Below are 134,175 nucleotides of genomic sequence, written 5' to 3'. Positions count from 1 at the left end.
ATTTGACCCCGAAACCGATAAAATTCGAGGTCGAAATTTTCGAAATTCCTATATATAAATACGGCTGATTTTTGACGATATCAGGTGAAATAGAAAGTGAAACGAAAAAAGGTTGGGTGGGTTTTGTAGATATCGAGACTGCGAACGTTTCTTCATTTTGCGTCGGAAGACGGTTTGACCCAGAAACAGACGAAATCCGAGGTCAAAGTTTTGAAATTTTCGTATCTAAATACGGCAGATTTTTTATTATACCGAGTGAAAGAGAAGATGAAATGAAGAGTTCTTGGGTGGTTTTTATAGATGTCGAAGCTGCGGATCTTTTTCCCTTCTGTGGCGATCGTCGACGGCAAGCCGTTTGTGAGAAATCTGAGGTAGAAGATCAAAGAAAAAATGAATTTTTCGTTTATATATGTCGCGACTATTTGGGTGGGTTGGAGGAGACGAAGTTATAAAAAAAATTAAAAATTTTTATTTATATAAAATTTGGGACGAATTCGATATTTTGTCAATTGTTTTGATCGACGATAACTTGACCATCCGGACACCAAAACTGACAAATGAATACTTTATTTCGCCTAATTTTTTGTTATAGATCTAATGGTACAGTCAATTTCTATAAATTATATCTCCATAAAAAATTTACATTTTTGACCTGAGATGACCCCTAAACTTGATATCGTTTTCGTTTTGAACGATAATTCGACTTCCTGATCTCCAAAAATGACAAATAGATAGTCCATGTTCAATAATTTTTCGTTACGAACCCAATGGTATGATCGAATTTTAACAATTCTTTCTCTACCAACAAGTCACTATTTTAGCCTGGTTTGACCTGATAATCGAGCATTTTGCAATTTTTATATTCGGACTCGCATTTAAGCGTGCTTACAGGCTAAAGTATGTTTTTCAATTATTTTGAATCCAATGGTGAGGTCAGATTCCATTAAAAATGATCAGAAACATCTTAAAATTTTACTCAAGTCCCACTTTTAAGATTTTCTTAAAATTCCACTATTTATTTTTTCTCGAGATACGAATTAAAAATTTGAGGTTTTACAATTTTTATCAGTGAACTTGTAATGTAAAGGTAGTCGTACATGAATAGGGTTGTATAATGAAAATCACATATACGCTTGATAGGCATAGACAAAGATGATTGGTCAGTAATCACTAACAATTTACTGTAGTCAAACGTTCTCACACATCAAAAAGAGATCTATTGCTTACAATCACGTCAAACAGTCAGCCTAAGTCCAATAAATGGTCAACCAAGTGTGCTAAGTATTGCAACTGACCACAAAATCAAGAACTAAAAGTCAGTAAAATATTGTAACATCATGTCCTGACTGGGAGTGATCCAGTCGTAAATCTCAATTCTCTAATTCCACTACTCTATCATTGTGTATTATGTATCTGTTATTTTATTTTAAATTAGAAATAAAAAACATGTTTAATATTTTCATGTTGCCAATTAAATCTATATAAAAAGATAATGCTATAGTGAGTACTACTGACTGATGTAATGTGAATCTTTTAAAATATTTAGTTGCTCATCATTGACTATATGCACCAATTAATCTTAGTTTAATTTATAAAACTTTGCATGTATTGAAATATTTCAGTATACTTACTAGTTCATGTTTAGAAGATGTTATTAGGGGAAATTGTTTGTGGACCTACTTGATAACCATTGTTACTCACTATTTTCTTCCTATATTTTTTAGCTTTAGAATCTACAGTTGGTGAGACAGTCGTAGAGCCGACAAGTGAAAATAATCTAGTGGCTCAGACCGATGACTAGGGTTAATTGCTTGGTGAGTACTAGGGCTACACCCATTAACGTTGTAAATTTTGGGGACGAGTGTTAAGTTCATGTTAGAGTGAATATATTTTTGTCATCCTGTATATTGTCACCCTTCCGTACTCTGATTTATCTACGTTGTTCGAAGTATTTTGGTTTCTACTGCTATATTTTCAATTTTTATATATACTGTATATTGTGTTTATGTTTATTAGGTTTTCGAGTGCCTTGGAATACTAACATAAACAGAAGAAATCATGTCGAAATTTTGAAACGCCACACAATACCTCGAGATTTGATATTAGGATTTGTATTAGTGTTTCGCGACTGCTACAATTTTGTTTTACTTTTATATTAGTAAAATAAATTCATCTAATAAAGGTGAAAAAGCAGTTACCCTCGTGACAGTCAAAACAGTAGTCTATATGATGATGGCAACAAGTGAAGAAACACAATTTGTATATAAGAAACCCGCTAGGAATATAAATCTTGAACGATCCTTAATATTAAGGTGAATGTAAAATCTAATCAGAATAGTCATGAGATGCTAAGAATGAATAACAATACTTTCAATAGGTTATGTACACGTTTACATACCATATGTTTACATGATAGTCAGTTTGTAAGGGTGAAAGAACAATTAACCATTTTTTTTTACTAATAATTGGTCACGATATAAGAAATCGTCAAGTTAAATTTGATTTCTTACAATAAGGAGAAATGGTTCATCGTCATTTTCACAATGTACTTCAAGCTATAATTAGTTTGTCTAAATTTCTCATAAAGTTCGCGAATACAAAATTTTTACCCCAAATGAGCAATAACACAAGACCATGGTATCATTACTTTTAGGTCAAATAGTTTTAAATGATAATTACTTATTAAAAATTATTAATAATTGAATTCCAAATAGCAATATATGAAAAAGTATGACTAGTACAATATTTTTTCTCGTAGAATTGTATTGGAGCAATTGACAATACATTTATCCATGCTAAGGTACTAATAGAAGAGAAAGGAAGATATCGCAATCGAAAGGGTAAAATTAGACAAAATGTCCTTTTCTCGTGCTCATTTGATATGCGTATAACATATGTGCTTGCTAGCTTGGAAGGCTCCGCGACGATAGTAAGATTGTGAGATTTTCACTTACAACAATATTAGATAAGTTCATAGTGTCAATTGGTAGAACTCATATAATTTATCTATGTTCAATAAATTATTTTCATTTTTCAATGGTATTCTCATGAGATAATTTCATATTTAGAAAACTACTCCCTAGGCGATGCAGGTTTTGCACAAGTTCCATGATTTTTAGTTCCATTTTGTGAAGTTCGATACTAATTAAATGAGCATATGGGTCATACACCTTCAAATGCACATGAACTTTTCAATTATCATTATTCTTCTTTACAAAATGTAATTGAACACATATTTGGTCTATTGAAGAAAAAATTTGTGTGTGTACGAACCTACATGTTTGTCCCTATAAATACTCAGACGAGATTGATAATTGTTTGTTGTGTAATTCACAACCATATTATGAAGGCGGATCCAAATGACCTGTGTGAAGAATGGGAAACTCCTGAGGAAAAGAAGCAAAATGATTTAACCCCAATAGAATAGATGTCAACATTCGAATCGATCGCAGCATAGATGCAATTTAGGAATCAATTGTCTAAATTAATGTTGAACAAATATGATCATTGTCATCCATAGATAATTTATTTTTGTAATGACCTAGAATTTTAACACGTACTCAGGACTAGATTAAAAATTTTAATTCAGTAAATTTTGAGTTTATTTTAATGACTTAAAGTTTAGAATTTGATTTATTAATATTTAAGGAAATTCATCATCACCAATAGATTCAGAAAGGTTGAGAAACATATTTTAGCCTATAAGTACGTCTTAATCAGAAGTCAATCGAAAAAATTATCAAATTCTCAAGTTTCGCATCAAGTATTTATCAAATAGGTAAAAGACAAATATAAAGACATAATTTGAGAAATATGATCACACCATTAGTTTCATATCAAAAAATCATTCGGAATAAAGTATAAAAATGTCTGGACCAACATTCGAGGAAAATAATTCTTGAAATGATGCTTACGTCTCCACTTAAGTATAAATATCAATACTTAGGAAAAAAAATTATTTTTCTTCTTCTTCTCCAAACAACAAAAAATCAGTTACAACTTTTCTTCACTTTGCAACTTAGATCTATGCCAAACAAGAGAGATCTGAGTTTTATCGCAAGAAGGAAAGACGTTCACCTTATCGAAAGCTACACATGAACACTAGATACTTCGTATTTCACCAGAGAAAAATTCAATGATCGGTCGGATGCGATCATCAACTCCGATCAGCTGTCAAAAATAATCCAAGATAGGATACCTTCCCTTTTATCCTCTAGTTATACGAAAGTTTTATAGAAAATGCATTTGATCATTGATATTGTGGTTGTTCTTCCAATTAATGATTATTTCATTAAATTCATGTATTTTTTTAATGAATTGAATCGTGTTTGCATAATTCTTATATAAGTTGTGTAATATTTGACAAACAAATCGATAGTTTTGTATCAATCTTGGATTATTTTTGGAGAAAAAAATAAAAAATGAAAAAGAAATTTTTGAGTCTTCTGCTTGTGTCGGCACTGCCGTTTACCACCGTGTAAAACCATGACACCACCGTCATAACCATTTTTTTTCAAAACTGAAATTTATTTCTACCTTATTTTTCCCACAGTTTATATGTAATTTTCACACCTTAGTTTCATTAAAAACATTTAAGTAAATGTTCATTTACTTTAAGTTCTTTAATGAAATTGTGGTTTTACCCCCTATTTGAAAATTTTGGGAATGGTTTTAAAATTCAAATCTCATTATATCAAAATTTGATTATTTTTTTTTTTGTTTTAAGAAATAAATGTAAATTTTAGGATTTTTACTAGATTTTTAAAATCCCATATCTTTATCATTCTTTTGAATGAAGCTATACATATTACATAGCATTTTCTATGTTATTGAGGGTTTTCATTTACAAAAATCGTTTTCAATTTAAACAATTTTGAAAAATTACTTTTTCCAACATTTAGTCAAATTTTCATAGTTTTTCCCAACTTTTACGTCTTATAACTTTATCGTATTTTTTCGAGCTTTTCTATTCAATTAAAATCATCGAAGGGAATTGATTGATGCTCTATGGATCTCGAATGACTTGAAAAGTAAAATTACTTTGATAGGTACTTAGGAAGATAGAGATTAATCGATGATTGATGGATTGATAGAGAGAACGTATATTCTCGACTGATTGATGGGACAGTGCTTCCAGTCTTATGCAGTGGTCATGCCATGTAAGACATAATAGATAGATAAACCTTACTTACGTAAGATATGATATGTAATACCCCCGAGTTTTTAACTCATATCTCGAGGGAACTTGATAATGAAATTTTGGGAAAATTCTAAAGAAAAACTTAGATTAAAGTACTCGAATGTTGTTATGTTCATTTTTAATGAAAATCGACTTAATTATTGGATTTAAAAAAGTTGAAATATATACTTTTTGCCTGTAAACAAGTTCGAATTCGAGTTCGGATGAAAGAGTTATATAAACTATCGAATTTCGTGTGGAATGGGATCCAAAACAGTGATATTTCGTTAAAGCCAGAATCATAAAAATTCAACCACACCGTTAGATCCGCAACGAAAAAATATTCGAAATGGAATATTCATTCACCGTTTTTCGAGTTCGAATAATTAAGTTACGATCGAAACTAAAAACGATGAGAAGAAAATTACAAATATACCCTCGTCACTTTCTATTTAAAAGAAAATTAGCTTTCTTTTATTCCTTTCACTTCTTCTCCAAAGAACCAAACGATAGTCACTCTCAACCCACCATTCCCATCAAGTTCTAGCACGAATGCGGCCAAGTTGATCCTCGACGAAGAAGGCAAAGTTGTTGACCACGATGAGAGCTACAACTTCACCATATTTGCTTGTCCATTTTCGTTCGTTTCCCTATCCTCCATCAATAACTAGCCGTGTAGTTCGAGGAAAACTCTACACCTACCATCCAAAGGTTTCATTGAGTAGTAGTTATATCTACCCTTCATTGTAGAAGCGAAGGAGAGCGTCATCGTCGAATGATTTGCAAAGCCTAGCTCATTTTGCACCAAACTAATCCAACCTTGACTCTTTTTTCCATCCAAACTAGGCTCTTGTGCTAGCTCATTACATTTGACGTCCACAAACTTCGGTAGGGGACTCTTGATTCTTATTAATAACCATAGATTTCAAAATATGCATTTAGGTTTTAAGAAAACTTGTTATTTATTTTAAATCATAGAAATCTTTATTTGATTTGAAATTCATGTTAGAAATAAATATTTGATGTGTTTTTATCAAGTTTTAACATTAAAATTTATGGGTGGGTCGAAGGGTTCGAGTAACGAAAGAGAAACTCAAAAAAATGGATTGAAAAATTGAAAATCGTGAACTTGTTTAGTGCTATCAGCAGGAGTCGTCGGTCCCACCAACACCTGTCAAAGGCCATTTTGTTGGTCCCACCGAAAGAATCATGCTTCTGCCACCGATGGAATAGTTTGATCAAAACTACTTCTCACTTTTGGGTTGTCTTTCCCATGCTTTATATATGTTTTTCCACCTTCATTTCATTAAAAACATTTAAGTAAATGTCATTTAGTTTAAGTTTTTTAATGAAATTAAGGTTTTACCCCCCATTTAGAAATCATGGGAATGGTTTCAAGATCCAAATATCAAATGATCAAAATTTGAATTTTTGTTTCAAGAACAAAGCGTAAATTTTAACGTTTTAGACAAATTTTCAAAAATTGATATCTTTCGCGTTATTTTGAATTAAACTATAAAAATTATATGGTGTCGAATCTCGTGTTAACAACTTTTATTTTTGAAAACCTGTTTCAATTTCGAAAACTTTGAAAATTTGAGTTTCCAACACTTAGTCAAATTTCTACCAACTTTTCCAATTTTGACAGTTTGCCTTCGCATACTTATTGGGAATCCGTTTTAATAAAAATTTGACAGTTTTTCGATTGAAAGATCAAAGTGAATTTAGCTTGAAAAGAGAAAGGTTTTACTTAAAAAGATGAAAAGTAAAAATTTCGAAAGAGTGGAAAGGGGGATGAAACGATAAAATTTCATAATCACACTCGAGGGGTAATGTCTACATTTTACATTATATGTTGTGTGTAGGTTGGTGAAAGGATATCCAGGTGTAATGAATGGTTGCATGTTTATTTAAATTATGTTAACGTAGAGGCTTCGAGTACTGTTATTTATTTTAGGCTGGGTGACCACAGTTGCATGGTAGGAAACTGGATATCCATTCTCAACTTTGTTATGTTAATTTCTCTTTTATTTTTAAAGAAAAATGATATATATATATATATATATATATATATATATAAGTAGCTATTTTGTGAGCTGTTAAAAAGTTTGTGAATGCCTGAATGGATAGTGCATCATATCATCCGGAGTGGTGTACTATCTTAGGATGTACGGTAGGGACCACCAAGCTCATACGTGGTATGAGACACATATGAGAGTGGAGTCATAACTGGAATCCGAGTCTATTCTTCTCTCTATCTTTACCAGTAAACGTGTATTGTAAAGGTGATCGTATATGAGTGAAATATTTATTTTAGGAATCACATGCACACCTGATAAGCATATACGAAAATGATTGGTCAGTGATCACTAACAATCAGTAGTCGAACGTTCTAACATATCGAAAAAAGATCATTTCTTACGGTCACATCAAACGGCCCGCCTGAGCCGGATAAATGGTCACTTAGTGTGGTAAACACAACAACTGACCACAAAATCAGGAACTAAAAACCAGTGAATTGTTATAACATTATGTCCTGATTGGAAGCAATCCATTCGTGAATCCCAACTCTTTAATTCTAGTACTCTACCATTGTGTAATATGTATCTGTTGTTGTATTTTAAATTATAAACTGAAAAGCATGTCTACTATTTCAATGTTGTCAATTATATTTGTATAAGAATGAAAATGTATAATGGGTATGGACGACTGATGCTATGTAGGATTTTAAAACAGTTTAGTTGCTCATCCCTGATTATATGAACCAATTAATCGTAGTTTAATTTGTAAAGCTTACATGTTTTTTAAATGATTCAGTATAATTACTTGATCACGTTAGGTGAGGTTATTAGTAGGAATTGTTTGTGGACCTACTGAGTAACCATTGTTACTCACCATTTACTTTCATTTTTTTTTAACTTCAGAGCCTGTAGTTGGAGAGACACTCGTAAAGCCATCGAGCGAGGATCATCTGGTGGGTCATACCGATAATCAAAGTCATTACCCGATGAGTATTGGGACTACTTCCCTTAGGAGCCGTTTGTCTCAAGCAATGTATATTGTGGCGCCCCGCCAAACACTAACACAAATCCCAAGGCCAAATCCCAAGGTACTAGGTGGCACCTCGAAATTTCGGCATGGTCTCCTCTATTTATGTTAGCGTTCCACGGAACTCAAACCTGATAAACCAATTTATAACAAAACCTGTATATAAAAATGTAGATACAGGAAAAATAACAGCAGAAGACTAATTACATCTAATATGTAAGTAGATCAGAGTGCGGAAGATTTATCAATATACAGGCTTACCAAAACACTCTCACTCTAATAGAGGCCTAAACTCTCAAATCCAAAAACTACATACATCCTAGATGAAACTGACAACACTAAGGGATGTGGCCCTAGTGCTCACCAGGCAATAAAATCTGATCGACCAGATACTCCTCAATTTCTGCCTCTACGCCTGCCTCGACAGCTGTAAGTGCTGAAACTAAAAAAAAATAGGAAGGAAAGGGTGAGTAACAATGGTTACCCAGTAAGTCCACAGCCAATTCCTACTAATAACCCTTCCTAAGCATGATCGAATAAAGCATATTGAACATTTTAATACATGCAAGGTTTTACAAGATAAAATACGATCAACTGGTACATATAGCCAGGGATGAGCAACTAAACAGTTTAAAAATTACACATAACATCAATCATCCATACTCATTATACATTTTCTATTTTATGCAAATAATGTTGACAACATTAAAATAATAGACATGCTTCTCAGTTTGTAATTCGAAATATAACAACAGATACATAATACAAGTGGTGGAGTATTGGATTAAAGAGTTGGGATTTACGACTGGATCGCTCCCAGTCGGGACATAATATTCCCCAATAACATCGTAGTTCCTGATTTTGTGGCTGGTCGTGTCTACCACGCTTGCGGAACCATTTATCCGGCTCAGGCTGGCCGTTTGACGTGACCGTAAGCAATGGGTCTCTTTTCGATGTGTCAGAACGTTCGACTACTACTAGATTGTTAGTGATCACTGACTAATCATCTTCGTCTATGCCTATCAGGCGTGCATGTGATTCCCAAAAAACACTCCACTCGTATACGACCACCTTTACAAAACACGTTCACTGGTAAAGATAAGAAATGAATGGACCCGGATTCCAATTGTGACTCCACTCTCATACGCGTCCCATACCACGTATGAGTTTGGTGGTCCCTACCGTACATCCCAGGATAGTGCACCCCTCCGGATGATGTGACACACTATCCCTTCAGGCATTCACAAACCCTTTAACAGCTCACAAAATAGCTACGTATATATATAATTTTTCATTTAAAACAAAAGAGAAATTAACAGAACAGGGTTGAGAATGGATATCCAGTTCCTACCATGCAACTGTGGCCACCCGGCCTAAAAATAAATAACAGTACTCAGCGCACGCGCTAACATAATCGGAAATAAATATGCAACCCTTTCATTAATAACCTGGATATCCTTTCACCAACCTACACACAACATACAATGTAAAATGCAGACATCACCCCTCGGGCGTGATTCTGACATTTTACCGTTCATTCCCTTTTCCCATTCTCTCGACATTCTCAATTTTCATCTTTTCAAATTAGCCATTCATTTCCAATCTTTCAAAGTCATTCTTTTGGTCTTTCCATTGAAAACCATCGAAATTTATTCAAAAACAAGGTCCCGACAATGCACGAAATCAAAGCTGTTAAAAATGGTAAAAGCTGGTGAAAATTTGGCTAAGTGTTGGAAACTCAAATTTTCAAAGTTCTCGAAATTGGAAACGAATTTTTCAAAATGAAAGTCTCGATCATGAGATTCGACACCATATAGTTTTTGTAATATAATTCAAAGTTACGCGAAAGTTATTACATTTTGAAAACTTGTCGAAAACGTCGAAAATTACGTTTTGTTCTTGAAACCAAAATTCGGATTTTGATCCTTTGAGATTTGGATCTTAAAACCATTCCCATTGTTCCGAAATGGGGGGTAAAACCATAATTTCATTAAAGAACTTAAAGTAAATGGAAAGTAAAAATTAAAGAGGACATTTACTTAAATGTTTTTAATGAAAATAAAGGGTGAGAAATAGTGTGAGGAGGTCAAGCCAAGAGTCAGAACACTGTTCTGGTCAAAACTGTGTCTGTCGGTGGCTGTCGTGACAGAATCAATATGCTGTCGGTGGAACCGACAGAATACACATCGGCAGGTGTCGGTGGGACCGACGGTCCTGCCGACAGAACAAAGTTTTCGGCGGTTTCTTGATCTCGTCGGTGGCAGAAGCAACATTTTGTCGGTGGGACCGACAGAATGCCTTCGGTAAGTGCCGGTGGCACCGACCCTTCCCACCTACAGCCTGAACCTCACTCGCGATTTTTGGGTTTTTCGATTTCTTCTTCCATTCTTCGAACCATTCGATCCACCCACGATTTTGTTATCAAAATTCGATAAAGCATAAACGAAACACCTACTTCTACCATGAATTTGAAATCAAACACCAATTTCTACGATTTAAATGCAAACAATAAGTTTTGTTTCAAAACCCTAAATGCACATTTCGAAAATCTAAAGCTACCAATAAGAATTGGAAGTCCCTTACTTGGTTGTGGACGCCAAGGGTACAAGCTAGCACTACAACTCAAGATAGGATGGCTCACGAGTCGAGGTTGGGCTGACTTGGATGCCAAATAAGCAAGGGTTTGCAAGGTATCCGACAATGACGTTCTCCTTCGCTTCTACAATGAAGTATAGACCTAGCTCCTAACTCGATGAAGCCCTCAGATGGAATGTGTTGAGGTTTACTCGAGCTACCCGGCTGGTTTTGATGGAGGATGGAGAAAACGAACAAGAATGAACAACCAAAGGTGGTGAAGTTGTAACCCTCGTCGTGGCCGACAACTTTGCCTTCTTCGTCGAAGTTCAACTCGGCTTCGTTCGGGCTAGAACTTGAAGGGAATGGGTTGAAACCCTTGGGTTGAGAAGTGGCTGCCGTTTGGTTTCCTTGGAGAAGAAGAGAAATAAAATGAAATAAAAGAAATAAGATTTCTTTTATAATAAAGCTGAGGGTATACTAGTAATTTCCCCAACATTTCTAGTTTCGATCGTAACTTAACTATTCGGACTCGGAAAACGACAAACGAATATACTATTTCGAATAATTTTTCACTACGGATCTAATGGTATCATCAAATCTTTTCAATTCTCGCTCTAACAAAATTCCACTGTTTTGGGTCCCATTTAACACGAAATTCGAGGATTCTATAACTTCTCTATCCGAATTCGAATTCGGACTTGCTTACAGGCTAATGTATATATTTCAATCCTTTTGAATCTAATGGCGAAGTCGATTTTCCTCAAAATTAACCATAGCAATATTCGAGTATTTTACTCTAAGTCTCTCATTCGATACTTTTCTCCAAATCTCACCATTTACTTTCCTCAAGATATGAGTTGAAAATCCGGGGTGTTACATATATAGCTTTTGGGTTGAGAGATTAGATCTATGTTAGTGTGAGGTTAAATTTTTGTAATCCTATATATTTTATCATTTTGCGCAACTCAGATCTAACCTTATGTCGTTCATAGTTTACCATCTTTCGCACCTTGTATGATCTTGACATTTGTTATATTCAGGTTTGGTTGGATATTGATTTATCAGGTTTTGAGTTTCGTGGAATGCTAACATAAATAGAGGAGACCATGCCGAAAGTTCGAGGCGCCACCTAGTGCCTCAAGGTGTCATTGGAATTTGTGTTAGCGTTCGACGGGACGCCACATGATAGATAAATTTTACTGGAGAACACTACTAAACCTTACTTGTACTTTCGATAAAAAGAAACTAGTATTTATTACAAACTAAAAACTATTTTATTTACGAGAAAATAATCATAAAAAATCGACAGAGAGTGATACGTTGCTGTATATCCGGAAGCGACAGGTCAATTTAGGATAACACTAGATGTCATATGCTCTTTGGTAATGTGAGATACCTTAGAGTATATTATAAATTTTAAAATACGAGAATTTCTCTTATTTCTTTTCTGAAGAACTTTATGTGTAAAGATGATATTTGTATAATGTTAAAGGTAGTCGATGTTCATATGCATTGCCTCTTAATAGGTTTCGACATGAGGGATTTCTTGGATTAGTTAGTGAACAATTTTAATCTGTAGTCGTCAAATGGTGGACTTTACCGTTAGTTAAACTTAATATTGGATTTTTAGTCGACGACCAGTTTGAGTCGGATAAATGGTCACCCAACTTGTGGTATGCTAGATCGATCACAAAAATCAAATTATAATAATGGAATGCCACGTTGGATTTGAAGTCTAGAATATCAAATTTCCATAGTCAAGGTGATTATATTGGTATGTTCCTCTATTTTCTTGTCAACTACATTGTCGTGTTTGTATTATGTACTTTTTCTTTCTTTTGTGATGTTGATATATGATTTACAATTTAAAGATAATGTGAATTATTTTAAATGATAGAAATGATTGATTGAAGTTTATATCAACTGTTTATTGATTTTGCATAGATATTTATCATATGTTATGTTATGAAAAACTTGCATTATTTAATTATTCAGATGGTTACTTGTGCATATATGACTCGTTGTTAAAACGACGTTCATCTTACTAAGTAACTTCCCCGTTACTCACCTTACTATTCCCCCTTTCAAATACTACAACTTTTGAGGAGCCTACCTATGAGGAGTCATTCAAGGATGTCCCTAGAGAGGGTTATGTTGACGATTTGCAGTTCCCGTCAGCTTGAGGATTATCTTAATAATTTAGTGGTTGTGCTTTAATTTCTATTATGGGACTTGATGTATTTTGAGAAGTTGTATTTAGGAGATTGTTATTGTGTGATTTGTTTGTGGTTTATGGATTTGATGTAGTTGATTGATGATGATTAGTTTCCGCGTTGCTCTGATTTTAAGTTTATCAGATATTCGATTCCGCTGCATATATTTTTATTTCATAAGTATTATTGCCTATGATTGTTTTATCAAGTTTTAGGCATATTTATCTCATATTTCGAGACTCTGACTAATGAATCCTCAAGATTCGTGTTAAGATTTTAGGACGTGACAATTTTCTTTTTTACATGTGTTATTAGTTTTTATTTATAATAGATAATGCCACTTTGATATTTAAACATGTGAAATGGAAGTAAGATTTTTTAATAGATGTGAAACAAAATGCTATTGAAAATAAATTTGTTATAATACTTATGATTTTGGATGATTTCATGTTATTATTCTTACTATCCTTTTATTTAAATTATAATTCATACGATATAAATTTGAAAATTGTATAAATATTTATATATATATATTGTATTCCAGTATGGCAAGGAAACCTATCAATATTATAGAGACTATTCCAAAAAAGAATGACATAATTTGGTATGAATCAATGGACCAAATCATCCTCGTGACATTGCAATATTAATTGGTTAGTCGAATATGCACAAAAAATTGAATTTGCACAAATTTTTTTTTTTTAAATATATATTAAAAGAGAAGATAGGTAAAGTGGTTGATACTGAGAATATTGGTACTTAGATCAAGACTTGGAAAAAAAGTGTTAGTGAAGTAAAAGAATTGGAAAATCTGGACGACTTTGATTGGGATATAAAGGGGATTATTACTTTTAATTAATCAATTTGGGAAGCTTTGATCAAATAATAGTGCAACGATCGGCCACAGAATTAGGAACTAACGATGAGGTTCAACATCAGTGAAGTTTGTAACATATTCAGATCCTGACTAACAGGTATCTAATTATAGTTCTCAACACTCTTAACAACTATACTACCATTGATTGTATTTTAGTTGTTGAAATACTTTATTTTATTAAATGAGATTTTATCTTGCAGAAAATTATTTAGATTATGTCATGTTTATATTTTCAGTATGATTGTATTATTTTATACCTATTTTCACTAAAAAACTTGCATGTGTTTCCAAATTATTAAAATAAAATTTTCTCATGTTAGGAAATTGTTAGTTTGAGATAGTAATATATATGTTGGGTAACTTCCTTGTTACTCAGCCAATCATTTTAGTTGCATATCATCTTCCAGTCGATGAGTAGTTAAAGGAGCCTCCAAAGGAGTAATAACTCGTAGGTCATATTGACGATCAGAGTTCGTTTCAAGGTGAGAATTGAAATTATTTTTATTAGTTTTATATCAGTTTAGGTGTTAGGAAATCTTATGTTTCACTTATATTTGAGAGTAAGGTTGTTGTTAATTCGAGGTATCACCAACTTTTGTTTTTGACATATTTTGAGTTCTAGTTTCTGAGTATTTTCACATTTCAATTATTTTGTGAATCTTATTACTTTTAAAATTTCATATTTATTCAATTTGTTTGTTGTGATATTATATTGCATCATCATATTGTTTATTTATATTATTATCATATTTGGGAGTTAGTATTTAGTGCTTTGATTTAAAAATGGAAATTATGGGGATTCATGTTAGAATTTGGGGACGCTACTATGGATTTAGAAAATCTTCATATGGTTATATGTATGATAATACAAGTTATTTTACGATATTATAGTTGTCATATTTTTTATACAAGTTCTCTTTATACATCTTTTTTTTTCATATGTCCAATTTTTTAGGGTAGGTTATGTTGAATTTTTGTAAAAATAAATATAGTTGTATGTATGGATAAAACTAATAATTATTGTTTTTTAGGACATAATTAGTTGAGTTATAATCTTTAAAAAAAGAGTAATTGTGAAAGTGCCCTCGATCCGCGTGGTGCGCGGATCCGCTTTTGACCCTTGAGGTTTGGGAGTCGCCACCTAGTTATTGTGGTCTAGGAACCAAAATGACTCTAACATGGATAAAAAGAACTAATCTACCATAAAAAATCTGAGTTCGGGGATCATGTTACGGGGTTGGAAGGTGTTAGGCACCAACCCCGCCCGACCAAAGCCGGTCTCTACTAACTTCCCAAATATATCACATTGCTAAAAACCTAGATAAAAACAAAAATAAAAATTTCGTACCTTTCCGATAGCAAAGATTTTGCTCCCTCAGATCTGACAAAAAGAGCTCCTTGTACTGTACTCCCTTGCTTCGTTCTGCCTCCGGATTTGACTTCGGATCTCCTAGATCAAGGTATCTCCTTGTTTCTGAATCTGAACTCTTCAAGTTTGTTACGGATTTAGGGGTGTTTTTGAAGGGATTTTAGGTGTTATCTAGACTAAAATTGAAGGGGGGATGTTAGGTAAGGAGTTGGGGCTTCAAAACTATGGTTTATGGGGGGCTAGGGGAGCTTCTAGACCTACTTCTTCTAGGGTTTATGATTTGATACGAAAATAGGGTGTGAGCACCTCTATTTATAGATGTTTTTAGGGGTTGATTTGGATAGAGTTAGTGTTTAATTAGAGATCTTTTAATTAGAGTTGTGTTTTAATTTGACTTGTTTTAGGTAGAATTGTATTTTAATTAGAATTATTTTAGGTAGAATTGTGTTTTAATTCAAATTGTTTTAGGTAGAATTATTTTTAAGTTAGAACTCTATTAGATAGAGTTATTATTTAATTAGAATTCTATTATGACTTTTGGTCTTATTTGATTGACTTTTAATGTTTTGACTTTAGTCTTAATTGATTGACTTGACTTCAGTCTTGCTTAATTGACTTTAATTTTGACTTCAGTCTCACTTGATTGACTTTAATACCTTGACTTTAGTCTTGCTTGATTTACTTTTAATTTTTGGAGAAGGCCCCTTTCATTATTTCTTTAATTCTTTGGACCCCCAAATTGAGGGGTTCTTAAAGAAATATCTCACGAACCCTCAACAATTTTGCCTGAGAACCCGATTGATCGATTTTTTAGGTTCAAAATTTTAAATTAATTTCATTAATGTTTCACTTTAATTATTTAATATTTATTTATTAATTTCGAAATTTTTAATTATGAAAATTGTGAAATTACCGTTTTGCCCCCGGAGAGGACTTTTCACGTTTCAAGTCGGTTTTTAATGTTCCAGGATGTTTTAGAATCGATTTTTCGTAAGGAATTCAATGGAAATATTAGTTTTTGTTATTTATGAAGTTTTTTTGTGTGAAATGGTTGTGAACTTTACGAGGGGCATTTTCGTAATTTTGTCAAATTCTGTTAAAATTGGTGAAATGATTTATTTGGTTCCGATTTGTTATTTTATGTGTTCGAGAGAGTTTTCCTAAGCGTAACGTAGGCTCTAGGGTTGTTTTGAGGTTAGGGATATTTTGGTAATTTGGTAATTTTTAGTGATTTTTATCGTGAAGTTTCTTTCTGGTCTACAAGATGATGATTTCTATGTTTCTGGGGTCGTATTTTCTTAGCGTAGCGTAATTTCTAAGGTTTTGTCAGTTCGAGATACCTCATCCGGATTTCTGAAACATATCTGGTAACAAAATAAAGCATTGGAATACACATCCATCATTGGGAATCATTGCAATCGGGTTGACGAGTTGATTAATCAGGCGGATGCAAAAATGGGGTGTCTACAAATTGATACTTATAAAAGCATTCTGGTTATCTTATCAAAATCCAAAATAATTCTTAAACACAAAACTTTGCCATAAGTACTTCTCAAAACTCTACATCTAAATGCATAGTACTTATCCATCTCCATCAGACAGTACTTTTATTTTAAGTAATTGTGGCTCATGCATTCAAACAAACCCTAAATAATTAACCTAAGATAAAATAACTCTAGTTAATAACTAAATTTTACAATTAGTTAAGAGTTCTTATTTTATTAGATTTTACAACATTATAAAATTTGTAAATATCATCATCTCCAAATCTCATTTGTTTCTTCTTAAACTTTCAAATTTATTAGTTAATAAAATGTTTGAATAGCAAAAACTAAGTAGATTATAAATAAATAAGAGTGAATGATTAGGAGTTGAAAAATTAACTATTTTTAATATTGATGTCATCATTAAAACTTGTCAACGAAGTTTATAAACAAGAAAAGGGTTAAAATTTTCAACCAAAATAAACCTTGGAGTTGCAAGTAAGTGAAGACGCCTCACTTTTGCACTCACTTAATTAATCAACTTAATTGAAATGGTTCTTAGTGATGGGCGAATGTTTTGAGAGATTTTCTTTATCTCCGAATGTGACTGAAGTATTTTACACTAAAAGAATATTTAAAAATCATGCTACACTAGGAAAATATGACCATAAACATAGAAATCATCATTCCAGAATAAAAAGAAATGTTACAAATAATTTTTACCAATTTACCAAAATACTTCTGACATAAATAGCACCTAGAAATTACGTTACACTAAGAAAAATCCTTTCGAATACATAAAATGATAATCTTTAACCAAATAATCTATTTTGCCAATTTTTTAAAAATTTCCAAAATCTTCCTTGTAGGACTCACACCATTTTCAAAAAAATAATAATAATGAAAAAAAGTAAAATTGATATTTTCAATGAATTCGTCATGAAAAATTGATTTCAAAATATTTCAATACGTCAAAAAATGACCTTAGAAAGCCAACTCTTTTTTAGGATAAAATGATAATTTATAACAAATCCAATAATTTCAAAATGTGAATTTTTTTACAACAAGCATTAAAGTTTTAATAAAATAAAATACCCTAATAAAATTTTAATAAACTTTAATCAACCCTAAATAATTAATAAAATTTACATAATCAACAATTATTTAAGTTTGTGGGTCCGACCCATTGACTTAAGTGGGGGCCACCAAAGAATTAATTGAAAGATCCTCCATGGGGTGTCTCAATATTTTTAATTTTTTTCTACATAAATCTAATTTTAAGAATCCTAATCCTTATCAAACAAAACAAACTAATCTTATTCCTAAACTAAGAGGTAAACCTAATCTAAAATAAAATAATTCAACTAAAAAATTATAAACAAAAATCTATTAAAAGGTAAATTTTGCACTTAAATTCGTATGACATGAGTAATCATAAGAGAAAACCAACTAAATTTCTCCAAAACATCCTTAAAACCTTAAAATTGAAGTTCCAACTCAATACCCGTACATTAGCCTCAATTTCTATGCAAAAAAAATACTGTGAAAACCTTCAATCAATCAGATCATAGGAGAAATTTAAATAAATAAATAAAAAAATTCTCACTCCAAAACTCAAGAGCATATCTAGAAGCGGACATCGACCTAAGAACTTTGCAAGTGGATCTTTCACCATCTATTTTTTGAGGAAACACTCCACCAACAATCAACCATCATTAACATCTAAAGGCAACCATTCTAATGTTTAAGAATTAGAGTAATCGATAAGAACACTGATGAATACACTAATATAAATACTTAAAGTGTTTTACCAGATTGATAGACTGAAAAATGGATATTCTATTTAATGATTGATTTATGTTGTTTAGCATATTTTACTTGTATTTCATTAAAAAATTTATATTATTTCTATTATTCAGAATGGTTAATCTTGCATGTGGTGATTCTACAATAAAAACATTTGTTTCTACTGGGTAACTTTCATTTTACTCACCCCCCATTCTACCTTCAGTTTATAGGTAATCATGTGATAAAGAAGATCTAACACTTATAATCAAGAAGTATAACATATTCGTAATGTTTGGTGAGTATCTAGAATGTTTTTTGTTAGTTATTAGGTATTAATAAAATTAACATGAATTATGAGTTACTAAAATATAATTATATTTATTTCATTATTATTCTAGTTTGTGATATGGGAAATATCTCACACTATGAGATTCTAACACAAAATCATGGGAATTCATATTGGGATTTTGGGCGTGACATGGGCTTAGATTGGCCCAACTACCTCGAATCCAAATCGTTGTCAAAGACATCCAAGGTTGACTTTAAGACAAATGAGTGAGACTCACTTGAGCTGTTGTATGAATCAAACCTCGACCGATAAGTCAAGTTTGGACTAGGTGACACGTGTTTGTCTCTTGCGTTGATAGATCAAATAAAATTTTGAAATTTTACTATCATTAAAACCTTGCCCAAAAGGTAGGCCATGTATTGATCCAAGAAAATTTTTGGCGAAGATTTTGACTCCCTATTATGTGCGGATGACAAAGCTTTGAAATTCAAAATTGCATGACCCTTAAGAGGTACCCTACCTCAAATTGATTTTTATAACTCCAAATTCCTTCCAATAGAATCAGACTTCATCTTCTCCAAAAGTTTGATTAGTAGAGTCTCCTCCACAGTAGAGACTTCCATCAAAATTTGTAAAATCCTTAATTTTTATTCGTATCTCGAAGAAGAAAAAAATAATCTTTGAGAAAATCCTAAAAATGGGACTTAGGGTAAAATTGTAGGATTCTGTTCTGGTCATTTTTAATAAAATTTGACGTTACCATTGGATTCAAAATGATCAAGAAACATACTTTATCCTGTAAACATGTTCAAATATGAATCCGAACAGAAAAGTTAAAAAATCCTCGATTACCAAGTCAAACTAGGCTAAAATAATAACTTTTTACTAAAATAAGAATTATTAATATTTGATCATACCATTAGGTTTATAACAAAAAATTATTGAATATAGACTATTTACTTGTTAATTTCGGAGTCCAAAAAGTCGAATTATCGTCAAAAACGAAAACAACGTTAATTTTATGATCACATCGGACCAGAAATGTAAATTTTTGTTAAAGACAGAATTTGTAAAAATTGACTATACCATTAGATCAAAAATAAAAAAATTAAATGAAATAGAGTATTCATTCGTCACTTTTGGAGTCTAGACGGTCAAGTTATCGTCGATCGAAACAATAGGTAAAATACCGATTTCGTCCCAAAAATTTATATAAATAAATTTTAAATTTTTTTTCATTATTCATCTTCCAAATTCGTCCAAAAACTAGCCAACAAAATTTTAATAAAAATTTCATTTTTCTTCAAACTTCAACCTCAGATTTGTTGCGAATGATCTGCTTTCGACGACCGACATAGAAGGGAAAAATGTCTGCAGCCTCGACATCTACAAAACCCACCCAAGATCTCTTTCTTTCATCTTCTTTTTTGCCCTATATCATCAAAATTCAGCCGTATATATATACGGAGATTTCGCAACTTCGACCTCGGATTTCATCCGTTTCGGGATCAAACTGTCCTCCGTAGTAGAAGGGAGAAAAGACGACGGCATCGAGATCTTCGAAATCACAGGGTTAGATTCAAAAATCAGCCATCTCAAAGTTTGAATCACGTCGATTTCTGTGCCATTGCCTCGATTTCGACGCACGTGTTTCAATTCTGTCGCCTAAAGATTGTACGAAACTCTCAATTTCTTTTAGTAATCGTAGATTGTGAAAATTGCATATAGGATTTTATTAAAAATTTGTGATATGTTTACAAAAATATAAAATTCTTTTTGTTATTTCAAATTCACGTTAGAACTTGTATGTTGATATGTTTTACTGTATTTTATAACATAATATACGTGGGTGGGATATCTTACTGGGTTATTTCCGTCAGTTGGGTCCTGTGCACTGCTCTTTTTTAATGTTATTAATAACTATGAATTTCATAGTTGGAAAAATGATTTAATATTTAATGAACTCATACTGAGTTGATGAATATCAGAAAGTGAATATTTTTTGAGAATTAAAAATTGTAAAAATCAAAAAAAGAAAAAAAGGGTATGAAACGGTAAAATGCAGACGTCACCCAAAATGTCAAAGTCACACCCGAGGGGTGACGTCTGCATTTTACATTGTTGTGTTGTGTGTAGGTTGGTAAACGGATATTGTGGCATCCCACCAAACGCTAACACAAAATCCCACGTCAGATCTCGAGGCACAAGGTGGTGCCTCAAAATTTCAGTATAGTCTCCTCTGTTTATGTTAGCATTCCAATGCGTTCAACCTGCACCTGATAAACGATATACAATCCTACATATATACATACAAAAATATAATACTAACGGAAGTCTATATACATCTAATAACGTACGATAGATCAAAGTGTGAAAGAAGAAATTTATATACGGGATTATACAAAAATTTCTAACTCCAATAAAAGTCCTATCGCTCTTGGACAAATCGACACCACTATGGGGTATAACCCCAATACTCACCAAGTGATGGACTCTGGCTGTCTATCTGACCCACCAGATGATTCTTACTCATTTTCTACATCTGCCTAACCAAACTCTAAATCTGAAACTAAAAAAAATGGAGAAGGAATGAGTGAGTAACAATGATTACCCAGTAAGGAAGTAAACAATTTCTGCCAATAACATCTCCTAACATGAACGAATAAATATACTGAATCATTTTAAAATATGTAAAGTTTTATAGAAGAAACTACGATTAACTGGTACATATAGCCAGAGATGAGCAACTAAATATTTTAAAACTCACATTACATCAATCAACAATACTTACTATAGCATTTTCTTTATATACAAATCTAATTGACTAAATTTAAACATTAAATATGTATTTCATTTTATATATCGAAGTAAGACAACAGATACATAATACACTATGGTGGAGTATTAGAATTAGAGAGTTGGGATTCATGACTAGATTGCTCCCAGTCGGGACATGATGTTACAATTCTTTTCTGATTTTTAACTCCTGATTTTATGGCTGGTCGCTGCACTTACCACACTTGGTTGACCATTTATTCGGTTCAGACTGGAAGTTTGACGTGACCGTAAGCAATGGATCTCTTTTCGATGTGTCAGAACATTCGACTATTATAAATTGTTAGTGATCACTGACTAATCATCTTCGTCTATGCCTATCAGGCGTGCATATGATTCTCAAATATACAAATTATTTGTATACGACCACATTTACATTATAAGTTTACTGGTAAAGATAGAGAGGAATAAACCCTGATTCCAGTTGTGACTCAACTCTCATACGCATCCCATACCATGTATGAGCTTGGTGGTCCCTACTGTACATCCCAGGATAGTACACCACTCCGGATGATATGACGCACTATTCCTTCAGGCATTCACAAACTCTTTAACAGCTCACAAAATAACTACATATATATATTATTATTTTCATTTGAAAACAAAAGAGAAATTAACAATACAAGGTTGAGAATGGATATCCAGTTTCTTACCATTCAACTATGGCCACCCGGCCTAAAATAATAACATAACGAAAAAGTAAACAGCGCATCGCGCTAACATAAAGTAAATAAACATGAAACCAATAATATTATCCCTGGATACCCATTCACCAACATACACACAACACAACAATGTAAAATGCAGACATCACCCCATGGATGTGATTCTGACATTTTACCATTTTATACCCTTTTCCCTTTTTTCTGAATTTTACAGTTTTCAATCTCTCAAACAAAATATCCACTTTCTGATATTCATTAACTTAATATTAGTTAATTGAATATTAAATCATTTTTTTTATTATGAAATTTATTTTTATCAATAACATTGAAAAAGTATAAAATTTAGATCAAAACAGGGTCCGAACGGTGCATAGGACCCAACTGACGGAAATAACCCGTTGAAATATCCTACCCACGTATAATTTGTCAAAAATGCAATTAAACACATCAAATGTGCAAGTCCTAGCGTGAAATAATCAATTGAATTCTATATTTTTAGAAACTCACCACAAAACTTTAATAAAATCCTAAATGCAATTTTCACAATCTACGATTACTAATAGAAATTGATAGTTCCTTACAATCTCTAGGCGACGGAATTGATACACGTGTACTGAAATCGAGGCGATCAGCATAGAAATCGAGACAGATCGAACTTCGAGGTGACTGATTTTTGAATTTGTGTAGACACCCCATTTTTCCAATCACCTGATCAATCAACTCGTCAACCCGATTGCAACGGTTCTCAATGATTGATGATTATTTCAATGCTTTATTTGTTACTAAATATGTTTCAAAAATTCAGATGAGGTATCTCAAACTAACAAAACTATAAAAACAGCGCTACGCTAGAAAAATATAATCCCAAAAACATAAAAATCATCATTTTTTAGACAAAAAGAAGTTTCACGATAAAAATTACTAAAAATGATCAAATATCAAAATACCCCTAACCTCAAAATATCCCGAGAACCTACATTACGCTTAGGAAAACCCTTTCAAACACATAAAACAATAAATCGAAATAAAATAAATCATTTCACCAATTTTCGCAAAATTTGACAAAATTACGAAAATGACCCTTATAAATTTCACGACCAGTTCGCATAAAAAAATTTCATAAATGACACAAACCAATATTTCCATTGAATTCCTTATGAAAAAGCGATTCCAAAACATCCTGGAACATTGAAAAATGACTTAAAATACAAAAAGTCCTCTCCGAGAGCAAAATGGTAATTTTATAATTTTAATACTTAAAAATTTTGAAATTAATAATTAAAACATTAATTAATGTAGAGTCAAAACCCTAAAATCAAGTCAATCAAGTAAGACTTAAGTCAAAATCCTAAAATCTAGTCAATCAAGTGAGACTTAAGTCAAAATACTAAATTCTAGTCAATCAAGTAAGACTTAAGTCAAAACCTTAAATTCTAGTCAATCAAGTGAGACTTAAGTCAAAACCCTAATCAATCTAATAAGACCAAATTCAAACCTTAACTCTAAAATAATTCTAATCAAATATTAACTCTATCTAAAAAAATTCTAATTAAACATTAACTCTATTTTAAAAAGTACCTAAAAAATCTATAAATAAGGACCTCTACAACCTATTTTCGTATGAAAAAGAAAACCCTAGAAAAAGTAGGTCAAGAAGCCTCCCCAACCTTTCCAAAACCCTAATTTTGAAGTCCTAACCCCTTACCTATCATCCAAATCCCAACTTTATTCAAAAAACACCCAAAAACATTTCTAAAATACCTAGAAATCCATATAAAAAATTAGAAAACTCACTGATCTAAGAAGAAGATATCTCAACTTGAAGATCAGAAGTAGATCCGGTGACAGGATATAGTAAGGAAATACATACGAGGATACTCTCCGCTAATGTTAAGGGAATAGTTATAATCCGCAAGGTAACTTTTTTATATATTATTATTATTATTATTTTTTGGTCTATTCTTGCAATTTAATTATTTTTGGGAAGTAGTAAAGACCAACGTTTGTCAGGCGGGGTTGGTGCCTAACACCTTCCAACCCTGTAACATGATCCCCGGACCTAGTTTCTTTTGTAGATTAGTTTTTCTTATTTGTTTCGGGTCAATGTTTAGTTCCTAGACCGTAATAACTAGGTAGCGACTCCCAAACCTCAAAGGTCAAAAGCGGATCTACGCACCCCGTGGAACGATGGTGCTTTCAATTTGATCCAGTGGTTTCGAAGATCTCGATGCTGTCGTCCTTTCTCCCTTCTACGACGAATGACTATTTGACCCCGAAATAAATGAAATCTAAGGTCGAAGTTACGAAACCCCCGTATCACATACGGTTGATTTTTGATGATACGGGATAAAAGAGAAAATGAAACGAAGAGATCTTGGGTGGGTTTTGTAAATGTCGAGGCTGCGGACCTTTTTCCCTTCTACGTCGGTCATCAACGACAACCCGTTCGCAATAGATCTAAAGTTGAAAATTTGAAAAAATAATTTTTTTTAAAATTCAATAACTGGTTTTGGGTCGTTTAAAATGAAGGTGAATAGTGAAAAAATTAAAAAAATTTATTTATATAAATCTTGGGATGAAATTGTATTTTGCCTATTATATCGATCGATGATAACTTGACTATCTAGACTTCAAAAGTGACGAATGAATACTCTATTTCGTATAATTTTTCGTTCAAGATCTAATGGTGTAATCAATTTCTATAAATTCTATCTCTAACAAAAATTTGCATTTTTGGCCCAATGTGACCCTAAAATTGACGTCAATTTCGTTTTTGACGATAATTCAACTTTTTAGAATCCAAAAATGACAAGTAAGTAGTCTATATTCTTCGTTACGAACCTAATGGTGCAATCAAATCTTAATAATTATTGCTCTAGCAAAAAGTCACTCTTTTAATCAGGTCCGACTTGGTAATCGAGGATTTTGCAACTTTTATGTTCGATTCACATTTGAGCGAGCTTACAGGCTAAAGTATGTTTTTCGATCATTTTGAATCCAATGATAGAGTCAGATTTCCTTAAAAATGATCAAAAACCTCCTAAATTTTTACCCCTAAATCCTACTTTCAAAGTTTTTTTTTCAAAATTATATTATTTATTTTCTTTGATATATGAATTGAAAACTTGGGGTCATATATGTGTGGGGTCATATATCGATTATTTTCAAATGGCCAACCTGAGCCAGATAAATGGTCCCAACAGTGTGGTAAACAACGACCAGCCACAAATTGAGGAACTACTACTTTATTATGAAACATCATGTCCTGACTGGGAGTGATCAAGTTGTGAATCTCAACTCTCTAATTCCACTACTCCACCATTGTGTATTATGTATCTGTTGTCTTATTTTGATATATAAAATGAAATGCATATTTAATGTTTTCATTTGATTAATTAAATTTGTATAAAAAGATAATGTTATATTAAGTACTGCTGATATATGTAATGTGAGTTTTAAAATGTTTAATTGCTCATCCTTGGCTATATGTACCAGTAGTTTCTTCTGTAAAATTTTGTATATTTTAAAATGATTCAGTATGTTTATTCGTTAATGTTAGGAGAGGTTATTAACAAAAATTGTTTGCTTTCTTACTGGGTAACCATTGTTACTCACCCTTTCCTTCTCTATTTCTTTTAGTTTCAGATCCAGAACTTGGCGAAGCAGATGTAAAACATGAGTGAGGACCATCTGGTAGGTCATATAAACGACCAGAGTCCATTACTTGGTGAGTATTGGGACTATATCCCCCTAGGGGTATCAGTTCATCCAGGTAGTCTTATGAATTTTATCCTGAGTACTAAAACTTTTGTTAGAGTGATGAGTTTTATATAATCTTGTATATTAATTCCTTCTTCCGCACTCTGATCTATCGTACGTTATTAGATGTATATAGGCTTCCGCTACTTATTATATTTTGTATGTATATACAGGATAATGTATGTCGTTTATTAGGTATAGGTTGAACGCCTTGGAATGCTAACATAAACAGATGAGACCATGCCAAAATTTTGAGACGCCACCTAGTGTCTCGAGATCTGACATGGGGTTTTGTATTAGTGTTTGGCAGGGTGCCACAGAATTGAAATCTTTTTTTTTCCTCAGTATCTTTCAAAAACTCCTCATTTACCTCAAGCTCCTCGTCTTTCTTTTCACAACACACACCTTTACCCTCCCCTTCTACTTTCACACCAGGATTGTAATGAAAACCTCTCCAAGAAAATGCTAATCCCATGGGTAAATTCCAACAGTTAAGCTTAACTTTAAGTCTTATCACCTCCAAATCTTCCTACCAATTGGTTTTGGGATCCATCTCTAAAACCTCTTTGTTGAAAATAAACAACATTGAAGACTTGATCTCCTTAAAAATGAAAAGGCATACATATATGGATCCAGGTCCTTCCTCCTCTATCATCCCCTATCTAAATCATTGATAGTGCAAGCCACAACAACAACTTGATATTTAACTCTATGACCCATCTATGACTTGCTTCTCCCCCTTGCTTCTCCCCCTTGCTACACCTCATTGACCTTTATAATAGATAGTTCAGCCTAAGTTCCAATCCATAGTCTATATTAAAAACTGCGGATCTTAATGCAACATGCATTCATTTTATAATAAAAAAATACCTTACATCATCAATATTATAAAAAGGAATGATAAAATAAATAGGTTATTGGTACCCATCAGATAGAATCTAAGGGTTTCAATTCCTATTTGTTTAGTTTCATTTTATACCTGACTATAATCAATTCCAATAAATAAATAAAAATCAGAATCGGAGGTTTTCGATTCTGATTCGATTAAATGGGTACCCATTGACACCCCTACTCCCATGACAATGGTCTACTTAAAATACCATTAAAATGAACAAAATAACCTCATCTTAAACCTCTTGTCAAAAACCTTTAATTTTTTTTCTCAAAATCATTTTTTCTTCGACTATCTATTATGATGAAATATAGTTACACGTTCATTAACGAATTGAGTAATTTTATCAATTTTCATTTTTTTCATAATTTAAATTGATGATTATAAAATAATGCTAGGTAACACAATTGATATTTTTTTAGCAATACATCATATCTGAACCTATTTTTCATATTAGTGTGTTATCAAATCAAAACATTTTTTTATTATCAATGACCTTCAATATGAGTAAATATTCAATTTTTGTTGTTTTAGATTTTAAATTATATTAGTTTTTTTTATTGATGATGGTAAAATAATATTATCTACCATAATTGATGTTTTCTAACATATCATATCAAAACCTACTGACTATATTAAAATGTTATCAAATCAAAACATCTTCTTTATCAATAACCTTCGATTTGAATAAATATTCAATTTTCATTCTTTTAGATATTATATTGATGAGGGTAAAATAATGTTATGTACTACCATCAATGTTTTGGAATGTACCATATCAAAATCTACTTTCTATATTAAATTGTTACCATATTGAAATATCTTCTTTATTAATAAAATGAGGTTGTGTGAACCCTACTCTTTATCTCAATCTTTATATCCAAAAAAATTGTAGATGAGTGAGATCCACCGTTGTGTGTATATATATATATATAAGGAAATGTTCAGCACCCTAAGTTTTACCACACACTTTAACAAACGTTTTTTGTCCTACATGGGTTAGAAGCTTTAGAATGGGCTGATTTTTGGTGAGGATGATCTCCATGATTAGAAGATCATCCTCCCCAAAAATCAGCCCATTCCGAAATGTTTAGCCCCATGTTTACACATTGAAAAATCGTGGACCGTCCATTTTTTGTAAATCATTTTTGATGGGGTTAGAAGTTTTGGAATGAGCTGATTTTTGGTGAGGATGATCTCCTCATCATATAGATCATCCTCACCAAAAATGTAACACCCTGAATTTTTAATTCGTATCTCGAGGAAATAAATAGTGGAATTTTAAAAAAATCTTGAAAGTGGGATTTAGGGGTAAAACTTTATGATGTTTATGATCATTTTTAATGGAATCTGACCTCACCATTAGATTCAAAATGATAGAAAAACATAGTTTAGCCTGTAAGCACGCTCAAATGCGAGTCCGAATATAAAAGTTTCAAAATCCTCGATTACCGGGTCGGACCAGGCTAAAACAATGACTTTTTGTTGGAGCAATAATTTTTAAAATTCGATCATACCATTGGGTTCATAACGAAAAATTATTCAACATAGACTATTTATTTGTCATTTTTGGGGATCAGGAAGTTGAATTATCGCCAAAAACGAAAACGACATCAAGTTTATGGGTCACGTCAGGCCAAAAATGTAAATTTTTGATGGAGACATAATTTGTAAAAATTGACTATACCATTAGATCCGGAATGAAAAATTAGGCAAAATAGAGTATTCGTTTGTCAGTTTTGGAGACCGAATGACCAAGTTATCGTCGATCAAAACAATAGGCGAAATACCGAATTCGTCCCAAATATTATATAAATAATATTTAAATTTTTTTTAATCTCATCTTCCCCAACGCGTCTAACAGCCGAGACCTTACGAAATGACATTTTTTTTCTCTTCGACCTTCCACCTCAGATCTCTCGCAAACGGTCACGTTCGACGATCGCCGCAGAAGAGAAAAACGTTCGCAGCTTCGTTCTCTACAAAACCCACCCAACCTTTCTTCATTTCACTTTCTATTTCGCCCGATATCGTCAAAAATCAGCTGTATTTGGATACGAAAATTTCGAAACTTTGACCTCGGATTTCGTCCGTTTCGGGGTCAAATCGTTTTCTGACGCAGAAGGGAGAAACGTCCGCAGCCTCATTCTCTACATAACCCAACCAAGTTCCTTTCGTTTTCTCGTCTTTTTCACCCCGTATAGTCAAAAATCAGCCGTATTTTTATACGGAGATTTTCGTAACTTCGACCTCGGTTTTCATCGATTTCGGGGTCAAACCGTCTTTCGCCGTAGAAGGGAGAAGAGACGAGCACATCGAGATCTTCGAACTACCAAGCCAGTTTCGAAAATCAGCCGCTTCGAAGTTCGGTCCATCTCGATTACCGTGCCAATCGCCTCGATTTCCGCGCACGTGCTTCAATTCCGTCGCCTAGTGATTGTAAGGAACTCTCAATTTCTATTAGTAATCTAGATTGTGAAAATTGCATTTAGGATTTTATCGAAAAATTTGGATGTATTTTTAAAATATAGAATATTTTGTTATTTCAAAAATTCACGCCAGAAATTGCATGTTTGATATGTTTAATTGTATTTTTAATAAATTATACGTGGGTAGGGTATTTTAACGGGTTATTGCCATAAATTGGGTCTTGTGCACTGCTCGGACCCCGTTTTGATATGAAATTTGTATTTTTTCAATATTATTGATAGAAATAAATTGTATAGTTGAAAAGTGTGATTTAATATTCAATGAACATATTGAGTTGATGAATATCAGAAAATGGATATTTTATGAAGAGATTGAAAACTGTAAAAGTCGAAAAAAGGGAAAAAGGGTATGAAACGGTAAAATGTCAGAGTCACACCCGAGGGGTGATGTCTGCATTTTACGTTGTTGTGTTGTATGCAGGTTGGTGAACGGATATCCAGGATAATGTTACTGGTTGCATGTTTATTTACTTTCTGTTAGCGCGAGGCGCTCTGTTATGTTGTTTATTTTAGGCCGGGTGGCCACACTTGCATGGTAGGAAACTGGATATCTATTCTCAACCTTGTATTGTTAATTTCTCTTTTGTTTTCAAATGAAAATAATATATATATAGTAGCTATTTTGTGAGCTGTTAAAGAGTTTGTGAATGCCTGAAGGGATAGTGCATCATATCATCCGGAGTGGTGTACTATCCTGGGATGTACGGTAGGGACCACCAAACTCATACGTGGTATGGGACGCGTATGAGAGTGGAGTCACAACTGGAATCCGGGTTTATTCCTCTCTATCTTTACCAGTGAACTTGTAATGTAAAGGTGGTCGTATACGAATGGTTTGTATATTTGGGAATCACTTACACGCCTGATAGGCATAGACGAAGATGATAAGTCAGTGATCACTGACAATCTATAGTAGTCGAACGTTCTGACACATCGAAAAGAGACCCATTGCTTACGGTCACGTCAAACGGCCAGCCTGAGCCGGATAAATGGTCAACCAAACGTGGTAAGTGCAGCGACCGGCCACAAAATCAGGAACTAAAAGCCAGAGAGAAATTGTAACATCATGTCCCGACTGGGAGCGATCCAGTCGTGAATCCCAACACTCTAATTCCAATACTCCACATTGTATATTATGTATCTGTTGCTTATTTTTTATATATAAAATAAAATGCATGTTTATTATTTCAATTTGATCAATTAGATTTGTATAAAAAGAGAATGTTATAGTGAGTACTGCTGATCGATGTAATGTGAGTTTTAAAATGTTTAGTTGCTCATCCCTGACTATATATACCAGTTAATCGTAGGTTTCTTCTGTAAACTTTTTATTTTAAAATGATTCAGTATGTTTATTCGTTCATGTTAGGAGAGGTTATTGGCAGAAATTGTTGCTTCCTTACTGGGTAACCATTGTTACTCACCCTTTCCTTCTTCCATTTTTTTTAGTTTCAGATCTGAAGCTTGGCGAAACAAGTGTAGAACAAGAGCGAGGAATCATTTGGTTGGTCAGATAGACAACCAGAGTCCGTCACCTAGTAAGTATTAGGGCTATACCCCCTAGTGGTGTCAGTTTCTCCAGGTAGTCTTATGGATTCTGTCTTGAGTGTTAGGAATTATGTTAGAGTGAGGAATTTTTGTACAATCCTGTATATAATTTTTCTTCTTCCGCACTCTGATCTATCGGACATTATTAGACGTATATAGGCTTCCGCTAGTATTATATTTGTTTGTTATATGCAGGATTGTATGTCGTTTATCAGGTGCAGGTTGAATCGCCTTGGAATGCTAACATAAACAGAGGAGACCATGCTGAAATTTCGAGGTGCCACCTCGTACCTTGAAATCTGACATGGGGATTTGTGTTAGTGTTCGGCGGGGCGCCACAAAAAATCAACCCATTCCAAAACTTCTAACCCATGTAAGACAAAACACGTTTGTTAAAGTGTGTGGTAAAGCTTAGGGTGTTGAACAGGACCCATATATATACTTGCTGCAAACAAAAAACTGATCGGTCTATTCCGCTCAACTTGCTTCTAATCTCTCATCTTCAACTCTTTGCAAATCTTTCTCTTCTCTCTCTAATCTATCTCTCTCTCTCTCTCAACCCCTGCTTTGCAATCATCTCTCTCTCTCTCTCTCTCTCTCTCTCTCTCTCTCTCTCTCAGAGTGAGGAGCACAGGGACACACAAACACACAACATCATTATCTCTCTCGTAGATCGAAGATCGAAGAACTCTAAATCACAAAAACTCTCTCTCTCTCTCTACAAACAGGTACGACCCTCTCTCTTTATTTTTTTTCAAGAACGAGGGATTTCTGTGATTTTTCAGACTCAGATTGCCCTAACATCTGATTTCCTGTGATTGGGAGCTTGTTCCCTACCAGAGAATTGTGATTTATTGAAGGAACCTGATCAACCTCCCATGTATGATCTCTTACTCACACACTATCTCTCTCTCTCCACATTTATTATGGGTTTTCTTTTTTTGTTCTGTGGATGAGATTCGTATTAGGGACCAATTACATTTTCAAAATGAGTTTATGAGTTTTGTGGGTGAGATTTATGGGTTTTGTTTTGTTTTGTTTTTTTGGTTCTGTAGGTGAGATTGATATTAGGGACCAAATAGATTTTCAAAACTCAGATTTATGAGTTTTTTTTTTTTTTTTGTGCTGTGGCGAGATTGGTATTAGGGACCAAATACATTTTCAAATTGGTATTAGGGACCAAATTAAGTTGAGTTTAGAGTTGATTTGATAGTCTAAAAAATACATGTTTTTGACCCTTTTACATAGCTAGTGGCCCATTCGACCTTGGATTTTTTAATGGAATGATTTGGAATCTCACTTATTTGGATTTTTTTTATTTGGTCATTTTGCTAGCAATTTAATTTTTCTTCAGTGATGGTTCAGGAATCCTTGTTGAACTTTCTCCAAATATGTTGTTTTATTTGATGCAAACAAATCATTAGGAATCCTTGTCGATTTTTCTTCAAATATGTTGTTTTATTTGTGCACTGTTAAAATAGTCCATGGGGAATGATCATGAGGCATTGCATTAGAAATTTGGTAGTTTCTCTTATCCTTTTGTTTACAAATTCGAAGTACTATTTTTGTGTGTGTCTTGAACTAATTCTTGGTTATTGGATATGACTTTGATGATGATGAGTACACTAATTCATTTGATGACTAATAATTTATCTCTGATACGCGGTGTAAGAGAAAATGGGATTGAGTTGGGTGTGTTTATATTTTACTAGATCCATTTTCTTCTTGAGGTTATGTGTACAGGGTGCTTGAGCTAAACTATTGCCCAATTTCTTCTTGTTGGAGTCTTATATTGTAATTTTGATGTGTTTCCTTTCTTTGCCTAATTGCAGTAGCTTCTATGTTCCTCTTTACACGACTGTTCCTCTTTACATTGATTAAAGAAGCTAAATAATGGGAAACAAATGATAACTTATTTTCTGTTCTTACAATTTTGGTTTGAATGATTGTTTTCTTTTTTTTTGGTAGGGTCAACTTTGGGGTGTTAATAGCTCTCTCTATCACTCTAGTACATCTTACTTGGGCTTTGAAGCAGAAGCAGTGAAAGTTTGATTTAATGTAAATTTTACCCTCTAATAGGGGTTTTTTTGGCTTATCTAACTTGTTAGTCGGACAAATGAGATTTCACAAGTAACTTGACACATACTTACTCAATTGTCTTTTTTATTTGATTCTCTCTCTCTCTCTCTCTCTCTCTCCTCTCTCTCTCTCTCTCTCTCTCTCTCTCTCTCTCTCTGTGTATGTGGAAAAGTGAAGCTTGTTTGTTGAAAGTGGAAAATAATTAATGATTCTATCTAGGAATCAAGCGCATTTTGGGTATCAAATAATCAACAAAATTGGCCTAACAAACTGAAAGTTGATACAAGCCAGTGTAAATGAGCCGTGGGTGATGGTCTAGAACATGTGCATGCATGACATGTGTTATTATAGTGTTTTTATCTTATCAAGCGTTTTAGGTCCTATAAGGAATTTGACTGACAAGATAACAAAATATTTTTAAATTAATCATGCCCATCTCATATCAACAACATATGATATTTTATGAATAATATTTTAAAAATTGTGTAATATGTTCTCATCAGATGGAAGGAATATGATGTACTAATGATCACTTCTCTCTCTCAAAAAAAAAATTAGGATACATAGTGCCATGCTATTTTATCAGCAACTTGTAACGTTTATTTCGTATTATTTACTTTTTATGTGCTCTAATATGTCATACAATAGTAATGGACAATAAAACTAGGTGTTGATTCCCTAAAAGAAAAAGTGAATCCGTACATGCGGATCCAAGGTGCTTTCAAGTCTAGATGATGAATTAGTCTTATAGTGGGTCATTGGGCTATTGGAAATCCTAAGACTTTTGATTTTTTTTTAAATGATCAAATTTTGAACCCTTAGGCCCCATTAACGGTTTTTTTCCATATAAAATACGTCTTTTTGATTTCTTTTCGAGTAGGGCCCATTCAAATTAGGGTGTCTATAGTATCCATTCACATACTTGTGACAATCCTCCCATTTGGAAAAAATTCTCCAACAAAAATCACATTGAATTTCGACATTCCAAAAGTACATGCATGCATTATCAAAAAAATCAAAATAATAAACAATAAGGTGACTTCTTAAGAAATACTAATGAGTTTGAATCAGTCAAATTGAATTCAAAAATATATATACACTAAACATGTAAAACATAACCCTATACCAAATTTGAAGCAACCCCTATACCCAACTCCCTATCTCCATATTGCACCATGTGACGCACTCATTCAGGCCTGTCAACCATGGTTGTTTGGCCCTTTTGCGATACACCAACACACCTGGAAATCAACCTAATTGGAAATACAAGCAATGTTTTTTCCCCTCTATTATGTGCATAAAACGTACAATAAAATGCTTAAATCCAATGACTTAGAAATCTCAAATCATATTGAAGAAATTTGTACGCATACCACGACACTGGCAATGTCCTCAAGGACTTGAACTTTCAAACCACTGATACCCTCAATTCCCTACACAGAAAATATAAATAGTCAGTCACCAAATCGAAAATATAAGAGATAAATCTTTTATTCATTTTGAGATCAAAACCACAGGTGTGAGCAACCCATCAAAAAAAAAGAGTAAGAAGATGAGGTTAAATTGATGTGATCTTTTTTAGGAATTTTTACAAACAATTGGTGCACATAAGTCTGAATGTGAAATACTGCCAGAAATTTTCATTAAAGAGAAAAAAAATCACAAAACCAAATCCAAATCCATGAAATCTATTAACCCAATTTTCAAATTTCATTTTTCATGCAAAACAAAATTTCATCTTATAAGGAAAATCCAAAAATCTAAAATAACAAATTCCATAATAATAAAAGAAAATCTTAATCCGAGAGTAACTACCAATCTAGGTTCGAGAGAGGAGAATTGTAGAGAGAGAAAGAGGAAAAAAAGAAAAGAGATGGAGAGAGAGTTTTCGTGATTTAGGTTCTTCGATGTAACACCCCGGATTTTCAACTCATATCTCGAGGAACTTAAATGGTGAGATTTGGAGGAAAATATCGAAAGAGAAACTTAGAGTAAAATACTCGAATATTGTTATGATTAATTTCAAAGAAAATCGACTTCGCCATTAGATTCAAAAGGATCGAAATATATACATTAGCCTGTAAGCACGTTCGAATTCGAGTTTAGATGAAAAAATTATAAAGTCCTCGAATTTCGCGTTAAGTGAGACCTAAAATAATGAAATTTTGTTAGAGCACGAATCGAAAAGATTTGATGACACCATTAGGTCCGCAACAAAAAATTATTCGAAATGGTATACTAACTTGTCAATTTTCGAGTCCGAATAGTTAAGTTACGATCAAAACTAGAAATGAGCGAAAAATTACAAGTATGCCCTCAACTTTGTTAAAAAAGAAAATCTTATTTTCTTTTATTTCATTTCATTTCTCTTCTTCTCTAAAGAACCCAAACATCAGCCCTTTTCTCAAACCTAGGGTTCCCTCTCTTCACCTCAAGATTCATTGAGAAGGAAGGACCGTTGAACCCCGACGAAGAAGACAAAGTTGTCAGCTACGACGATAGCTACAACCTTACCCTCTTTGTTAACCCATTCACGTATGTTTTCTCACCCTCCACCAAAGATCAGCAAGTAAGTTAAGGTATCATCAAAGTCAGAGCTTCATCTTGTTAGTAGAGACTCGCCTTCTAGTGTACAAGCAAAGGAGAGTGCCGTTGTCGAAGGAGTTGCAAAACCCTCACTCACTTTGCACCAAACTCAACACAACATCGACTCTTCTACCACCAACCTTGATCTTTGTGTGAGTTCATCACTTTCGCCGTCCACAAACAAGTAGGGGACTTTCGATTCCTATTGGTAACTTTAGATTTCGAAATGTGCATTTAAGTTTTGAAACAAAACTTATTATTTGCATTTAAATCGTAGAAAGTTATTGTTTGATTTCAAATTCTTGGTAAAAGTAGATGTTTTGATTATGTTTTATCAAGTTTTAACCACAAACTCGTGGGTGGGTTGAATGATTCGAAGAACGAAAGAAGAATCTGAAAAAGGGATTAAAAACTCAAAAGTTTGAGTGAGGATTTAGTACAGTCGACAGGAAGGGTTGGTGCCACCGGCACCTATCGAAGGCATTCTGTCGGTCCCACCGACAGAATCAGGGTTCTGCCACCGATGAACCCAAAGCTCGCGTGAAATTTTATGCTGTCTGAAGGAGGCGTTGGTCCCACCGACATCTGCCGAAAGCTATACTGTCGGTCCCACCGACAGAACTATAGTTCTGCTATTGACCATCCACCGACAGAAACAATTCTCTTCAGAACTAAGTTCTGACTTTTGCCTTGACCTCCCCATTGCCTATACTTGATTTCCCACCCTTCATTTCATTAAAAACATTTAAGTAAATGTCCTTCATTTACATTAAGTTCTTTAATGAAATTAAGGTTTTACCCCCCATTTCAGAACAATGGGAATGGTTTCAAGATTCAAATCTCAAAATATCAAAATCTGAATTTTGGTTTTAAGAACAAAACATAGTTTTCGACGTTTTCGGCAAAATTTCAAAATGTAATAACTTCCGCATTACTTTGAATTTGATTACAAAAATTATATAGTGTCGAATCTCGAGATCGAGACTTTCATTTCGAAAAACCCATTTTCAATTTCGAGAACTTTGAAATTTTGAATTTCCGACACTTAGCCAAATTTTTACCAACTTTTCTTGTTTTTAACAGCTTTGGTCCTGCGCATCGCCGGGACCTTGCTTTTTAATAAACTTTAATAGTTTTCGATGGAAAGACCAAAAATGACTTTGAAATATTTAAAATGAATTATTTGACTTGAAGAGACGAAAAATGAGAATGTCGAGAGAATGAAAAAGGGAATGAACGGTAAAATGTTAGAATCACACCTGAGGGGTGATGTCTGCATTTTACATTGTATGTTCTATGTAGGTTGGTGAAAGGATATCCAGGTTATTAATGAAAGGGTTGCATGTTTATTTACGATTATGTTAGCGCGTGCGTTAAGTACTGTTATTTATTTTTAGGCCGGGTGGCCACAGTTGCATAACAGGAACTGGATATCCATTCTCAACGCTGTTCTGTTAATTTCTCTTTTGTTTTAAATGAAAAATAATATAAGTTATTTTGTGAGCTGTTAAAGAGTCTATGAATACCTAAAGGGATAGTGCGTCACATCATCCGAAGGAGTGCACTATCCTGAGATGTACGGTAGGGACCACCAAGCTCATACGCGGTATGGGACACGTATGAGAGTGGAGTCACAACTGGAATCCGGGTCCATTCCTTTCTTATCTTTACTAGTGAACGTGTATTGTAAAGGTGGTCGTATACGAGTAGAGTGCTATTTTGAGAATCACATGCATGCCTGATAGGCATAGACGAAGACGATTGGTCAGTGATCACTAATACTCTAGTAGTAGTCGAACGTTCTGACACATCGAAAAGAGACCCATTGCTTACGGTTACGTCAAACGGCCAGCCTGAGCCGGATAAATGGTCTCGCAAGTGTGGTAGCCACGACCAACCACAAAATCAGGAACTAAAAGACAGATTTACGTAGTAACATCATATCTCGACTGAGACCGATCCAATCGTGAATCCCAACGCTCAAATTCCATTACTCCACCATTTGTATTATGTATCTCTTGTTATATTTCAAATTATAAACTGCAAAGCATATCTATTATTTCAAAGTTGTCAACTGTAATTGCATAAAGGGACAAATGTATAATAAGTATGAATGATTGATGTTATATATAACTTTTAAACTATTTAGTTACTTATCCTTGACCGTATGTACCAATTAATCGTAGTTTCAATTGTAAAACTTGCATATTTGAAAATAATGCAGTATGATTATTCGATCACATTAGGTGAGGTTATTAGTAGGAATTATTTGTGGACCTACGGGGTAACCATTGTTACTCACCATTTCTTCCCTATTTTTTTTAGGTTCAGCACTTGCAGTTACGGAGGTAGGCGCAGAGTCGGTAAGTGAGGAGTACCTGGTCGGTCAGATCGACGACCAGAATTTGTTGCACAATCAGCACTAGGGCCATACCCTTTTGTATAGTCAGCTTCGTCCAAGTGTATATATATTTTGAAGTTGAGTGTTAGGGTTGTGTTAGAGTGAGGTTAAATTTTTATAATCATGTATATCGCTAAACTTCCGCACTCTGATCTACTTACATGTTAGATGTAATTAGTCTTCCACTGTTATTCATGTATTTACATCTTTTTATACAGGTTTTGTTATAACTTGGATTATCAGGTTTTGTGTTTCGTTGAATGCTAACATAAACAGAGGAAACCATGCCAAAATTTTGAGGCGCCACCTAGTGCCTTGAGATTGGGCAGTGGGTTTTGCATTAGTGTTTGGCGGGGCACTACATTCGATCTATAAGAGAGATAATGATGGTTGTTCGTGGGTACACCGTGCTTAACTCGTGACTAGAGTTACAGAGAGAGAGATTTGCAAAGAGGGATTGAAGAAGAAGATGAATTAGAAAGAATAAAAGATTAGTTAGAGAGATCAATTAGATTTTTTGTTTGCAGCAAGAGAGAGGGAGAAAGGTGGAGTTGAAGGTCGTTCATGCGGGTCGTTGCAGCAAGAGAAAGAGATAGGGAAGGAGTTCCCACTAATTATGTAAAATTTGATGATGGCGTTGTAAATAGTCAAGATTTTATAACTTAAACGTAAGTTTCAATCTCGTCCATCCATCCAACGATTTCAATATGTTTGACAAAACATATATATATATATATATATAATATATATATATATATATATACAATGATGAGTCTCACTCAAGCTATAGTGGAGTAGGATCTACACTACCTTATTTTATTACTTTTTATCTTCACACCCTTCATTTTTATTGACTTTCATCTCCCCCATTACATAAGAATATCCTTCAAATTTTACTTTTCTCTTTTACCCTCTTTTCAATAATACCCATATAATTTGATTATATTTCATCTTTTACCCTTTTAACCTTAAATATGATGCTTGTGCTATAAATACGAACAATTCTAGTCTAGTCTAAATTTCATTACTTTATATTTTAATCAATAAGAGTAAAATAATATTGTGTACCATAATCAATATTTTGCAATACTCCATATTAATATCTACTTTCCATATTTGAATATTACTTAATCGGAAACAGATCTTCTGTAGTACTTTGTAACACAGATCCAACAGATGAGAAAGAGTTATCTTGAAAAATACTAACATCTCATCCTCTTATGATCATGATTTAAATATCATTAAAAGAGTAATCAAAAAATAATTTTTTCCTCGATATTCATGTCTTTGAAAATGAACAGCTACTAAACACCCAATATTTAAATATGGGATCTAAGTGTATGGCTGATATGATGCTCTAGCAACCGTTAAATCTATGTTACTTGGTGTTACATGCATCATGTCCTACAGAAGATCCGTTTCCTACCTAACTATATCTTTCTTATCAATGAACTTCTTTATCTTCAACAATGTATCTAATATAGATTTTATTATTTTAAATTTTAAATTAATAAGAGTAAATTAATGTTATATACCATAAACGATATTTTACAACATATCATATCAAAACCTAATTTTCATATCAGATTGTTATCAAATTGAAACATCTTTCTTATCAATAAATTTTTATTTTTATTTTTAATAATGTATCTAGTATAAATTTTATATTTCACATTTTAAGTTAAAAAGAGTAAAATAATGTTATCACAATCAATATTTTACAAAATATTGTACTAAAATATATTTATCAAGGAATTTCTCTATTTTTAGTAATGTATCTAATATAGATTTCATTATTTAGATTTTAAGTCAAATAGAGTAAAATAATATTTTGTATTACAATCGATGTTTTGCAATATACCATATCAAATCTACTTTATATATTAAAATGTTATGATCAAATCAATCTATCTTCTTTATTAATGGCCTTCGATCTAAGTAATCAATTTTCATTGTTTCAAATTTTAAATCGATAAGAGTAAAATAACGTTATGTATCATAATTGATATTTTGTAATGTACCATATCAAAACCTATTTTTCATATTTGAGTGTTATCTAACTAGAGTATCTTCTTTATCAATAAACTTATCTAATTTTAGTAATGAATCTATTTTATTATTTTAAATTTTAAATCAATGAGGATAAAATAATGTTACGTATAATAATCAAAGTTTTGTAATATACTTTTTATATTTGAGTATTAATTATCTCCATTATCAATAAACTTCTCTATTTTAGTAATGGATCTAGTATAGATTTTATTATTTCAAATTTTAAATCGATGAGCGTAAAATAACGTTATGTATCATAATCGATATTTTATAATTTATCATATCAAAACCTACTTTCCATATTTGAGTATTATCTAACCAAAATATCTTCCTTATCAATGAACTTATCTAGTTTTAGTAATAAATCTAATATAGATTTTATTATTTTAAATTTTAAATCAATAAGAGTAAAATAACATTATATACCACAATCAATGTTTTGTAATATACTTTCCATATTTGAGTGTTACGTAATCAGAATATCTTTCTTATCAATAAATTTCTCTATTTTTAATAATCGATCTAGTATAAATTTTATTATTTCAAATTTTAAATCGTTGAAAGTAAAATAACGTTATGTATCATAACTGATATTTTGCAATATACCATATCAAAATGTACTTTTCATATTTGAGTGTTACCTAATCAGAGTATCTTCCTTATCAATGAACTTATTTATTTTAGTAATAAATCTATTATAGATTTTATTATTTTAAATTTTAAATCTATGAAGACAAAATAACGTTGTGTACCACAATCAATGTTTTGTAATAAATTTTTCATGTTTGAGTATTATCTAATCAGAATATCTTCTTTATCAATAAATTTTTATATTTTTAATAATCGATCTAGTATAAATTTTATTATTTCAAATTTTAAATCATTGAGAGTAAAATAACGTTTTGTATCACAATTGATGTTTTGCAATATACCATATCAAAACCTACTTTCCATATTTGAGTATTGCCTAGCCAGAGTATCTTCCTTATCAATGAATTTATCTAATTTTAGTAATGAATCTAATATAGATTTTATTATTTTAAATTTTAAATCAATGAAAGTAAAATAACGTTATGTACTACAATCAATGTTTTGTAATATACTTTTCATATTTGAATGTTATCTAACCAGAATATCGTTCTTATCAATAAACTTTTCTATTTTTAATAATATCTAGTATAGATTTTATTATTTTAAATTTTAAATCGTTGGGAGTAAAATAACGTTATGTATCATAATTCATGTTTTGCAATATACCCTATCAAAACCTACTTTCCATATTTGAGTGTTACCTAACCAGAATATCTTTCTTATCAGTGAACTTATCTATTTTAATAATGAATCTAATATAGATTTCATTATTTTAAATTTTAAATCAATGAATATAAAATAAGATTATGTATTATAATTAATGTTTTGTAATATACTTTCCATATTTAAGTATTACCTAATCAGGATATCTTTCTTATCAATAAATTTCTCTATTTTTAATAATGGATCTAATATAGATTTTATTATTTTAAATTTTAAATCGTTGAGAATAAAATAACGTTATGTGTCATAATTGATGTTTTACAATATTCCATATCAAAATCTTCTTTCCATATTTGAGTGTTACCAGAATATCTTCCTTTTTAATGAATTTATCTAGTTTTAGTAATGAATCTAGTATAGATTTCATTATTTTAAATTTTAAATCAATGAAAATAAAATAACGTTATGTACCACAATCAATGTTTTATAATATACTTTCCATATTTGAATGTAACCTAAACAGAATATCTTCTTATCAATAAATTTCTTTATTTTTAATAAGCGATCTAGTATAAATTTTATTATTTCAAATTTTAAATCATTGAGAGTAAAATATCTTTATGTATCATAATTAATGTTTTGCAATATACAATATCAAAACCTACTTTCTATATTTGAGTATTACCTAACCAGAGTATCTTCCTTATTAATGAACTTATCTAATTTTAGTAATAAATCTAGTATAGATTTCATTATTTTAAATTTTAAATCAATGTTTTGTAATATACTTTCCATATTTGAGTGTCACCTAACCAGAATATCTCTCTTATCAATAAACTTCTATATTTTTAGTAATGGATCTAATATAAATTTTATTATTTTAAATTTTAAATCGATGAAAGTAAAACAACGTTATGTATCATAATCAATGTTTTGCAATATATCATATCAAAACCTACTTTCCATACTTTAGTATTATCTAATCAGAACATCTACTTTAGAACTTCTCTATTTTTACTAATGTATTTATTGTTTTAAGAAAATAACTTTGAAACGATCAACCTGCATAAAAATTTTTGAAAAACCTTTCTTTTATATGACACGTGGCTCATCCATGTTCTATTGAATATTGAGTTATTCTTTTATTTTTAATTGTTGACATGCATCTTGACCTCGGTCTATACACATAGACAAATGAAATTTGATATTGAAATCATTGATTTTTAATCATCGTTAGTCCCTTAGATAAAATGATGATGAAGAGGAAAAGGAGGACGATAATAACTGTGATAACAAGACAATGATAATAACAATCACGAAAAAATAACTGAAATCCATTATCCATTAGAAAATACCAAGGACAAGGGGGCCCACATCTCTAGTTTGAAAACACATAGAGGTATCTCAAATATTCATAGAAATGTAGAGAGACTTGTTATATATTCAAAAATATAAGTTCCAATGTCATATGTAAATAAGAGGTTTTGTCCAAAATTTTGAAGTGATTTCGTCGCTTCACTGCGTTATTTTAACGGATATACAATTAATATTTGAATTATCATTCAATTATTATTTAAACAATTTGTCATTCAAGATTATTAAAAAATAATTATGTAAGTAATGTAATTTTTCAAGAACTTGAACTTAAATAACATTGTTTAGAGGGACATTTTATGAGGCCTTGATGCCATTAATATTCTCTATTGTTCAATTCTTTATCATACTTTCAATAATTAAAACATGTGTTATCAAAGGATCATACCATTTGGCATCTATAAGATAGAGATGGTGGTGATCTAATAAAATTGCATTGGTTAGGTGATAATAAACATCCAAGTAATAACTTGATTTTGCACGACCAACCGAATTAGATAAATGAAAGGTGGTTTCTTATCACAATATTTTGTTGAATTTTGAACTGCGTTAAACACACCATTTGATAAGTCCACCAAGTAGATCTCCTTTTACATAAAATAAAATAAAAAAAATAAAAGGATGAGCTTAATCAAATGGTCAAAATTGATCAACCCACTACATTCTTTTAGAAATGGTGAATGGTAAAGCCCATATAAATAAATAAATAAACCTTGATCAATGATTAAGATCATTGGAGCAAGCTCCTAAGATGAGCAAACATAGAAACATACATCTTCTGTTCGAATCCAAACCTAATCACTAATCAAACACATCATATTAAGTTTCAAAATCTTATTATTTGATTATTGTTTTTACAATTATGCTAAATTTATCAATTGTTATCACGATGATTTTAGCACACCCTTCCATAATTTCAACCTCATTTTGAGATATTTCTGTTTTTAAATTTATGACATACTCACTTTGACCTTAGTCTATATTGGAAGATTAATAAAATGATCTAATGTCCATGTCTACTCCTTCCTAGCAAAAAAACGTTGATTTCACTCCTCATGAATTAATCATATTCAAGGTTTTCAACCTTAGAGTAACTTATTTTCAAGCGACCACATCTTTAGGATATAGTTTCAACCTCTTGAAGGTCAGTGTTGATACCACGACTTGCGTTTAAAACCCGGTTTCACCTACTAATTCCAACCCACTCACTTATCACAATGATAAAGAGAATAAATAAATAAAATTTTATACTCTTATAGAACATCCTTGATTTTTTTATCCATAATCCATCATCTTCTAGTTTGCACAAATCCTATAGTGTACATGATTCTGAAAATTGAGAAAGAGAAAATTAATATACATTAAATGTTTGAGATGACGGGTTTCGAGGAGAAAAATTAAAAGGTTTTCATTATTTCATTTTCTAAAATAATGAGAACAACATAAAATTAGGTACTCAAATCAATGTTTTGCCATACATCATATGGATATATGTTTTCAAGGTTGAAAACGAGGACATTCAGGTCATTTTCAATTATACAATTATGAAAGGCCAAAGTCAAGATACATGCCATCAGTTGAAAACACATGGGGAGGAGACCGAGGTCAAGGGGTGTCAAAACATCAGTTTGAAAACATAAGGGTATGACAAATATTCACCACAATGAGGAGGGGGCGAATATCTAAATCACGCTTGTTCGTAACCTCCGCTCTTTTCTTTTCTCACACCTGTTGTAGTAATTCTGATGCATTACCTAAACACCTGAAATCTTCATTGTTTCTTCACACGTGTTTTGATAAAGCTGATGAGCAGCTAGAAAGCCTGCAATATGCCTCGTTTTCTTACACGTGGCATAGTAATACTGATGCAGTGTTGTTCATATGCTTTATATGCATACAAAGAAGAAGATACAGAAGTAGTAACTGATCTCAGCTTCTTTGGTTTTTGGGTTTCTGGGTTTCTCTTTGATAGCTTGAATTCTGCTTTGGTTTTCGAAAACAATTAATAAAAAAATGAGATGGGAAAAGATTCTATTGAATGCTAGACCAAGAGACGCCCCAGGAAGAAAAGGTGGTATCTTTGGGCCTGAAAACAAATGGGGGCACACATGCAATGCCATTAAGGGGGGGAGATATCTTTATGTCTTTGGGGGTTATGGACTTAAGCGCCATACCAATGATGTTCATGTTTATGACACAAGTGGGTAGTGGATATTTTAAAATATCAAACTTTTTTGTTTTTGTTTTAAAAGATTTTTGAATTTGTTTTGAGTTTGTTAGTGTGAGTTATTTTTAATTATATTGATGTTTGTGGTGATGCTTTAGACATAAACAGTTGTGGGTAGTTTTAAATTTGCAGTTTATGAGGTTTTACTTTCATGTGATTCTTGTTTTACCCTGTTCATGAGTAAAACAATATACATTAAATTTTTTGCTGTTTGTGATGTTTTCCTTATGGGATCCTTATTTTTTATTTTGAAGTTTCAAACTCAATGGTTTTTTTTATTATATAGTTTTTTTTAATTTTTAACTAGTTTGATCTTGTTTTGAGATTGTCCTTGTGAGTTATTTTTCATCATATTGATGTTTGTGGTGATCCTTTAGACATAAATAGTTGTGGGTAGTTTTAAATTTGCAGTTTATGAGGTTTTACTTTCATGTGATTCTTGTTTGCCCTGTTCATGGGTAAAACAACATGCATTAAAAAATTTGCTGTTTATGATGTTTTTCTTTATGGGATCCTTATTTTTTAGAGAAATTTCCCAAAAAGTTATCAACTTTTGACAAAATTCCCATTCCGGCTAACTGTTCATTTTAATTTAAAAAATGAAGAGTGAGATTGCATGTTTTTCAAAGTGCTGATCTCGCTGGTTTAAAGTAGCAAGATCACTGATTTTTTTGTCTTTTCAAAGTGACAATCTCACTGGCTACAAAAGTGACGATCTCACAGGTTCGCAGCGATCTCGCTATTTTAAACCAGCTAGATCATCACTTTGAAAAACCTGCGACTGGATTTTCATGTGTTTCATAATTAAAATGAACAGTGACCCCGAATCGAAATTTCATCATATTCAGCTCACAAAATGGTAATTTATCCTTAAAATTTGCTGTTTATGATGGTTTTCTTTATGGATTTTGTTGGGTTATGTCTTCTATTCTTGTATATGGAGAGTCATCGTGGATTCAACCCGGATCTTTTGATGATTTGTTAACGACCTGTGTGACCCGTTGGTTTGGATTTGGATCCAACCCGTTTACCCTCTTTGTAACCCTAAGAGATGAAACCCTTAAGGAGTTAGAGAGATATACGAGAGGCAGAGTGAAATTGTAACCTAGTTCTTCTTTCGTTATCATAGTGAAATCACTGTTTTCGCCCGTGGACGTAGGTCAATGCTTTGACCGAACCACTTATATCTTGTGTCTTGTGAGATTCTTATGTTCCTGTTGATTTATACTTCAGATCTGAGGGTTCTTTCAAACATATTCTTTTTTTTTTGTTTTTTTGAAATTTTAACTCATTGATTTTTATCTTTTTCAGTTTTTTAACTAGTTTGAGATTCTTACTATGAGTTACTTTTCATTATATTGATGTTTGTGGTGATCCTTTTGACATAAATAGCTGTGGGTAGTTTTAAATTTGCAGTTTATGAGGTTTTACTTTCATGTGATTCTTGTTTTACCCTGTTCATGGTTAAAACAATAGGCGTTAAAATTTGCTGTTTATGATGTTTTTCTTTATGGTATCCTTATTTTTTATTTTAAAATTTCAAAGACATTGATTTTTTTTTTTTTTTTTTCAAATTGTTTATAGTTTTTTAAACTCGTTTGATATTTTTTTTGAGATTGTTATTATGAGTTGTTTTTCATTATATTGAGTTTTGATATAAGTAGTAGTGGGTAGTTTTAAATTTGCTGTGAGGTTTTTCTTTATCTGATTGTTATTTTTAAATTTGCATTTTAATCGAACAGCCTCTGCTGCATTAGTCCTGGTTTTTCTCTTCATGGGTTTTAGTTTTTATGCATTTTGATTCAATCTCCTCTGTTGTGGATGATATTTTATAAGTGCTTACTTTGATGCTTTGTAATTTTTCAAGTCAGTGCTTTGTTTTTCTAATTTTTATTATTTTTTATTATAGCCTTTTGAATTTGTTTGATGTCGTTTTGAGATTGTTATTGGAAAGTGGTAATCCTTTTGACATAAATAGTTGTAGGTGGTTTTAAACTTGCAGTTTATTAGGTTTTACTTCATGTGATTTCTTGGTTTACCCTGTTCATGGGTAAAACAAAATGCATTAAAATTTACTGTTTATGAGTTTTTATTTATTTATTTATTTATTATTATTTTTTTAATTTAATTTAATTAATTTATTTATTTTTTAATATGGGATCCTTTTAAATTTTAATTTTAATTTTAGTGCATTTTGATTCAACACCCTTTGTTGTATGGTGCTTACTCTGATACTTTGTAATTTTTGAAATCAGTATCTCGTTTCATCGAGTTCTTTGCTCTATAACTTAATATTGATTTATCTATAGTTTTTGGATTAATCTTTATTAGGATTCATTTATGATTGCTTTAATTTAATATATTACTTTAGAGATTGTTCTTAGAAAGTTTGATCAATTTGTTTTCTTTCCTGTTTGATTGATTGCAGCAAAGCATACATGGAGTAAGCGAATGGTAAAGGGAAACCCACCTGCTCCTAGAGACAGCCACACTTGCACCACTGTTGGAAACAACCTCTTTGTCTTTGGAGGTTCAAATGGAATGGAGACATTAAACGACTTGCACATCTTTGATACATGTAAGTCTTATATTAATTCTCTGGTTTCTAACTTTGACTTTGGTGCCAAGTATGTACTACATGTCGTGTTGACACTGACATTTATTTTTGAAATAAAAATATGAATCAAGTTCTATCAAGTTATATCCAAAATATTATCCATAATATAGGAAAGTTGGTAGATCTCTCGGCTGGTTGGAGGTTTTAAAAACTATTAAGCAGAATATATGTATTTCATTTTGTATTGATGTGTTATTGAGATTAAATCAGATTAAGTATTCTATGGAATAGCAGGGATTCATGTCCCCTTGCCTTTGATTTTCTTACTTTTTCCATTACATTACTTTAATTCAAGTGATAGATGCTAACCAGTTGTGGCATGTTCATAGCATCCAATACATGGATATTCCCAAGCGTACGTGGCGAGGGACCTGAAGCCCGAGAAGGACACACTGCGACACTAATTGGCAAACATATCTTCCTATTTGGAGGATGCGGAAAGCCCCATGAAAATCCAGAAGAAATTCATTACAATGATGTTTACATATTGGATACTGGTAAGCTTATATATTGATTGTTGTTCATACTAAAGCATCAAAGCATAAGAATATGTATGAGGCCGCCTTATCCTTCTCTTGCTACATTTCAAGCCACTCATTTGGGTACACACAAAAGGTGTTCGAGGATATGGTACTTACCATTTGGTGGGTCATACCTAAGAGGTTTCTAATGCCAAAAAATTTAAAAGCGTCAAATGATTGTAAAATGTCAATCCACCGAAAAAGTCTAAACAACTTGTGGTTATGGTCACCCAATTGGGTTGGTTTGTCTAGAACAATTTAGACCTCCTATGTGGAACCTAATGAATGTGGGTTCCTTTCCTTTATGTTGGCATATCATTTATGGCGCCCCTTTGTGTTGGTTTATGGCCCTATCTTGATTTATTTTCCGGATGTATCCTGAACAAAGTTTTTGGGTCCAAGATTGGCTTTTAGGGGAGTCCCTACAACTTCTAGGGGCATTTTCTTCATTAGAAAATGCATGCTTCTCCCTAGGATGCCATATATATTCCAAGTCCAAAAACCCTCAAATTACATTCTATTTTCGCAATTGTCATTAATAAAAAATTATCATCACCACCCATGGACGTAGGCAATCTTGCCGAACCACGTAAATCTCTTGTGCTTTGTTTTCCCTGTTTTAAATCTTTGTAGTTTATCAATCTTAATCAATCTAAGGGAGCTTTTTCGCTTTGGTTTCATCCCTAGGGTCTACCCATCCATTCTCTAAGTTTTTTCCTTGATAGAAAAAGGGGCCTTTTTTTTGGATTTAATATAATGTATGAAACTCGTTTTGGAGAACAACTTATAGGATTATAGTGTAACACATTTACATTTATCTTTGTCCAAATTTATATATTCTTTTTTGGGTACACATTATTTTGGATCCTCAACAAGTGGCCATTGTGTGGCGCATTAATATCGATAGCTAGTGAAACAAGTCCTAGGAATATATCTTTTTTTATACATTTGCAGAAGCCTTAATATGGAGACGTGCAATAACATCTGGAACTCCGCCAACTGCGCGAGGTAGTCATACCTGTTCAGCTTGGAAGAACAAAATGATCGTGGTTGCTGGGGAAGATCCGTCGGATTATTACTGTTCCGATGTTCATATTCTTGATACAGGTTCTGTTTTTTTTTTTTTTTTTTAAACTTGGTTCTCGAACCAGAGCTATATGAAACATGTGTTGTATTTGTTTCCTCTTTACGATCAATTGGTTATTATTGTTTTCTTGTATCAGATACTCTTGTATGGAAGGAACTACATACTTCGGGTGATCTACTCCCAGCTCGTGCAGGCCATACGACTGTTGCTCTTGGAAAATACTTGTTTGTTTTTGGAGGGTTCGCCGATAATCGAAGTCTCTATAATGACCTCCATATGCTTAATATCGGTACGTATTAATAATTATTTTTTTACGATTCATTTATGTAACTCTTGGGAGAAATTGTTATATATCATGCTATCAAAGTATACTTCTTGAGGAAAGCTTAGGTGCATAGTGGGTAAAACCTCTGGGGTCAATTAAGTATCACGACACATATGCAAGTATGTATTTCTAGGATCTCCTATACCAATCAAATCTGATGGTGGTCCCATTGTTGGAAATTTTGAAATTTTGCTACATAAAAAATTATTATAAAAGGATTTTAACTAATTCAACCAATTAAATAAAACTTCAATCAACCTTGGAGTCACATGAACGCTTCTTGAAGCTAGTTGAAGCCTTCCATTTGTGCAAATCGGCTCTATTTTTGTGATTCAACCAAACAGTGACCCAATCCAATCTCCCATTGTGCTTGCACTACGCAATCGAGACAATGGATTGACCTAGTCAAATCACAGTCTCTATATATCATGATGTCAAAGTATACTTCATGTTAAATGTTATGTATGCATGCATGCATGTATGTATGTATGTATGCATGTATTTATGTATAAATCAATGCCCGTGACATTCAAATTTTTTTTTTTCCCAATCTAAGCAGATACTGGTGTCTGGATCAAGGTAGTGACAACAGGTGATAGACCTTTACCAAGGTTTTCTGTGGCAGGAGAATGTGTAGATCCAAGGAAGGGTGTCATCATGTTCATTGGCGGTTGTGATCACCTTCTGGAGCCCCTTGAGGATATGTATTATTTGCATACAGGTTTAACCTTTTTTATATGACTTTTGGTTTCTATCTATTCTACTGGGTCCTCAAGTAGCGTGATTGTTCTTCTTTTATATATAAACCTTGTCAAATTGACTTTGGATGTTTATGGATCTATATAACTAAAATTTGAATTTCTTTTGTTTCTAATTTTCCTTGGGTGTGAACTATTTAGACGTAACAATGGATTACGTCCAAGATGTTCAAAGGGCAGATAAACCCTCTATCCGGAAAGAATTGAAGAGAAAGTGCCATGAGCATCCACTTCCCGTGAGCTTACCAATGAACGATAGAGGCGTGCTCAGACTTGGGCCAAGCCCTGATGTCTGCCAAAACATGCCTCTGCTGTGCTCTTATCAAGCAGGCAAGAACTTGATTGCTCTTATTGTGTTTATATCACTCTTTCCAATGTGCTAGAATTATTTTTTTGCCATTTTTTTTCCATTGTAATAGTAGTTATTCATATATCTTAATTTTTTTTTAGAGATTTTAGTTGATAATGTGACACCTCATGGTTTTTACCATCCTCACTATTGTTGTTAACCTTATTGGACCAAAGGGATTTCGTAGCTCAACCAAGTCAACCTTATCTAACTCTAACTAAAGAATCTCAAACACAAAGACTAAGTGCATATACTCCACTATTTATAATTCTTTCCTCGTAATTAATGTAGTCCAAACCAAATGAAAATACCTTCATTAAATTTTACTTTACATTAAGTAAATCAAATAAATGAAAGTAAGAGTAACACTAAATTACATATTTCTAACACATTTTCCATATTCTAGAATGCATTGTTTGTCTTGGATTGAGATACTTCCCCTAGTGTTGTGGAATATATAGTTTAGATGCACTTGCATAGAACCTTCATGATTCTGAAAAAAAGTTGTTCCGAATTTGTGGATTGTTATTCCTCATTCTTTTCGATGATTCTTCACTTGTCACACAACTCTCCTGTTTCCCTATCATACATTCTAATGGAGATACAACGTGATTTGTCTCTTTCCTTCCATATCCTACTTGCATTTTTCTCAAAAAGTAGACAATGAGAGACTTTGCATTCCCACTTATTCCCATAGGAATTAAATCTCTCAGGAATAATATGTACTTGACATAATCCTTTAATTTTATACCAAATTGGACTGCAAAGTCCATTTCTTTAACACTTCCCAACTTGAAGTCCAGATTCTTACTAGGTATCTTAGTCAGTTTTAGCTTTAAGGCATCGACTAGTTACTTGGATATCACGTTGATAGGGCTCCCATTGTCATTGAATGGACCCTTGAAAGTAATTCTTAGCTAATTGAAAAAACTAAACTTATCATTTTAGGTTCTATATAAATACATTTGCACAACCCCAAGGGGTTGGCCTAGTGGAAAGCCAAGCCTTGATAAGCTCCTCGGTCAAGTGTTTGAAACCACACGAAGCTGTGATTTCCTTGGGACCACCCTCCAGGGTCTGGTTGACCCTTGACTCAACCAATTACATGTAGGACTTTCCGAGGGGGCGGTGCATGTGACTGTGGGATTAGTCTCACCCGAAGGGTGGGGATACCCACGATAAGCAAAAATATATATATATAAATACATTTGCACGTAGGAATGGCCCCAATGCGAGATATCGTAAAGGATAGTCGATTGAGATGGCTTGGGCATGTGCAAAACGAAAACTAGTGCTGAGTGCTTTGATGAAAGTTGAAGGATCTAAAAAGGCAAAAGAAAGAGTGAAAGTGATGCAAATTGATTTAGTAAGAAAATAAAAATTAAGCTAGAGTTAAAGAGAGAAATATGATTTATGTTGCTGATCCAATATTTTGGATAAGGCGTAGATAATGATGAGAATTTGTACTCATCAAAAGAAAAAATAAATATTGTATCTGCATATTGAAAAGTGGGAAATTTGATAATTTTGTTCAAGAGGTACTCAAGTTATTCTAGCATTGTCTCTACTAACCCTCATTGTTTAAAATGACATTTTGTTTCGATGTTTCGGTATTTCATAAACTGAATCGAAATCGAAACATATGGGATCTTTATTCCAAAATATTCCAATACGTCACATTTTAATTAATGAACTATTTTCTTTTATGAATAAATATAGAAAATTATATTAAGCAATTAAATGAAGGTTAAAATTAAATATTACGAGAACTTGAGATCTCGTATTTGAGTTCAAATCTTGCGAGATCCTTAAATTTACATTTAATTTTATCTATCAAAAACAATATTACACCTTTTCCTGGGTTTCTCTAAATCAGTCACGTCGAGTACACTTCTGAAAAGTTAAGTCTCCGCCACTTGACTTCAAAGTCGTATTAATCGAAGTGAACTCTACGAAGAAGGCTCTAGTACTCTATTCTAGAGGATAGTTGGTTTACGGTGGACTTACCTAGATTTTTACCAATTCCCAAACTATGAACACTTCAGGAGAATACATCTTTGTTCTATGATCATTAACATAAATCTTTCTTTGAAAAGAGGTAAAACAAATCCTTTGATTTTAGGCCCTTAGTAACTACACATAGTTGAGTGTCTCCGATGGTAAAACTTCAATTATTTGTAGTTTTGATTTCAAGTGTTAAGCAAATGGCTCTGAGGATAGGAGCAAAAAACTACTTTTCAAGTCTCCTCATAATGGATTTGCCATTTCTTTACAAGTGATTCTCTAGCTAAAAATCCTTTTCAAAAAGCACCCTACAAACCAACTAAAGATTTAAGGGACAATTGTCTGGGAGGTCGAGGTCCAAGTCCTTAGTAGCGGTTGACCCGGTTGCCCGACCAAAAGCAACATCAAAGGAAAGAGCATCCTAGTTATCAATTCCAACTTCTCCACTAGTTCAAGATCTTGTTCGAGCAGATCGAGTTGTTTCCACTTTCCACTCCCTACAAGCTACGATGCGAGTTCAGGCGCCTATGTTGTTGTTGTCTGCCGGTATTGCTGCTAATTGGGATCGAGGATATTCAAAATGGATACTTTACATTTTCCAACAGTTATTACAAATTCCCTCAACCTCTAATTATAGTCTAAGTGCCATTGACCATATATTGGCAAGCCTAGTTCGTCAAGAATATCTACACCAAATTCTTCCTTTCAAAATCAAATATTCAACGAGAACTTGATCCATCAACTATCTTCAATGTTCCAGAACATTCCAAGACAAACATTGTATTTATATGTAGATAATAACATAAGTAAATTTTAATGGACCTTAGAAAAGATATTTCAATTTGTTATGGTTATAAGACATATTTTGAAAAGAGAAGAAAATGGAAAAAAAAAATACCTCATATAGTGACTAAAGCCAAAAAAATATCTCAAAGCTCCCAAGATCCCCCCCAACCCCCCGAATGTTGCCTCTCACTAGAAATGTTATCCCAGTTAAAAAGAAATTTTTTAGAGAAAATTTCGTTGAAATTCTCGAATCACTTGCACCAGAAGAAGAAAATCCTTGAATTACTAATGATGACATACTGAAAAAATGTCTTTTCCCATCAAAGACCAAATCCTACACTCCTTTTATGAGCTCCAACACATAAGAAAAGGAGAGATTGACCAAAATACCATTTTCCTGCCAAAAACATTTGCGAGCTGCCAAATTCAAAATTAACAATTTAAAGACCTAGAGAAAATCAACATATTTGGGAAACGAGGGAAAAATGGGACCAAATGACATGCAAAGTCACAATGCTTCGATCCTCCAACTATCTTTAATGTTCCGGAACATTCCAAAACAAGCATTGTATTTATGCATAGGTAATAGCATAATTAAATATTTTAATATATTAAATGGACCTTAGAAAAGATATAACATTTTTATGCCTATAAGATATATTTTGAAACAAGAAGAAAATTGTTCATAAAGAAATACCTCATACAACGATGAAAGCAAAAAAAAAAAAAATACCACAAAGCTCCTAGGAACACTCCTTCATGTGAATAAAAACGAAAGAACAAAGAAGACAAAAAAACACAAGGATTTTCGTGGTTTGGACGTCCACAGATCAGAACAAAAATAATCACTATTTTCTTTTTAGTTTTACAGCCCTAAAGATCTCTATTAATAAAGTCAAGAGTTGCTAAAACGTGTTTATCTCCCAAAAATAGAAAATCCTTAAGAAAATATTACACGATTGCCCTTTTCATAATCCTAAAAAATACCCCAGGCGGGGGCGCTGCCCCTTGACCCTTGCAACTTTGTACCGCCAACAGAATACAAGACACTTACACAATACTTTCCCCTCGCTCAAATGATACCTCTCATTAAAAACATTATCCCAATTAAAAAGGTAAATTTTAGAGAAAGTTTTGTTGAAATTCTCAAATCTCTTGCACCAAAAGAACAAAAACCACAAATTACTACGAATGACATACTAATAAAAATACTCCTTCCCATCAAAGAACCGATTCCTACGCTCCTTCTATAAGCTCCAACACATAGAAAAAGGAGTGAGTGACCAAAATACCTTTTGCCTGCCAAAAAATTTGCGAGCTACCAAATTCGAAAAACAATTTAAAAACCTAGAAAAACCTACAAATTTAGAAAAGAAGGGTGAACTGAGACCAAATGACATATGTGAAGTCTCATTGAATCAAAAGGTCGTTAACTAACTCACCATTGACTTTACACATGGAGCAATAATCCACATCGATCTTACGAAAGGAGGGGAAAACAACTCTTTGGAGCCTAATGATACAAATCCTCTCTCACTTCTGAAATTATGAGAGAGGAGGATTGTTGACATCCGTGGTGTATGCTTCTGATATCTAGTTTCGTACTGTTAGGTGTAGTGGGAATAGAGGTAAGACAAAACCAAATTGGTCCATTTTTCTTCTCAAAGACTGACGAGTGCAAGAATGAAAATATTTTAAAACATTATGAAACTGGCATTGAATACCTCGAAACATTGCAGGTATATAAAATAATTGAATTATGAAATGATGGTTTCAATAAAGGTTTAAGTGGTGAAAAAGAAGGGATTGACATGCCTTGGTGATGGGCTATTATTCACCATTGTAGTAGCTATAAAAGACATTCTAATAACATGCTTCTTATGTTTCTTAGCTAGGGAAAAGTTTACCTTAGATAGAATGAGAAATAAAGGATTTATCTTCCTATCCAATATTTGGGGATAAGACGTGGTTGGCAATGACGATGATGATGAGCAAGGAAAAATCTATGCCGTGTGTCACATGAAAGAATAGTTTAAAGTTCCGCACCATTTTAGAATATTCCAGTCGAGACCAAAATGAAACATGGACCCCAAAACATTTAATGTTTCAGTTTTCCTTGGAATGTTTCATTCAAGACAGTCTCAGATTTTCGTCTAACCGAAACATTACCTTGAGATGAGATACGCCACCTAAAAGCATGGTTTGAAGTTTCAGACCGTTTCAAAATGTTTGGGCTGAGACTAGAATGAAACATTGAATGTTTCGGTTTGGCTTGGGATGATATGATCGAGACATAGTCTCCTATTTTACCTAACTGAAACATTGCCTAGATACAACATTTTAAACCCAATAAAGGATTGTTAACAAGTATTAACGGAGAATATGTTAACATAACGAAGAGTGTCTGCTTCCTATTTTGCTATTCTTAGTGTTACTTATAAAGTTATCCAACGTTATTAGGCCAAGGAAAGAAAGACACTATTAGTTCATAAGACATTTGTATTAGTTATCAAATCATTTGACAGCAACTTGATTTAAATAATATCACCGCGAAATCTCTTAACTAATTAGGGAAGTTTTAGTAAATCTATGTAATTAGACAAGAATTTCATCACTGTCACTTTTTCATGATATTTTGATATTTTATTGCTACATTTTCATGAGAAGAACCCAGACACACACACACACACACCACACACACAGATTTTTTACTTTTTATATCTTGAAAAGTGTTTGTGATCAAATATTTTGGGGTGTCATTCCATAATATTTAAGTGGCCAAGCTTCATGCATACATGTGTATGTTAGACCTTGTTAGTTTTATGTATAAATTTCTTGGATAATGACTTTAGACAATAGTAATCTCACAAAGAAAAACTTGCACATCTTTCTCGTAATGAAAGGATATGTGTTTCAATGCAGTAGTAGAGAACTCAGCATCACATGAATCTGGGCAATCTGAAGTGGTACCGTTTGAAGCTACTATTACTGGAGCTTCATCCAGTGGTTACCAAATTGAAACTACTATCGGTGGACAATTTCTTCGTGGAATAGTGTTCAGACCACCAGGCTTTCCAGGCTTTCCCGCTGAAGCTAATACTCACCTCCATAGGTAAAGAAGGTCTATTCCTCATCTTCTTCTTTCTTCTGACCACTTTGATTTCAATAACCTTTTCTTTGAAATTTTGGTTCCAGTGGGTATTCCGATCCCGGGAAAGCCGCGGCAAGGGAAGCTCGTCGTGCAAAGACTAATGCCCGTCGCCAAGCCAGACTTGAATCTGCTAGACGCTTCCAGCAAGAAGTGGCACACACATCAACAAATGATATTCATGGAATGGGGAGCACATCACAGGAAACCTCTTTGGTAACTCCTATTGCTTTCATTCCGAACAATTCACCACCCATTGAGCCTTCTCAGTCTCACATGGTAATTCACTTACTCCGTATCTTACATTGGGTAGTCTTTTAAGCTGTTTTTTGATTGTACTAACTACTTACCCAGAGAGTATCGAGCTATTATATCTTATACATTAGTATCTGCAAAATTAAATGTTCCACGGGGATCCCTATTCCATAGATCAGTGTCGACAAGATTATTTAGTATGATTGGTCACTAGTTGCCTAATCTGGCTTCATTATAGTTATAATTTATCTTATAAAATTAGTAATATCAACTTGCTTAATTTGGAGTCGATATTGTGGTTTCCCATGCGATCCACATGGCTCAATCGTGTCTGATTTGTGGGTCACACGGCAAACTTGATAATTACATGAAATGGAGAATCTGGTAGAGGATGTTGTATTTGAAATCAGATTTGCTAAGCCAGGTATTTCTTGCAGATGCCTAGAAACTCAGGAACTCCACTTATGCTTCAACCACTTGCGATGAACGATGGAATAAGTAATCTGCCCAACCCTACTTCTTATGCATGCTCTTCTGTGGCAGTTATGGATGCCGTTCAACCCCAAACCATGGTATGGACAACGAATTTTAATCTTTGAGAGGCACATCCATATGTATATAAACCAGTGTTTTATTATCTAGACCAAACTATAAACTCAGACGCTTTAAATAGGATCGGGGGCATTTGAACCAAATTGTTGATTTTTAGGAAAAATATAATAATTTCATTAATGGACCAAATGTTTCTGTGAGTCATTTTAGTACAAAATTTCGAAATGTTTTGATTCCAAGAAGATATATTTGGTAGGACTATACTTTCGTTTATGATTTGCTAAGTTGGGTGTTTCCTGCAGATCCCTAGGAACTTTGTTTCTCCAATACCACCTCATCCAGTTTCTACATTCAATGGCATGGGCAACCCACCAGCAAATCCTGGAAATGATCTTTACCATGCAACTGCCATGGACGCAGTTCACATCCCAACTTTGGTATGTGCAATGAATTTAATCCTTTAAGTGGTATATGTCTATGCATCTAAACATAGTGTTTTAAATACAGAATTTTGAAATGTTCTGTTTTTGAGAATAATTCTTTTGGGAATGATTATATTTTCAATAATATGGACCAACTGTTTTTATGGATAATTTTAAATACAAGATTTCAAGATAAGATTTTTGAGAAGACTATGATCTCACTAATGGAAGAGACATCAATAATCTAACCTTAATAAGGTATAATGAATATTATCTTTTAATGATAAATAAAAGAAGCTAATTAGGAAAATCACACATTTGTAATTTCTTTAATAAATGTAAATCTGTCAAACCAAATTGACCATGTTCCGGCCAATTTGACAAATTGGTTCGTGAAACATTGTTCAAAGGTCCTACGTCAGTCCAACCAATTTGAAAAATTTGTAGTCCAACCATTGTTTTGGTTTGAATATCAAAAGACCAATCTTAATGGACCTAGTTATAGTTAACATTCAGTAGAAACATTATTCGATATAAATTCGAAACATTATTTGATATAATTTCATGGACTCCAAACCATACAAGTGATTGCACCAATATGTGATCCTATCTGGCATTTTCTTGAACCATTTGGCTCTGACATTTGCATTTGTGCTTATAAATGGATCAATATCTCAATCTTATATTTCAATTGGTTGGTATTCTCTCATGATGATCACAAATATTCTCTCGTTGCAGGATCTAATGACCCCTCTCCCGACACCACCGAGGAGCCTGATGAGCCAGCTCCAGACACCACCACCAAGGAACCTCATGACCCAGCTGCTCATGACCCAGATCCCGACACCACCAATGAACCTAATGACTCAGCTCGTCTCACCACCGCCGATACATGTTCACTCCACGAATGAACTTCCCAGTAATATCAAACTTGAAAATGACGAATGAAGTCTCGAAGGGATTCCAAACATGAGCCAACATGGATTCATGGTTGTAGTTTCTCTTCCATGCGAGTCATCCGCTCAGAAGCTATTATGAGTTATTTTATATTTAGATACCTTATGACTTGAAACTGCTTTATGTTAGTAAGTTCTGCCATCTCATCGATGGGAAACTTTGGTTAAGTTATTGTTTGTTGTGGTAGGTTCTCTTAATGGTGATGAGAAACTTGGTTAAGTTATTGTTTGTTGTGGTAATGGTAATGAGAAACTTTGGTTAAGTTATTGTTGTTATTGTTGGTTCTCTTACTGGTAAGCAGCACCATGTGTCATTCTGATAAAACGTGGAATCCCAGAACAGGTCTCTAAATGCTGACGATGGCGAAGGAAGACCTTTTCTTCCTCATTTTTAATACTGCAGGGACCAATCATACAGTTCTGGGATTACTGAGAACTGATACCTCTAGTTCAAACACAAGCTAGTCTTGATCTTTATGTAAGATCAGCTTAAGTTTGGATCCAAACTGAACTGAGGTTTCGTGACGTGCTAAATGACAAGGTATGCAAAAGTGTTCGACATGGTAATCCTAAAAAAATTTCAGCACGGTGGCACAGTCGTACAAATATGAGTTTGTGGCATTAGAGATTTACCTAAAGTAGGTCCTTGGGCGGATCCCAAGTTAGTCCCAAGACATTGGTCTCTAACTAGAAAAGTGAATTTCATTAGTTTATTTGGAAACTTTAGAGAATATTTCAATTGTTGAAAACATTAAATATTTATTACTAATATAGAATAATAATAATAATAATAACAATCTAAAATAGCTACTTGAGGTTGTGAGTAAAGTAGAAACATTAGGAATGCTAGTCAAACCATAGCAAGCGTGTGAAGAAATAAAACCAAGATATAGAAATAGGAGTAAAAATATGTAAGCTGTAGACTAAAGTGAAGCCATGATGGTTATGTGGGGTTAAGGTAGAAAGTTAGGGTCGGTTTGTTAGATTCCAACTTCTGCTTCAAGATTCTATGTCTAGGAGAAGCAAAAGTTCAGAGTCTAGGAAGCTGCTTCCAAAAGAATCTTGTTTGCTACGACGAAAAAGTAGTAGATGAAGTTATAGAGAAAGGTCGAATTGATTATATTGTTTAATCGATGAGTTAAGAAGAACGAGGGGTGAAATCATCATTTCACTCTCATAAATTTTTCGGTGTTGGCTTCTATTAGTGGCTCTCGTGCGAGAGCACCCCCAGCAAGTCTTCCACCTTAGATGTGTGAAGTTTCTTGTGGTATGATGTAAAACTTAAATATTGTTAATTTAAGATGTAAAATAGATAATTTTATATTTTTATTCATTTAATAGAAGATAATAGGCAAAGCAAAAAAAAAAAAAGACAAAAGATGATCAAGTAGATGTTTGAATAGAATGAAATGTGAGTACAAAGACCCCGAAATTGCTTCCCACTCGGACATTTTAGAACATTGGCTCTCACTCACATCCGCGCCACACTGTCAGTAAGGATAAATCAATTTTTTGCAAAGTAATTAATCCAGTAAACCGTGGCAAACGAGTTGTCATGACACAACATTTAAATATTAATTTATTTCAGACATAAAAATTAGGTAAAACTAATTCTATCATATACATGGCAAATGTTCAGAAGAGCATTGTTGTGCCGTTGAAATGTCGCTGTTTCATCAGTGCATGGCAAAACCTCAAAAATTGTTAGCCCTAATATAACAATGGGTTTCACCAAAGCCTTCATGGCCTCTTGGAACTTATGCCCAAAGTTCGAGCAGATTTATTCTAAACACAGATGGGTCCAGAGGCAACGTGGGTGGTGAAGGAGCCATTATCAGAGATTGCAGAGGTAATGTGGTGAAAGCACTGGCGGTATTGACCCAAGGCAAGGCAGTCCTATTCCATGAATTGCAAGCAATCCTCAAGGACATGTTAATGGCTGGGGAGGAACACATTCAAGCTCTAGAGGTCAGATCTAACTCTCAAGTTGGCATGGCCTACATCAAAGGGAAGTGTGACTCCTTGGAAAGAAGAAAGGTTGTTTAAAGACATTAAGACTAGGGCTGCCCTATTCCAAAGCATTGAGATCAAGTTCACGTTTATAGAATGCAACCGAGCAGTAGACTTCCTGGCCTCCTATATCTCCCTCCCCTCTATTGGTAGGGGGTTATGTTCACCCACACGGATATCCCTAGTTGTCTTGTGGACATCATTTGTAAGGATGCCTCTAGACACAACTATGATAGATTGTAATCCTTTTTCTTCTGGGTGGGGGTCTGCCTAACCCCAATTTAATCTTCAAAAAAAAAATGCACTAACTCAAAATAACCAAACAAATGGATAATAGAAATTCATTCATTGACAGCCATTGAGCTTGCAATGGACATTCATCAGTTGAGCAAACCACAACAATTCCACAAAGAAAGGGACTATATCACATTACACAATCGAATAGTTTTGGGATATTTTGTTTCTTCCATACCACCAAAGGTTCTAAACATTAAACAATAATAATTCCATGCTCAAGGGCCAACAGCATTAGTTACTACCACCATTGCCAAAGAGGTAACCAAGGGAAGATCCACCACCAGGGGCAGAGTGAACCTTAGTTGAAGGTCGATCCTGCACCCAAATACACAAACATAATTGAGGAAATTAATCCACAGTAGAAAATGGGATCAAACCGATTACAAGATGCAAGTAGCCAAGTTGATACAAAACCAAAAAAACCAATATCTGGTTTAATCAGAGTTTGGAAAGGTGGGTATAACATACGGCACAAGAGGTGGCATAACATTATTCAAGGAATTGCACCAGATGATAGCAACTAAATCGTTATCATACCGTGATAAAGTTGCCAGTGTTCTGACCATCAGCACGGAAGTAGTTGTTGGCTTGGCTCCCTTGGATGCCTGCTGGAATTTGCTTACTGTTATCCACTGGTGGCGAGGCATTGGCCTTCTTGGAAGTTCCATTATCTGCAACCTGGGCATCATTCTGTGCAGCTGGTGGTGCGGCGGAGGGCTTTGGAGCCTCGCCACTCCCAAACAGGTAGCCCAATGAACTCTGCCCTCCTCCGCTGCTGACTCCACGACCCATTCTCTTCAAGTTCTTTTTCTTAAACAAGAAGGCTCAGACCCTGCATACAGTTCCCAGAAGATTATGCAAGTAATGCAATTTGAGGTTAGAAATGCATGAGACACAACATGACTGGACTTTAAATAAAAAAAGCCTATTGCCAACCAGCAGATGGTCATGCACAGATGGGAAAGAAGGTGTGAGCAAGCTCACATGAACTAGCTCACTTTTTCAAGATCTTCCTGAGTACATTATAAAATAAAAATCTGCCACACCTCTTGCAAAGCCAATCTATTGCTAAGACTTGAAAGCATTTAAAAAAACCCATTGATGTTTTGTGTGTTTAAGCCATAAGGCCTCCACTTCCCAATGTAATTCTCCAACTGCAGTGATATGCACGCAATCTCCAATACTAGGTCCATAGAGTACCTTACAACCATTACAAGTCTAATCTAACAAACAATGTCATGATTTTGGTATCAACTTTGGATTCCAAAAATTATAAACCCCTGCCAAATCTATGATAACTAATAAACCCAATATGATTTCAATAAAATTTTGAAACAAGTTTATGGATAAACTATGAGCAATCTTTAAATGATTAGCAACCAAAACCTTGCCAAAATTAGTAAAGATAAATGGTTCAGGACATAGCAACTTAAGTACAAATTTGATACTAGAAAATTCGAAGCGCTTGGTTACAAAAAAAAATAGCACACTTCAATGCCTTGATCATGGGTTTTCTAGGAAAAAGGACTTACCAAGCTATCATTGCTAACAAACATTAATTGAGGGGCTCAATTCAGCACATTATATTAAATACCCATGAATACTGAAGACAATGCCTCAGTGTACCCAACCATTCATAATTATGTTGCACCAAAATTTGAACTCTCCTTGTTAATAAGATGGCTAAAGGTATATGAAAATGGCACAGTTATGATATCAGGCATCCGATGTACATTTATGCGACCCGGGCACTTTGTAATAGACGATATCCCCAATTCTCAAGACACGGCTAAGTAGCCGTCCCTCTCATGACGTGTTAGTTTTTACTATAAGCAGCAGGAAGAAGCAGGACCATCAATACACATAAAAGCAACCTTATGCCCAAATCATCTAAGTATTGGAAGATCCCAAAGCACAAAGTACTTTACTAGACAACCTGTGAAACTCCAAAAAAATATAAAAAACATATGCCTTGTTCATTGCATAACAAATGAAAAGCAAATTGAAAACTAAAGTCAATCCCCATGGTAAGAAGCATCAGACTTATGACACATGACATCAGAGGATGATTACAAAAGTATAAAGTTATTATTATAAGAAAAACAATGAGATTGTCTAGAGTTAAGTGGTGAAAAGGGTGAGATACCATTAAGTTGAAGTCTTGTAGATGGCATGAGGCTACATCCAAAGAAAGATATAAACGAAGACTTAAATTTACTACTTCAAAAAGAGAAAATAAGAAACTTAGATCTTATAAATTTCAAACTTTGTAAGGCCATAACAAAGAAATGAAATGTGCATGCTAGAGACAATAAGTTGAAGTGGTACTGTATTTTTTTCCAATTAAGTAAACTTGAGTAATTATAAATCCACCCAATTGGGTAGCCTTAACGCCAAGTGTGATAACATGTAAGCCTGGAGGCTGTTCTCATCCCTGTTATGAGAGATGAAATAAAGGAATGGGCCCTTCGTATTATTACTCGAGGAAAAATATCAAAGGTACTAAACAATAAAGGGAAATGCATAAGAACCCTAAATTCTAATGGGGAATTTAGGGTCCCCAACTTGAGGAGAATTATTAGGGAATTACAAATTACACCCCTCAACAACGTTGCTGGACTATTATACATCAAAATAGAGATTAACCAACTCAACTAACCAAAATCCTACACGAAAAAAGTCATAATCACCAAGGTTTATAAGATCGAAAGCAACATCAGATCTTTAAAATAAAAAAACAAATCCATCCAGATTTACAACACTGCCCCAGAATCGCAGCTCAAGAAACGCATTAGAACACATTAATGTCCAAAAAAAGAGAGACAAATATCGAAATGGCACCAACAAAAGCCATGAATCCACTCAAAATGTGAAACCGAACATCAGATCAGAAACAATAAACATCATTAAAACACAAATCCATCACATACAATCATAAGTACAACCTTAATCACAAAAACTAAACCGTTCTAGTGCGATTCTTGGTGATATTTAACATTAAAAACAACAATTTAAATACTAGAGAGAGAGAGAGAGATCTGATGGTGGAAACAGAGATCTAGGGTTTCTTACCTTGTTCTTCCGATCTAATCCGGAGAGATGAAGATTCAAAATTTCACTTGAAAAGCCGAGAGAGAGAGAGAGACAGCGAGTGTTCGATTGAAGAAATTTATAGAAGAAAAGGAGATCTGATATGGTCAACATTCGAGGGGCTAAGTTTAAATTAAAGGCTAGGGTCAATGATAAAATACATCACCGAATTACCAAATTGTAATGGTCCACTTATTTTCAATCATCGTCCGTGACCGAGATGACTCGGACGAGGCGAATCATTATCGCATTAACTTGTCCAAGATCGATACGACTCATCTGAGATTTAGCAAATATTGATCCAACTATCAAATTAAGTTTTTTTTGTAATTTTTTATAAGAAATATTTTTAAATAAATATGATCGGAAGTCGTCAAGTCTATCAAATTAAAAATAAAATTAATTTTTATTACAAATATATATTAATAAATAATTTTGAATTATATTAATTGATTTATCTCAAAAAAGTCAACCCGATATCTTGAGATGAGATTGAATAATGAGTTTTAAAATTATACTTTCTAATAGCAATACTATATTAAACCAGCCAATGTTGGGTGTAATGATCAGGGCTTAGGACTTGTAGTCGAAGGAATTTGGGTGAGTAATGGAGTTACAAGAGACCAATTGTTGCCTCAGGGCTTCTACTCGAAGGAATTTGGGTGAGTTATGGGATTCCAAGAGGCCAATTACTTCGCCTCTGCTAGTCAAGCTCAGGCCTACATGTTCCGACCTATCGTCAAAAGAAGGAGAAAAAAAATGCAAATTGTTCTAATATATAGAGAGTTACTATCTCACCCCCTGATTTAGGATTCAAATTTTTTCAAATCTCGAGGGTAAAGCGAAAAAAAAATCTACATGAAGATCTTCAAAATTTAAATATGATATGAATTTCTTCTAAATAATTTCAACAGAGTTTCCTCTAAAAATTAGACTTATGAAAAAATTTTACCTATAGAAATATACCTATATAATCAAAATCATAATCCATTTTATTTCAACTACCATATCATAACGAATATATATTACTCAAAAACATATCACAATTACAACTAAAAAGTGTACATAAATCAATTATACATCTTGTATTGATCAACAATTATCCATGTCATAAACATTAATTCTCACTATCTAAATATCTACATACAAAAGTACACAACATATATTATGTTAATATATACAAGGAAATCTAAAACTACACAAAATATTTTCACTAAATTCAAATCTCAACTCACATATGATAGAAATAGTGTTCATCATCCTGATCTTGTGATCCCTCTATATAAAGTTCCCCATTAAGAATAGGCATCTCGGTAATTGAGACATCTGAAATATTTGTTGGTAAGATGAATAACAGGAAAGTTACTCAATATGAAACTCACATTTCAAATTAGTAGTCCTAATATGAATGGATAAACAAACTAATCTATTATAAATAATACAGGTTTTTAAATAAATAAACAAAACAAATAACACTCGAAACAAAGTAATCTTTAAGAAAATATTACTGAAATATCTCCATCTCATAATAAAACAAAAGAAACATAAACACATCATAAGAATATCAATCCTTGTGATGTATTTGATAAAAATAACGAGGTACACGACCAATACAAAAGTATCAATATGTATATCGATGTTTTAGTATTTAACCAATGTGAAACTCACTGTCAGTTCCTAATTTTATGGTCGATCTAACAACTTATCATAATTGATTGATCATATTTTCCGACTAAGTTTGGTCGTTGTTCCTTAATGGAGATTAATCATTTGACTACTATAGACTGTAAATGATTATTTGACAAGTCGACTTCATCGTACCTCTATGGTATGCATATGTCATCAATTAATCTAGTTATCTACAAACTATTTTTACAGTATAATTTTTTGTTTTCCAATAAAGATAAGATAAGAATTTCTTGAATAATAGATACAAAAATATTTTTAAGTGGTATCATATACTACCGGAGAGAATATAAAGCCCCTATTATTCTAAATTAATTAGTTATTTCCGGAAAGAGTTACCAATTAATCTTATAGGCATTCATTACCCCTTTAATGAATAACAAAAATAATAATTATATTTTTTAAAATTCATTTGAAATAAATAAAAATAAATTTTCAAGTATGACGATATTTCTAGGTATTCTACAATTATAAACATGCAACAATATATCGAAAGCAGTAAACAAGCAAGCACACCGTCCTAATTACATCTTATGCTCTATTACATAATGCTCAAAAGTACTTTAAACTTGAAAATTTCTTAATACAAAGCACTTACAGGCAAAAATCTCATTATCAATTATAAACAATCGAGACTTTTATTCTCAATTTCAAATTTAATTTAAATATTTCATTTTTTTCTTTTAATAGATAATCACCCAATGAAAATACATTTTCAAAACAGGGCATCTTAATAGTTTTAAAATGATTACTCTACTAAAATTACTATGAAAATCAATTCGTTAAACAAATTGATTTTCTGGTTACACTCACACAAATTCATTTATTTTTATTTCATGATATGTAAATATCAGAGAAAATATATAAAATGAATTATTCTGCAATTCGATGCATGAATTTTGACTGTAAATTATAATAAATTTAAAATTAACTATAAAAATTGAAATAAAACATATTTCATTAAAAATTATACTACGAATTTGAAATTATAAGTTTTCTACCTTCGCAACTATGTTTTACGCATCCCTATACAAAAAAATAATTTTTCTAGTTAATCTTCTCGACGATTCGACCAAGTAATCTGATGACTAGATAGATCTCAAAGTTGTAAATATTTTCTTCATTAGTGCCGGACTTAATTCTTATCCTAAATGCGTTTAAATCTTGATTAAATACAACGTGCGCGAATCCAATTTCAAACTCAAGCAGTCGCTGTTTCGATTTCAATGTCTCGATTAAAATAAACATCCGTATGTTTTTAACCTTATAATAATATAATATTTTATATTATTATATATAAATGAATACAGCTGTTATTCACAAATTCTAACACTTTCTAACAAATAGAATATTATAATAATATATTATATAATATAATAATATAATAATATTTATTTTTGTTTTAACTACATTCTAACCCTTTAACATTTTCATAATTTCAAATATAATCTTTTTATATAAATAATTATAACTAAACCCAATTTTAATAAAATAATTAATTTTTATAATATAAAAATAATTAAATATTATTATTATTTTTCTATATATTTTTATTTTCTTCGTTATGTCTGTTACATTAGACCAGTTTAAACTATGCATCTCAAATTTTCGAAATTCTTCATCGATTTTCCTTTATTAACCAAAATATCTCATTACGCCCCAAATTTTCTTGATAAAATTAATATTTTCATAACTTATCATATTAAATTCGGATTTAAGCATGCTAACAATCTAAACTATGTTTTTCGATGCTTTTGAATTCAATGGTAACGTCCATTTGACTAAAAGAGCTTCTTATAAAATTTTGAATTTTATCTACTTCGACTAAATGTTCTAATTCTTCGATAATAATCATGATAAGATTCTCTGAATTGTATATTTCATTTAGCAAATTCTCCTTCTATAAATTGTTATTTTAGATAGATAATTTCATGATTTATTTTTAATAATTTATTTATTTATTTTCTAATAGGAAAATAGGTCAATATAGTTGACTTAATTCCTTGATATACACAATAAATTTCATGGCGTTACAACTACTATTGCCACACCAATTTCTATGTAAATCATGAAAGAATTACATACATATGGTGTGACAATGGCAACTCTCTAATATATATTATTGAATAATTTTAAATTGAGTTAAATGATTTATTTCAGACGAGTCAACTTGCTAATCAATTTATAATTATGTTTATAAAAAATACTTTCCTTACTAACTTAGTAAGATTTTAAGTTTTACTAAGGGTTGCTGAGTTCAAATGGACTACCACATTGGCAAACCAACAAACATTCTTTTAGATTTCATGGGAAAACTCATATTAAAAAATGGGATTGATCAAAAGTTTTGAAAATGAATGACTACGAACTTTCATCTAACACCAAAATTTAAAATAAAAATTCAGAGGTGAAAAATAAGTTTTTTGTTAATTTATCTTTTTAAGTTCATGGAATTTTGTCCACTACAACCTTGTGGCATCATGTCATTTTTTGGATGCCAAAAGGTGAGCTCAATGATCATTACTAAGATTTGAAATCTTACAAAGTAAGGCTAGTTTTACTCCCATGCTTATGCTAACCTGTGGGCCATTTTGGAATTTCCATGATGGATGGTCCCGATCACTTAAAAAAAAAAGTAATTTGAAGGAAAAATTACTTAATAGTCCCTAACGCTAACTTTTTTTTTTTTTTCTTATTAGTCTTTGACTTTTAAGGGTGAACTAAATAATCCATTCTGTAAATCTTTCTTTTCTAACTAGTCCATGAATCTCATTATAAACATTTCTCATGATTGAAATATTGAAATTGCCCTTATCATTTTCATCCAAATTTTTTGAATTTTCAATATCTCGATCGAGTTTTGGAGACCCCATTCCGATGAAAAGAATTTGAAAAGGAAGAAGAAACCATTTTCAATGGGGGTTTTCAAGTATTTTGAAGACGTGTATTAAAAATTAGGATTTTTTACATACATTTACTTCACTTTTTGATCAAAATCAATCAAGGATGGTTCTTTTAGATTGAAATCATCTATACAAGTCATTATGTCAAGTTTTAAGTTGATATTTCCATTTATTTTAGTTGAAAAAATAAAATCGGATAAATTTTATAGCGTCGAGATTGGTAATTTTTATTTTTAAATTCAATATTTTTATTGTTGAGGTTGACAAACTTTTTTTTAATTATTGTTGACCTCAACAGTTTTATTTATTGTTGATGTCGACAATAATTAAAAAAATTATTGATCTCTACAATAAAAATATTAAACTTAAAAAAAATTGGTTAGCCTTAACACTGTAAAATTTACCTAATTTTGAGTTTTTCTAACTCAAATATATGGAAAGATCGACTTAAAACTTGATATAACGACTTGTGTAAATGATTTCAAACCAAGAGAACCATTCTTGATGAATTTTGATCCGAAAAAAATGTAAAAGAATTGAAAAACCCTAACTTCATTTTTTGTTATAAATTATTAAAATAAAAAAAATACATTTTAAAGTTCAAAATGAGAAGTATACCATTTTCATTCGTTATTCATGATAAAAAAAAATCATCGAAAATGATTGGAATCATCATTGGAAAATCTAAGTATGTGAGAAGAAAAAGAAAACTGTAAAATTTTAGTATTTCAAAAATATTATAACCTGAGATGAGGTTGATGGATGGATGGATTAGAAAAGAGAGATTTATTAAATGGACCATTTAACTCACCCTTAAAGTCAAGGACTAATAATAATTATAAAAAAAAGGTTTAGTATCAGGATCAATTAAGTAATTTTTCCATTTTAGATCAAATGGATTTGTGTGGGATAAGTGTAAAAGAAAAAGGGTAATAAGGTCAATGTAAAAATTGCATTGATGGTTGTTGACGTGTCACGTCAAGTACCAAAGATATTGACGCGTGTGAGTTGTCACATTCACGTCCAAAGATGTCGTTAGTTGTCACCCACTTAGACTTAGATTTCTTATCCTATCGACTTATCGAACGATCACAATCATCCAATCTATAGTTTCTTAACTGTCAAACTGAACTGGGTAGATCTTACGGTCACAATTATCTGAATTTAATCGATATTTCAAATCGAAACAGGTTCTACTTAACTAAGTAGGGCATAAATGGGTCGGATCCGAGTTCGCATCCGATCTGGATTGGTGGGTTGGGTTGATTCCACCACATATACTCAAAATGGGAACCTAAATAAAATCTTAGATCCAATTCTTATTAGATGAGATCTTTGGAACCAGAATCGACCCTACAACCACTCGATACCCATCAGGTGTCCAGCAAAATAGATAATATTTTTTCAAATGACAAAAACAGACAAAAAGTTCGATAAAATGGATAATTATTTATAAATGTAATAATTTAATTTGTAATTCCTCAATTGAAAATTACGATCAATGATGAATTCTTCAAGTAGATTAAACTTTTGAGAAGAAAATCGTAAAAAATTTATGATACAGGTCATTTATTTGTTGTTGAAATTGTATAATACATAGAAAATAAATGGATGTTCATGTAAAGAAAAGGTATAAACTAAACTATTTACATTTTTCATATATTTTAATTTTATTTCAAGTTTAAATAGATTTACTTTAATATATCTCTTTTGTTAGTATTTAATTAAACAAGCGACAAGGATTTGCTCTTAGTTGTGTTCAAAATTGGATGACCACCTGACTTATCCTATTGCATCTTAGAAAACTCTTTTAGGGTTAGGGTGTGGAAACTAATAACATATCTCCATTGACCTCAATTTTCTTAATATACTAATGGAGAAAGAGACTCATGTGCCCTTGTCTCCAACCATTTGCCAAAAACCCTTAGATTTTTCTTCTCAAAATCGGTTCACCCTTAATAATTTCAAACATTAAGATTCTATCTCCTTCAACCTTAAAACATAAAGACAAGATAAGATTATTATTATTATTTTTTTTAAAGCGTAAAACGATGGAATTTGGGGTAGAAAAAAATCTAAGGTTTTCCATGATGGATTGTGATAAAGTTTAAAATGAAAAGATAGCTTAGAATAGATAACCAATCATAATTGGTTGTGGGAAGGAAATAAAATAGGGTTTTGAGAGAAGAAAACGAAGGGATTTTTGGACTAACATTAAAATTTACATCAATTCACAAATCACTGACGTGGAGGTGAGCACAGAACCATAGATGCTTTTCACTCGTATCTCGATGAAAAGCATCTATGGCTCCGTTCATACATCCACATCAGCAATGTGTAAATCGATGTCAATTTCAAGATTACTTCAACATTTTCCATATAATAAAATACAATGGTGGAACCCACAAGTGGGGGGATAGACGTCTCCTCAACTACAATGACCCCATTTCAGCGCTTTCCTCCTCCCTTTTTCAATTTTATTGTCTTCACTCACCTCCTTCCCCCACTCTCTTCTCTTTTTCAATAATATCCCTCTAACTTTACTATATTTCCTCTTTTACCCTTCAATCCCAAAGATTTTTAATAAAAAATGTTGAAGCAACATAGAAATTGACATCGTTTCACACGTTACTGACGTTGATGCATGGAAAAAACTATAGATGCTTTTCATCAAGATACGAGTAATAAGAATCTATGGCTAGGCACACCAATGTGTGAAACAATGTCAGTTTCAATGTTACTCCAACACGACTCTTTTTAATAATATCCTTCTAATCTTATTATATTTCCTCTTTTATCCCTTTAATCTCAAAGAGGATGAGTGTGCCAAACTCTAGTAATATGATATATGATAAAGAACCATGCCGGAGTGACCTCACTTTTCTGACAAATTAGGCATCATTTTATTTACATTTGTGTTTAACAAAAGAAAGTTATGTTGATGCGGTAGGTGTATCGATACATTGCAGGCCATGAATGCCAAAATTAGAAAATTTATCCACCCCAAGTCCAGCCCATTAACACCCCTAAGGAACAAAGCCTAACCCATCAGCACTCCTAAACAATTGGACTTGTGCCAAAATTGCACAATCTTGGAATTACTATTATTAGGGGTCTGAGTTGGAATTGTTTGTGATGAATTGAATATGAATTAAGACCCAGTTGGTTAAAAAATTGTGCAATCTGATTTGGAGATTAATGAGAAATATTATAATCCTTTTTTAATTTTGGAGATTGACCCTCTCAAATTAATATAAAAACTCCAGAAATACATAGAATCAAATCATTGTCTCATCTTTTTCATGTATTTATTCCTATTTTGGAGAAGAAAACAAGCTTGGGGAACCAAATCTTTGGAATAAGGCTTTGTTGTTATTCTTGTAAGATTTAGACTGGAAACTCTTTTGTTCCTCCTTTGGTCACCATAAATTACTTCATATAGCAAAACACAAATGAAAAAAATAAAATAAAGAACAAGCACATATATGCATGAACGCTGGGCAAAATTCAACTATATGTCTTATTTCATTTCTTTTCTTCTTTTTTTTTTCTTTTTTAAACAACTATCCTTTGTTATTCCAAAAAATGCGAAAAAAGAATCACACATGCATGGATGCCTACTGATTGCATGGATGATCATAGAACATGAATTTTATTACCTTTTACATGCACATTATATATGCATGTGTGTATGTATGAACCAGTTATTTGATCACGTTAGCGAGGCTTCAATCTTTGCGATCTCGACCAAGAGCTTGTGTAGGCCTTGGGGCTTTGAGAAGAAAGGGGAGTGATCAGAGCCTTTTAGTCGGAAGACACGTTCAGGAGGGTTTGAATTTATCATGCTCTGCTGTAGAGAGAGTGGTATGGCATCATCTTCTGGAGTCTCTATATAAAACCTTCTGACAGAGCCATAGTTCTCATCAGAGAGAGAGAGCTTCTCAAGAACCGGTGCAAAGGGGACCGGCCTCATCGACACTGAAGCCAGTGCAACATCCTTTGACAAGAACAAACAATAAGTGTTAAATGGAAATTTGAGGGTAGGGCCTATTTGGATCACCATAATTGCTCCGGAAAATAACTTTCAATCTAAAAATGTTTCCCCCTTTGGCTTACCATTAAACTACAACAAAAAAAAAATGTTTTTATGATTATTAGAAAAAGAGAGCTTCTATTAACACACCGATTTTAGCTTATAACACACCAAATTATATGTAAATAAACATTTTATTTCATAAGGATTGGTGTTATAAGTAAAAGTTGGTGTGCCAATAGAATCTTTCTAAAAAATATTGTAGAGTTGTTTTTCGAGTCATTTTTATTTTTTTATTTTAAATTTGCAAGTTTAGGCATCACCCACTATTTCCATCCATACTAACATGGTTCCTTTATTACATACAACTAAATGTATGTATCAGCTAATCATGTATTTGGGCATCCATGAGAGACTAAGGGTGTGCCCACTATGGCCAAACCAGAGAGCAATGCCCGACAATCCAAGTAGAGACTAACCTAACCATCCAGCTAGGAATTACACATGTCTTCATCTTGAGTTTGTTGAGTAATCATCCCAAAGACTCATGTCCCCAAACAAACAATATTTTGTATCAACAATTTAATGCATAAAAGATGTACCTTGGCAGGAGTTTGATTAAATAACAAGTCTCTCAGCAATGATTTGTCCAGATCAATAGCAGTTGGAGGATGATCGTTCCCGTTTGCATACAAAAATATCTGAGCTTGCCGCATCAGATCATTTGAAACTGCCTGTAACACATTTCTATGTTATTTCTAACAATTGAAGTATAAAATTTCTACCCAAATTCAACAGGACAACAGATTTTAACACCTGTAATGGGGATGTTCGCTGCATCTATGAATACATGAAGTTGCACATATGCCAATGACCATAACAATTTGAGGCTGTATAGGCCATTACATCCAACAGAAGTCGGCGAATTCAAAACCAGGAACCAAACAATTGGTTTGTGGACTATGGCAGGGGCGGAGCCAGGATTTTCTTGTGGTGGAGGGGAGGGGCAAACTATCTAGTAATGTTGAGTTTGAAGCTAACTGGTTTTGGGGAGGAAAACCCATGCTCTTTCAAAGTGCTCTGGTGAACAACCTCATGCTCTACAAGGTACTGATTCAATTCTCCTTCAAAGTATTGATGAGCATTGTTTGATCTGAAAATTTTGATAGATTTGTCGAATTGAGTTTGATTCATCTTGTGAAATAATTTTATCTATTGAGGAACTTCTTTTACGATGGGACCGCGTAGAACAACATACTTGATATTTATACCGCCCACCCTCTTTTGAATCCTCCAATGCCTCTAACAATCATTGACAACCCTCTTGTGCCCTCTCCCATCCCCACTCCTTCCCCCATTGTCCTACCTCAAATGAATTACTTTCTCATGGTAGAAACTAATGTTCACAACACACTCGGCTCCTCAATTATGACAGCAATTGTGCTGGCTTCGACGATGCCCCTCTTTTTGTCCACTTTCCATCTATGATTACAATGATGCATTCATGAATTATCCATCAATTGAATCGGGCAGTAGCAATCCTTCAAACTCCTTTGTGAATAACCCTCTTGCCCCATTTATTGATTCTCACTTTCCATCAATTGAACTGGACAATAGCAATCCACCTAACTCCTCCATGAATAACCCGTCCGCCCCACCAAAACTTTAATGGGAAATTGAAGCATGTTTAGCTAAGGCATTTGCAACACTTGGCTTCCCTGAAGACATGAAAAATTTTCCCATTGAAAGTTCTTAAGAATTTGCCTCACTTCAAACCACAATGGATCCAAAAGCCAAGGGATATCACATTAATTACTTGAATGAGGAATTTCGAGTCTGATTCAATCTCTACTTTCCTCCTTTTCAAAGGCATTGGGACAAACTACAAAGAAGTGCTTTGAATCAGCCCAATTGTTAGGAATTTCGTGTCTGGTTCAACCTCTACTTTCCTCCTTTTTAAAGGCATTGGGACAAACTACAAAGAAGTGCTTTGAATCAGCCCAATTGCTAGGGATTTCGAGTCTGATTCAACCTTTACTTTCCCCCCTTTTAAAGGCATAGGGACAAACTACAAAGAAGTGCTTGAATAAGCCCAATTGTTAGTTCCAACTCCAACTGAGGTACTAGCAATGATCATATTTCCATTTTAAGCCTACTTGAAGTCAAATAACGTGTACTAGATATTAGGTTTTCGAGGAGATGATCCTTGCAAAGTGAAACCACTTCATAGAAAACTCTCTTTTCATTTCAATAATAATCCATCACAAGTCACAGTACACTAAATACCCTAAGGTTTGACATTGGAAAAACAAAATTTAGCGTCCAATGCATGACAACATAACACATTTATGTTCACATTCTAAGACAAACGATAATAGTACTATTAGAACAATAGTCCCACATCGGTCCTGAGTGCTCAATTTGTGCGGTATTTGAGATGACGACAACCCTCACCTTACAAGTGAGTTAGGCCCATGGACCTTAATATGATATCAAAGTCGGGTCACCGTTTTTGGACGTGCAAAAGTGTTTCCCAGGCCTTGCACGTGGTAGTCCCACATGAGGTAGGGTGCTAGAACAATAGTCCCATATCGGTCCTGGGTGCTCAATTTGTGTGGTATTTGAGTTGATGGCAACCCTCACCTTACAAGCTGGTTTTGTAAGGTTGAGTTAGACCCATGGACGTTAATAAGAACAATATGTAAGAAAAAGAAATTCTATATGAATATGATGAAAGCACACATGAGTTCATTTTATGGACTAATACTAAACTCTTCTCAGACAGATACATAACCATAAAGAAAGCTTAAAAGGACACATAGAAACTCAAACTACAAAGACTCCATATAGATTCCAAGACACTTAGTAAAAAATATAGAATACCAGACACCTCTTCTCCATTTATATCTTGATCTCCTTCCCACATTAATATAATTCATCTACAAAGTCAAAAGGGCCTTGGGGGAGAGAATCGATAGGTGGGGGTGGGTGGGTTATTAACGGAGGAGTTTGGTGGATTTTCATTGCCTAATTCAATTGAAGGAAAATGAGAATCGATAGATAGGACGGGCGGGTTATTCACGAAGAAGTTTGGTGGATTGCTACTGCCCGGTTTAATTGATGGATAGTTCATGAACGTCTTATTATAATCATAGATAGAAAATGGGCTAAAAGATAGGGGTATTGTCGAAGGGGGCACAATTATTGTCATAGTTGAGGAGTCAAGTGTGCTATGAACACTAATTCCTACCATTGGAAAGTAATTCATGTGAGATGCAACAATGGGGGAAGGAGTGTGGATGGGAGATGGCATAATAAGGTTGTTCATGGTGGTCAAAGGCATTGGGGGATTTAGAAGAGGGTGGGCGTTATGAATGTCAAGTATGTCGGTTCTGCGTAGCCCCTTTGTAGAAAAAGTTCCTCAGCAGATTAAATTATCTCACAAGATGATTCAAACTCGGTTTGACAAAAATATCTAAAAAAACTTCTAATGTTTAAAGAAATTTGAGATAGACTAGAACCATCCAACAAATCAAGTCGAAAAACCCTCAGCACATCATTACGAATTTGAAACATCAAATCTGAATTTTTTTGAAAAAATAGCTAGAACTCCACCAAAAACTCTTTAAAAAAATTCACAAAAATCACCACAAATCCCTGCGATTCAATCCATGTCTATTTCACTTGAAACCCCTTCAATGCTTGTAATCGATTGGAAGAAAAAAAATGTTCATTTTGCTGAGATCAAAGCTCTATCAAGTTGTAGAACGTATCTGAGGAAAAATGAAGAAGAGAGAAAAGATTAGGGAGAAATAATTTGAGATTAAGGTTTAATCAACCACTCTCTCACTATTTATATAAACTTTTCCATAATTACAATATATTCCCCATACAACTTAAGTATGGTGTTAGACCTCCTCTAACATAAACATATTACATAACTTAACTACTTCTACCAAGGTCAAATGTGGCATTTCATCAATTTGGAAACACCGGAGTACCTCAAATATTTCTCAAAATATAGATAGAGATGTTCTAAATCATCCAAAATATTTAGTGGGGAGCAACAAACTCAAAAGGGCTTGTCATTAGTTTGGAAACACCAGAGGGGGGGGGGGGGGGTTGTCAATTGCACCCTCTCCCCTTCCCCTCCCTTGGCTCTGCCCCTGGATGATGGTAAAAGCGCAAAAGCTAGTTAATTCACAAACCTAGTACATTCTTAGGAGGTTTGGTTTCAAGCATTGTGTAACAGGTCTTCGGTAGTCAATGGCCCTTTCCTGAGTATCATCATGTTGAGCTAGAAGTGCCCCCTAGCACTGTTGCAGAAAGGCTTTTCAAACGCAGAGTTGGTTCCCCAATTAATTTACTCATTGCAGTCAAGAAATGGCTAATGTTTGTCGATGACGACTTTCCATCAAATGTGTCTACTTTTTGTTCAAATTCTCGGTAATCACTTATTTATCCAAATCGTTTCTATGGAGTCTATTTTTCTCATTTTTTTTTTATATAGTTTCTATGAATTAAATTTATCGAACATCATATTGCAATAGAATCTGTACTTATATTGCTTAGGTAACTCAATTTCAATTTCCGTTATTTGAGATTCATAAGCACAAGACACTCTAGGCTGTATAAATAGACAATATAGAAAAGAAAATAAACGAAGCAAAATAAATGCCAAGATACACATCTGATGTCTTAAATGCAACAAATACGATTGTTGCTGATTCCCAGGTCAATCTTTCTAACATGTGGTGTCAACCAGCTGGAGGCAAAAAAGGAAGACACTAATTGAGGAATTATATTTCCACTACAAAGATTATGGTTGGCTAAATAATCCTATTTCTAAGGAATTTCCATTTTTCACATATCAAATGGTTATGTCTCATCCTAAGAATACATGCAAAAGAACAGATGGGGAAATGAAACCATAAAATATGAAAAATTCCAGATCATCAGATTATAAATACATCAACAGCCAAACTATAAACTAGTGCATAGATTGGGCAATGTAAGGGCATTGAAGCTTAACTCCTGCAGCAGCAGTGAAGAAAATCTTCACCAGGTATAGTCGAATAATTTTAAACAAGCACATGTAACTCATCTCTTGATGAACTGCAAAAAATTGATTGAGGATAAAGGTAAGAGAAAATATTGTGCTTTTCCCTTGTTGTCTTCATCTTTTTGCTTGGAAGAGTTTCCATATTAAATGGGAAATAAATGTTTTGGCCAATAATGTCTCAAACTGGTCCAATTCCATGCACCTTTGATATGGGATTATACCCCTAACATGGAACAATACAGATGACAATGTCCCCATCTAGTTGGTTCAGAAAAGGGAAGAGGGGGTTAATTCTCTTCCATTTTTTAACCAACCAACCACTCCAAAAGATCAATCTTTTGGAGAGGGTGAGAACTATGAATATAAGAGGGTCACAGGGCTGAAAATATACACTCAACACCATTGTCCATTAGGCTGAAAATATCTTATGCCAGATGCATGCACAGATTGTTCTCTATGCGGATAAAAGTATAGAGCATCAAACAAAATCAAAGAATGGAGGATAACCAACAAATGCAGTGATGCCATAGAAATTCTAATAAGTTTCTCAAGCTAATAGCTGTTTTCTATCAAATCTCACAAACTATTGAATAGAAACAGACCTGTTGGGAGAACATATCAAGGGTACTCTGTCCACTAGCTAACATTGGTGCGGCAATAAAAACAGCTTTTGCTATCTTGGATGGAAACAACTCCATAACATATGATATGCATGTACCACCAAAATCGTGCCCCACCAAAATCACCTGCATCAGACATTAAATTCTGTTAAAAAAGAATCAGAAAAATAGAAACTTAGCTCTAATTAATCAGGGAGACTATCTACCAGCTTGGATAGTGTTTACAATCAATCAAAGAATTGTATAAATAGCCCATGAAGATGTATAGTGGAAAATACAACACAAATCAACATTTCCAACACAAACTCAAAGGAAGTCTTAAACAAAGATCTCTCAGGCAATCATTTCCAACTCTCTGTGTCTTATAAAAACAAATGGTATACTACAAGAGCTTTATATAAATCAACATACAAACATTTGCTCAAAGGAAGTCTTAAACAACGATCTCTCAGGCAACTGAAAAGAAGACTAATAATAAGCGTAACCTACCGATTAAATTTACCATCTATAATTAGAATAGCAAGTTTTGTAGCAAACCAATTGTAATAGCTAGCTAATCAATTCTTAATTGAAGACTACAAATTCTCAAAAACACTCCTATCAAGAGAAAACCACCACGAGATGGGAATACTAGTATTGCACAGAGGCTATCTATTAAGGACATGCGCACATATCTAAGTATCTGACATTGGTATGGAAAGTCACACACTGATCCCTACAAATCCAATATGCCGACACATCTGTAAAATTATTCCACTTTTTGAGAGACATACTTTCATAATTCTTCAATTCATGTTAATAGAAAATGCAAATTTAAATAATATGATATACACTAAAAACATATAAACGATGTATAAATAATAGCAGTAAATGAAACATTTGAATAATTAATATTTAGGGTTTGTATTAATCCCTACGAAATAAGCGAAATTAGGGTCAGCCCCTGCGAAGTGCAAGATCAGGTCTGCCCCCTAGACTTTCGTTAACCCAATCAAGTTGTTATCTAAAACGTTTCTCCCTTAACGGAGACGGTTAAATGTCCAAAATACCCTCAAATATTTGAAAGTATAAAAATACCCTTTTTCAAGCCATTCTGATCTATATCAACCCTAAATGGGTCGATTTTGTCCTTGATTTCATTGTTTTGAACTCAAGATCATCGTGTTCTACCCTAAAACCTCATTATCAACCAATCACATCGTTTTCAGCTTAATTGCACCCTAAGTCTGAAATTTATATAATTAACCGATCCTACCTTGTTTAACTCTCACGGTCTCTCGTTTGCTTGGTGATTTTAAAATACTAATGTCGAAGGAGAAATTCCCAGTTATGTTTTTCTTTCACTTTTCCCAAAATATTGAAATGAGAGGCTTAAATTTCATTTTCCTATTTGGTATGCTTAGACTAAACCTTGTTTAATCGCATCGAGTTTCCTGTTCTAAACTTTCAATATTTCTGAAATAGGAATTTGTTCATTTCTTTGTTTGTACTGATTAGGGTAAATTCTGATTAGGATTATGTTTATTTGTTTCTTTGTTTTGATTAGAGTAAGTTCTGATTAAGAATTTATTCATCGTTATTCCTTTCAAAATTTTCTTGTATGACTGATCAAAAAAAAAATTTCTTGTATGATGTGCTTAGCCTGAACCCTGTTTAGGGCTTATGTTCCCTTGTTCTATTTAGGGTTTTACTTCGATAAGTGTAAAATTTTATTGATAAAAACAAAGGCATGGCCGAGGTGGCCCCAATACAAAGAAAAGAGAAAAAGAAGAGCCAAGAACAACAGGAACAAATAGCCCTCAAAACCACAACTAACACTGAGCACAACAAATAGCCTCCTACTTGAAGAAAAAATCTTCAAAGAAAACGCCTTCAAAGTTTTTACTTAGTTTGCTCCAAAAAAACAAAAGACCCAAGATGTCCAAAGCCAACTCTTAAGATTTTTTTCCTCCCCTTGAAACACCCTTCTATTTCTCTCTTTCCAGGTCACCCAACACACTGTGAAAGGAAGAATACTCATAAGTATCTTTTCCCAACCGAAGAAAAAGTTATTGTTCCACACGAGGAAAATACATAAAACCGAAGGAAGAAATATAGGAGAAAAGACAATTTAACAATATGTGATTTCCATATTCACCATTCTGCTTACAGAGACAACAACAATTTAGGGTAGAAAAGCTCCACTTTATCAAAAGATCCAAAGTTGGAATTCTGTCTAGACAAGCCGTCACACAAAAAAATGCAACTTTTCATGGCACTAGAGAGGACAATATTGCATGCTTAAGGAAAGAAAAGTCAAAGCTAGGCAGAAGAAATTTGTGAATGGTTTCAAAGAATCTTTTGTCCTTACTCCCAATCCACTCGCTTCAGTCTTCCTCGTTTTCAATAAAAGGGCAGGACGAAATAAGATCAAACAGGGATGCCGCCTCAATAATTTCTCAGTCGTTGAAATTTCTCCTAGACCCCCCACATCCTAGGAAATCTCATCCCCATTATGAATCAGGCAGTCTTGCATTGTTGCATTCTTTTTAAGGGAAACAACATGAAGGGAATGAAACTGAACTGAAAGAGTCAAGTTGACAGACCATCTATCCTCCCAAAACCTTACCCTATCTCTTCTATCTGCTTTAAAACTAATTCCCTTACTAAGCTCCCGGGAGACCTTTAGAACTCCTTTCCAAACACTAGTCATAGGATGATTAGAGCCCCTAACTTTCCCACCCCAAGCTTTTCTCATCATACTTTGTTCTTATGACTCTCTTCCACAAAAATCCTATCTCCTTTCCAATCCTCCACAATCACTTTCCCAAAAAGGCCCTATTTGTTCTTTTCAATCCTCTTATCCCTAAGCCCCATTTTTTTTTTTTTGGAGCAAATGAGTTTCCACTTTACCAAAAGAAACTTCCTATTACCCTCCTTGTCGTTCCACAAAAAATAACTCATCAATTTCTCCATTCTAGCTTCAACCTTTTTTGGGATCGAAAATAAATAGAAATGCTTGCAAGGGTGCTCTTAATCAAAGTTAACTTGACCTATTCCCGAGCTTATCGATAAAATGATCCCAGATTCTTATGATTATAAGAGGCTCCCAATGGAAGGGAAGAAAATTTGCACCCCAAAACTACCGCCAAAGTATGTATTTGTTCTCAACCGTCTTAGGGTTAATTTTTCTCAAATTTATTCTTTTGTTTCTGAAATTTGTTTAGAATTTATATTCATTTGTTTGATTAAAGTTCATTGTTTTGAAATTTGTTCATTTTTTTTCCTGAAATTTCTTTAGGGCTTATGTTCCTATGTTTTGATTAGGGTTAATTGTCCAAAATTAGTTCATAAATCTTTTTTTATTGAAACAATCATGTTGCACCATCGTCATTCATTATCTAGGTAGATTTTCTCAAGATGCTGGGATTGAAAGGTATAAGTGTAATGATTACCTTGGTAGGGGAAAGAAGCCTATATCTGAACTCGATATAGACAAATGATGTTACATGCATGGTTCAAAATCTCATTTCCTTTCGGTATGTTTCAGCCGGAACGTTTCAATCTTTCACGTTCCGAAAACGAAACAGAGATGAAATCGAAACAAAGGCAGTTTCGGTGATTTTACCTAGATATAGAGCAGGACAGAGAGAAAGAGAGGCCTTGGATACCTGGATCACCAAAGTAACGACAGAGGTTACTCTTCTTCTTCTTCCCCTCCTCCTTTGCGTCTGCAATTTTTTTTCCTTTAAGGCTGCGAAAGTTTTATTGTTGAAAGCCCACAATTTCGGTCCACATGCCCTTTACCTTGGTCTTTTACAAAAGACTTAATCATTTTGATGAGACCCTCATGCTTCACTTAATATTTTAGACACCTCTGTTGTGTTTTCAAAGTGATGACATGCCCCTCAAAGATATACAAGATATATACAAGCTTCCCAATGGTAACATGATCAACATTGAAGGTGACAAAGTTTTGATGAAGATGTAGGGGCAATTTCAACTGCAAGGTGGACTGTGGGATATATTTGTATCATATGAGGTCTACACTCCTCTAACAACCACATATCCCGACCAATTTACTGAAACTACATCTTCAGCATATGATCTTACTGAGTTTCCTACTTTGCCAACTTCATCTTCTTCTCGTAGGACGCAGTCGTAGACTCGTAGTTCACCTTTTGTACATGCACGTGGGGGCACGAGGTTGATCATCTCGAATACCTTATATTGATCTAAGTCATATGTACATAAAGGAAGAAGAGACAATGAACGACATTCCATATTCTCCTACAAGAAAAGAAAAGACTCGTGATACATTTGTAAATGTTGAAGAAGAAGATTATGAATTCTACAGAACTGAGAGTTCCGTTGAGTTGTGTTCAGATGATGATGATGAGGCTGTCGGACTATATTGTTGATGAGGATATTGGTCTTCATACAGTACCTAAGATGCTTCAGAGGGTGTTAGAACCGAATATGAAGTTTTTAGTTGCACAGGCGTATAGATCATCTAAGAGCTTTTGCGATTCAATACCATTTTCAATATAATTTGGAAAAGAATAAGAGTTATAGTCACAGTGGTCAATGTGCGTGCACCATCGTGCGATTGGAAATGCCATGTTTCTCGTTTGATTGATGGACACACGTTCAAGATTCGAACGATGTGTGACATCTACACTTGCGAGAGCAATGTCAGTCAATTCCATAAGAATACGAGAGCTAAATGGGTTGCTCAATACACACAACCAACCTTTCAAGCTCACTTGAAGTCATATAGACCAAAAAACATCATTACAGGGATAATGTAGAAATTTGGCATCCAGATCAGTTATTGGATTGCATGGAAGGCCAGGGCAATTGCCTTGGAGTTGATATATGGAAACTATGACGAGTCTCACAAACTTACTCCAAAGTTATATTGTCAGGTATTGATCAGTAACTCAGGTAATCTGGCGAAGTATGGAGTTAGTATCGACAACAGAAAATTCAAGTCTATGTGTTTAGCATTTTGTACTTCTTTGCAAGGTTTTAGAGTAGGTTGGCTGCCAATCATTTTTATTGATGGTTGTTTCTTGAAGGGGAAATATGGAGGAGTACTGTTATTATTTGTAACGTCTTTTGATGGAAATAATGAGTTTTTCCCCATAGGCATATATAACTTACGAGATCTGAAAATGAAAAAAGTTGGACAGATTTTCTTGAGACCTTTGCCCTTTATTGTATCATGATCAACCCATTACAATCGTTTTTTATTAACAAAAGGGGTTGATTAATGAAGTAGAAAAGTGTTTAGAGGACAAAAACAGAGATTTGTCTACGTCATATATACAAGAACTTTGAAGACAAATATCAGGACCAGAAATTGAAGAATTTGGTTTATGGGGCTGCCAAGTCATGGAGGACATTAGACTTTGAGAGGTATATGTATGTCTTGAAGGAGACATCATAAGCTGCATTCCATTGGATGGACAAATTTTGTTTGAATTAATACACATTCTGAAGTTAGGAAATATTCACTGCACATACAACAATTCAATTTCTAATAGAAAAAAATGAACATTTCAATTGAAACCTAATAATATACTGCTGATTTCTATTAAAATGGGAACTAAATAGGTAAGAGAAATCATCATGAAGTTGGAAAAACTCACCATGTAAGTGTGTGAGTACTCGTCAGCACAAAATAATGTTTCAATCATTAAGACAGGGACCCCAAGATGCACAGTTCTCATTTCAATATTTGGGGGGAAATTTAAGAAAAACATACCTGAGAATTTCTCCTTTGACATCAGTGTTCTGAAATCACCAAGCAAACGAGAGACTATTGAGCAACATAGGATTGATCGATTGTACAAATTTCAAACTTAGGGTTTTGAAATTAAGTTGAAAACAATGCAATTGAGTTGATAATGAGGGTTTAGGGTAGAGCACGATGATCTCGAGTTCAAAATGATGAAATCAAGGATAAAATCAACCCATTTAGGGTTGATATTGACGAGAATGGCTTGAAAAGTGGTTAGAGTTCAAAATGAGTTTTCAATTTACAATGAAGAAGATGAGACTGGAATAGATCGATCGATTGTGTTACTCTCAAGTTGAAAATGATGAAATCATGCTTAGAATTGACCCATTTACATAAAAAAGAATGGCATGAAAAGGTCAAAACGAGTTTTTAGTTTCCAGTGAAGAAGAGGAGATTGAGATAGATCGATGATTGGGTTACTCTCAAGTTGAAACGATGAAATCATGCTTATAATTGACCCATTTACAGTTGATATTGAAGAGAACAGCATGAAAAGGGGTTAAGGTTTCGTCATTTCTTTCAATTCAACAGTGAAGAAGATGACAATGAGATAGGTCGATCGATCAAACTGTGTTAAATGAGTAAGGGTACTTCTGTACTTTCAAATATTTGAGGGTCTTTTGGACATTTAATAGTCTCCGTCAAGGCAGCAACGTTTTATATAACAACTTGGCTGGGTCAACGAAAGTTCAGGGGGGAAGATCTCATCTTGCATTTCGCAGGGGGGGGGGGGCGAGGGGTGGTGACCCTATTTTGCAGGGGTAATACTAAATTACCCTTTGTTAAATGAATCTTAGGAGTTAGAAAACTAGTCTAATAATTAATTAAATACAGAATTCTAGTTGCCTAATGTTTAGACATGTGATTTTATGTATCTATTGATATGTTTAGAACATCCTGAAACATTGCAATTCATTCAAAATTGTGAAACATATAAAAATGTTTCGTTCTGGTATGTCAAAAAAGTTTAATGTTTCAGGCAGCACATTCTAAAATGGAACGGAACTTTGAAGTTTGAACTATTACTTTATCCAGTAGCTTGATATTGTACTATTTCTTTTAACTTTTTTAAGCTAGCTATCTTTTTTCTTTTTTGTTTGTTTGTTTGTGTGTGTGTGTGTGTGCACACGTGTGTGTGTGCACAGCATGATAAAGGAAATGAGACACAAAGTTTTGGCAGTAGCACTTGTTCGTTATTATAATACACTACTAACAAGTTTTGTTGACAAGACAAACAGGAAAACTATTTTATCGATAAAAATAAAAATAAAAAAACAGGAAAACTATTAAGATTCGAGATAATAACTGATAATATACAGGAAATTATAAAATTGTAATGTAAAGTATAAATGCAGCATTGCCATATCTATTTGTATCACATTGTGTAAATACAGATACATAATGGAGTAGCTTAAAGCATATGAGAGTTGCAAGAAGTGAAATAAATGATAGAGAACGAACCTTCTCCCCGTGTCCAAGCTTTTCAAGGAAATTAGTAAGTGGCTTTACATATTGACCTAGACTTGTTATGCTGTTTGTATCAAATGAATTAATGCCAGAACCAGTTAGGTCTACGGCATCAACTTTGAATCCACCTTCTTCTAGATGTGCTATGGTTTTATACCAACACCAAGCACCAAAACCACCTCCATGAACAAGGACAAAATGGTTGGTCTCCAGATCATCAATCCTTAGTTCCTGTTGAAGGGAAAATGTTAAGGAATTCTACATGGGGAAACCATTAGGAAAAGAGTAAATCATTCATTTTTTGCCATAGTGATAACCAATGGCATATTTATAATGTATTTTATATCTTCCCTGAAAAAAGGTAGAAAAAGGAGAGAGAAGATAAAATCTTCCTCAAAAGTGAGGTCAGGTGCATGCTTCACAGGTAACCAATAAATCTGTAAGATTAATATAAATTAATGAATATCTTCTCTAAAAGATGTAGAAAAAAGAAACACAAGATACAATCTACCCCAAAAAAGTGAGGTCATGTGTATGTTTATAGTTAAACCAATAAATACATACAATTTTAAACATATCAAAAATAAATAAATAAATAAACACATATGATGAAAATAAATGAATGGAAGGTTGCAAATTGGCCAGGTTCACCCTAAGCTGACTTTACCAAAGTCCAGTCCAGGATGTATGTAATGTAGATAAATCCAAGCCTGGTACAACCTGCTATGGCACCAAATAACCGTTTTTGAGTCGGGTCTGACCTGAATTTTCTCAAAAGCTAGGTCCAATTCCAGACAATATGTCTAATGAGCCTTAAATTGAAGCCAAGTCCCACCCAATGGGTCTATATATTAGGTCCAAACTTGGGCCATAGCCCATATGTGCCAGTCTGATCCATTAACACCCCTAATGAATGGCATAGCACCTCAGATATGCACTATGGTGAAGAGAATCATGCATCCTAGGCAATATTGACTGCGCATACAACATCTTAATTGCTAGCATGAAAAAAAAACATTTCATTTGAAACTTAATGATAGAATGCTTATATCTATAAAAATAAAAAAAAAGATGGGAACTGAATATACAAGGCAAATCATAATTGAATAGGAAAAACACATTATGGAAGTGTGTGAGTATTCATCAGCACAAAATAATGCTTCAAGTGTTAAGAAAGAGATCCCAAGATGCACAAGGAACCCTCCTTTCTAGCTCATCAAATTGGACCCCAACAACGATCCCCAGGGTATTAGGCTTAACCCCAAGTTATTAGTTGTCGCACATTCATTGAACATCATATATTTAGGGAATCCAACGCCCATAAAACACGTAGGGATGATGAAGATGTGAAATCTACAATTGATCAGGTGTAGGGTGTACCACAAAAAATCTCAATAAGAAATCAAACCTCAACTATCACCAAGAACATTTATATGTAAATTTCTTAACCCCCAAAACAAATCCAAAGAAAATATGACTTTCGTTCTATCTTTTTGCAAAAGAATATGAGCTATTTTACCCTGTGAATTTTCTCGCAACACCAAAATGTCCAGAATGCCTACCAGTATCACACAAAATGTGTATGAATACAAGAACAACAAAAAGACTAAATCAAACCAAAGATCAACGTTGAAACGTTTCTATCACTGACTTGAAGAATAGATTCTCTATCTATTGCAAGCTATAGGGAGTGAAAAATCCTTTTTTTTGTATGTATAAATTTGATTAAGAATGAGAAGAGTGAACAAAAGTTGGTCGAGTTAACCAACTGAAGAGGAAAAAACAGCTAGCAACTACAATTAACCACTACAAAGAGAATCCCAACGAAACCCAAGCTCCTCAAAGAATTAATCCAACGCTTGGTAGTATTAAATTAAGTTTCAGCGGCAAATCTTTTGGTAATCGGAGAGTGGACATAGGTGGAATTTTCAAGGATGACCAATATGCAATTAGAGCAGCCTCTAGCACATGTCAAGAGGAGGAAAGAGACTGAACTCATTCAAAACAGGCTTACAGATTGGAGAAAAAAAAAGTGGTCACGAGAGCCTCAGTCAAGGATCCAATGATTTCCCATTGCATATCTCATGTCCTCTAATCCGTTGAAGATAAGCACATCCAGTCTAACGGTAGTTGCAACTATCATAGACAAAAACTTTCAATCTGTGTTTGGACTTAGACATTACATAATTGTCATCTCCAAAGGTGACAACAACAGCCAAATCATCGGTGAGGGGAGTTAATCATCAATATCTTTTTATTTGAAGCACTCCATTCCCAAATTATAGTTCTTTTAACTGACATTGTAAGGGTACAACAAAATTGATATAAATCACATGTTCTACATGAAAGCTAAAGCCTATCGAGAACTCAACCAACCATTAAATGAAACCAACTCATAGACAGTTGCCAATCCTCTAAAAGCCATGCCAACATAGCTACATCCTTTCACGATAATCCGATTTTTTTCCCGTTTTATGCTGAAGCTTTTTGAAACTTGGAACCATCACATAATTGCATTTAGGTAAACTATCACCAAAAACACAAAGTAGAAAACTAATGGGCAGTTCAGATCACTTCTTTTTTATTTTGCAGGCAAACCGGTGACAGCAAAAATGATAGGTGGGTGTTGCCATAAGTTTGGATCATTATCTCATGGTTTGAACCCAAATCTGTTATCAGCACCCACAAACCTTCCCAGCTTCACAAATAAAAGGGTTTCAAGATAATATTTTTCTGGCATAAAAATGGCACTAGAACCTCTCCTAAACTAAAAATTCAAAGTTCCTCTTGGAATTTTGCACAAATAATTCGAACCCTTCAAATTTTACATAAATTCAAACATACCCACTGAAAAAACTTATCAATCAGAAACTAAAATCTAAAACCCAATAAACTTATCTACCAGAATCTCCCCTAAACTAAGTATAAAAAAATAATTTCTAAAACCCCATCTTTAGTGCCTCTTGGAGTTTTTGCACAAATAATAGAAATCCAAATCGAACAATTGAAATTTGACATAAATTCTAACCCACCCACTGAATAAACTTATCTATAAGAAACTAAAATCTAGATCCCACTATAATTCTCAATCGAATAAGCAATAAAACCAAACCTGATTAACAAGTTGATGAGGTTGAACAAGAGGATCGGTGAGAGACCGATCTCTAGAACTAGAACTTCTCGGCAAAGAATGCTTCTTTGTAGTTGGAGCTGGATACCTTAGAGAACTGGATCGATCAAAGGGTAGAGTAGTACCGTTTTGTTGGTGATGTTGAAAGAGAAGTGCAGCAGCGATTGCTTGCTCTTGAATCACAGAGTTGTCTAGGGTTTCTTTCTTGGAAGATCGGTTCCTGTTCCATCGATTGCTAGAGTTGATACCAGGCGGAGTGTTCGAAAAACGCTTCGAAGATTTGTTCTTCTTCTTCACCTCTTTGGGAGAGATGCAGGAGCAGAGATTCCCCATGGATTCTGCATCAAAGAGAGAGAGAGAGAGAGAGTTTTCTTCAATTTGTGTGTCTGCGGAGAGAAGTCTGGAAGACGACGTATTGAGGAGTGGAGAATCTATAAAGGGCCCATCCCGAACAACGGCTCTATAAAATATTACAAACAAATGCCACGTGGACATCAGCTTTCAATAACTCTCTGGAAATTTGCCACGCGGCACACTCTTCGGGCCCACCGATATAAGGATCTTAATAAACGAAAATTTTTTATTGATAAGTTGATATGTGATTTCTAACCGTAGGATATGAACTTCTTTCCTCTAAATTCAAAACTTTTAAAAAGAAAATATTTTACTTTTTTTTAAAATAAAAATACTAAAAATTTATTAATTAAAAATCATTAACCAACAAACCATTCAAGTTTTGGTTTGGTCGAGCAATTTTCATATCATCATTAATACATTCAGATCATCAATGTCTTGTTTTCGAAGATGGTCGGTACTGAGCATTAGTGGTTGAGTCATGATAATATGATATAGTCTTTGTGCCTTGGGATACACATCCACACATCCCATATGCACAACTACACAGATTTATTGGGATGTGCAGTTGTATATCCCAACACATAAAGACTATGGTTCTGGCACACCCCACATCAAGAGAGTTGATTGAGTATGCGACGTGGAGGAGTCGTATCATCACCACTCTTAGTGGTACCATCCATAAAGTCTCTGATGCTTATGCCTTAAGTTAGATTTCGATTTGAGTAATAGAATTCGATTGAGTATGTCACATGGAGGAGTCGTATTATCACCACTCTTAGTGCTACCATCCATAGAGCCTCTAATGCTTAAGCCTTAAGTTAGATTTCGATTTGAGTAATAGAATTCTATTATTCATTAAATCATAATTTTATCATTTTTTGTCCATTAAGTCTCTCCCATGATGTTAGAGCCCTATGATTACCTTATTTTGAGGGGTTTTGTTAGAGCAGATGTTAAAGCCAAAAAAAAAAAAAAAAAATTACATTTTGAGATTCACATCATTGACCATGCATCGAGGCCTACATGATTAGGAGACGAAATATCTAGATAAATTATCAGATGCATCCCGTGTTGGATTATATTCTTGTTTAACACCTTACGAAACAATGAATTCCTTGGGGCCACCCTTCAAGGTTGGTTGACCTTGACTCAATGAGGTGGCCATAGGAATTTTTGAGGGGACGGTGCATGTGATCGTGGGATTAGTCTCACCCGAAGGATGGGAGTACTCTCGATAAGCGCACAAAAAAAAAAAAAAAAAAACTATTCAATTCGGAAGTACATCTTTCCCTTGTTCTTATCAATTTGCAATAAAAATCACAATCGAGTACGGTGTCCTTTCTTATAGATAGGGACGATGTCTACATGGCATATTTTGATTAGAGAATAAGCAGATTGGGTTGTGTGCACGGCTTAATTAGGACCAGAGGAGGTTACTGGATTTCGAGTGTTTGCAATATACAAGCATAATTCCCAAGCTATACTCAAGACAAATCTCAAGGTGACATATCTTCAATCACGTTCTATTGAATATTTTTGCCAATAGAAATTTTTCCATGAAGTCATAAACAAGATGAGTAATGATGAATGCACGTGGTAAATCATACGCGGTCTGTCCACAGCTGATGTGGCAAGGGCACAGAATCGCAAATATTTTTCCTTGTGTATCTCGAAGAAAAGATCTACGGTTATATGTCCTTGCCACGTCAACTGTGTATAGACCTCGAATAAGATTGGTCCTACACTTACTCTAGAGCGATTAATTTTGGAAAAGGTTAATTTGAGTTGACTTAACCTAATCAAATTTTGACACACTCAAAATCAAATATTCGACTTAAATTAACAATTTAAATGAATGATCGAAGTTTTCAGAATTTAGCACAACTTTTAATGAGATTATGCCTAAACGTATTACATCTCCAAAGTACGAATAATTCATTCAAATATAATCCATTTGAACCCGACAAATAAGAGGATAAAAGGGGAATAAGATTCGTTGTATCAACAAAGTTGATTAAATCGGTAAACTTAGTCAAATTTTCAAACATAACCAAAAAAAAAAAAAAAAAGTCAATTTCAATCTTCTTCTTTAAGAATAATGTTAAAATGACCTCAAAATTGTACCTTGCATCACACTTTCCTAATGTTGAACGTCAATTCAAACAAAAATTATTCAACAAATCCTAAAATTTTTTATTAGACTTTGTTGATTATGTTGATGACCCAAAAGAAATTATTCATATTGAATGGTGGACTTCAATTCAAACAAAATTTATTCAACAATTCCTAAAAAAATTTATAAGACTTTGTTGATTATGTTGATGACTCAAAAGAAATTGTCCATATTGAATGGTGTATACATCAATGGTAGAACCATCTTTAATTCGACCAAATACAAGTCCTCGATAGAGAAGAAATCAAATAAGAGGAGACAGATACATTAGATGGTTTGGATGCATTTATTTTAGAGAGATTTACAAGGAAAACCTAATAGTTGTATTTTTATTACAAAAACTCCCTTAGAATTCTGAGAATTCCAAGAGAACCTTACTTCATGAAATTTGTTACCCACCAAACCTCACTTTTATCAAGTTTGTACCTAGCAAACCATGGAGTAGGGATCCACGTCATAAATTCAAATTTATGATGTTAATTTGTTACTTAATGTACCTTGGAGTGGATTCTAATTTGATAATCCATGTGGACCCAGAAACCCCTAAGTAGATTTGAAATCTTACTAAGTTAGTCATGGTAGTCAGATTCACAAAGTAAGGTTTGTTCAAGTAACAAACTTGATAAAGTAAGGAAGTTTCTTTGTAGAGACAAGTAGGCATGTGAGCGCATAATTATGGTAAGCGTGACATGCACAGGATCCTGGTGATTTCGTGCAAAGTTTAACGTACGGAAGAGCCTTTGTGGGTGCTGTGCTCATGTACTCTGTGTGTTACCTGTAAACTTTTTGCATACTCGCACTTGTATCCTAAGTCCTGGGCAGTCGTTCAAGACTTGTTCTCTGGGAGGGAATTTTGTGCTCTTATGGCATGGTAGCTAAGGTTGTAAGCCTAGACAGCTAAATATTTTTACGTGTGATCCACCAACTCAATTATCTATGCCATTTTTGCCAAGTTCTATATAATTTAGTAGTAAAAGATAATCCAATCATAACGATTTTGTGGCCCAATTGATCTTTTAGGTGGGCCTAAAATAAACATGGCATTTGATAGCCTGACTATCATCAATATCTCAAAGATAAATCTTACCATTGGATTTCATGTTTAAATGATTGGGATCATGCGTCTTTGGGTCACCAGAACCCATAACCCATATTCATATACAACTCATATTTAGATCAAATTTTATGGAACCCACTTAATAGCTAACAAAGTAATTCAAATTATTTTAATTCATATCATGATCTTGCTGTCTTGGTTTTATCTCTCATTCGCGAACAATACCGAGATAAACGATTTTTATTTTTATTTTTTATGAAGATTGGTAGACTAGAATAAAGAAAACTGTAAATCCCAATTTTGGAATCTCATCTAAGTCAATAACATGTGAATCACCTCAATCTTGGACAACTTTTAAAATTACAAGTCAAAAAAAAAAAAAAAAAACTTTAATGATCACCACCACCACTCTTAAATCCCTTTAATTACTACTACCCTTCTCTTAAATCCCTCGAAAATGCCATTTCACATAACCACAAATCCTTCGGATAGAAGAGAAGGATTCGTTTAGACGACTCCAAATCCTTGGGACAAGGCTTTGATGACAATGAAGTAGTTTAGCCACTATGCAACACCCTTTCTAACCCAACTTACTCTAACAAGGTTGGCCCACTCCTAGCAAAACCTACATACTAAAATGACTGACAATTTCTGGCCATTAGATCTAAGTAATTATCATGGGTTTACAGCCTCTTTGAGTTTTGGTAGGTTTTTCCTATTTGTTTTTCATTGTGATAGGTAGGTTTTTCCTATTTGTCAGAGAGCTGATATCGTCACACCAACTTTTTGTAACACCAACAATCGATAAAATTATATATCACGCACCAAATAAATACATATACACACACCATCTAATGAAGGTGCCAACTTAGCTAAGTTGGCAAGGCTTGTTGAGTGTTGATACCCCATTTTATTACATTGATTCGGGGGTAATAAAAATGTTGGCACGGCAACATATACGCTTCCACATACAAAACAACACTAGTGTCTCATTATTTAGGCACACAACAACTGAATGTAAAATTCGAAATGAAGCAAGAGATTGGAGCTATTGATTCCATAAAAATTTGCTTATATTTGAAATGATTTCTCAATGGGTAATATACAAATAGAGTACAACACCACCTTAGAAAGTTAAATTTCATCTCTGATATATCATAAACAAACAAAAAATGAAAAAAAAGAGGAAATAGACTCACAAGATGGGTATCATCCCGCAGTAGGGGACTCTTTTCCGCTAAGTGTCTGAATTATAGCTTCCAAAACTTTAATTTCACTGTCTCTTTTAGAGATCTCCTCTTGCTTCGCTCGCAACTCTTCCATGTGTAGTTTGAACACTTCTGTGGAAAAAGAATGCGATACATTAGGGTAAGTGTTCCATGCACGTAAAAGTAACTATAGAGGAAGGTAATAATTTACTGAACTTAACCAAAATGGTAAACCAACTCAAAGTCATGTTGACCACATGATACAAAATTTCCAACCATCTGATCATATTTGTACCATTTTACTATTAACATTTGTTATAATTATTGAAGTTATAGATCTTGATTAAGCAGCTAAAATCGCTGAACCTGTATGATCTTCTGGCTATGGATCATTCAAAAGGTGGGCCCACTGATTGATCGATCACATTTGATGCACAAACCGAGCACGTGTATATAGAATGCAAGACAAAAAAAATTTTCTTCACCAAGATATAAAGGTCTAAGCCAACAAAACTATGTTATTTCTATTTCATTGAAAACCAAAATTATTCAAATTCACAAAAGCAATGATGGTATCAGATGTCAAGATTTTCAACTTACACATTACTACTAATTCGTGTTGTAAACCTACCTTCATTGAAGGTGATCAAACAATCTCAATTGACTTTCTCTTAGTTTACCACCTATTGGCACTTCTACTACATTTTTACAAATGTGTTTATTTCTATTTTTATCTTTATTAGTATTTAAACTCATTTCTCGAATTCATTCTTGCTTAGAGAAAGAGCTAAGGATATTAGATGTAACCAGGGTTTGCCCTGATACACAGATTTCAAAGTGTTAAATAAGTCTAAGGTTATTTTAGTCTTTTCCTTCTTTATTTCTCTTATGTAACTCTTATATAGCCTAATTAGGGCTAATTAATCACAACTTAATCTTCTCTCTCAATTACGAACTTGGTATCAGAGCTTGTTCTCTGAAGCTATATCAAACTTGGTATCGAACTCCTCCTTCTTCACCTGTAACAGACCTTAATCGACTTCGTACACCCTTACACCACTTGTCTTCAATCTATATCACCCCTACGGGGGTTCTCTGTTACTGCAAACCCTAGTCGCATCATGCGATAGGGAGTTAAACCATATTCGAAGCCTGCGATCAAGCTTTACGTACAGCAACGATGTTGTTTAGAGCCTGCGACTCCTAAGGCAGCTATATTTCAGTCCGGCGACACCCAAGGTGGCTGTATTGAGGTCCGGCGACACCCAAGGTAGAGTCTAGACGTCTGTGATCACAGTAAGTGCTTGTGTTTCAGTTTTTTCAACCCAGCAGCTGGCTGTTCTAGTTCGTGCGACACAGCTGGTGTGTGTTTGGACCCTAAAACTACAGCAGGTAGTTGTTTCTTGCACAGACGAACCCAATCAGTGGCTGTTAAAGTTCGTGCGACTCAGCTGGTGGCTGTGTTTTAGTTTTCCGATCCCCGTAGTGGTTATATGAGGGTTCCGGCAGTGTTCTTGAACATCTACGAAGTGTTTCGATCACAACCAGGTGTTGTTTAAGGCTGTTCTCACCTCTCTACTGACCCTCGAACCCTTGACCTAGGGCTGTTTACACAACTTATTAACCAACCCGGCTGCAAGGAGGATTACTTGTGGTAATGATTACTTGGGTCACCCATAACAATGTTTAATCAACCGTTATAGCTCTTTCGATCGTGTATTGTCACCTTTAGGGTGCTGCGATCACTTTATTCTAGAGAGTCGTGCCCTCATCTTCGTGAACTCTCTTCAAACCAAAGTATTCGGATTATTTGATGGCTTCTGAGTCATCCTCTTCCTCTATCACTGGTATTAGTAATGGATCGAGTGGTCTTCCGTCTCATTCAACTGACTTTCCAGGCATTCAAATTACTACCGTGAAATTAGATGGTCCTAACTATCTCCTTTGGGCATGATCGGTTGAAATGTTCATTGGTGGAAAAGGGAAGATTGGTTACCTCACAGGGGCGGACAAACAACCTGCACAGACCGACAGTTCTTACTCACAATGGTTTGCTAATGATTCTATGATCCGTTCTTGGCTGGTTACATCTATGCAATCACACATTGCAGCTGGTTTTATGTTCTCCTCAACAGCAAAACAGATATGGGATTCCGCAAAGAGTATTTACTCGCAACGTCAAAACAATGTTCGCATTTTTAACCTAGAGCGTGAGATTTCTCGACTCTCGCAGGGTGACTCTTTTGTTACTACCTATATATCACAACTACGTGCTCGATGGGAAGAGTTGACATTTTATTCTTCGTACTACTCCTGGAAGGATCCTCTTGATGAGACATTGTATGCGTCAATTCTGGATAAGAATCGGATTTTTCAGTTTTTGGCTGGTCTCCGGGATGAGTTTGAGTATGCGAGAGTTCATTTATTGGGAATGGATCATTTTCCTTCCCTACAGACTGCGTATTCCTATGTATTGGCTGATGAGAGTCGTCGCGCAGCTGTCATGCCCCTTTCTTCGGGAGATCACTCCGCTATGCTTGCTCGTCTACCTTCTTCACAGTCTCCCAATGGGTCTTTGCCTACCCGTCAGCGACATAAGTGTGATCATTGTGGAAAGTTAGGTCATGTGAAGGCTCGCTGTTATGCACTTCATGGTCGTCCTAACCAGCATCGTCAACAGTCTCAACGGTCTTCAGCTCATGTAGTTTCTCAGCAAACGAATGATTTAGCACCTCCTTCAGCTACTACCTCCTCATCGGATTCGGTTTCTCTGTCCCAAGCCGAGCTTGACAAGTTTAGAAAATTCTTCAATCAGATAGAGACTTCATCTCAGCCAGTTTCTACCTTCGCTCACTCAGGTACCTTTGCATCTGCACACAGTGTTTCTACCACTTCCTCACCATGGATCATTGATTCTGGTACCTCAGATAACATGACCGGTACGTCCTCCCTATTTAAAACCTATAGTGTTTGTTCTGGTCATCGCAAGGTCCGACTGACTGATGGTTCTTTGTCTTCCATAGCTGGTCAAGGTCATTTACCCGTTACATCTTCTTTATCCTTAACTAACACACTTCATGTTCCTCAACTTACTACTAACCTTGTATCTGTTAGTAGTCTTACAAAAAATTTGAACTGCAGTGTAACCTTTTATCCCTCTCATTGTGTCTTTCAGGATCTGGAGTCGAAGAGGACGATTGGCACTGGACATGAAGAAAATGGATTGTATCTCTTGGACGTTCCCGGTTCACCTAGCACTCATTCTGCTCTTCAGCTTAGTAGTAGTCGTAGTCAGTCAAATAAGGCTCTTGTAATGCGTTGGCATTTACGTTTAGGCCATATTTCCTTTGGATATTTGAAACACATGTTCCCTACTTTATTTCATAATAACAATTTGTTTGATTTGTCTTGTGAAACTTGTCAATTAGCTAAACATGTGCGTTCTTCTTATCCTATTAGTATGAATACTACTACACCTGCTATGTTTGACTTAATTCATTCTGATGTGTGAGGTCCTTCTCCCGTCACATCCACTCTTGGTTTTCGCTATTTTGTTTTGTTTATCAATGACCACAGTCGTACCACTTGGGTTTATCTTATGAAACACAAGAGTGAGGTTTATGGGATCTTCAAGCAATTTCTTGCTATGATTCATACCCAATTTGGTTGTACCATCAAGACCTTCCGTTCTGATCATGGTACTGAGTACACTAATAGTGAAGTCTTGAAACTCTGTTTAAAGTCTGGCATTGAGCATCAAATGTCCAATGTTAAGACCCCTCAGCAGAATGGTCGCTCAGAACGAAAAAATCGCCATATTCTAGAGTTAGCTCGTGCCATTTCTATTGGCATGAATGTGCCTCAATCCTATTGGGCCGATGTAGTTCTTACTGCCGTTTTACCTTATTAATCGGACCCCCTCTAGTATTCTTCAGTTTGCCACACCCCTCTCTAAGCTCTCTCCAGATCGTCCTGTGTTTCCACTTCCTCCACGCGTGTTTGGGTGTGTCTGCTTTGTTCAAATTCTTGCCCCAACTCATACTAAACTTGACCCTAAGGCCGTAAAATGTATCTTTCTGGGTTATTCCTCTACCCAGAAAGGATACCGTTGTTACCATCCTCCTTCTCGACGGCGTTTCATTTCTCGAGATGTTTCCTTTTTTGAGCATACTCCTTACTATAGTGGGTCCGTTGGTATTCAATCTGAGTGGTTTCCTCTAGATTCACCTGATGATTCTTTTCCTTCTTTATTTCCCTTTCCCATGCCTGTTCCTCCCTCTCCACCCCCCGTCAGTTCGTCCTCTCCTCCATTGCAGGTTTACTCTCGACGTCCCCGTGATACTACCATCACTTCTATATCCGACCAGCTCGCCTCCAGCTCCGCCTCTGTCGATTCCCTGTGATGATCGTCCTATTGCCACTCGTAAGGGTAAGCGCACTTGTACTTATCCCATTTCAAATTATATCTCTGATTCTGCACTATCACCCTCCTATCGGAGTTTTCTTGCTTCTGTTTCCTCTGTTTCTCTTCCTACTACTGTTGCAGATGCTATTGCTCATCCTGAGTGGCGCGCAGCTATGATTGATGAGTTGATTGCTCTTGAAAAAACTCAAACTTGGGAAATTGTTCCTCTTCCGCCTGGAAGGAAAGCTGTGGGTTGTCGCTGGGTCTTCACGCTTAAGCATAATCCGGACGGTTCCATTGCTCGTTATAAGGCTCGTCTGGTGGCCAAAGGTTATGCTCAGACTTATGGGATTGATTATCAAGAAACTTTTGCTCCGGTTGCCAAGATGACCACCATTCGTGTACTCCTTTCTGTTGCTGCTATCCGAGGCTGGCCTCTCTTTCAGTTAGATGTCAAGAATGCTTTTCTCAACGGTGATCTTCAAGAAGAAGTCTATATGGTCCAACCTCCTGGGTTTCTTTCTTCTGTTTCTCCTACACATGTTTGTTGTCTTCGCCGGTCCCTTTATGGTCTGAAACAGTCTCCTCGTGCTTGGTCTGAGCGCTTCACTAAGGCCATGCATCAGTTTGGTTTCCATCAGAGTTCTGCTGATCACACCTTGTTCTTACGTCACTCCCAAGGCAAAACTGTTGCTCTGATTGTGTATGTGGATGATATTGTTATTACTGGCGATGATGCCGATGGCCTTACCGAGGTCAAAACTTACTTAGGACGTCAATTTGAGATTAAGGATCTTGGCCATCTTCGCTATTTTCTGGGTATTGAGGTTGCCCGGTCCCAGTCCGGTATATTTATTTCTCAGCGTAAGTATGTTCTTGATTTACTCAGTGCCTCTGGTCAGCTTGGATCTCGTCCAGCTGATACTCCTATTGAGCAGAATCACAGGTTGGCTGATTCTGAGGGGGAGTGTGTGTCAGATATTGGCCAATATCAGCGTCTTGTGGGAAAGTTGATCTACTTGTCTATGACTCGCCCTGACATTGCCTATACTGTTAGTGTTGTAAGTCAGTTTATGCACTCGCCTCAAACATCTCATCTTGCTGCTGTTTATCATATTCTTAGATACCTTAAGGGATGTCCTGGTCGAGGTATTTTATTCAACAACCATGGTCATCTTCGCATTGAGGCATGGACAGATGCAGATTATGCTGGTTCAGTGACTGATAGAAGGTCTACTTCTGGGTATTGTACTAAAGTTGGTGGTAACTTGGCGTAGTAAGAAACAGGATGTAGTTTCTCGATCGAGTGCTGAGTCAGAATATAGAGCTATGGCACTTGGAGTATGCGAGTTGTTGTGGCTCAAAATCTTACTAGCTGATTTATGTCTTCCTGTGCCGGTCCCCTTCTTACTATATTGCGATAATAAATCAGCTATTAATATAGCTGCAAATCCAGTTCAGCATGACAGAACGAAGCACATAGAAGTTGATCGTCATTTCATTAGAGAAAAGATAGTTTCTGGACAGATTTGTACTCCCTTGTTCCTACCTCTCAACAACTTGCTGATGTTCTTACTAAAGGAGTTAGTAAAACTTCCTTTGAAGATGTCTTGTCCAAGTTGGGCATAGTTGATATCCACGCACCAACTTGAGGGGGAGTGTTAAATAAGTCTAGGGTTATTTTAGTCTTTTCCTTCTTTATTTCTCTTATGTAACTCTTATATAGCCTAATTAGGGCTAATTAATCACAATTTAATCTTCTCTCTCAATTACGAACTCAAAGTGAAAAGTAAATCCATGAAAACCTGAAAGTTGGGAACAAAAGATTCCATTAGTGTCCTTACTCCATGAATTTTATAGGATCTTAATAGATGGGTCCACTCTCTCTCGGGGCATTTATAGTTGATACTGTATTATCCTATTCCTATAGATTATACAGTACTCTTGTGCTAGATATTTTTCCAAAGGAGGGAAACTATTGCTGATCAAGAGTACTTTAGCTAGTATCTCGATTTACCATCTCTCGCTATTTTCAATCCCAAGGAGCATTGAAGAGACGGTGAACAAGTTGATTAGGGGGTTCTTATGGAATGATAAGAATGGGGTCAGAACATTGCATCTTGTGAAGTGGAAGGTGATTTGTGAGTCGAAGAAGAACGGGGGCTTAGGTATTAGGAGCTTTAGAGTTTTTAATTCACCTTGGTTAGGAAAGTTGCTGTGGAGGTTTAGGAATGAACATTCAAGTTTGTGGAGGAGGGTGATCAAAGCCAAGTATGAAGAGATTTGGAATGGTTGGGAGAGCAAAGAGGTAAAAAATTATTTTGGGTGTAAGTGTGTTGAAAGGGATCATGAAAATTACAAATTACATCCAAGTTCCGGAGAAGAATTAGATTTAGAGTGGGAAAAGGGGACATGGTCAGGTTCTGGGAGGATTGGTGGTGCGGGGAAGCACCTCTCCGCGTTCAATTCCCTTGGCTTTACAACATTTCCAATAGGAGGGGTTGTTCTTGTGCGGCCCTCTCTAACCTTGAAGGACATGTACCCGGTTGGGATTTGGGGTTCAGGAGGAATTTCAATAATTGAGAAGTTCAAGATCTTGTTGAACTAACTAGCCAACTGGATAGAATTAACAGGGATGTCATGGAAGAGGGTGGAAGGGAGTGGACTTGCTCAAAAGGTAATGTTTTCTTTGTTAGATCTTTTGCCACAGCATTGGTGGCTTCCACAGGTCTCGTTGTTGATTTCCCTCTTGCCTCCATTTGGGGATCGAAGGTCCCGTCGAAAGTTCAGTTTTTTATTTGACTAGCTATCCATGGTATACTATCTACCATGCACCTCCTAATCTCTAGGGGTCTAGTGATGCCAAACTGTTGCTTCCTTTGCTCTGTTAATGGGGAATCAGTGAACCATATCTTGTTGGATTGTGAGCTTTCCATTTCTCTTTGGACTCATTTCCTTTCTCTTTTCAATGTCTGTTGGGTGATTCCTAGTTCGGTGTTGAATCTTTTCCAAACTTGGGACCACTCCTCATTCTTTGGAAGGAAGAAAACTTTGTGGAGGTTTCTTCCTTTTGCTATGTGTTTGGGGTTGTGGCTGGAAGGAAGAGAAGAGTGTTCAAGTATACGACAGCTTCTTGGCATGATCTTTTGTTGGAAGTTCTTGGACTGTTTTTCTTTTGGTGTAAGCTTTGTCGGGACTTCAAAGGTGCATTTTTGAGGATTTCGCTTTTAGATGGGACTCACTGTGTGAGGGTTAGGAGGTTTTGTTTCTGTTTTCTCCTTGTTGGTCATCTCGACCGACTTTGTAAATTCCCCTTTTTCTTCTTTTTTGAATAAAATTATACTTATCAAAAAGAAGAAAAAAAATTCTATAGATTATTCAGATGGAAATAACATAAGATTCTCAAAATACATACTTGTGGTGTTCTCAAGCTCTCTTGTAACCTCTTGTGTATGTAATTCAGCAGCTCGTTGTGCTGCCTCAGCCTGTCGTTTTTCAGAGCGGGCACGAGCAGCAGCTGTGATAGCAGCGTCAAGTTCACGTTCTAAAGTCTCTACCCTTTGTTCAAGAGCCTGCCATTTAAAAAAAAAGAAGAAGAAGAAGAAGTTTGCCCATAAGAAACAAGGGAATTGCATGAAAATAGTTGTCCAGCAGACATTGGTAGAAAATACAGCGTGAGTTGTTCATTTGCGACCAATCATATTCAAAGAAACTAGAAGGTGGCCCACATGTAATAAAAAGGGCTTACTTGTAATTTATAATATTGACTAAAGGGGTTTTTGAAAAATACATAATAAAAAAAGGATATTTTTGTAATACAGAAAACTAAGCAACATGATTATAGGGTCGTGGGTTGCAATTTTCTTGGTTTTTGACCGAAGTAATATTAAGTTTAAAACGCGGGGGGGGCGGGGGGGCATTTATGACCACTCAAATTTTGGTGTTGAACCACTTCTATTCCACCTTCTCTCATTATAACAGTACAGATGTGCCACCTGAAAAAGTAGCTAATACCATGAAATAAGTCTATATAACCCTAAAAAAAAGGTCTAGATAACTCATCCCTTGTGCTTTGCGTTACACAAGCTTTCCTCTAAAAGGATAGATGATATAAATCTTTGCAATCAGGTCAGCATTCCATATAAGTGACTCCCTCAATTTTCGAGCAGTAGCAAGTGTAACTTCAAAGGAATAAACCATTTTTTTATATGTAAAGGAATAAACCATTTCCACGCATGAAGATTTCATAACACAACAAATACATCTCAGATTTTCCTATTTCTATGTCAATGTTGGAATACAAACTAGTAAGAAAATCATTATTTCTTTTATATGATTTCACAGTTTAGAGCTAATCCTTATCTATTTTGAAATTTTGGTAAGTTTACGTAAAAGAATCTTCCGTAATGAATTTTTAGTAAAGTTTTTGCAGAATTTATTAAATCCCAGAAACTGAGACCCATATGTCCTTCTCAGGCATATGGTTAAATCTGCTTGGCAGAAATAGTGATTTTATTTTAATATATAATTGATTTCGGTTTTAAGCATTTTATTTTTTTTGGGTGGAGTCAGTCAAGAAGAAGAAAAGGAGATTTTGGTGGAAGCATATGGTTTATATTTCTTCCGATCTTTCTCAAGATGATGCCAAGGCATTCATCCAGACAAAATGTCTCCTTTCACAACTAGAGTTGCATCAGCATGGGCTTAGACCCATAGCTCAGTTGGTTTGACACATTGCAAAGCAACTTTGAGGTAGTGGTTCGAGTCCAGCTTACCCATAAAAATAAAAAAAGAGTTGCACCAGCATTGTATGTAGCATGCAAACATTTGGATAACAATTTCTAAATGAATCTAAAATCTGAAATGATCCCAATGGCTTCATTTTGATATTTTTTAATTAGAATCCCTAAGTCAACTTCCATCTTAAAGAAAATAAAAGTATCAAAATATTCTCTTTGAAAACAAAACTTAGTCGCAACTTCATGGAATTTGAAATACAACTACCTCAAAGTTCGCTTCAATCCATAAATCAACTTTCCAAGTTGCAAACCATTATTTTATTCTCTATAGCTGACAACGCTCTTTTTTTTTTCTATAAGTAACGAAATTTATTGAAAAAGTGGTCGAGAAGACCAACTAAAGTTACAAAACACTAAGGAAAAGCAATAGAACAAACCCAATCCCACCAAGCGCCAAAATCCTTGAAGAACACACCCTTAAACTCAATAAACAACTTACACCAAAAAAAGATACACAAAAGGATTAAAAAAGAAACCTTTGAAATATCCACACCCTTGTTTTCAAAGCATCTTCTATTACGCCCCTTCCAAATCTCCCCGTAAATAGCAAATGGAGTAACCCTCCAAAGAACTCTCTTGGCATCAAAGAACTAAGATCCTCATTCCTACCAAGATTGAAATAGGAACAAGACGGAAGCAGAAAGGCAACCTTCCACACCAAACCGCCCTAGAAAGAAACCCCAAGCTTGTCTTGCAACACTCCTGATTGCTTCATATAGATTTCCTTGTATAACACTCCATTCATGGATGACACTTTGACATCCATTTCATATAATTCATAATCGTAATGTGTTGATAAAAAAACAGTCTACGAAAATCCTTTTTAGATAGTGGAGAGAGCCTCCTTATAATCAATCTTGTCGCATGGCTTATAACCCTTGGCCATATGCCTCACCTTGAATTTTCCAATCTCTCCTTTAAAGCTCCTTTTAGTTTCAATCATCTACTCTCTTTTTTTATGAGTTGTTTCAATCATCTACTTGTAGGCTATTGGTTTAGCATCAACCGATCAATTCACCAAATCCCGCACATTATCTGACTTCACTGATTCATTTCACCTCCCATGGCTTCAAGCTAACTATCAAAGTTGTCACTATTCACAACTTAATTTTTTGGATCATTTTTTTTTCCAGTTATTTCCTCACAAAGAACTTTATTTAGGTAAACAACATAATCATCTGAAATGGTACATTCTTTTTTTGGACTAGAAGATTATTCCCTTGTCAATGGAATTGGGCTATGCTCCATCAGATAACTATATCCTTCATCCTCTATTTCTTTTCTTTCTTTCTTTTCTTTTTTCTTTTTTTCTTTTTTTCTTTTTCTTTTTTGGATAGGTAAGCCTGTTTTTAATGAGTTAAGTAACTCAGTGCTGGCAGGATTCAAACTATTTGTCATTGACTCAAAATCCTCAATTTTTTTACGAAGGCAAAGACTCAATTATGTCCGTTTAGCAAGATCATAATTCCTGAATATCATTTTTTTCTCTTCATAGCTAATGTTTATTGCAAATATCAATGGCCATGAGTCAATAAAAATTACTTTGGACCTTCTAATTAAGAATAAGAATGGTGCAAAGCAAGAGGTGTACCAACTACCAAGGCACCGTACAATGATACCCCAAATTTCACATTATGACTTTTTTAATAAATCGAAAAGCCTATTTTAATGAGATCAGTAACTCAGTGCTGGTGGGGATTGAACCTAGGTCTATGATGTCATCACCAATAGGCTTTACCAACTAATCAATCTGGCACCTGCAACTTCACATTATGATTTGATTAGGATTTTTCTTAAGGAGATGTTATTGGGGTATGATCACACCTCTACACATTTCAAAAATGTTGAATACCCATCTCTAAGAAAATGAGAGTAGGGGTGGATAAAAAACCTTAGCTCTTCACAAGAGGATCCAAAGAGAAGAAAATAGATGAGAATAACAACATTGCATCCATCCGATTTTAACAAACCCGCTATTCATAGGTATTAATCATTCCTAACCATTTTGTCTGGATTCCTCCAAAATATTGAGCTCTTTACATAAAATCCCCTAGAGACATCCCAATTCTCTCCCTCTTTTTATTATGCTATTGTCTCCATTTACAATGTTTGGATTTCAAACATCGACGAAAATTTTGAAATCAAAACCCTAATGTGTTTGACCCCCCACCCTCCAGTCTAGTTGACTAATTAAAGGAATCGTAGTTTTGAAATGAAGCCCTAATTTCATCAATGCTAATATTCTCATTATCTAAAACTCAAGTTTTTAGAAAAACAAAACTGAGTTTGTTCCGAGTCCCTATTGGGACCCGTGTCCTCAGGTTTTGATTAGCGACTCACACATAATCATGCTGTACTTTTAGTTAGAATTCAGAAACAACCAGCATGTTATCGGGTTCATCATTTATGTATCTCCCTATGAAGTGGGAAAATCATTTCAAAATATATAAGAAGGATTATTCGTGCGAATCCAAAGTCCAACAGTTTCTCATAACAAGCTATTAAAATCAAACCACAAAAAATAGTGATTGTAAGAAAATACATATCATTAATCACACACACGTTTCACTACACCCATAAATCAAAATCGAATTACCATAGAAATACCTCCAACTTATACCAGAATTCACAAAACCAAAATGAAAAGACACCCAAAATTTAAAACCACGAATAAATGAATCCAAACCAGATCACAAAATTATCAAGCATACAAAATCCAGAAATCCTAACCCACCTCTTCACCATCTGCAATTCAAATTCTGATAAACCCATGTTATTACCTCCACCTTTCTAATAACTCCATGAATCTCTCATAGTCTCACCCCAAAAATAAAGTAACCAAAAACATTAAACAAAGAACTAAAACAACCCCATACCTCAGAATCAACTAAGACCCAAAACCCACAAATCCTAACTCAGTTCTTCAACATCTGCAACTCAAAATTTGACCAAGCCATGCTATTACATCCATTTTTGTAAGGACTCCATGACTCTCTCATCACAAAGACTAATTAAACAAATAAAACCCATTAAACAAAAAAGTGTAAACATCCCAGCTCTTAAAATCAACTCACAAACAAAACCCAGAAATTCTCTAACTCGGTTCTTCAACATCTGCAACTCAAACTTCGATCAATCCATGTTATTACTTCCATCTTTCGAAAAGCTCCATGAGACTCTCACCACTAAAATTAAACAAATAAAACCCATTAAATTAAGGGGGGGAAAAGTAAAAGCAAACCAGATCGTAAAATTAATTAATGCACAAAACCCAGAAATCCTAACTCAGTTCTTCAACATCTGCAACTCAAAATTCGATCAACCCATGCTATTACTTCCATCATTGTAAGAACTCCATGATTCTCTCACCACAAAAATTAAACAAATAAATAAATAAAAAGAGTACAAACAAACCAGATCGTAAAATCAACTAATACACAAAACCCATATATCCTAACTTAGTTCTTCAACATCTGCAACTCAAAATTCCATCTTTCTAAGAGCTTCATAACTCTCTCACCACAAAAAATTAAACAAATAAAACTCATTAAACGAAAAAAGTACAAAAAACCCAGATCATAAAATCAACTAATACATGAAACCCAGATAAATTTGTAAAAAATTAAAGAAGCAAGAATTGTCTAACGTGTAGAATAAACTCAGATAAGATACCTTAATGGTTCGTGCTTGTTGGGAGCTCAACGAGGCCTTAGCGTAAGTTTCATCGTCTACGAAGACAGCTTTCTTCATGAGGAGCTTCTGCAGTGAATCCAGATTGGCCCCCATCTCCGACAAATTTACTTTCGCTGCCCCCCATCTCTCGCTTCCCTTCCCCTTCTCTTCCATTTTTGGGAGTTTTTATTTATGTGCTTTTGCTTATCTGATTTTTAATTATCATTAGAGGAGTACAAATGTCCTTTTCCTCGTATTGTAATGGCATTTCTGTCCTTACTATGGTTTCAAAACTCGGTTTGTCGTGAGTTGCCTCTTACTAGGGGTGCAACTTGGTTCAGGTTGGTTCGATTTAGAGTAAAATCAGAATCGAACCGATCAAGGTCAGTTTCATTATATGAGAATCAGAACCGAACCGATTTGATCTAGAACCGAACCAACCCAAACCGACCTTAATTCGGTTTGGTTCGGTTCGGTTCCATGGGTTGTTAAAAAAATTTACACAAATTTATCAGTAAAATTATATAAATAAACACATGAATTATGAAAAATTAAAAATAAAAAAACAAGATTATGAGATCACATAAAAAATTAGATTAATTAAAAAAAAATAGATTTCTAAAAATTATCGGAAAATTAATTTTTTTTCCAAAACTACAAACCCTAACCCATCACAAATCAAAATGGGTTTCCATGATTGAGAGGTACCTGCAGCCGTACGTCGAGAGAGAGACAGAGGAGGAAGACCCGCCGGCCACCGGAGTTGATAGGTAACCTGTAGCCACACGCCCGCGGTCGCACGCTCGCAACCGCACGCCGAGAGAGAGAGAATGAAGAACGGCCAGTCACTAGAGTTGAGAGTAACCTACAGTCGCACACCCGCAGCCGCACTCTGAGAGAGAGAGAGAGAGACGCAGGTTGCAGGTCACACAAGCACAGAGACGAGAGAGGAGGGTTTGGTTTTTAAAATAAATTACATTATATTTTTAAATGGTATTTGGTTCGGTTTTCGGTTTGGTTCGGTTATATATAAATCATGAACCGAATCTATCGGTTCTTTTTTTTTTAACCCGAAACTGAACCGTATTTAATTAAAACCGAACCAACCCAATCCAAAATTCACGGATTGGTTCGGTTCTCGGTTTGAGCCGAATTAAGTTGCTCCCCTACCTCTGACAGGTCATCTCGTCTGGGTCTAAAATTATTTATTCGTATACTTATATAAGTAATTAACTATACTTTGTTTATAAAAGGAGGTGGAATAGAGGACGTTTAATCATAAAATCATGTTTATATAGATAATAAATATTTAAATTTAAAATAAAAAGTAAAATATACAAAGTCCATGTTGACTTGAATAAGTTTTATTGACTAAATCGACTTGAGATTTTCAAAATATCATCCAAATTTGTCTCACGAGAATTTGCATGTGTGGGACACTTTGTCTATCAGTCTCGTTTATGGATAATATCAAGATGAGTCGGGCCGATCTCGGACAAGATTTGAAACTGTAGTTCATACAGCTTTATGGTGAGGATCTGTAAGAGGACTGACTTGGAAAGTATATGTAATGCCATGAAAATTATTACGTCTATCGAGAAATTAAGTTAATTATGTTGACTACTTTTCTATCAAGTTTAGAAAAAAATATATTAAAAATTAATCGTAATATTATCAATCTAAAATAAATATTTGCTAAAAGAAGAATCTGACAAATGAAATGTACAATTCGATAAATCTTATCATGATTATGATCGGAGAATTAGAACATTTAGTCTAAATAAATAAAACTAAAAAAAAAAATATTAGGAAGCTTTATTGGTCAATTTATTGATTTATTTTTTATTTACGATCATTTAAGAGCTGTTCTGTTATGACTGCAATATAATATTACTCTGCTATAGTCTATTCACCGCCTTAAAAAAGATCTCTATGCTTGTCTAAACTTTTTTTTGGAGACAATTTAGTGTCTTCATTACTAATATAACATACCTCATTGAGTCTGGTCTTAAGATAATTTTCTTTTTTACCTTCAACCTCTTGGCACAAATTATTTATTGTTCTTCTTCAAACACATCAAGATAATAATAAAGATTTTGAAGGATAAAAATTTTTACTTTAAAAGTGGAAAGGCTGGATTTTTGGGAAAATGAAGGCTTTTGGAAAAGGTTGAACGTGAGATTATTTGATTTATTTAGTTTTTGGTTGGAAAACCAAAGTCAAAGTGTGTCAAATTTGAAAATATGGGTATCTCCAAGCTTGAGGGATTCTTCAAAACTACCTAATTGGTGAGTTTATTTAAATTCTAACATTAATGGTTTTACTTATGTTGTGATATTATAATTGGATGATGTGCATTCATTGTATCATGAATTTGGGGTATATAGTCATATATTTGAGAACGCATATGTTATCTTTTTTTTTTTCAAGAATTAATCATACTATAATTCCATAGTTGAGTTCTAAACTGACTGAAACTTGGAGCTAACATACCCCAAATTATTCTATTCGCTATCAATTAAATGAACCACCATTGAGTAAGAAAATTAATATTGTTTTTATTTCATGCAATAGGTGTGTGATTTCTAACGAAATGGCATTTACATCCATTAACTAATCACAAAACTTTTTTTTCAATCAATCCTTAAGCCATGCTTCTTGCTGACATGCAGGAATATTTTTTACAATAATTTCTCACGAGAAAGTTCAGTTCCACTTGAATGTCCTCAAAGAAGTAAGAATTCCTTCATTTTTTATGACATAATTGTTTCATTATGTTTATATTTTCTAATTATAAAAAATTCCATCATTTATTTAATAAAGTAGTGGAAAGTTATTCCTTAATAACAAAGATCATGTAATATTACATTATCCATATTGTGAATTTCACAGTAAGCTCTTAACGACTATTATATTTCAATATTTCAATTTTTCCATCGTACTATCCCTATCTCCCATATCATTGTCCATAGGGGATGGTATTATCCCCATTTTCCATATCATTTTCCGTAATGGTGTTATTGTGTAAATTGTAATGAAAAAGAATGGATTGAAGAAATATGGTGTTTTATTTTTGAGTTCAAAGGATTTTTGTTTTATTTTTTAAAGTAAAAGTGTGTGGTTCTTATTCTATTTTGAAAGGTTGAATTGGTTTTATTCATTCTCTAGAGTTTAGAGATTTAGGGATCCCAACTCTTGGAATACTAAAAATGCACTCTCTATAGGAAGAATTAATGGTAAATAACAGGTAAACATATTCCATATGTGTCAATAATTAATTGGCACCTTTATTTTCAAAACATCTCTTCAAATTGTCTTAAAACCTTACTACAAGACTGATGCTCCAAATCATTGTTTTTTCCACAAGTTTGTATGAAACATCATTTACTTCAAAAATGGATTTTTCTATTTTTTTTTTTTTTACAACAATCGTCATTTTGCAACAAGTACAATTTGTAGTCTTTTTTTTCATACGTCAAATGGTAAGAGTGAATATTAAGAGTAAAAAAGTTGTGTAGTTAATAGATGTTAAGGTTAATACTTCAAACAAAAAAAAATTAATCAATGTGTTTTACCAGAGCTTGTAATGATGTCATTTTAATCATTTTTCGGTTAATCTCATAAAATACCAAGTTCAAAGGGTATGTCATCATTTTGAAAACAACGAGTATCTCAATCATTTTTTGCAATTACTATTTGTATAAAATCATAAATAGTTATCCTTAAAGTTTTATCTATCTATCTTGCTTCTTGATGAAGATGACTTATGCTTGTCTTTTAAAATCAATATAAAAAAAATCTCCAAGAAGATTGTTAACTGAGTAGTAGTGAGATAATATGATATTGCAATGGAACCAAGGTGGTGGGTTCAATTGTAATGCAAGTGTAATCAAACAGATGTCAATTTCCTAAATTAAAACATACTACTCCGAAGTCATATATGAACCAAATGCTTGAATATGATGTTAAATTCCACATAAAATTCTGACAAAATATGAATACTTTTCTGATGTTTTTTTTATTCATAGGTTCATAGAGTTGGAGATCAACAGAAACTAAAGTATCCCCCATTTGGATCACTATGAGCTCTGAGCATACTTTGAAGGTTAGACTTTTTTCCCTTTGACATTTTCTTCCAAAGTCTCAATGTGATCTAGTTCCATGCTTATTTCTTTTTCAACTTATACCATTTAAGTACTTGGACACTGCAAGCTATGAAACAAAAACATGGAAACATGTCGATGTCCAATATCGGTATGAGGTGTCTTAGACAGTGCCATCGTCAAGCCCGTCACCAATTTTTAGGGAAAATTGTTAAAATACAAGGTGAGGCTACCTTACATATTAGGATGAGTATATAGGGTTGTCGGGGTATTCATGTGTCGATACGCTTAAGATAAAATAAAAAATCTTAAAAGTGTCACATATTTTTTATAAGATTTTGAGTCTTGAGGGGTTTCTAAAATTTAAATATTTGACCTATAAAAGTGATAATCCTCTCTTCAAACCATTCAACAAGGAATGTTATTTTTATCGAAGAGACAAGATCTAAGCAACACAAGTTCTGATCTATAACCACTAGGGCTTACTGGCTTGGCTTGGATTGATGACCACATTGCCATATATTTGTAGTCAATATAACAAAGTTTCAAGTTCCATCTCTTTTAGGGAAAAAAAATGTATGGCATTGTGATAGAAATCTGCCTTGAAAAAGATCAGTAACTCAAAGGTAAAAATAACTTTGAATCCAACTTTGTGGTATCAACTCTCATCTTTACCAACTTAGCAATGTAGCACTTTCAGTCATAATCATTGATAAAATGTAATTTTTGTAGACTTTTGTACAAACTTATTAAGGTTTAAAAAAAAAAAAAAAAAAAAAAAGATTAACTTTCATATTTGTTGCTTTGGCTCATTGTAACGGTAAAACAACTTCAATTTTGATTATCATTTATAATCAATTAATTTTGTCTTAGAATACTAGGTCATGGATAATTATAGTGTTGGAAGATCATTTATTCTCAAGACTAGAAAGAAACTCATCATAAGTTTAGGAAAAAATCATAAATGAAGATGGTATAGAGTCTAAATTTTATTTATTTCCAAATTAGATTGCTTAGATTTACTGATTTGAAGTGATTGTAATGGTGAAAAGGCATTTGTCATACTAGACTACACATCCAATACTTTGTATAAGTGTGCATTTTCCTTTGATCCAATACTTTGTATGATTGTGCATTTTTTTTTTAAAGCTATTTTTTTTTTTTTGTAAAGCAACTTTGCCCAAATATATTTACTGATTGAAGTGATTGTAATGGTCAAAAGGCCTTTGACATACTAGATTACAGATCCAATCCTTAGTATAATTGTGCATTTTCCCTTAAAAGCCAATTTTTTTTTGTAAAGCCATTTTGCTTTTTGAATGAAAAAATATTTTCTCACCTATAATAAAAACTTTATTTACTCTTTAAAACGTTTCTCTCATCTCCAAAACTATAAAACAACTCATTGTTTCACATTTACTAAGTGCAGGAGTTTATTATTTCAAAATTTTGATCAATAAAAGGTGGTGTAAACATGTTTTTTCTTAAAACTATTTCATGATTACTGTATTGTGCCACATTATAGGATAAGAGTCCCTTCCAAATAAATCTCACCTATGTTGAGACCACCCCTAGTAAATCATTTCTTTTGAACTTCGTCTCTCAACTTATTGATGAGAAATTTCCAAATCCAATGGCTATAGATCACCAATTAGACTAATTATGAACCCATTAAGGACCAAGTTAAGAAATTGTACTAAAGGTATAAAATAATAATGGATCAATGATACTTGAAGCAATGAAAATGCAAGAAAATTCGAAACCACTTATTTGTCGAAAATAAGAACAATATAAAATAACTCAATTTTTTCAGACGAGCCCAAAACATACATCATCCTTAAAAACAAATATGTGCCCTTCCATTCTTAATAAATGGATTGTGAATTACATCAATGAAATTTGGTCATAACTGGGCACATGCTACTTTCATTAGTATTATATTAGAATGCATGTGTGTTAAAGAACTTAGCCATTTAAGTGTTATATTTAATATATTATTATATATTATATAAGAATGTAACTTGATGTGCTACTATAGCGAGAACCAAAAATAAAAACGAGTTTGTTTTAAGAGTGGGTTCGTATGCGTAATATTTGATTACGATTTAAACATATTTAGAACATGAATAAAAATCCGACATTGAAGAACAAGATATCCATAACGTCAAGATTTACTTAGTTACTAGAATATTTTATCAAATCGCCAAATAAATTAGTTAAAATTTTTTATTTTAATATCGTAGGAACACGTAAAACCCAACTATAAATATAAGAAACTTATAATTTGAAATTCGTAGTATAGTTTTCAAGGAAATATGTTTGATTTACATTTTGAAAGTCAGTTTTAAATTTATTAAGATTTAAATTCAAAATTCATGCATTGAATTATAGAATAATTCATTTTATATATTTTCTATTATATTTTAATGTATTGGAACAAAAAAAAATGAATTTATGTTAGTTTAACTAGAAAATCAATTTAAAATAAATTGATTTTCATAGTAATTTTCATAGAGTATTTATTTCAAAAATTGTTAAGACGCACTGTTTTGAAAGTGTATTTTCATTTAATAATAATCTATAAAAATATATTTAAGCTTAAATTGGAATCGAAAATGAAAGTTCGATTGGTTAGAATCGAGAATGAGATTCTTAATTGTATGTGCTTGCGTATAAAATTCGACGGTCTTGGGCCGTCAAATATAGATTTTTTTCACGTTGTGTTGTTTCCAACAAAAATTAAGGATATGTTTTCCTATTAAAAATTGATGAGAAAGATCCCTATCCCACCGAGAACTTAGGAATCTTTTACTCTTACTTTAGGAAAATATTCAAATGAATAGATTTTACCCAAAAATTGAATCGACGATGTGTGTTGAAAACTAACAACGCATGTTAGTAACATGCATAAGTTAGTGTTCATTCTCCACCATTTCTTAATTGTACTAATTATCTATTCATTCCTATATAATTTTCAAATCTAATTATACCCCTCCTACCTTTCTCCCCCCTATGTGTGTGTGTGAAACATCTATTTTATTTTATTTACTGAAGACCAAAAGAAAGAACTCTCTATTTTTATAATATAATCTATAGAGTCATGAAAAAATGACTCCCCCATGTGGCATATTCAATTGACTCCCTTGACGTGACATGTGCTAGAACCATATATATGTACTCACCGGGATACACAACTGCACTTGTTTATGGGGATATGCAGTTGTGTATCCCGAGGAGTATAAATCTATGGTTCTAGTACATGTCACGTTAGGGGATTTGATTGAGTATGCCACGTAGGGGAGTCATTTAATAATTATTCTAACATATATCATTGAGTTAGATAATCTTAATATTTTGAATTTGACGATAATTTTGACGAACTCAATGCTTTTAATTCATGTTTAATTATTGTCAAGTTCAAAACTATTTTTATAAAATATTGTTGAACTTAACAATAAAAGGTGGTGATGAGTTCGATAATAAATATGTTGAACTCGACAATAAAAGTGGTGGGCTCGACAATAAATTGTTGAACTAGACAATAAAAAGTGGTAAACTCAACACTATAAATGCGATCCACATTTTTTTTTATGTTTAATATTTTCAATTTTCATATTATACAAATCTCTTCAAAATGAATATATTATAGCTTCGAAATAGACACTCAAATAAAAAATAGGACATGATCATAAAAAAAATATTAAAATCTAAACTTCAGTCTTCATTTCTTTAATAAATCATCCAAAAAAGAAAGTACATCTAAATGTTCAATATTAAGAGTATTTTATTCTTCATTCATCAGTCATGATAATAAATCATGGAAAATATTTGCAATTGGTATTAGAAAACCTAACTATGAGAAGAAGACGAGAAAATAGTATTTTGGATGTATTTCAAATAGATTATAACGTGTGATGAGGTTCAAGTGATTGTCAATGGATTGGATTGAGGTTGATTTGGTATCGATCTAATAAGTATCGGATCAGATTTGGGGTTGATCCAATAAGTATTGAATTAGACCCTGATCAAATTGAGTTTTCTATCGAATCTCGATTTTAAGATCTACATCCGTTCTATTATCAATTGGATCGAGTCCTAACTGGGCCAAACCACAATTTTATATATAAAATTTAAGTAAATTTTATATATCTTGAAAAATATATGGTATAACTTGTATACTTTCTAACATATTATCGGATTGGGACATGATTGATCCAGATCCAATCCAATAAGATATCAGATCTGAACCTTATCGAAATCCAAAACATTAATCTAAACCCGAAGTTATCGCATTGGAATGGATCAGATCTCGAGTCTATTCTGATTCATTGACAACCCTAGGTTCAAGGACTATTAAGAAATGAAAAGTTTACTAAATGGATTATTAAGATACCACTAAAAACTTATGAACTATTTTGAAAGAAAAAAAAAAACCCTCACACGGGTTTTTTAACTAATATTCCCTTCGTTATACCCAACAAAAACTAAGGGTATGTTTGTTTGCTAGAAAAATCACCCAAAAAATGATTTGTCATGGAAAATATCCTTTTGAAGTTGTTGTCACAGCAAAAATCACAAATTTATGGGAAAAAAGTATAAAATCCCGAGTTTTCAATTCGTATCTCGAGAAAAATAAATAGTGGAATTTTGAGAAAATTCTGAAAATGGGACTTAGGGCTAAAATTTTAGGATGTTTCTGATCATTTTTTATGAAATCTAACCTCACCATTGGATTCAAAATGATCGAAAAACATGTTTTAGCCTGTAAACACACTTAAATGCGAATCCGAACAAAAAAGTTACAAAATTCTCGATTACCGAGTCGGATCAGACTAAAATAATGACTTTTTTCTAGAGCAAGAATTTATTAAATTTGATCATACCATTTGATTCATAACGAGAAATTATAGAAAATGGATTATTTATTTGTCATTTTTGGAATACAGAAAGTCGAATTATTGTCAAAAACGAAAACGACGTCAATTTTAGGGTCCCATTGGGCAAAAAATGTAAATTTTTATTAGAGACAGAATTTGTAAAAATTGATCACACCATTAGATCCGGAATAAAAAATTAGATAAAATAGAGTATTCATTCGTTACTTTTGGAGTCTGAATGGTCAAGTTATCGTCAATCGAAACAATAGACAAAATATCGATTTCGTCACAAGATTTATATAAATAATTTTTTTCACTATTTATTGTTTTAAAACCAGTAGACCTGTTTTTTTTAAAAAAATTTATTTTTTCTCCAATTTTCAACCTCAGATTCATCGCGAACGGCTCGCTGTCGACTTCCGATGTAGAAGAGAAAATTGTTTATAACCTCGTTCTCTATAAAACCCACCTAATTTCCTTTCGTTTTCTTTTCTTTTTGGCCCTGTATCGTCAAAAAAAAGTAGTATATATATATATGGGAGTTTCACAACTTCGACCTCACATTTTATCATTTTCGAGATCAAACCGTCCTCCGTCACAGAAGAAAAAAAGGATGACGGCGTCGAGATCTTCGAAACCACCAGGTTAGATTCAAAAATCAATCATCTCGAAGTTCAAATCACCTCGATTTATGTGTTAATCGCCTCGATTTCTGTGCACGTGCTTCAATTTCATCGCCTAGATATTGTAAGGACTCTCAATCTCTATCAGTAATCGTAGATTTATGAAAATTGCATTTAAGATTTTATTAAAAATTTATTATATATTTTCAAAATATAGAATTTATTTTTGTTGTTTCAAATTCACACCAGAACTTGCATATTTGATGTGTTTAATTGCATTTTATAAGAAATTATACGTGGGTAGGATATTCAACAGGTTATTTCCGTCAGTTGGGTCCTGTGTACCGCTTGGACATCGTTTTGATATAAGTTTTGTTACTTTTTCAATGTTATTGATAAAAATGAATTTCACAGTTGAAAAAATTATTTAATATTCAATGAACTCAAATTAAGTTGATGAATATCAGAAAGTGGATATTTTGTTTGAGAGATTGAAAACTGTAAAAATCGAAAAAAAGGAAAAAGGGTATGAAACGGTAAAATGTCAGAGTCACACCCGAGGGGTGATGTCTGCAATTTACATTGTTGTGTTGTGTGTAGTTTGGTAAACGGATATCTAAGGATAATGTTACTGGTTACATGTTTATTTATTTTCTGTTAGCGCGATGCGATGTTTACTTTTTCGTTCTATTATTTATTTTAGGCCGGGAGGCCACAGTTGTATGGTAAAAAACTGGATATCCATTCTCACATATATATATATACACACATGTAGCTATTTTGTGAGCTGTTAAAAAATTTGTGAATGCTTAAAGGGATAGTGCATCATATCATCCGGAGTGGTGAACTATCTTGGGATGTACGGTAGGGACCACCAAGCTCATACGTGGTATGGGACGCGTGTGAGAGTGAAGTAACAACTAAAATCTAGACTTATTCCTCTCTATTTTTACTAGTAAACTTCTAATGTAAAAGTGGACGTATAGGAATGGTTTGCATATTTGATAATCACATGCACGCCTGATAGGTATAGACGAAGATGATTAGTTAGTGATCACTAACAATCTATAGTAGTCGAACATTCTGACACATCGAAAAAAAATTCATTGCTTACAGTTACATCAAACGGCCAGCCTAAATAGATAAATGATCCCACAAATGTGATAAACAAAGATCAACCACAAAATCAAGAACTAATACTTTATTATGAAATATCACGTCCCGATTGGGAGCAATCCAGTCGTGAATCCCAACTCTCTAATTCCACTACTCCACCATTGCGTATTATGTACATGTTGCTTTATTTTGATATATAAAATGAAATACATGTTTATACAAAAATATAATGTTTTCATTTGACCAATTAAATTTGTATAAAAAGAAAATGTTATAATGAGTATTGTTGATCGATGTAATGTGAGTTTTAAAATGTTTAATTGCTCATCCCTGACTATATGTACCAGTTAATCGTATCGTATTCTGTAAAACTTTACATATGTTAAAATGATTTAGTATGCTTATTCATTCATGTTAGAAGAGGTTATTGGTATAAATTATTTTCTTCTTTACTGGGTAACCATTGTTACTTACCCTTTCCTTCTCTATTTTTTTAGTTTCAGATTCGAAGCTTGACGAGACAGGCGTAGAAAATGAGTGAGGATCATCTGGTGGGTCAAATAGACAACCAGAGTCCATCACCTAGTGATGTGAACCTTCTTGGATTAAGACCTTCTCTTGATGATTTCTTCTAGGCTTCGAACGTTCTAGATTGTTTTAAAACAAATTAAAATGTTGATCGGACTAAAATCCCAAGGAAACTAAGTCCTTGAAACCTCAATCTAATGACACCACAAGGATTGATCACTTCCTTGATAAATCGAAGAGTCATGTCTTTTCTTCAAGAACTCGAATGAAAACTCATAAAGAACCCATAAAGAAAACATGAAACAAAACTAAAGTTTCGATGAATAAACTTCAAAATCTCATAAGATGTAAATTATCAATTGTGTCTCAATTACAAAATGAGGTGCCCTTTTATAGACAAATTAGATCAAGATTAATTCTAATTAGTCCTTGGAAAAATAAAGAAAGTCTAATTAGTCCTTAGGAAATAAAGAATTCAAAACTAAGGACAATTAGAACATAACAATTCCCAATTAACCCTGACATTCAAATTGATTTTCCAAATTGATCTCTTGCATAAAAAGATAGTTGACCATCCTTGATGAAACTTTGATATCTCCAAAATTAGCCTTAGAATCTTCTAGAGTGGCCTCTTTGTATTGGACTTCCACAATCAAACCTTGCAATGCCTCTTCCATTTTCTTTGTCCTTGCCCTAGTCATCGGACCGCCAATTCCTTGCAACGGTTCTTGAGAAGACTTGGAAACAGCAACTCGATCTCCATTATTCTCCCCCTCTTTGAAAAGATTCGTCCTCGAATCACCTACATTAAACAAGGATAAATCAGCAACATTAAAAGTTGCACTAACATTACCATAATCACTTGGCAAATCAACTTTGTAGGCGTTATCATTGATCCGTTCCAAGACTTGAAATGGACCATCTCCTCAAGGTTGCAATTTTGATTTCCTTTGGGTAGGAAACCGCTCCTTACGCAAGTGCACCCAAACCCAATCTCCAGGGTGGAAGATAAACTTGATCTCTCTCTCTCTCTCCCTCACCCTCTCTCTCTTTTACTCTCTATGATTTTCAAATTTATGTGTCTAAGATTGCTTTTGGGTTTGTTTTGTTTCTATGTGAATAAAGTGTGGTTGTTGGGTTTTGTTGATACCTTGTCAATGGCATACAAAATTCTGATTTTAATTTTATTTTATCTAAAGTTGTAGTATGGCTTATCAAAAGTTAGATTTTAATTTTGAGTTGATTGTATTCGAGTTGCCACCTGAATGTTAGTTTTGTTTTATTTAAAGTGACCACATGCCTGAACAAAAATTAGATTTTAATTTTATGTAGAATGTACTAGTTTCCACATGAATGTTAATTTGTTTTTATCTAAAGTTGCCACATGACTTATCAAAAATCATATTTTAATTTTGTTTTAATTATATGTTGAATGTACTAGTTTCCACATGAATGTTAATGTATTTTATCTAAAGTTGTCACATAACTTATCAAAAATTAGATTTTAATTTTGTTTTAATTATATGTTAAATGTACTCAAGTTGCCACATGGATGTTTAGTTGCTACATGGATGTTATTGGTTTCACAAATTCTCGTACTCATAAAATTTACAGATGAGATGTAAAACCCCGAGTTTTCAATTCGTATCTCGAGAAAAAATAAATAGTGGAATTTTGAGAAAATCTTGAAAAGTGGGACTTGGGGTAAAACTTTATGATGTTTCTGATCATTTTTAAGGAAATCTGACCTTACCATTGGATTCATAATGATCGAAAAACATACTTTAGCCTATAAACACGTTCAAATTCGAGTCCGAACATAAAAGTTGCAAAATCCTCGATTACTGAGTCGGACCAGGTTAAAATAATAACTTTTTACTAGAGTAAGAATTTTTAAGATTTGATCATACCATTGGGTTCGTAACAAAAAATTATTGAATATGAAATATTTATCTGTCATTTTTGGAGCACAGAAAGTTAAATTATCGTCAATAACGAAAATGACGTCAATTTTAGGGGTCACCTCAGGCTAAAAATGTAAATTTTTGTTAGAGACAAAATTTGTAAAAATTAATGACACCATTAGATTCGGAGCAAAAATTAGACGAAATAGAGTATTCATTCGTCACTTTTGGAGTCCGGATGGTCAAGTTAACGTCGATCGAAACTATAAGCAAAATACCGATTTCGTCCCAAATTTTATATAAATAAAATTTTAAATTTTTTTTTTACTTCTTCTTCTCCAACCCGTCCAATAGCCAACGAAATTTATATATATATATTATATATATATATATATATATATATATATATATTTTTAAACTTCAACCTTAGATCCACGACAAACGGCTCGCCGTCGTCGACCGACGCAGAAGGGAGAAACATCCGCAGCCGTGTTCTCTACAAAATCCACACAAATTTTTTTCGTTTTCTCATCTTTTTCACCATGTATCGTCAAAAAACATCCGTATATATATGGGGGGGTTTGTAATTTCGACCTTGGATTTCATCCGTTTCGGGGTCAAACCATCCTCCGCCATAGAAAGGAAAATGATGACGACATCGAGATTTTCGAAACCACTAGGCCGATTTCGAAAATTAGACGCCTCAAAATATGAGCCATCTCAATTTCTGTGCTGTTCACCTCGATTTTCGTGCACATGCTTCGATCATTTCGCACAGAGATAGTAAGAAACTCTCAATTTCTATTAGTAATCGTAGATTGTGAAAATTGCATTTAGGATTTATTAAAATTTTGTGATGAGTTTCCAAAAATATAGAATTTAATCGGTTATTTCAAATTCACGTAAGAACTTGCATATTTGATATGTTTAATTATATCTTTTAACAAATTATACGTGGGTAGGATATTTGAACGGGTTATTTCTGTCAGTTAAGTCTTGTGCACCGCTTGGACCCCATTTTGGTCTAAGTGTTGTACATTTTTTGTGACGCCCCGCCAAACGCTAACACAAATCCCAAGGCCAAATCCCAAGGTACTAGGTGGCACCTCGAAATTTCGGCATGGTCTCCTCTATTTATGTTAGCGTTTCACGGAACTCAAACCTGATAAACCAATTTATAACAAAACCTGTATATAAAAATGTAGATACAGGAAAATAACAGCGGAAGACTAATTACATCTAACATGTAAGTAGATCAGAGTGCGGAAGATTTATCAATATACAGGCTTACCAAAACACTCTCACTCTAATAGAGGCCTAAACTCTCAAATCCAAAAACTACATACATCCTGGGTGAAACTGACAATACTAAGGGATGTGGTCCTAGTGCTCACCAGGCAATAAAATCTGATCGTCGATCTGATCGACCAGATACTCCTCAATTACTGCCTCTACGCCTGCCTCGACAGCTGCAAGTGCTGAAACTAAAAAAAAAATAGGAAGGAAAGGGTGAGTAACAATGGTTACCCAGTAAGTCCACAGCCAATTCCTACTAATAACCCTTCCTAAGCATGATCGAATAAAGCATACTGAACATTTTAATACATGCAAGGTTTTACAAGATAAAATACGATCAACTGGTACATATAGCCAGGGATGAGCAACTAAACAGTTTAAAAATTACACATAACATCAATTATCCATACTCATTATACATTTTCCATTTTATGCAAATAATGTTGACAACATTAAAATAATAGACATGCTTCTCAGTTTGTAATTCGAAATATAACAACAGATACATAATACAAATGGTGGAGTATTGGAATTAAAGAGTTGGGATTCACGACTGGATCGCTCCCAGTCGGGACATGATGTTACAACATAAATCTGGCTTTTAGTTCCTGATTTTGTGGCCGGTCGCTGCGCTTACCACACTGGTGACCATTTATCCGGCTCAGGCTGGCCGTTTGACGTGACCGTAAGCAATGGGTCTCTTTTCGATGTGTCAGAACGTTCGACTACTACTAGATTGTTAGTGATCACTGACTAATCATCTTCGTCTATGCCTATCAGGCGTGCATGTGATTCCCAAATGACACTCCACTCGTATACGACCACCTTTACAATACACGTTCACTGGTAAAGATAAGAAAGGAATGGACCCGGATTCCAGTTGTGACTCCACTCTCATACGCGTTCCATACCACGTATGAGTTTGGTGGTCCCTACCGTACATCCCAGGATAGTGCACCCCTCCGGATGATGTGACACACTATCCCTTCAGGCATTCACAAACCCTTTAACAGCTCACAAAATAGCTACGTACATATATGATTTTTCATTTAAACAAAAGAGAAATTAACAGAACAGGGTTGAGAACGGATATCCAGTTCCTACCATGCAACCGTGGCCACGCGGCCTAAAAATAAACAACAGTACTCAGCGCAAGCGCTAACATAATCGGAAATAAACATGCAACCCTTTCATTAATAACCTGGATATCCTTTCAACAACCTACACACAACATACAATGTAAAAGGCAGACATCACCCCTCGGGTGTGATTCTGACATTTTACCGTTCATTCCCTTTTCCCATTCTCTCAACATTCTCATTTTTCATCCTTTCAAATCAATCATTCATTTTCAATCTTCAAAAGTCATTCTTTTGGTCTTTCCATTGAAAACCATCAAAGTTTATTTAAAAACAAGGTCCCAGCGATGCGCGGGACCAAAGATGTTAAAACTAAGGGAAAGCTGGTAAAAATTTGGCTAAGTGTCAGAAACTCAATTTTTCAAAGTTCTCGAAATTAAAAACGGGTTTTTCGAAATGAAAGTCTCGATCATGAGATTCGACACCATATAGTTTTTGAAATCTAATTCAAAGAAACGCGAAAGTTATTTCATTTTGAAAACTTGCCGAAAACATCGAAAATTACGTTTTGTTCTTGAAACCAAAATTCGGATTTTGATCCTTTGAGATTTGGATCTTAAAACCATTCCCATTGTTCCGAAATGGGGGGTAAAACCTTAATTTCATTAAAGAACTTAAAGTAAATGGAAAGTAAAAATTAAAGAGGACATTTACTTAAATGTTTTTAATGAAATAAAGGGTGGAAAATAGTGTATAAGGTGTGAGGAGGTCAAGCCAAGAGTCAGAGTCTGTTTCTGACTCAGAACTGTGTCTGTCGGTGGCTGTCGGCGGCAGAATCAGGATGCTGTCGGTGGAACCGACAGTTTACTCATCGGCAGATGTCGGTGGGACCGACGGTTCTGCCGACAGTATAAAATTTTCGGCGATTCTTGATTTCATCGGTGGCAGAAGCTTCATTCTGTCGGTGGGACCGACCGAATGCCTTCGGTAGGTGCCGGTGGCACCGACCCTTCCCACCTACAGCCTGAACCTCACTCGCGATTTTTTGGGTTTTTCGATCCCTTTTTCGATTTCTTCACCCATTCTTCTCACCATTCGACCCACCCACGAATTCTTAGTTAAAACTTGATAAAGCATCATCAAAGCATCTACTTCTACCATGATTTTGAAATCAAAGAACAACTTTCTACGATTTAAATGCAAACAATAAGTTTTGTTTCAAAATCCTAAATGCACATTTTGGAAATCTAAAGCTACCAATAAGAATTGGAAGTCCCTTACTTGGTTGTGAACGCCACGGGTACAAGCTAGCACTACAACTCAAGGTTGGATGGCTCAAGAGTCGAGGTTGGGCTGACTTGGATGCGAAACGAGCGAGGGTTTGCAAGGTATCCGACAATGACGTTCTCCTTCGCTTCCACAATGAAGTATAGACCTAGCTCCTAACTCGATGAAGTCCTTGGATGGAAGATGTGGAGGTTTACTCGAGCTACCCGGCTGGTTTTTGATGGAGGATGGGGAAAACGAACAAGAATGGGTAAGTAAAGATGGTGAAGTTGTAGCTCTCGACGTGGCCGACAACTTTGTCTTCTTCGTCGATGTTCAACTCGGCTTCGTTTGCGCACAAACTTGATGACAATGGGTCGAAACCCTAGGGTGGAGAAGTGGCTGCCGTTTGGTTTCCTTGGAAAAGAAGAGAAATGAAATGAAATAAAAGAAATAAGATTTCTTTTATAATAAAGCTGATGGCATACTTGTAATTTTCCCATCATTTCTAACTTCGTTCGTAACTTAACCATTCGGACTCGGAAATTGACAAGTGAATATACCATTTCGAATAATTTTTCGCTACGGACCTAATGGTATCATCAAATCTTTCCGATTCTCGCTCTAACGAAATTCCACTGTTTTAGGTCCCACTTAATGCGAAATTCGAGGATTTTATAACTTTTTCCTCCGAACTCGAATTCAAACTTGCTTACAGGCTAATGTATATATTTCGATCCTTTTGAATTTAATGGCGAAGTCGATTTTCCTCAAAATTAATCATAGCAATATTCGAATATTTTACTCTAAGTCTCTCATTCGATATTTCCCTCCGAATCTCACCATTTAATTTCCTCGAGATATGAGTTGAAAATCCGGGGTGTTACATTCTCCCCCCCTTAATAAAAATTTCGTCCTCGAAATTTGAATCATATCTTATCGAACTTTTTCGCCACCCTACTAACACAATATGTATAACCAACAACACCTGTATGCGATTATCATTCATTCAAGTTTTCAAGCCCAATCCTTTTATAACTCCTAACCGCATGTCACATAGTTTTCATCAACCCAATACATGCATCCATTAATCACTCCAAATCATTCTCATGCCCCAACTAATTTATTATTTGTATAATCCTCAAATACAATCAACTCACGTCATATCAATTCCCCACCAATTTCTATCGATAATTCCTTCATACCCCCTCTATCTTTTATCATTGTTTTCCTTACCAACTAATCACCTATTATGAGTACTTGTACCTACAATGAAAATCACTCTTCGATGCGTTGTTTTTTTTTGCTACAAACACCACTATACTAATACTTCTTCGCAAATCACATCAGGCCTTTATTCCCAATACACCAATATTTCTACATTCGACTCCATATTCCAAGTTATCTCCTCAAGGCCTTTGTCATAATCTTCGTGATTTAAAACCTTAATCATGAGGGTAATTCTTACATCAAACAAATTGTTTCACAATTAAATCACGCGTGAAGGGTCTAACAAATACTTCTTTGGCATAGCACGTAGAACACGCGGTGAACCTACTTAAAATCCATTCAACTATTTCAAACGGTACCATAAGCCACAAGTCACATGCCTTCTTTCCCTACTCCCAAAATCACCGTATTGGCCGGCTACTGTTTAAATATCATTGTAATATCAATTAATTCTTATTCATGTAACTATATATTTTTCTTAAATCATACATATTTCCACTTATCACCCAATACAGATAATACCATGATTAGTCTTTACAAATCTCAAAACTATCTCTCGTGAATTTCAATTCATAAACAGTATCGTTGTCTTACCTTCTTCATCTATCTTCTCACAATTCCCTTAAGTCACCATAAATGCAACCTTATCATAACATTATTCTTCCTCGTATCTTATATTGATCCACCTTGTTTTCAAAACTACATTTTTCTACCTAACTCTTTCCTACCGTCATTCCAATCGTTTCAACAATACTATTCACTTATACAATCGTCAAATTCAACATGCTCCCCCATTCATAAATTCATTTTTTACATCTCCTAATGAAGCGCATCTTTTACACATCAAGTTTTACCTTCAAATACTCGTTCGTTTTTGTCACACACCAAATTTCGATTGTTAGATTGCACACCTCTATTCGGTAGATTCCTACTTAATCTTTTCAAAAACCTAATTCCTCCTTTACAAGGCATCATTCTACCCTCCCTTTCTAACATTTACTTTTAGCCTTAATCCACACATACTCAACACCATATTATTATCACGTCTTGAATATACTTATACCACAATACACATCTCTACTCATAATACCCTTCCTACCTTACCTAACTGTGTCTATCTCCCTAACATTATTTGCCCCATAGTTCTCAACTTTTTCGATAGTGGTGTAACTAGTTTTATTATTCAATCCGTCTCAATAAATTACTGGCTCCAATACGTGTGCAAAACTTTAGCAACAATATATAATCTAAAGGAATCAATATTAAATAGAACTCCAATTTCTAACATCATAATTAAAAATCGTACCTTCTAAGACATTGTCGGAGACAGTCGGTTCCTCTTGGGTCACAATCCCTGCCTGCGACTGTGATAGATGACATTCTCTCACGATATGTCCCACCTGACCACATGCGAAACATGTCAACGATTTCGTCTTCGTAGATTTCTGTAGAGTGAACCGTTGGTAAACTGGAGTCGGAAACCTCTGGGTATGTCTCGTTGGTACTCTTGGCCCTACTAGCCTCGTTGGAGTTCCAACCACTCTATAGCTCAGTGATGAGGGTACCTCGCAACTCGGTGGTGTAGTAGCTCCATACTGTGCATACGTTGGTCTAGAAGCAGTTGGCTTCGAATACATCGGCCTCTTGGCCAGGTCTGATCTAGGAAGATGGGAGGTCGAGTGTTGACTGGTCTGTCCCTGGCACGTCTGTAATTCCATCCCCTCTCGTTTTCGACCACTAGTTCGGTCCGCTTGTGATGGTATAAGCATGTCATCGATCTTGTTAAAATCCGATGACCTTATTGTTCCTTGAATTTGCCCATCTAACATCTTTCTGAGCCACGCATCTTTAATCGGTCGACGTGGACCTGAACATTGCACCCCTGTGTGTCCCAACTTACCACATTCATAACACGCTACCACTTTTTCTTTCGATTGATTTAACATAATATGATGTTGTTTCTTACAAAACTCCTCCATTTCTTGCATGGGTATTTCTATAGTCTCGCTACTTATGTATGGTCGTTTTCCCCGTGACCCTACTAGTTTCGTAATTGTCTGTCTCTTGTTGGATCCTAACTCTCCTTCTTCAAATTGGCTTGGAGGCGATGATTTTACTATCCTTATTTCTTCCCGTAGTCCTCCTTGTGTTAGGATATCTACTTTAGGATCCTTATGGGATTCACCCTTAAAAGATATAACGCGAATACTTAAAATATTCCCGTTGTGACGAATTTTTTTTTCTACTTCGTTTGAAAGAGTTACGGGAGGCCATAAGTAGTCGTTTTGACATGTTAAAAGCATGAGGAATCCAAAAACATATCAAAAAAAAAATTTGGGAACTTTTTTATTTTCACGGTGGCATCGTGGATAGTGCACTGTGGCTCATGGTGGCACCGTCAGAACGTTGGAAATTCACGAATTTTTCTATTTTTTCTTCGTTCTTCACTCGTTTTCAATTCTAATAACCCATCCACGAATTAAATATTCAAACTACGATAAAACACATCAAACATAACAATTTCTAGCATGAATTTGAAATAATTTAAGCGACATTCTATAAATTTAAAACATACACAAGTTTCGAAACATCCTAAATGTAATTTTTTGAAATCTACAACTATTAATAAGAGTTGAGAGTCCCCTACTTGGTTTGTGGTTTCCAATGGTAATGAACCAACACAAATGGTCAATGTTCGACAGCTCGAGTTTCGAAAGTGCTTGAATTCAGGTGCCAATGGTCATGTTGATTTCAAAACCCTCTTTGAAGGTGTTATTCCCCTTTTCAATGATGATGGACAACTCTCCCTTGATTTTGATGAGACTCTAAGTAGATATAGATGAACCTGCTTACTGATTTTTATGAGAAAACAAGAGAAAGAAATGAAAATAAAGGTTAAACGAGTTGAAGGTGTGGAGTTCGTCGATGCTGACGACTTTCTCTCATTTGTCAATGATCAACTCGGACTCGCTTGCGATAGATCTTGATGGGAAGGATTAAAACCCTAGGTTTGGAGAATGGGCTGATTCTTTGTGAGTTGGAGAGGAGAAAGTGAATAAAAAATGAGTTGGTTCTTTTTATAATAAAAGCTGAGGACATTTTTATATTTTTTCTTCGTTTGCATTTTCGACAAAATTTTGACAATTCGAACTTGGAAATTGACATATGAGTACTCCATTTAGAATATTTTTTTGTTGCGGACCTCATGGTATGGTTAAATTTTTTTTATTCTTCCTCCATCAAAAATTTACTATTTTGGATCCCACTTAACACGAAATTCAATGATTTTATAATTTTCTCATCCAAACTCAAATTTGAATGTTCTTACAGACTAAAGTATATATTTCAATCATTTTAAATCTAATGGCGAAATCAAATTTCATTAAAAATGAACGGACTAAAATTCGAGTATTCTACCCTAAGTCTTTCTTTTAGAATTTTATCGAAATTCACAATTAGACTTCTTTGAGATACAAATTAAAATTTTGGGGTGTTACATATTCAATGAACTCAAATTGAGTTGATGAATATCAGAAAATGGATATTTTGTTTGAAAGATTGAAAACGGTAAAAATCAAAAAAATGAAAAAAATGGTATAAAACGGTAAAATATCAAAGTCACACCCGAGGGTGATGTCTGCATTTTACATTATTGTGTTGTATGTAGGTTGGTGAACGGATATCCAAGGATAATGTTACTGGTTGCATGTTTATTTACTTTCTGTTAGCGCGAGACGCTGTTTACTTTTTTGTTCTGTTATTTATTTTAGGCCGTGTGGCCATAGTTGCATGGTAGAAAACTGGATATCCATTTTCAACCTTGTATTGTTAATTTCTCTTTTATTTTCAAATGAAAATAATATATATTTGTAGTTATTTTGTGAGCTGTTAAAGAGTCTGTGAATGCCTGAAGGGATAGTGCGTCATATCATCCGGAGTGGTGTACTATCCTGGGATATACGGTAGGGACCACCTGAAAGCGCCCTCGATTCGCGGGGTGCGCGGATCCGCTTTTGACCCTTGAGGTTTGGGAGTCGCCACCTAGTTATTGTGGTCTAGGAACCAAACTGACTATAAAATGGATAAACACTAATCTACCACAGAAAATCTGAATCCGGGGATCATGTTACGGGGTTGGAAGGTGTTAGGCACCAACCCCGCCCGGCCAATGCCGGTCTCTACTTATTCCAAATATAACTACATCGCTAATGACAAAACCTAGATTAAAAAATAATGAAAAACCTTACCTTCGATTTGCAAAAGTACTATTCCCTCAGATCTGGTGAAAATAGCTCCTTGTACCATACTCCTTACTTTGTTCTGTCTCCGGATCTGATTTCTGATCTCTGAGGCAAGGTATCTCCTTCTTGGATCTGGATGCTTTGAATTTGTTGTGGATTTTTGGGGTGTTTTTGAAAGGTTTCTAGGTGTTTTTTAGGCTAAAATCGGAGTATGGGTGTTAGGGAAGGAGTTGGGACTCCAAAATTAGGGTTTTAGGGAGGTTGTGGAGGCTTCTTCACCTACTTTTTCTAGGGTTTTTTCTTTGATACGAAAATAGGGTGTGGAGGCTCCTATTTATAAAATTTTTAGAAGCATTAGGGTTTCTTTTAGGGTTTCAATTAGGGTTTTGACTTAGTCTTTAGGGTTTTAGGGTTTTGACTTTAGTCTTATGAGATTGACTTGATTAGTTTAGATTAGGGTTTTGATTTAGGGTTTTGACCTTAGTATTATGAGATTGACTTGATTAGTTTAGATTAGGGTTTTGATTTAGGGTTTTGACCTTAGTCTTATGAGATTGATTTTAATACTTGACTCTAGTCTTACTTAACTGAGTTTAATTTTGACTTTAGCCTTATTTTATTGACTTTAATATCTTGACTTTAGTCTTGCTTGATTTTGGCGTCCCGTCAAACGCTAACACAAATCCCAAGGCCAAATCCCAAGGTACTAGGTGGCACCTCGAAATTTCGACATGGTCTTCTCTGTTTATGTTAGCGTTTCACGGAACTCAAACCTGATAAACCAATTTATAACAAAACCTGTATATAAAAATGTAGATACAGGAAAAATAACAACGGAAGACTAATTACATCTAACATGCAAGTAGATCAGAGTGCGGAAGATTTATCAATATACAGGCTTACCAAAACATTCTCACTCTAACATAGGCCTAAACTCTCAATCTAAAAACTACACACATCCTGGATGAAACTGACAACGCTTAGGGATGTGGTCCTAGTGCTCACCAGGCAATAAACTCTGATCGTCGATCTGATCGACCAGATACTCCTCAATTACTGACTCTACGCCTGCCTCGGTAGCTGCAAGTGCTGAAACTAAAAAAAATAGGAAGGAAATGGTGAGTAACAATGGTTACCCAGTAAGTCCACAGCCAATTCCTACTAATAACCCTTCCTAAGCATGATCGAATAAAGCATATTGAACATTTTAATACATGCAAGGTTTTACAAGATGAAGTACGATCAACTGGTACATATAGCAAGGGATGAACAACTAAAAAGTTTAAAAATTACACATAGCATCAATCGTCCATACTCATTATACATTTTCCATTTTATGCAAATAGTATTGACAACATTGAAATAAATGACATGCTTCTCAGTTTATAATTCGAAATATAACAACAGATACATACTACAAATGGTGGAGTATTGGAATTAAAGAGTTGGGATTCACGACTGGATTGCTCCCAGTCAGGACATGATATTCCTTAATAACATCGTAGTTCCTGATTTTGTGGCTGGTCGTGTCTACCACGCTTGCGGGACCATTTCCGGCTCAGACTGGCCGTTTGACTTGACCGTAAGCAATGGGTCTCTTTTCGATGTGTCAGAACGTTCGACTACTACTAGATTGTTAGTAATCACTGACTAATCATCTTCGTCTATGCCTATCAGGCGTGCATGTGATTCCCAAATGACACTCCACACGTATACGACCACCTTTACAATACATGTTCACTGGTAAAAATAAGAAAGGAATGGACCCGGATTCCAGTTGTGACTCCACTCTCATACGCGTCCCATACCACATATGAGTTTGGTGGTCCTTACCGTACATCCCAGGATAGTGTACCCCTCAGGATGATGTGACACACTATCCCTTCAGGCATTCACAAACCCTTGAACAGCTCACAAAATAGCTACGTACATATATGATTTTTCATTTAAAACAAAAGAGAAATTAACAGAACAGGGTTGAGAACGGATATCCAGTTCCTACCATGCAACCGTGGCCACCCGGCCTAAAATAAATAACAGTACTCAGCGCACGCGCTAACATAATCAGAAATAAACATGCAACCCTTTCATTAATAACCCAGATATCCTTTCACCAACCTACACACAACATACAATGTAAAAGGCAGACATCACCCCTCGGGTGTGATTCTGACAATTTACCATTTCATCCCTTTCCCATTCTTTCAACATTCTCATTTTTCATCTTTTCAAATCAACCATCCATTTCCAATCTTTCAAGGTCATTATTTCGGTATTTCCATTGAAAACCTTCAAAGTTTATACACAAACAAGGTCCCGATGACGCACGGGGCAAAAGCTGTTAAAAATAATGAAAGCTGGTGAAAATTTGGCTAAGTGTCGGAAACTCAAATTTTCAAAGTTCTCAAAATTGAAAATGGATTTTTCGAAATGAAGTCTCGCTTACGAGATTCGACACCATATAGTTTTTGTAATCTAATTCAAAGTAATGTGAAAATTATTATATTTTGAAAACTTGTCGAAATTTACGTTTTGTTCTTAAAACTAAAATTTGGATTTTGATCCTTTGAGGTTTGGATCTTAAAACCATTCCCATTGTTCCGAAATGGGGGGTAAAACCTTAATTTCATTAAAGAACTTAAAGTAAATGAAACATTTACTTAAATGTTTTTAATGAAATAAAGGGTGAGAAATAGTGTATAAGGTGTGAGGAGGTCAAGCCAAGAGTCAGAACACTGTTCTGGTCAAAACTGTGTCTGTCGGTGGCAGAATCAATTTGCTGTCGGTGGAACCGACAGAATACACATCGGCAGGTGTCGGTGGGACCGACGGTCCTGCCGACAGAACAAAGTTTTCGGGTGCTTCTTGATTTCGTCGGTGGCAGAAGCAACATTCTGTCGGTGGGACCGACAGAATGCCTTAGGCAGGTGCCGGTGGCACCGACCCTTCCCACCTACAGCCTGAACCTCACTCGCAATTTTTTTTGATTTTTCGATCCCTTTTTCGATTTCTTCTTCCATTCTTCGAACCATTCGACCCACCCACGATTTTGTTATCGAAATTCGATAAAGCATAAACAAAACACCTACTTCTACCATGAATTTGAAATCAAACACCAATTTCTACGATTTAAATGCAAACAATAAGTTTTGTTTCAAAACCCTAAATGCACATTTCGGAAATCTAAAGCTACCAATAAGAATTGGAAGTCCCTTACTTGGTTGTGGACGCCAAGGCTACAAGCTAGCACTACAAATCAGGGTTGGATGGCTCGAGAGTCGAGGTTGGGCTGACTTGGATGCGAAACGAGCGAGGGTTTGCAAGGTATCCGACAATGACATTCTCATTCGCTTCTACAATGAAGTATAGACCTGGCTCCTAACTCGATGAAGCCCTCGGATGGAATGTGTTGAGGTTTACTCGAGCTACACGGCTGGTTTTGATGGAGGATGGGGAAAACGAACAAGAATGAACAACCAAAGGTGGTGAAGTTGTAGCCCTCGTCGTGGCCGACAACTTTGTCTTCTTCATCGAGGTTCAACTCGGCTTCGTTTGCGCACAAACTTGATGGCAATGGGTCGAAACCCTAGGGTGGAGAAGTGGCTGTCGTTTGGGGTTTCTTAGAAAAGAAGAAAAAAATAAAATAAAAGAAATCAGATTTTTCTTTTTATAATAAAGCTGAGGGGCATACTTGTAATTTCCCCCTTATTTCTAGTTTCGACCGTAACTTAACTATTCGGATTCGGAAAGCGACAAACGAATATACCATTTCGAATAATTTTTCGCTACAGATCTAATGGTGTCATCAAATCTTTTCGATTCTCACTCTAACGAAATTTTACTATTTTGGATCCCACTTAACAAGAAATTCGAGGATTCTATAACTTCTCCATCCGAATTCGAATTCGAACTTGCTTACAGGCTAATGTATATATTTCGATCCTTTTGAATCTAATGGCGAAATTGATTTTCCTCGAAATTAATCATAGTAATATTCGAGTATTTTACTCTAAGTCTTTCACTCGATATTTTCCTCCAAATCTCACCATTTAATTTTCTCGAGATATGAGTTGAAAATCCGGGGTGTTACATTGATTGACTTTAAATTTTTGGAGAACCCCCCTCTATTATATCTTTGATTCTTTGGACCCCCAAATGGAGGGGTCCTTAAAGAAATATCTTGCGAACCATCAACAATTTTTCTTAAAAGCCTGATTGATCAATTTTTTTGTTTAAATTTTATAATTAATTTTATTAATTTTTCACTTTACATTATTTAATGATTTATTTATTAATTTCAAAAATTTTAATTATTAAAATTGTGAAACTACCGTTTTGCCATCGGAGATGATTTTTTACGTTTTAAGTCGTTTTTCAATGTTACACGATGTTTTGGAATCAGTTTCTCGTAAGGAATTCAATAAAAAGTTGATTTTTATCATTTATGAAATTTTTTGTGTGAAATGATCGTGAATTTTATGAGGGGTATTTTCGTAATTTTATCAAATTTTGTGAAAGTTGGTGAAATGATTTATTTGGTTTCGATTTGTTGTTTTATGTGTTTGAATGGGTTTTCCTAAGCATAATGTAGGCTCTAGGGTTGTTTTGATGTTAGGGGTATTTTGGCAATTTGATCATTTTTAGTGATTTTTATCGTGAAGCTTCTTTTTAGTTTGCAAGATGATGATTTCTATGTTTCTAGGGTCGTATTTACCTAGCGTAGCGTGGTTTCTAAGTTTTGTCAGTTCGAGATACCTCATCCGGATTTCTGAAACATATCTGGTAACAAAATGAAGCATTGGAATAAACATCCATCATTGGGAACCTTTGCGATCGGGTTGACGAGTTGATTAATAAGGAGAGTGCAAAAATGGGGTGTCTACACCACCAAGCTCATACGTGGTATGGGATGCGTATGAGAGTGGAGTCACAACTGGAATCCGGATTTATTCATCTCTATCTTTACCAGTGAACTTGTAATGTAAAGGTGGTCGTATAAAAATGGTTTGTATATTTGGGAATCATATGCATGCCTAATAGGTATAGACGAAGATGATTAATTAGTGATCACTAACAATCTATAGTAGTCGAACGTTCTGTCACATCCAACGACTAGCCTGAATCGGATAAATGGTCAACCAAGCATAGTAAGTGCAGCGACCGACTACAAAATTAGGAACTAAAAGCCAGAGAAGAATTGAAACATTATGTCCTAACTGGAAGCAATCCAGTCGTGAATCCCAACTCTCTAATTTCACTACTCCACCATTGTGTATTATGTATCTGTTAGCTTATTTTGATATATAAAATGAAATGCATGTTTAATGTTTCCATTTGGTCAATCAGATTTGTATAAAAAGAAAAATATTTCCATTTGGTTAATTAGATTTGTA

The 134,175-nt window shown here is 34.1% G+C and overlaps 4 protein-coding genes across 6 annotated transcripts; 1 reads left to right on the top strand and 3 right to left on the bottom strand.

Moving 5' to 3' along the window:
- The first annotated feature begins 44,678 nt into the window (after nt 1-44,678).
- Nucleotides 44,679-58,985, top strand: LOC147401373 (uncharacterized). The gene is made up of 12 exons (XM_086442654.1): nt 44,679-44,958; nt 47,414-47,563; nt 47,932-48,099; nt 49,078-49,230; nt 49,347-49,499; nt 50,095-50,256; nt 50,435-50,623; nt 56,355-56,544; nt 56,628-56,859; nt 57,273-57,407; nt 57,690-57,824; nt 58,548-58,985. The coding sequence occupies exons 1-12, from the start codon at nt 44,772-44,774 to the stop codon at nt 58,755-58,757; spliced, it is 2,064 nt and encodes a 687-aa protein (XP_086298780.1). The 5' UTR covers nt 44,679-44,771; the 3' UTR covers nt 58,758-58,985.
- Nucleotides 58,986-61,102: 2,117 nt separating this feature from the next.
- LOC147401372 (protein SPIRAL1-like 2) lies at nt 61,103-64,299 on the bottom strand. Its single transcript, XM_086442655.1, has 3 exons — nt 64,145-64,299; nt 61,610-61,904; nt 61,103-61,387 (listed from the first exon to the last, which is right to left on the bottom strand). Exons 2-3 carry the CDS (start codon nt 61,862-61,864, stop codon nt 61,304-61,306), a joined length of 339 nt encoding a protein of 112 aa, XP_086298781.1. The 5' UTR covers nt 61,865-61,904; nt 64,145-64,299; the 3' UTR covers nt 61,103-61,303.
- Nucleotides 64,300-72,253: 7,954 nt separating this feature from the next.
- Nucleotides 72,254-89,280, bottom strand: LOC147401371 (putative methylesterase 11, chloroplastic). 2 transcript variants are annotated; one of them, XM_086442652.1, is made up of 5 exons: nt 88,831-89,278; nt 85,713-85,949; nt 78,449-78,592; nt 73,387-73,518; nt 72,254-72,748 (listed from the first exon to the last, which is right to left on the bottom strand). In XM_086442652.1, the coding sequence occupies exons 1-5, from the start codon at nt 89,179-89,181 to the stop codon at nt 72,464-72,466; spliced, it is 1,149 nt and encodes a 382-aa protein (XP_086298778.1). In that variant the 5' UTR covers nt 89,182-89,278; the 3' UTR covers nt 72,254-72,463. The 2 variants fall into 2 exon arrangements, with proteins under 2 accessions (XP_086298778.1, XP_086298779.1); XM_086442653.1 differs by lacking the exon at nt 73,387-73,518 and having other exon boundaries at nt 88,831-89,280.
- Nucleotides 89,281-93,490: 4,210 nt separating this feature from the next.
- Nucleotides 93,491-106,717, bottom strand: LOC147401370 (tropomyosin). Of its 2 annotated transcripts, none has more exons than XM_086442650.1 (3): nt 106,520-106,717; nt 101,464-101,620; nt 93,491-93,772 (listed from the first exon to the last, which is right to left on the bottom strand). In XM_086442650.1, exons 1-3 carry the CDS (start codon nt 106,691-106,693, stop codon nt 93,645-93,647), a joined length of 459 nt encoding a protein of 152 aa, XP_086298776.1. In that variant the 5' UTR covers nt 106,694-106,717; the 3' UTR covers nt 93,491-93,644. The 2 variants fall into 2 exon arrangements, with proteins under 2 accessions (XP_086298776.1, XP_086298775.1); XM_086442649.1 differs by having other exon boundaries at nt 93,491-93,775; nt 106,520-106,714.
- Between the last annotated feature and the right edge of the window lie 27,458 nt (nt 106,718-134,175).

The sequence above is a fragment of the Akebia trifoliata genome, chromosome 5, assembly GCF_017979445.1.
Source record: "Akebia trifoliata isolate Shusen 1 chromosome 5, ASM1797944v1, whole genome shotgun sequence".
Lineage (NCBI taxonomy): Eukaryota > Viridiplantae > Streptophyta > Magnoliopsida > Ranunculales > Lardizabalaceae > Akebia > Akebia trifoliata.
This window is presented reverse-complemented; position numbering and strand designations above follow the sequence as displayed.

What these genes read in the sequence shown, in the direction of transcription:
- LOC147401373 (XM_086442654.1), top strand. Translation starts at nt 44,772, where the DNA reads ATGAGATGGGAAAAGATTCTATTGAATGCTAGACCAAGAGACGCCCCA. An exon ending in CTTGCACATCTTTGATACAT is followed by an intron (nt 47,564 to 47,931) that starts GTAAGTCTTATA and finishes GCATGTTCATAG; the next exon opens with CATCCAATACATGGATATTC. An exon ending in CAGTTCACATCCCAACTTTG is followed by an intron (nt 57,825 to 58,547) that starts GTATGTGCAATG and finishes CTCTCGTTGCAG; the next exon opens with GATCTAATGACCCCTCTCCC.
- LOC147401372 (XM_086442655.1), bottom strand. Translation starts at nt 61,864, where the DNA reads ATGGGTCGTGGAGTCAGCAGCGGAGGAGGGCAGAGTTCATTGGGCTAC. An exon ending in ACACTGGCAACTTTATCACG is followed by an intron (nt 61,388 to 61,609) that starts GTATGATAACGA and finishes ATTTGGGTGCAG; the next exon opens with GATCGACCTTCAACTAAGGT.
- LOC147401371 (XM_086442652.1), bottom strand. Translation starts at nt 89,181, where the DNA reads ATGGGGAATCTCTGCTCCTGCATCTCTCCCAAAGAGGTGAAGAAGAAG. An exon ending in AGCTTGGACACGGGGAGAAG is followed by an intron (nt 78,593 to 85,712) that starts GTTCGTTCTCTA and finishes TGTCTGATGCAG; the next exon opens with GTGATTTTGGTGGGGCACGA. An exon ending in TTAATCAAACTCCTGCCAAG is followed by an intron (nt 72,749 to 73,386) that starts GTACATCTTTTA and finishes TTCTTGTCAAAG; the next exon opens with GATGTTGCACTGGCTTCAGT.
- LOC147401370 (XM_086442649.1), bottom strand. Translation starts at nt 106,693, where the DNA reads ATGGAAGAGAAGGGGAAGGGAAGCGAGAGATGGGGGGCAGCGAAAGTA. An exon ending in AACAAGCACGAACCATTAAG is followed by an intron (nt 101,621 to 106,519) that starts GTATCTTATCTG and finishes TTTAAATGGCAG; the next exon opens with GCTCTTGAACAAAGGGTAGA. An exon ending in AGAGCTTGAGAACACCACAA is followed by an intron (nt 93,776 to 101,463) that starts GTATGTATTTTG and finishes CTTTTTCCACAG; the next exon opens with AAGTGTTCAAACTACACATG.